This window comes from Atractosteus spatula, chromosome 5, assembly GCF_055471065.1.
Source record: "Atractosteus spatula isolate fAtrSpa1 chromosome 5, fAtrSpa1.hap1, whole genome shotgun sequence".
NCBI classification, from domain to species: Eukaryota; Metazoa; Chordata; class Actinopteri; order Semionotiformes; family Lepisosteidae; genus Atractosteus; species Atractosteus spatula.
The window spans coordinates 53,840,497-53,953,536 of record NC_142710.1 but is presented as its reverse complement, the minus strand read 5'-3'; the positions used below and the strand labels follow the sequence as shown (position 1 = coordinate 53,953,536).

Here is a 113,040-nt window from a genome sequence, read left to right as displayed (position 1 = left end):
AGGCAAAGAATTCCCCAAACCCCACAGTCTCGTGTATTGGTGGCCTCAGTGGTATTTTATTTACCATGTCAGATTAAAACTCACTTAACCATGAAGGAATTTTACATTTCTTTTTTAGAGATAATTTTTATAATAGAATTGTCACACTTCACGATGTAATTAAATGAGATTTTAAGATCCATGTCTTATTATTTCAGTAGTTTTTGTTGTTTGTGATTGTAACCTGATTTGATGCACAACCTGATTTGATAACTATGCACAACAAATGAACAACACTATTAAAAGAATTTAATTTGTTAGTGGAAGCTAGAAAGTAGAAAAGTGGAAAGGTTAACATGCACATGAGCACATTAGCAACCCTTTTTGAATAACTCCTAAACACATGACACAGATAGAGAATGTCACTGAAAGTGGAGACAATGTGATACATACATTAACTTGGAGTGAAACATGTAACAGCTTGAATTAAAAAGAAGTTTAGGGGGAACATTAAATGGACCAGCAATGAAATGTTCAATAATTGCTCAGTCCCATACTGGGTTGCAGTGAGCCAGAGCCTACTCCATCAAACATTGGGCTCAAGGCAGGATACACCCTGGACAGTGTGCCAATCCATTGAAGGCGACAGCCACAGATAGGGACAATTTAGAGATGTCAGTTAACCTAGCCACTAAATCTCTGAATTGTGGAAAGCAGAAAAAAATCTACACAGCCATGAGGAGAATGTGCAAATGCCATACAGGAAGGGCCAGAATCAAACCCAGGGCTTAAAATATGTGAGGTAGGTTTGCGACTGTACCTGCATTGCAGCTTGTCTGGGGATGACCCTCCCAGACAAAAGATAATGAGCTCTGCCCTTAGCGAGGAGTGTGTCATATCAATTTCAGGGAGGAAATGGTTAAGGGAATGAGTCTTTTTACTTAGCACAGAAGTATGAAAGTGAATATACAGAGAAAGTAAATGCACAGCAAAAACATCTATTGAAGACATCACTGGGAGGATCAATTTAATAACTTACAAAAAGTAATTATATTCCTGGGAAGTGCAGAATCAGTGTGTTATTTTCTCAGTCAGAAATAAATGTCTTGTTTTTAGCCCTGAGCATTAAAACTTAGTTTTCAGTTTCTTCCAAACCCTCTTGTGAAGCTGGGTGTTAATGAAGCAAGATCTGTGTGTTACAAAGAGCAGTTTCATACAGTACCTTTATAATTGCCTCATTGCAAAATGGATTGTAGGATCCTACCAGAGAAATAGGCTAGGGATATCTCAGATAAGAGACAAAGAAAGATTCATTAGTTACATAATAATAATAATAATAATAATAATAATAATAATAAGGATTGCAAGAAAAAAAGGAACAGCTTTTAATAGTGTAGTACTTCAATCAACCAACCATTTAATTAGTGATTTCTGTTCAAAAGCCAGAAAGTGCATCGCAGTATATTTTGAGTCCAAGTAATACATGTGCCCTTTTCATTATACAGACACCAAATTATAAAGAAAGGAGGTGTAAAATTGAAAGAAAAATCCTCTGCTGTTTCATTTAAGTGTATTTTCCTATTAATGCTGCAGTAAAATCCTGGGTAGGCCAATTAGCGTCTCAATATTGCCCCTGTGTTCTTGGGAGTGTGTGTCCTTTGATGGACTGGCATCCTGTCAAGGATGTAGTCCCGCCCTGTACTCTGTGCTTCTGGGATAGGCTCCAGGTTGCCATGACACTTACCAGCAATAAGCGGCTTTATGATAATGGATGGGTGGATGAGTAGATGAAGCTATTCATCCATCACAATGTATACTATGGAAATGCAAAATGAGATATAGATAAGATTTTAATGTATGTTATGTTGGAGTGAAATGGACACCCCTTTTCAACTGCACCAAAGTGACCCAAGCAAAAAAGATGTTGGGCTCTCATTTTTATCTGCAGGGATTTGTCTGGACATGAAAAAATGGTAGACATCAATCATTCACTTGCTATTGCATCATTCTGCTATTCACAACTGAGAGTTGCTTTTCTGAAAAAAAAAGACAGTATACATTATTTTCTTTTCCTTTACTTTATTACCCCCCCCCCACACACACACACACAATTTTAGACAAAACTCCATTATTTAATGATTTTTACAACAAAATATTTTCATGTTTCTCTGTAATACTCATTGATTCTTTACCAGTTCTCAGTACATTGCTCCTGCTGACTGCAGCACAGACTGACTGAAACAAGGGTTAAGAAAATCTGCACAAAATTAATAATTACATTCCTTGTTTTCATATCTGTCTTTGTCAATGCAAATAAAGCAAAATAATGTTTTTTTTTAGCTTAAAACTCAATATATGCAAGGCCATTTTAAAAGTTAAGTACGTAACACTAAAGAGACAACATCACAAATACAGAAAAACTGCATTTGTCTGTATTCTCCAAGCATACATCCTGTGCTTTATCATTTCTTAAATAAACTTTCCCATATTGGCTGAGATCAGAGATTTACATGCCTGACCTGTTTTGGCACTTGGTTTATATCATAAAAATATAAATCTTAATATAGTCTTCAAATCTGCCTATGCTAAATGGTGCACTTGTCTTCAAAAGGAATCATGATAGCATTACAAAATCACCAACAGAATTCCTTCAGAGCGAATTAAATATATTACTTGAAGAAAACTCTTCTGTTAACAACAGAATTCAATGGCTTCCTATATTTCTGTACTACAGATTTGCTTTTAAGTGGCTAAAGATGTTTTTTCCTGGCTATTTCTAAAATAAGTTTCTATTAATAAAAAATTCAACTGTGGAAGGTCAGTTATCTCTTTTCTATTTAGAACACACATTTCGAAAAAAGCTTTTGAGGGTATGGAATTTTGTACAAACACAGGACAGCATTATGATGAGAAGAACAAAAAATGTACAGCGTTCTGCTTCACTTTTTGTGAATTTGTAACACCCCTTGTAATCAGATGAAATCAATATTTAAAAAAGCCTTAAACCTAGTACAAGACAGTGGAACTGAGGGTTTCCAATAAATGAAAAGAAGCCTCTAGCAAACTAAACCCCAGATGAATAGAATACATTTTATTTAATATGACCCTTAGTCTGAATTAACACTTTATAACCTTACATCTTTCCTTTAGCCATTTTCCAAGAGAGAAACATTAGTCCATTGCTTTAATATCATGTTAACAAGTGAATGTGATAACAATGAATGGGCAACACTTCACTTCTCAGACTTATTTACTCCCCACTTCAGCTAATATACATTCCAGCATCAGGCAGGCAAGTAGCAGTGAGGTCTTATAAGGTGACCAAATGAAATCACTTCTGCACAACAGCTATTGCACTTCTTTTTGCAAATAGGTAGCATTACTGAATGACAGCAACACACGGAGTGAGCAAATTAAATTTACATTTGTAAGGCATTTTCTCCACTTGCTAAGTAATACATTGCAAATTTTGCACAGTGAGTCTCCTTGGCAACCAGTCCTATGGAGTCGCATGTAAGTTGGACGTGACGGCTCTTTTGTGCCAATAAATGAAACTGTCTTGATTGGCAGGCTGGTAGATGTTTTTTATTGTCCAACGCCTCCAGCAGGTGTAGCCTACTGTTAGTGAATGTACACTAGATACAGACATCAGCCTTTACACTTTTTTTTCATATTTATCAAGAATCAGCTCTTTTGTCTTCAAAGTACATGGCACAAAACTACATGACATGCAAAGATATAGAAGTATTTTATAACTCTATCGAGTCTTGCCCACAGATTAAGCTTAAAGAATAGGGTACTTTTCATTACACTATCCAAATGCTTTCTCTGTTGTGTGAGCTTCTTTCCCTCATTGGCATAATGCATCTTTACATGTGGAAAACACGGTTTAAGAAGGCTGTTGAGATTTGGGGAAAAAAAACGATATGATATGGAATTTTGGGATTTTTTTCTTACTAAACAAAATAGTAGCACTCACACCTCTTCTTGTTACACCAGCAAAAGACAAAAAAACTACAGCTAATTTCGTCAGAGGTTGGATTGTGCCTAATATCCATTTAATCCACCTAAGACCTGTTAGAAATATCATCTTAACTATCAGGAATAGGGGTTTAAATAAGCAATAATTATCAATAAATTAATTATTATTAATAAATTATTGAAATTTATTTCAGTTTAATACATTGTCTTGCATGTTTGTTTGCAGGTGTGGAACAAGAAAGCAGTTTCACCATCATGAAATGAAGTCAAAATTGCATGCTGCTTGCAAATAAATATGGTAATAAAACAATGCTTTTGAAATGAGCAAACCGGGCAAAATAGCTCTTTGCAAGAACAGTCTGCTTCCTATCACTCTCTTTATGTACTAAATTCAATCATCAGTTCCTTCTTCAAAAACAAAATACAAGAGTTCTGTTTTGGAATATAACATGATAGCAGCATGTGGACATCAAATGGAAAAACATCTTTAAGAAAATAAGGATTTTGCTTCTGACAGATTAATAAAGGAAAGTACAATGTATTTTCACAGCAGTTACAGTTATTCACTCTAACTTCACCGTGTGTTTTAAAATGTTGTTTTTTTTACCCAGTAAGGACTTAAACTGACAGAACAATTTCCGAAGTATTCCACTCCTGAGCAAAAAGTGTGCCAGTTTCTTTCACCAAACTCTTTTTCTTTCTCCACCTTGACAGGCATCTCGTTGACCTTTTGCAAATTAAGAGCAAGTTTATCTCTGTAATGAAAAGCTCTGAAAATCTCCTTGCAAAGATCTAATGAGTACAGAATAAAATGATAACACCTGTACCGGCAAGGAACCAAAGACAAAGACATACCAGTAGGCAGTATCCAAACACATTGAGCGTAAAATTACTTTTGTAATTGCACATCTGACCTCACAAAGCATATTTCAAATAACCATGAGCTGGAACATCTACAGCTCAGATGTAGAAGGATATTTCTGTTGCACATACAGTATGTGTGAGAATAGACAGAGTACATAATTAATAAGTAATAGATAAAGTATATACAAAAAGAACAGCACCTAACAGCAATACTGCATGGAAATATAGGAGTTGTGCTCAGTTAAAAATAGGGGAGGAAGTGAGAGCCCTGAGTCAGGCTTTTTTGTTTTGATATGATGAAGTCTCTTTGCATGAAAATGCAAAAGTTCAATTTAAATGAGCACTTGTGGTGGCTGAAGAAAATAGAACATTCTTGGGTTGATTTGTTGTTGTTATTTATTTTACAGAAATATGGAAACTTTAATCTGTCATAAAAATCAAAACATACAGTATATACAATACATTAAGTTTGAGAAAATTAAAATATATATACCGTATATTTTTCACCACAATGACAAAATGGAACAGACAGAACAAAAGCAATTGAGAAAAAAAATGTTCACTTTAACAATAAAAATAAGGGGAAGTTTTTCAAAGTGTTTTAGAAAATGCCTTTCAAATACTAAAGAACTGACTAAAAATTCTTAGCGTAATGACACAAAAAATATTTTTCATTAATGGGAAAAAATAATATAAACAATGATTTAAATGTTTTAGAAATAATTCTAATTATTGTCTTTCTTGTGTTATTATAAGAAGACCTGAACAACACACCTTCAAGATTTCTTTAATAAGGCAACTGGTTGTATTACTTCAAAACTATATATGATAATGTCTGGTTTTGAAGTTTGTACCTATAACAACTATAGAATATATTCAGTATACAACCAAGAGTTAATTGGTTAAGAAGTACTGATCTTTCACGTGATATTTATACACATTGAAAGGCCACAATATTTTGGCTCAAATAGCTAAGCTTGTGATTATATAAAAACAACCCAGAAGACTCCATATTGATTGTACTTAATGGAGAGGAAAAATATATTATCTGAACATCTCAGGGGAAACTGTTCTTAATACTGACAAGTGTAGTTTGACCTTTTATCACAAGATCTTGAGCATTTTTTTAAAAAGTTCTTCCTGATAAAGACAGAATTAGAACTTAAGCTCTGTAACTAACGGCTCAAGCTGAGGCCTGAAATGCTCTTTTAATAATAAAAATCACAGATTAACATCATATATCATTTATATTAATACAACCATGCTTTCATTTGTTAATGTTCTAAGGAAAGATTAATTTGAATGTGTTGCATTAAAGTCTTGCATAGTAAAACATAGTAAAATAAAGAAATGGCCCAGCTAAAAGTGTGATTAAGGTTGTGGCACTTCTTTAATACCTATTAATAAACCTTTAAGCTTTGAATGTAACTGCTGATAAAATGAAAATAAAATGGATAATCTGGAGCACAGATGCATCTGATGATAAAAAGGTTTTTGTTCACGAGGCAAGACAAAAGAAGGCACTGATTGTAAAGCTCAAAGAGAGCCATTGTTGATTTTTCCTTCTGAAATGAAAGTCCACAGGTCTCTAGCCTGACAATACCATTTCCTGCATTTAGCTTTTACCACTTCACTGCAGTGCAGTTTATTCATCGCTAAAGGCATCAGAAACACTAACTTGCAATTCATAATGTGTCATATAAGCTCTGTAAGGTCTATTTCATTCAAAATTAAAGCTTTGTGTTATGTCACTCACTGGCTAAAACAGACATCCTGCAACATAAAAAAAAGCATAAAACGAGACGAAAATAAGATGTATGATGAATAAGCAAAGGAGACAGAAATTGAAAAAGATGGGACATGCAAGGATGAAAGGACAAAATCTGCAGATATGACAAGTATAAAATAAATGACGTAATGTGAATATGAAGCTTGAGGTGGGAAGAAAATCTGTAAGTAAGCAAATATTGTGATCCTGTAGGGTAAAAAGATGGGCTGGGGGGGGGGGGGGATGGACTGAAAATAATGCAATAAAAAAGATAGAGCTTGTGATGAAAAACAACTAAGTGGAGATGGGTGGAGATATGGATCAGAGCTGTGCTCGAATGCATTTCAATCGCAAGACATATCTCCAGATCATACAAATGCAAATGTGTTTGCTTTAGAAATACAATGGTGCTTGCAACTGAAGCTTAAAGTGTAAAGACAAATGCATTTGAGGACTTTTACACATTTATGATTTAGCTTGAGCCCTGGTTTTTATTCCTGTATAAAACTCAAAGGACTTCAGTCACCCTTGATGTACTGTACTGCCAAAATGCATTGGTCAAGATTCTAAGACCACTCAACAGCATCCTGTTTAATACAATTATACACAAGAAAATGCCAATTAAAATTCTTATTTGCCATATATCTTCTTATCACATGCATTCAAACCCAACTCCGAATAGATAGTTTTGAACCTACACCTAAAATATCATAGGAACTATTTTAAATATATAATACATGAATGAAACTAATGTAAATGTACATACAGTATCACATATCCCAGAGAACACCAAATGCCTTATGGGACTGAAAAAGCAGAATATTTTAAATGATGTATTCATACATATTTTAGAAACACATTTAATGGACATGTGAGGCTTGATCTTTGATATGGGGGACTGTAGCTAATTAACAATGTCGAAGCAGCAGAATCGGAAGAGTTTACAAGAAGTTATTATGAAACATCTGTAGCTTTAGAACTCTAACTCTACATAAACGATACTTATTTGGTAAATACCAATTGGTCAATCAAACCATTTAACCCATAGGAAGCCATGGGATTTAAATTGTGCTCTTTTCTAAAACACATTTTTCTTTTGGTGCTTATTCATGTTTGTGTTTGAAACTTAGATTAGGATGAAAAAAATTCACTTACATAAAGAGTGCTATACTCAGATAACTGAAAAAAGCAGCCACAGATACATGAGAAGCATCACTCACTAATATTTGTTCACATGTGTGGATGTGTATATGTGTATCACATACTAATAAGTATGCTCATAAGAAATATATTAATTTTGTGTTGCATATTTATATTGTCCATTCCTTTTCTTTCTTTTGCTTAAAAAAATGTACCCTTTTACATTTGTGCAAGAGCCTGGGAACTGAAACAGTAAATTTGTTTGTGTACTGTACATAAATAGAATGTGCCCTATATTATCTCCCAATTTGTTCGTGCCGTGCAGCTGGGAGTGTTTTTAGATCGAAGCGAGAAAAAACTGTATAGATTTTTCCAGAAATAATGTAAAGGTTTTGAAAGGAAAAGAAAATGATCTTCTAGCCATTTTGGACAGATGCCTGCAGTCTTGTTTAAAGATCTTTCAGATTCCAGTCAGAATCCTTACTCTCTGAAGTTAAAGTAGGCAGTGCACAGACTTCTTTCTTTAGCAGACAAGTTGATTATAAAAAAGGACTTAATTACATCTATACTTAGAATTAAGATTGACTTATTGACATTTCTTTCTGTATATTTCTAGATATATTTACAATCCAATATAGCATTTATCATAAAACTGTTCATGAAAATGTGTGCGACAACCCCAAGTTCAAAATACACTCTCTTAGAAAATGACATGGAGGGGAGATGTAAGTATTAAGATGTGAAATAAGGCATGTTGATTAAGTCTAAAAGATCTCAAAATGTTTCCAATGTCATGCTGTTCATTTTGATACACGTTAGGAAGGCAGTGACTTTACTATATAGTATAATGTCTACTTTTCCGTACTGAATATGCCTTATTTGCGGAGGACATTAGAAGAAGGCTCAACAGCAGAAACGTTTATTCTTTTACTTTAAAGCATGGAATTGACTTTTACTTGTTCCTTATTTGTGGTGCCAGCATGGTGTACTTAAGCTTCTTGAGTCCGGATCAGAGCCATTGTAAGTCATCATTTAGGCCATTTTGCCTCCTGGGACAAAGACACAAAACGTACTGGCTGAGCCACTGAACACAGAATGGGCTCTGCATAACACAGAGAATGGACAATTCAGTGAGTCAGTTGAGTGTTTTCACTGACAATAAAACCAAATACAGCTACACTCCATTTGAGTCAGGCTTCTTTAAGTGAGTAGTGATTCAAGGCAAATGAAACTTTGTTTTCTTCACATTCATTGGTGGGGTGCTGGTTTTCTTACAAATGTTAAATAACAGCCCAAGGTTGTACAACCATATTTGCACCATGAGGAATGTATAATGAAGAATAACGTTAACCATGAAGCAAGGCTGTTTAGATACCCAGTGCTATAATACAGTAGCTTCCTCCATTGCGTTAATCCATCTGCAAGACATGTTTAAAATAAAACATTTTAGTTGACGTACAGTATGTAATACAGAATGAACAGTGAATATTTTTTATAATCTTATGCAGTTATATTTGCAGTTAAGAATACATAAGACAGCCATGCAATCCGGAACTTAGTTATAACCACACTAAGAGATAAGATGTAAAGACACAAATTGCTCCCATTCTTACTAGGAGAAATATATTCAGAGAACAAAAAGTGTTAAATTTAGAATCCTATTTTTATAAACCAACATGAACACAACTTGCTGTTCAAAAAGACTTGCATTAAAAGGCATTTAGAATTTAGATTAATTAAAGGAAAGAGTAAGGGAGCTAGATAAAATAATAAATAATAAAATAAACAAATGCTGAGCTGACCTCTGTGCTGTGTATGAGTCCTCCGCTTTAAATGTGTAATACAAGGTTTTCTTGTGGTACAGCTGAAACATCATGGTTGCCTCAGCTCCTTCAGCTTTCTCTGGCTGTTTCACTGTGAAGCCCAGAAGAGGCAGACTTTCAGATGCCACTTTATCCTGTAGAGTAGAGAGAGGTGTTAATCTCGGAACACCTTCCCCATTCTTTACTGAAGGCACAGTGGCACTGTGCAATACGTTTTGAACTGAAAGGGAAATTGTAAGTCTCTGTGGAAAATATCCTTGGAGGGCCCAGAACTAATCAACACTTTCACCCACCTGACCCACCTCACTTGGCTGACAAATCATGACTGGAAGGTGGGTCAAAATTTGAGGTTCATTCAGGCCTACATCTTGGAGGCTGTAGCAACCACACTGGCTGCTATACTTCAATTCCACTCCAGTGGGACCACTCTTGTTTTTTTTTAAATAATTAAAAGAAGTCACAGATGAAGTGACTGATATTCGGTTTTACAAAATGAAGCTGGGAAAGTTAAAGGGGAACTGCAATGCTATTTTTATATTTCGGTTAGAAAGAATCAGCATTGATGACTGCATTTCAAATCAGTAAAAGTAAAATGTACATGGTAACTTGTAGAACCTCCAATTTACATCACAAAATAGAAAGTGCATGTACAGAGCCATGTTCTGTGATTCAGAGCAAGGCAACATCCCATGATGTACTGTATTGTGGCCTACTTACATTGTAAAGAAGCAGGCTTGTGAATACACACTGTACAGTATATTTTAATCCAATAGAAATATTGCTTTTGATTTTGAGACGTTTTGCCGACAAATACTTCTTACTTGTTAACTCTGCACACAGATCACGTTGGAACATTTCTGAGGTGAAATGTCTGCTGCACAACCTGCACTTATTCACTCGTATATCGCATTACATTAGTCGTTACGGTGACTACTGAACAGGAAGGGCCGCATCATGTTGCAATTCTTCATGGGAACTCTAATGCCAAGTTTGCAACAGCATGGCAACTTAACAGTACTTTCACAAAATTCACAATTTTGTGATTAATTCCAAATCTGTACATTGATTCATAACGTCAAAGAATTTATTTTGTTACCGAGATTTGATAACCGGTCTGAGAACCTGGGACTACAGTTCTCCACTAATGAATTGCTCTTCTATTAATCTCTCAGAGCATAGTGGGCAAATGCATTTCTTTCAAGAATCATCAGGATTGTGACTTTCAGGGTCAGATTGTTGATCAAACTACAGGTGAGGAAAGATGAGAGACCGCTCCCTCACCTCACTGGCTGAGAATGTGTAGAGCACTTTGTCTTTGATGAGGAAAAACAGCTTCTTCCAGGTCCGCTTGCTTCTCTTGCAGCGATGCAGAGAGCCACTCATCGACGATCCCTCTGCTGAAGCTGCCACCTGCAAACACAGAGGAGACCCCACATGTGAAACACAACAATTTTAAGAAGGTAAGTGTAAACATAAGAAGAAACTAGAAATAACTTAACACATAAGTACAAGCATACACAAACATAAGAGAGAACATAGGTGTGAACATAAGGAGGAGCACTAGAAATAACATGAGAAAGAACATAAGATGATAGATGGAAGGAACAAAAGTATGGATATAAGAAGAAGCATTAGAAATCAAGTTAAAATATAAGAAGAACATAGAAAATCCCACTAGAAAGAATTGTAAATGAAAGTCATTTGTAAGATATGGTTTTATTAACTAATTGAGCTGAAGATCCCATTTTGTTAAAGATCCAACTGGCTGCGATACATGGCTAGGAAGCTAGATCCAGATTCCCACAATTTTTTATGTAAAGGGAAAAAAACAGTATCGTACTCCATCCCCCTTCTTCCAGCTTAGGGAAATCTTTTAAAACTCATCTTAACTGCTATAAATTACATGTACAAGAAATGTAATTTAGGACACGGATATACAGTATTATTCTGGTATCAGTCAAGGCTCCATGTCCATTGTAACTTATCTGAATAAAAGTATTTAAAACTGAAGATGTGTGTATATACAGTATATGATATACAGAACAAACAAAAGCTTATTTGATGGCTTTAAAATTGCCAGCAAAGCAACATCTGAAATAAGCCTTTGAATTTGTCACCCTCTTGTGATGGAAGGCAGCATGGCCATAATTATTCATGTTAATGTTTTTTTAGTCTTAGTATTTGGAATGATGGAGTCATATTATTCACCATTTTAAAATCAGTAAAAATAGGGCTGTATGAAAAATCAAAGAAACATAACTTAAGAAAGAAAATAATGAATGAAAACGTGCTAACTGCTCACATCAATCACTGGGTCTAATGAATATAACATATGAAAAGGAAAAAAAGAAAGCATTTGACCCATCTAGCTCATTTGGTAATTAGTAGCAAATCGATCCTAAGATCTCATTTTGCCGTTTCTTGAAAGAAACCAGAGTATCGGCTACAATCGGGTCCATGGATAGCACAGTGAAACTATTATTCAAACTGGGTTTTGAATCGGTGTGAAAGGTAGAGGTTATTGTGTGACTTTCTACAATGTATCACCATTTAGTTAACCCTTATATGGCATTTCACCTGAGTGATAGCAGAGATGCTATTATTCAATCATTTTAGTGCTTTGAGGGGGCTGACAAAAAGCCCAAACTCCTTTGCAAAATGGATGGATGATGCTTTAGGATTCTTTAGCTTCTAAAAGAGCCAATGCAAGCATGGTAGGTTGGAGGAATGGATGAATACACAAAGATGATGTACAAGAACAGATTCTTGTACATCATCTTAATGTATTTGTGAGTGGTTATTTTGTGTGCTTGTCTGATAAAGAAGAACGATACTGTACATTATTTCCCTCTTGTAGACTCCGCTGACCTATTGTTTTATCTGGAGGGGAACAGTGTGGCTCGTATCTGTGCTTCTAAAACTCAGAGGGAGTTTATCCAGTTGATAACGGTGTGGTTTTTACCTGAGTAAGGGCAGAGGAAGATTTTCTGTTCTTCCACAGAATCGGGGGGTGGATATTTTGAAAGACAGCTGAGAGCGGTCGTCCAGACAATCTGTTTGACTGGTGACTGGAGTTCTCTCCTGCTCCGGGACAGACTCCACCTGTCAATGGGAGAAGCTGTTTTACAGCCTTCACACAATCTAACAGTTTCACTCTGCTTTCAGCCGATTCATAAAACTGGCAGATTTTCTTGACTAAACAAATCCTTTGAAGCAGATGATTCAGAACTAGTTCAGGTTAAATTATTATTTTGAAAAAAAGCTTAGAAAATATGACCTGGATTTTTAACAGTTTTGCTTGACATTGCACCTCTTAAAAACGTAAAAAGAAATTCTCACGGAATATTGGCAGAAGTCCGCAATTTGAGTTTGAGTTAAATACATATTTAGAAATACAATTACTATTTCTGAATTAAATGTAATTAAAAGAAACCTGTATTAGAAAAATTCAAAGTCAAACTGGTATCGACTGCTTTTAAGTTTTATGGTGTGATATACTATGTATAGGAAAACAAGATAACAAGTACTGTACGTATATAGGAAAACAAGATCCAAAAACTGAAAGGTCTTCTTTGAGAAAGAAGATCAGAGTTCAACAACATTGTTCTTGAGCTACAATCTTCAGTGGGTATCTTCAAAGGTCAACTTTATTCTGAGCAAATTCAGAGCATAAATCATTTGGAACCAAAATAAAATACAGTACATGCTTGATGACAAGTTGGTTCATATTTATATGTGCAAATTCACAAGATCAGAGGTGAGGAGGAAGCAGTCCTATGGCATCCCTTTTATAGTTTTTGTGTATAGATCACATTGAGTGCATTCAGGTTCTCGTGCTGATGACTATCAAGTTGAATGGGTGACACTATACCTCGTTTCTTCAGCTCAGCATAGCAGCGGTCACACACTTTGGCAACCCTGTCTTTGAGGTACTTGAGAGGGTACTTGTTTCTGGAGCAGGCTCGACACACAATCTGCACCAACCAGCCAGGGCGCCACAGCAGAAAAAGACAGGGGGAAAAAAGATAAAACGAAATAGGAGAATGTAAACATACTTTAATTTTGCAGGCAAAATCACAGTTTCTGGTCTACTGCAGTCATTCTAAATTTGATCAATTCTATCTTGGTTACCAAGCAACTGGAATGTGTAAATCTGTAAAAATAAATCTGTAAAAACAGAAAGTTTTTTCAGAACTAATTGAAGATCTGAGCTATTTCCCTAATCAGACTTAGTAATGCCCCTATGCTTTTGAGATATTATTATTATTTAAATTTATGTTTTCAAACCCATAATTTCATTCTGAATATGGAACTGAAGGGTGTCACACTGATGTATTGGTACACTGTTACATCAGTTACATTGACACTAAGAACCAATTTAATTAGTATATTTTTTTCCCTGCTGATATAATAATGCTCTTTTTGTTTCTACATCAGTAAAGTCTTCCTATCATTATCAACATCATCCCTTTCAATAATCGCTTATCCAGTTCAGGGTCACAGTGGCCTGGAGCCTAACTGAGGAATACGTAGACGACTTCCTATCATTTTCATGCGGAAAATCTCTTTAGAGTGGCCATGATGCTTTCCTCGAGGAATGATAATTAAAGGTGATTTCTGTGCAGAAGATAGCGTCCAGAAGATTTCTTTCCTTATCTTTCCATGCAGCATGCCAGCCTGCCTCCTCCCTCTGCACTCCTGCAGCTGTAGGTCTTGCTCACAGGTTTCAAACCCATGTTTCAGATCCATGTCTCACACCACAAGTCTGCGGTGTCATTTAAATGCCATGCAGGAACTACAGGTAAGATGGATTTCCCATACTGCCACATAAGCCTGCTTTATAAAAGGTCCATGAGCCAACAACATCTATGTCATTTTCTCCCATTCCGGCCACCTGAACTCAGGATGGCATTCCTAATCAGCTGCCTGGCTCAGTGTAGAAGGACGGTCTGATCTAGGTAGTGTCTAGAAAGGGCCTGGAGTATCTGGCTTTTGTTCCAGCAATTAACCAATTAGATATACTGTACATCTCATTAAACATATACATTAGGAATGTATATATACTGTATATAAAACATTATTTATAGTATAATTCCTATAATGATTTAAGAATGAATAATTTAATTATCTGATTTAGGATATATAAGGATTTAAAGTTTTTAAATAATTGATTATACTAAAGATTCACTTCATTAAAGTTACTGTTGGCTATAATTCTCCTCAGTGCCTGATTAGAAGTATAACAATTATGCAGCTGATAAAATATTTAGACTAACTATGTAACTCTGAACAGGGGTGAAATAAAATCCAGAAGACACTAGGCTGTTCTGGAATTGAGACTGAGACCCTTGCACTAGCAGCTGTTGGCCTTTCATGCCTTTTATTTAGTGCTGGGCTCAATGTTATTTCACCAAGGACTGGATGCAGGAGAGCCCCAGATGTACTGTCCTGTTTGGAGACTGAATTTAGTTTTATTGTTTAGTGCCAGTCAGCTCTTACAAATTTCTTCTGAACGAGAGAATCTCAAATATATTTCTAACAAACAATCAGAAATATAAATGCCTTGTTTTAACAGATGGTATTATCAGCTAGAAAAACATTTTATCCAATTGCTCACTGAAACCATTACATTTCAAAGTTTGCAAGGTACTGTGTAAATCCAAAACACTTCTCCAGTTTTCAACACTGTATCAACTCTACCACCCAAGGAGGGAATAGCGATGCTTTTGATCCTGTAAAATGTAGGTATGTCAACATCATGAGGTATGATGGAAAATGTACAGCAGATGGGTAATCTCTGTGTTGACTATGAGAACAACTCCTAATGCTAATCCTTTGTTATAGCATGCAAGTAGATCATACCCAAAGAAGGAGACTTAACAAACACTGCAGGAGCAGTACAGGAAATTAAAAAAAAAAACTTAGACAAAAGTTGGCACATGACACTTAGTGTAGATCATGACAGAGCGCTAAATGCTCAGAGGAAATGTGAGATGAAAAACTGAGCTATGAAAAAGCCTGAGGTTTTGTTTCTCTGAAGTTACAATGGCACCAGGCTCCCCGTGTCTGAAGTGGACACTGACCTTTCCACAGGCATGGCAGTGATGTCGCCGCAGTGTGAGGGAGAAATCAGAGGCACAATTCATGCACATCATCACATGCGACACAGGCACCAGGGTGGGAGCTTTCTCACCTAAAGACATCCATAGCTTCTCTCTGGCCTGGAAAGAAATCTTGTCTCAGAGGGACAATGACACTGAACACCATGCAACACTGTATGCTTTTAAGTCGAGTCAAATCAATGTGCTGACAATACGAGCAAATGTAAGACTAAATGTACCAGATTTAACAGGCAGGTTATCTCTTGAGTGCATAAGAACACATACTCACCTCGCAGCTGTTTGAGCTTGAGAAAGTGCCCTGACCTTTGGAGTGGTCTGAAATGGCTCGGCTCAAAGCATGGTACCAGTCTTCTCTTTCACCACAAGAACTGTAATGGAGCATACACAGACATCGGAATTAAAGGACTTTAAATATGATGACTGTTTTTCCTGCTAAATTGGGATCATATAAGATTATATAAGTACAAAAAAAGACTCAAATTAGCACGAGAAAGACCAAAATGTTAAACATTAGGAGTATGATTTTTCATAGTTATAACATCATTTTGGATAGACGTATTTTAGCATGGGAAAAATATGGTAGCAGTCATACAAATAATCTAGTGTAGCCTGCCTGCCTGAGTCTACAGTCTCAGAAAAAAGCTGTTTGTAGCTTTCAGGCATAAAAGGTAATGATCCCCTAAATTGTAAAAAGAATCGGCAAATGCACAAGCATTTAGAAGCATTTAAACTCAGTCTTGTGTGCGTATTGAAGTGAGGCATCAAAGACTAACGGATTTTACTATTAATACATCACTCCAGAGCCAAATTTTCTCATGTGCTGTTTCTTCTGAAAGCAGTCCCTGTTTTGGGATTGAGGATGGAGGCATTTTCATAATGCTTGAACCCAGTATTGCTCGTATATATTCATACTGCTGGGTGGACTGGCGCTAGAACAGTATGGCATCTTGCTCAAGGGTACATACATCAGCATTAACAGAAGGGACCAATCACATGGCTATCCCATTAGGATTATGAATCCTCATGTCACTACTATGCTGTGCCTTAATTAGCTCTGCTGGCATTGCTTGTTTTTAGGACAAACAATATTCAGTAGAATATACATAAATATCATTTGAAAATAAGAATTTAAATAATGGAAGTGAAGCTGATATACAGTATATAAGCTACACATGAAAATACCTCTTTTCTTTTCAAGCCTAGATACAGTATACAGTATTTCAGTTGGAAACTAAAGTACAGTAGGCCCAGAGCTTTAAATCCCTTTAGTCTTGTGAATTTCTCAGATCTGTACCAGAGGAAATCATTTCCTTTGACCATGTAGTGTCTCAGAGAAAGTCTTGTGAGAACCTACCTTGCTGACAATGTGATAGAACAATTGTTGCTTTCAATCTTCAGGGCGTTGTGCACATTCTCTATTATGGGTTTGCTGACCTGAAATGAAAAATGCCATTCTGAGTCCACAGCTCTTTTGTAGGTCCAGGTTTTACATACAGTATGTTTTAATTAAAGACAATAAACACTAATCAATTGTCTGAAACAAAATGTCCAACAAAACTCTTACGTTGAAATATTGGCTAAATATTGTGATGCAATTACAGTATAAAAGAACAATTTAGTCATAGAGAGAGATAGATTAGAGAGGTCATTTTACCCAGTGATACAGGAAACCGCTCATAAAACAGCACAAGGAGCTGAGTGAGATGTGAGATACATAAAATAGTAAAATCCCATGCACAGCTTGTTGTCATCACATATAAGTATATGAACATTACTTGTAGACAAGGGTGGAAAGGTAAAGGGGCAGAAAACCCAAAAGTAAGAAAAAAAGTATTAGGAATACATGAAAGCTTGTGAATTCTTGGTTGAATGCTAAACAAGTTGCTTGACTTTCTAAGTCCAGCGAGTTTGGAATGACTGGACAGTACTGCACCTGAGAGACAGTCCTACCCTTTGCAGCAGAAAATAAATGATCCTAGAGTTTAATTGGTTTTAATAAAGTCTACTCAATTGGCAGCTATGAAGCCTAAGCCCCTGGATTCAAATATATTGTAAAAGACCTCTATGGAAAAGCTTGATATAAAAATAATATTACAGTTAGGTACAGCAAAACTACCAAATACAAGCTATAAGTTTTATAATCTCCTATCATAAAGTTTTCTATATCTCTGATTGTAAGCTCATTTTGCTTTATGTTTTATCAGCTCACCTTCATTTCAGTCAAAGAAAGGGTGTTTTTCAGCCTGTACTTCCCATCCTGCTGTGGGTAGGTATACAGCATAACATCATTCATCTATTAAAACAAAAAATACAAAAAGCATTTTTTTTTTACAAACACGCTTGCAAGAATAAAGTACAGGAGACGCTAAGTGAAGATCCCAGGAAAAGAATCGGTTTGTGATTAATGAAGGTATTCTGCCACTAGATGTCAGTAAAAGTTTGGAAAACACATCGAGGGGGGAAAAACATTTTCCAATTTCAGTTATAAAGTACAGTAAGCATCAGTAATTTCCATCTGAACAGGCAGACTTAGAAATGCGTTAAAGAAATAATGGGCTCTGTCATTGCTGGTTCTTCACAAAGTTCGAAGGTTTATTTCTCTACAAAAACACCCCCAATATTTTTTTACATTTTATTGTTAAAGCGGGAGTGAATACATTTTAACTTTGTGTTTGGTTGGGAGATTGCCATTGAATTTTGCTTACACAATGCGAACTAATAATAACTATTATGTCTTGCCTTGGACTCTGTACCCAACATATCTGACAGCTTATTATAATTCTGTTGTTTTATCACTTAATGACTTATCAGTGGATCAGAAGTAACTTACATATGGTCTATATATTTCCAAAGTGGATAAATGTGTATTTTGGAATACTAGAATACTTTCTTTTTAACAAGTTCTTACTCTTAATGAAGCCTTCATTAATAGTAAGAAATACTTTATTTTTATTTCAAGGTACAGGGGGATAGATAAATGCATTTGTTAAATCAAACTTCAAGGAAAAGTAAGGTACAATCGCCGAAAAAGTGGAAAATGGCATGATAAATCCAGTAGGATAAACCTTCACAAGGCAAGTAAATCAATTGTGTGATGATGAAATCTTTAGCAAGGGAAAGGGAACATGTATTGAATATATAACCCAGACTTTTGTCAAGAAGTGAATTCTTGTGAGGGCCTAATTTTTTCCTAACATTTAAAATACTTTATATTTTCTTTCTATAAAATGTTATTGGAAAAGGCTCTGTTGTCCTCAGACTTAGGGGTAAAATGTCCACCCAAACTTACCTAATTGAGTCTCTATTCAATCTAAGAGAGGTACCTTCCAATTCCTCAATATCTCTCAATCCCAAGAAGGGCACGAGAGTCAAACTTGAAAGGACAGAATAATGAGATGGTAGTAGAGATGGTGTGCCTAGCTCCCTTCCTTATGAGAACAAGGTTTTGATCCCTGAGGTGGACATTTTAAAAGATGGCACACCTGCCCTGCATGTCTATGGGAAATAGGAAGAAACCAGATAAGGAAAACTCAAGCAAATAAAGGGGGAAACTCTCTTTTGTAAACTCCACACAGATAGGTGCCTGGACTTGAACCCCAAGTGAATGGTCTCACAGTGAGACAGCAGTGCTAACCACTTCAGCACCATGTTTCCCATAGAGGAGTGAAGGATTGATAAAACCTGCTATCTCAGAAAACAGAGATAAAAATAAAATTGTTATTCTCTGCCTCTTTCCCTACTCCCTTTTTCAGGTTATCCTTTCTGTTCTAAAACAAGACAGATTGTTAAAAGGTATGTTGAAAACAGCAAAGAAAGGACTTTCAATGCCAGCGAGTGACAAACGACTTGTCAAGTGTCTTTACTCAGTTTACTTATTGCTTCATAAATTACCCTGCCCTCTAATGCATTAATCTAAAAAGAACACTGGCCATCCTGCCACCCCTATAACATTAGAATTCACAACTCCATCACATCACTCATATCTTTGCTGATGGGTACATCCATCAAAGCCCATTTAGACACCAAAGAAATGCAGAAGAATCTATCACAGACATTTTTAGGGAAGGTTTTAAGGCAGGTTAGTGTGCCATCTTTATTTGTTTTGCAGTGTGATAAATGCAAACTCTGCAGCTTCCTGCTGTTCACATCATGTAGACAACACAGCAGGGCGAATCGTGGAGACAAAATGCTAACCAGTATAGTATGTTCATGGACTGTGGCACTATTAGATATTAGAGCATTTAAGTCTGGTTATCGATTTGCAGTTCACATCATTTGGAGGCCGCACTGACAGTTGACAGTATACCTTAATGTCTACATAATTGCACTGCTATAACATCACATTTTCCTGATGTCACAAAAGAAATTCAGTTTTGTTGGTATGATACCATGGTGATGAATAGAAATGTCACCATCTGGTAGTATGAAAGTCTTGTCATCATTAATTTAAATAAATGTCGTAGGAATTATGTACTACAAAATGTTTTGTGACAACACTGCAAAACTTCACACATTATATTTTTACAACATTTCATCACAAATGTTGTCACAAGACAACATTTTGTTAAATTGTGAGGACAAGATTGTCAGCTTTGGATGTAGTTAAATTATTTAAAAACTGAGGTACTGAAAATGCCTACAAACATTCTCAGATCATATTTTCCAGCACCATGTAGAAATTTAAATTAAAAAAAAATTCTTAAACAGGCTTTAGAAATGTTAGTATGTTATGTCAAACTACTTTTTCCGGCAACAATGTTGAAAACTGTGTTGAAAACTTTCTTACATGCTATGTCTACAATAACCAAAACATAACCTCCCAGCAACACCAGGAAATGTAAAAAAAAAGGCAAAGTCATCTTCTTCTTTCCTAAACTGATTTTCCACACATTTATGAGCTGTCATGGGCAGTCATGTGATGCCAGCTAAGTAAAAGATTTACCCTGGCATAATTAACGGAACAGTGTATCTTCTTACATTCTAACGCTTGAGTCCAGACAACCTCAGAACAGGTGTCAGTGGGCAAAATATGATATGCAATACACTGATAAACATACAGCAATAAAAAACACACAAATAAATTCAAATAAATTACTTTTTAAAATCTTAGATGGGGAATTTCAACCATTTGTGATCAAGAATGAAAAATAACAAGCTATTTGGCCTCTGACATAAACTGTTCAATGAAATATCTTAAGAGAATTAAAAAGTAGGATTTGTTTTAAAAATATTCCCTGGGACTTATTGTCCATATTTCTGTCCATTACACTGCTTTATAAATGCATGTAATAATAAATATGAGCAACATTAACAAAACAAGGTTAATAATTTTGAACTAGTAACAGTTTGAATCTTAATATTTAACTTAGTTAAACCTATCTCAATTTGAGATTTATTAATTGTGAGGAGGAAAAAAAATTTGTTGTCTTTAATAATAGCTACTGTATATAAGTTTGGAAAAACAGAAATACACATCACCTTCAAGTGGTATTTCCCCACCCCCCAAACAGGGTTTGCTGCTTTTCCAGGCCTTTAAACACTATTCTAGAGAGTCTGGCTCTCACATTCTTGTCAATAAGGTCCCTGGACAGGAAACCGGCATTCAGTAACCCACACCAAACATCCTGTCAGGAAACGCAGCTCTCAATAACACCATTGGTCAGAAGAGCCCTGTTTGGGGTGGAGAGACCTGATGTCCTTGCTTTCCTTTAAAGATAATGACACAGTTTCTATCCCTGTTATTTCACTCCATTTATTGTTGCAGAGTTCCAGGGAACAGGCTTGTAAAGGAAATAATATGCTCCACCTTCAGCAATAGATGTTAGAGTTGGAACCCAAGGAACACTTACGATTAATACAGTATTAACATAACTGTATAGTTAGGGTGGGGTGGTGTATAAAGGTAGTGTGGTATTGTATAAAAGATGGAGTGTTTTGATGGATGACAACAGCACCAGCTCTATTTACTTAGCTTACCTACCATTAAACTGGCTATATTGCAGTTCTTTTTATATTCTTTACGCCCAATGTGTTATGTGCATCCTAAACGCATGTCAGAAAAACCCAGAGGGAAAACAGGCCAGCCTGCCTCATTATATCAGCTCAAGCTATAATATAACAACATTAGCCAGAAGAAAAGATTAAATTTAATTCAGTGGTTTAGACATTTATATGTGAAGGCATGTGTTAGAGTGATAGTCACAGCTTTCCAGATTTAGGAAAGTGAGGAAGGAGGCTTTGCAGAACAGCAAATAATTGTAGGCTTACTTAATTTTTTACTGCACAGTTTTGGTATGTGAGGAACAAATATTCCTTTAAGCAACACTAAGAAAGAAATTCAGGATTCTCCCAAGATATTCAATTTTCTTTTCCCCAACCCAACTAAGTCAGATGCACTACTATTGTTGTCATAAACATTCATATTATCATTATGATTCATAATAATATCATTCCATTTTCTAACAGCTTTATCCAATTCAGGGTAATAGGGATCCCAGAGCTTATCTTGGCAAGCAACAAGCGCAAGGCTGGGTACACTCTGGAGAGGACACCAGTCGATCACAGGGCAAACACACAGACAAACAAACACTTAAACCAGGGCCTATTAACCTACAAGTATGCACTGTGGGAGAAAACCAGAGCAACCAAAGGAAACCCATGACAATATGGGAAAAACACACAAACTCCACAGAAGAACAGACAGCGCCCCAGGAACTGATCCCAGGGCCCCAGGACCATACCACCCCTCGGATCCAACAATCTCTACTACTGTTGCCATCGTTATCCATATTAGCAATATGATTCCTTATAATAATATAACAATACACATTCATTGAATAGCATAGTTAACACCTTTCACCAATCTTTTGCGTACAGTTATTTCAGTTCCAACGAAAACAACTTACCAAGAACAGGTGACGAGGCTGTCTGTTTCTTCTGGAAACCTTCATCAAGGTCCCTTCTTTGACAAAAACCTAAAGATCCCATCAACAAATGTGCATGAGGATATGAGAGAATATGTGAACATACTAGCAATTACACCTAACAGAGTCTAAATGCAGGGATACAACCAACTGGTTTTGAATATTTGTGATATGTATTTGGTGGTAACTGTTGATAATTATTAGAATAGGTGCTTGTCACACTAGGTGTTTCACACATATTTTCTGGGAAAAGAGCCACTGTGAGTCTTGTGCAACACAGAAAATGTTTAACTCAAACCAGAGGTCCATACATAGAGTTCCATTGTTCCATAAAATTATTTTTATTTCATTTATTTCTATCAAGCATGTATTGTGTAACTGTTACTTATATATTAATGAAAAACATGGAACTGATTTTCTGAAATGATTTCCCCAGTAGCTCAACAGAACCCTTCATTCTCAAACAAGCCTTCTTAAGCCTGTGCTCCCTTTTGCTGAGCTTGTTTTGAAAAAACCGTAAGAGAGAGCAGGGTAAACCAAGATTAGGTACATATTCATGTGTTGTTCTTCATTGATTTACATGATGGATTTTTAATTGGAACCTCTTGTTAGTCACATTTTCTAATTATGTTCACCTCTAAAATCACTACTCTAAAAAGGTAATCAGGGCTTTGAAGATCTGCTTAAAAACACACTCCAAGATTCATGAGGGAAAGTATTTGTGTTTTAAAAAGAAGTTTTGATTGCTTCCTGATCATTATTTATATAGTATTCTGTGAGCTTACCACCTGAAAAAGCCAACTAAGTGTGTTAACTGTATTTTCTCAAAACACATCGAACTCTCAGAAAACCTCTGTGTAGGATTTCTGTGAGATAACGTGTTGGACAGCAATATTGGATTGATGAAACTGCGAGCACAGTACATTCTGTCAGCAATTCCCAATATCAGCACCTGCAGGCAGTCTGACAAACTGAGGATTCCAGGTGGTCTTTCTGCCTCTTTAAAAGAAAATCTGTTGATACCCTGGAGGGGCATGGAGTATTTTAATTACATAAAATGTGACGGCCCTGGAATGTTTACAGCAAAAACGGCTCAAAAACAATGTCCTTATCAGTGAGTGCAGTGCTCACCCTTCCCGGTTGAAGCAAGTCCTTTTGGCCTCTAACACTGTATTCAATGTGGACCAGGCGTAGCAAGTTCTCCTGAGAGAGAGAAAAAAGAGCAACATTATTTGTGTGAGTAAGAGACCAGGAAAGAAAGGGAAAGCTTCTGGGAATTGAGTGCAGATTTGTGTGAGAAAGACAGAGGGAGTTGGTGTCCATGTGGGAGTAAGAGATAGTAAGGGGAATGAGGGGGGATGTGGGAGACTGTGGAAAAATATTGTCTCCTCACACTACAGTCTTTGTTATTAAGCACCTGGGGATTCTTAATTACATCATTCCATTCTGCCTACGGCACTTATCAACATGTGGCATGTTAAAGAAGTGAAGCTTATTATAGGCCACATACACAACAGTAAAGCAATTATAAACCCAGGAAAGATATTCTCTCCAAGAGAATTCTTAATTCTATTTTTTTAGATACGCTGTGTTAAAAGACAATAACTGTCTAAAATCATTAAATCTAGAAGACAGCTGGGAAATTTAATTACATAGTAGCCACTTCCATCACACTTTGACAACCACTCCGAGCTTAGCAGGACACTGATTGTTGAACGGGGAACAATCGCTAGTTTCTTCACTGCAGGGTAACATGGAAACAAATGACAGAACAGTGGAGACTCACCCCTTTCCTCATGCTGTCATTGGCTCTGTCTGCAACTTCTGAGACAATAACCAAGGCAGCTGGTAAAGAAAACAGGGGGGATAAAAGCAGGGCATGTTAATAATATACATGTATCCAAGAGGATCTTCGCAGTAACAGAGACACGCCCTCACTGTATTGGGACCTATTCCTAATACACACACAAAGATGGGTTTAAATGTTGACATACTTCATGTAACAAATCTAATATTACTTCTTAAAAAAAGTACCCATGTCTGTTTATTACCTAAACAATTGAACAGTCAGTGATTGAAAACAGTCAACTGGCACCAATGGCAAAAGAAGACACTGGTGCTGTGCCTATGGGGGGAAAACTGAAAGGTTTCATGCAGGCCCTTTAGTGATAAGGAGGCACAAGTACCTTGTGTGTCTTCGTACTCGGCCGAATCTGGAGACAGGTTGTTTAAGTAATCTGAAAAAAAAAGACATGGGTTAAAACCTCAACTCCAGAAGACTATGAGAAATTCAGGGTTACAGGGGAGCCAGAGCCTATCCTGGCAGCAATGGATGCAAGGGAGACAATACACCCTGGTTGGGATGTCAGTACTTCACAGGGCAGACACACAGACACAAACATGCACACACTCACACCAGGGCCAATTTTTCCAGAGCCAATTCATTTACCAGCATGTCTTTGGACTGTGTGGGGAAACCGGAGCACATGAAGGAAACCCATGGGAACACTGAGAGAACATACAGACTCCACGCAGATAGCACCCCAGGTCCCGGATGAACCCAGGGCCCCGGTGCTGAAAGGCAGCACTGCTAAACACTGTGCCTTCATGTTGCTTGCTCCATAAATGTACAATGGTAAATACTAAATATTTGCCAATTCATCCACCTTCTTCCACAGCACCCTCTCACTGCAGGCACAGAGGTCACTGCTGCTCAGAGAACGATGTGCACCCTAGCCCATTCAAGCCCATCCCAAGTCTGGTGTCACTGACTTTTTGTGAGCCCTGCTCTAGTTAATCCTGCTCAAAGCTGGCTACTGACACAGCCCAATCTCAGCTCTGTGATGCCGGACATGTAGCACCATCTATTGAAACCAAATCCGGATTTTTTACAGCTGCAGTAGGAACACAACATTTCATTTATTAACATTTCCATAAGTCTCACTGCACAGGACACAAGAGAACAACCGCATACTGACCTGTGAGGAGCATCCGATACTGCAGGATCCGTACGATGACTTTCAACAGCTGGTGTTGCAGGCTGACATTGCCACATGCTGGGCTTTGCTGCTCCGGAGCAGAGAGGAATGAAGGGAATAAGTCATTTCTCTGCTGTTTTAATAAAAAAAAAATCCTCCATACAGGGCAGGAAATCGCTTTTGTAAGATTTGTTTCAAATACTGTGATGCAAAGCAAGACAATTAACCAAATTAAAGGACAACGTTTCTTGTGATGATGTTTTATAGCACTACACAATCCACCTTCGCACAGAACAAAATCAGAACATATAAATAATCACACTCATTTTTATTCTATGTATTGAACAACCATTTTGTAATGCACTCAGCATGAATGAGTGCTGTTACCAAGATATTCCAATTTTGTCCTGCATGTGATTTTTTGTGCTCAGGTATCCACCTTAGATGAACAGTTTTAAAATGTTGTGGAATCTTGCTTATAGTTCTTCTTTTTTATTAAATCAAACTCAAGAAACCTCTCTAGCAGTGTTGTACTGTAAAATGCAATCACAACCTAAATTGATTCTGACATGCCTTCATAAATATTGTCATCCCAGAGCCCACAGCAATAATTTCTGCACCAATCTGCAATTGTGATTAAAAGATTATTGAATTAACACATGAAGCAGTTTCCCACAATCTAGCCAGTCTCACAATCCAATTAGGCTGCTCCTCACAGTAACCACAGGTTTATAAAGTAAAAATTGCTACCTCTAGAAACACTCTTTTTATACTTCAAAAAGACATTGATCTCAATTTAATGCTTGGGGGGCCTGAAGATCTGACACTAATGTAGAAGAATGTGTAGATAACAAGAAAATTGTAAAAAGGACATTTACATGTGTCAAAACAAGTATAAGTAGAAATTTGGATATCTTTATGATAATGTATTTTATTACTAAATGAAGGAAATAGTGCTTTGGTTGTCACCAGTAGAAGCAGATTAAAAATGGAGGGAAGGATGACTGCAAAATAGTGTAAAAATGATTTACAGTTTATGTTTTAGTGGGTATACATCATAAGATGGTTTCACAAAATGGACTATGTATTTAAAAAACACACAGTAACAGTCTTATTGTTACAAACATTAATATGACTAAAGATGCATGAGAAATCTATGTACAAGACCAAACATAAATGAGCTGTGGACAAAAGTGAATTCCACCAATCCTTTATTCTTCATTCCACAATTGCCTCTGCTGCCTCCTGTTTACATTTGATATCCCTGATACACCCTGTATTGACAGTATGATTGGTCATCCAGAATAATCGTATTGACGCATCCCTATTTATTGATACAACAGCTTTCCTGTGTGTACAGTGTAAAGTGCAATACAAGTGACATTTATATCAAGACATGTGCCAGATATTTCAAAAGCAGACTAAGTAGTATTATAAGTATGTACGTAGCATGTAGCAGTATTGTATGTACTGGAGTATATAGCATTATTATGTACAGTAGTATATATGTAGTAGTACTGTATAAACTGGGGAATGTAGTATTATTATGTAGTATATATGTGTATGTGCTAAAGTATGTAACATTATTAATATGCAGTATATACAGTATGCAGTATTGTACATACTGGAGTATGTAGTATAGCAGTGTTGTGGGGAGTCCAGGATAAGGTGAAAGACAAGTGTTAGTGTATAAGAAGAAACAAGCTGGTGGTGACTAAAGCTTTGCAAATCAATGCAACATTGAGCAAGAAGTTAAACACAAGCATATGCAACATTTTGATTAAATGAATCATAAGGCCGCAACATCTCTAACCAGGAGAGCAGAGGCTCTCCTTCGCTGTCCTCAGGACGACACTTGCAATATGTGGTCAGATGTGTTCCCAGCTAATCATATTGCAGGCGCTTCCCTATTGCCTTTTCTACAGCTCTGTCACCCTGGCAGGGCCACGACAACTGCTCTTAACACAATCAGAGGCAGCCGGGGTGCACAAAAAGAAAATGCAATGTAAACACAACTGTACATAAACCGGCTTTAATTCCATCAAGGGCTTCTGGTGATAAGATAAATCAAACTGAAGGTGTATCAATGTCACCAGCTCCTCCAAAATAGAATTAGAGTCCATTACCATCCTGCTTTATTCTTCCTGTTATAAAGAAATAACAATAGGGAGCAGAGATGGATTTCCAAATGAACTGATGGCAGTTTTTCTTTCACAGTGACCTTGCTTTGAAAGAAGCACATTTCATGTCATTCTTACACATCTTTTCTCTTCTGGCCCTGGTTTCAATAACAAATGTTCAATATCGTCTGTTTGGTCAGTTGGTTTTCACAAATAAATGCTAAAATACACTGCAGGAATTATTTTATTGGTCAATTGCAATTATGTTTTTTTTTTCCTGTGTCACCGGCTAACTGTGTTAGATTTTCCTAAAAGAGACAAATGTGGTGGCCGAGAAACATTAAAACTTACATAATAAAACTTGTCTTTAAGGCGTATGCTTCAGTGCATTGGCAAACAGAGTTACAGTATAATGAGCCCCCATGATTAGCACAGACCTTTTGCTTCAAATGGCTTCCATAGACTAATCTATTCTTTCCATGTCTTCTAGATAGCTGGAAGTACTACAGTATAACAAGTACAAATGGCACTGCTGCACATGCAGCACTGATTACATAAATCACAGGCCTCATCTGACAGTGATATATAGAAATCCCTTGCTTCCTGTATCTTATCAGGGTCTACTACTGTTCTACACAGCAAAGCCTTATGCCAGAACTAATAAGGACTATTTTTTCTAGCAAAAATACAACTCTGAATGTGTCTGTTTTATATTTACTGTATAATGAGTCTAACATGAAAACACATGTAAGTAATCTAAATTAAAATCCACTTGTTTTATAGAAGAGTATGGTATGTACTGCTTTGGATAAATATTTTATTATTCATGCTCAAATTATACACTTTATACACTAAAATCTAAGATATCAAAACTATAATTTGTTTTAAAATTCTCCTCAAATACCTTTGAACAGGAGCTGTTTTCATGCCATGTTTTTCAAAATGTTTTTTGACCAACTGAAAGTTTAAAAATAAACATATCTATCTTTTAGAAGCATACTTTACAAATCATAGGTTGTTGAAGAAGCCTGCCAAGTTTCAATTCAACTTGTACAGCAGTAAACAAAAAGAAGATTTTGAAATAGCTCTCAAATAATTCAGTCAGACCACCATCTAAGGTGATACAGGGCCTGAATTTTTATCACAAAGATCGTGGCTTATCTGTCCCCATTACATCTTCAAGTAAGAAGGTTACAGTGTTTGAACATAAGCAAAAGAAAAATGAAGAATGCTCCCAAATTTCTTAGATACCCCATCAAAGTTATCAAATTTCAACTAGGACCAGTAAAGAACTCATAAGCAATGCCAGCGAAATTGAGGCAGGCAGGCTGACCAAAGAAAAATCACCAGTTTCCTTACACTGAGGATCCAGACTGACTGGATGTTGTGCTTCCAATGACACTCAGAGAGTGAAACATAGTTGTTTTCAGAAACCTGCATTCTTGCATTTTACCATGAACCATGTTCTGCAATTTTCTCAGCTTTCACTTTGGAATGCTAAACTGCCATTCAATGTTTTAAGAACAAGCCTGTCACCTAGTTTCCTGAACGAGCACAAGGAAATATACAAACTCCTCAGTCCATTGATCGAATAATGAGTGGAAGGTCAGCCCTGCCCTACAATGCATGAAGAGGAGTGCTATCAGTTGCTGTAGCTGGGCTGGAGGAAGCCTGCATAAAACAGAACAGATTGAAGGCACTAAATGATGTCCAGGACTGCTGTTGTCAAGATGACCACAAATAAGAAAACGACACAGAAACCAAAGAGAATGTGTGGTCCTCAGGGACCTGAGTCTGACACCAACCAGTGATGGGAAGACTGAGAAAAGGAATCAGATACTGAGCAAAATGGGAAAAGAAAGGGACACCAGTGAAGACTGTTCTGCACCTGAACTTTTACTTTAAAAAAATAATTCAGGTGGGTAGCTGCATCAGCATGCGTAGGCTGCAAAGGAACAAGTAATAGGTTTATTCCATGCTGAAAAAAAGAAGAAAGATAACACAACGTTTCGGTGGTGGAGCCTTTGAAGGCCTTGAAGGCTCCACGGCCGAAATGTTGTGTTCTCTTTCTTCTTTTTTTCAGCATGGAATAAACCTATTACTTGTTCCTAAAAAAATAATGTTTGTTTAGCTAGGGCCAAGAAGCAGGATTGCTGCTCAGGTTCTGTCAGTAAAAGGTAAATTAATTTGAAAAAGTACTGGTGATATTCTGTAAATGTTCGAAAGAGAACCGTTTGTTTCAGTTTACTCCTGTGTCTGAGTGTACCTAGCCTCAGCCTGTACAAACCATAGTACACAATCCCCAGTGATGCTACAACACTTACACCCTAATCAATCAGAGCTTCTAGAGTTTCACCAGACCATTGGTGCAGCATGGGGTCATGAAACCAACCCAAACCACCATGAAACAGCATTTACTGGGAAATGGCAAGAAATCAGATAATGCCTGTGGGAAAAGTTCTTAAATGTCTCCTTTTTTTAGAAGTTAACACTTTTTGATTCTTTCTTTAGCTAACAGAAGCACTGCATCCACCTTTGGGAAATAACCATTGTTCGGTGGCCTTTTTCGATCTTTTTATTCTTGAAGTTCAAGTTCTGCAGTCTGACCTTTCAGACTTGAATCAAGCCGGTCTCAATTCACCTCAATAATCAATACAAGCACAATACACTCTGAAGATATGGATCTTTTCTTCTTTGCATACATAAGCTTAAAATGCCAGTCTTTATTAAGGTGCATCATCATAGCGTGTCGCAATATGGTGGATTTAGACCTCTCATTTTGCCTGTTTATCTTGCAATTGAGCTGGCTTGCTAAATATTCCTCAGTCTAAATTGATCTTTTACAATATGTGAAGTGATCAACAAAGGTTTAAATGATCAAGTTAATAAACCCAGGCTTTACAACTCTTCATTCAAATAGTTCATGTTACTTTTCCACCTCATTTATTTAAAAGCCTACAATCCAGCCTGACAAACGTACCTCAAATTGTTTGACAACAAGAGAGAAAGCCAGAGATTTCTGACAGCACTCCTCCAGCAGGGCCATGTTCCTGTCATACTGGGTGATGTATGGGGTGAAGATGTTGAACTGCAGCCTCCGGGAAAGCAGGACATCAGCAACCCTCTGATATTCCTCCCTGAAGGGAGATAAACCAAATGATGGCAACTGAATAGAGCGCCAATGACAAGGTATTCACAAAAGATTGCTTTCTAACTGTGTCATACATAGTGGGATGTCAATAATCGTCATGAAAATATGACATTTTCCAATATTTAAGCCTTTAAAGTATAATTTAATCTCTTATCACTCTTGTTCAACATTAGGGCCATTTCCACCTTTGTCAAAGGATGCTACTTTTTACAAATTAAGATATTCTCTTTATAGAACATTTTACATGAATTAATGTTACATTCATATAATTGATTTCATTTTTTATAGTTGAAATGGCATAGGCACGTCCTGGAAATTTTAAAAACAAACCTTTCTATATAGTTGAAGAAGACTCTCAAGAATAAGTCTCCCATGTAGCATAGAATTAATATTTAAATCTGACACCCTTACTCAACCCGCAATTAAAGTTTTTATACCGCAGAACTGTGGTAGAGATAGTCATGAAGGCTTCGGCAATGCACTCAAGCTACAGAAAGTTTTCACTACCAGTTATGAAAGACCCAGTTCTGTGGGATCTCCAACGAAAAGAACTAAAACATTTGATGTATCTGAAGTATAGATTTGGGGGCAAAACGGCATATTACACATGCACAACCTACAAACACGGTTTATTTTTCTGAGCTCATGTGCTGGTCAATGGTACTAGATGCTACTAGAAAAGGCTGGGTGGGAGTGGGGCCTCACTGACCAGTTTGCGATTCGGGCCTCCAGATCTGAGAGGATGTCCTGATGGAACTGGTAGATCTGTGGCAGTTCGCTGAGGATCTCGCACAGCTTGTCCTCCTCCAGCACCGGGTCTCCAGCCTCGGTCACTGCACTCATGACTGCGTCTCTGAAATCCTGCGAAAACAACCAACTCAAGCTGATGTTCCCATGTGTCCAGGGCCATCGAAAGAATTGTATTCCAATGTATGCAATAAATTTGTGAAGGTTTTGGTGAGCAAAAACAAAACTAGTTCATATTAACAGACCTTTTTTTTGATTAACCTTCTCAAGATTATTTCCTGTCCCACCATGGATTAAAAAAGAAGTCTCTATATCAGAAACCTTTCTTATGAGTTGTCTTAAGAATGTTTATTTTTCTAATTAAGATATATTCATTAGAGTATTGACATCTTCAAGAATAAACGGGTTGCTTACTAAAAAAAAAAACTAAAAAAAAAAAACAATTCTCAAAAAAAAGATTGGACAGACATTTCCAAAGTGTTATTTTGAAGAAATCAGTGTAACTTAAAAGCTTCAAAATCCATATAAATTGAAAGTAACTTCACTTCCTGTAATCTTTAATGTCAACACATAAAGGATATTTTCAACACTTTGGAAACCTCTTAACATGAATAGAGCTGCAGAATAATTGAAGATGCTGGCATTCAGTTGTAGCAGGCCGTGATAATCAAATATTATCCTCAAAGGCATTAACCAATTTAGCCCCGCAGATTTATTCAGAGTGAACCATGAAACAAAAAAACAGACAGCACAAATAGAGACTGTGTGGAAGCGAGTTTAAAACTGAGAATATGTGGCATTTTTTATGTACAAAGATATGAGATTATGAAACAAACTACACAGCCATATTGTAGAAACCTATACCGTGGTTTCTTTCAAGAACGAATTGGATGAGATCCCTGGATCAAATGCAGTAATTACTAACTACTAAATAGCCTACATACAGTAGGTCGAATGGCCTCCTCTCATTTGTAACTGGTCTTGTGCACTTGTTTATTATGTACAGTAGGTAGGACTGATCTTTCAATGAGTAACATTAATCTACCCTTAAATTCAGTTTTTGGTTTAAAGATGATAATCCCTGAAAAATGAATACTTTAACCATTAGGAGACTACAACAGAGAAATCCACAGCCAATACATAATATATAAGAATATATATATGAAAATTAATGAGGAAAAACTCTGTTTGGTTTAGTGACTAGTCAGTACAATTAACAACCAGTATGGTGAACTTTGCTGGTAGAAAAATGCAGATTTCGAAGAATGCTCCACTATCACACTGCAGTTGAAGTGTAGTCACACAAAACAGAAACTACAAAAAATGTCCTACAACATCAAGGAAGAGAAAAGTAGTGTAACGCCTGCTCTTCAGATAAAAAACAATATAACTTTGCTTTGGCCAAAAGTGGGAAAGTGAATGACCAATTTAGATTGAAATATTAAAACAGTGATGGTAGAAAACCCTCTAACATAGTGCTTTATCTTTTTTAATCCTCTGTGGCTGAAAGGTGATCCTCCTATGACATTTTTCCAAATTACCCTTTGACCCCTATAAAATCAGTCATAGAGGAGACAGGTCTCACATTCTCATATCGTGTGGTGGACCATCAGGATGCACATACTCAAACACTATGGAGGGGAAGGCAGACATAACCGGCCCAAGCTGTGATGAAAACTCCCTCACCCACAGCCCCTATCTCTCTGCCTCGGCCCCCGTCAGAGTGCCTGTCCTGCTCAGAGCTCAGCCCTGCGCTTGGTCTCATAAAGAACTATGAAGAGACTACAGCTGCTCCAGCTCTGACTCAACGTCATAATCAGCCCTTGTCCAGCACCAGGGGTTGTAAGACTCTCCCGCCTTATTATTTTGACAATTTAATAAATCATTTTTTTGTTTTTAGCAAGTGGCCTATTGTCTACTTCTGTGGACAGGCCTTTCATGAGAGGTGCAAATTATTTATAATCCAATACCATTTTCATCTCACAGCATTACTGTAGCTGGAAAACACGTTCAAGGAAATAAACTACAGAAGATGAAGCACTTCAGAAGAAAAGGGTCTTGTGCAGATAAGCCTTCCAAATTTAAGATTAAATAAAGTATTCCTAATGTTACACTGAATTAATTTGAGTATGTATATGTTAATCATTTGTAAAATGACAAACATAACAAAACATACATTTTAAAAAAATAATAATTGTAATAGTTTTTCTAATCTTGACATTTAAATGAAAAATGTTGGGTAGTTTCTGTCAAAATTATAACCTATATAATATAATGCAACACATTTGCAGTTGATATTGTATTGAACATTTCAAATTCTGGGACAAAATGGATGGTCTTGTTATAACCTGTCAACAAACGTCTTTGTTTTAAACTGTCAATAAACAATCTATTAACATATTATTAACAAAGTTACAAAGAACTCTAACAAAAACAAATGGAACTGCACAGAAGCCTGATGGTTAGAAGACATTAAAAACTACTAGAATTCAGAAAATACCAAAATGTAAGGACATAATTTATTCAAATAATCCTAATACGTTGTTATATTATTGTCAGGGTACACTTAATAATAACACCTACAGTACTTCACTGTACTTGTCTCCACATTCTGTAAACATTAGATCTCTATTCAGTGTGTTTTTGAGAAACACCCACTCAAAACCAGAACTTCACTTCCCAATTGGGAATGGGTGGAAAGTCTTTGTATTTTGTTATTTCATATTAAACAATAGAACAATGGCAAGCATGTTTGCTTCAGAATATCTCCAATGGTGGTCTTTTGCTGCCATGTGAAAGTAATGTTTTAAACTATCGATGGTCTGTTTCCCTTGAATCATGTATACCCTTAAGATGTCTATTTGTGAGGGCTGCACATGATGGACAATTTACTCTGAATCAGGAAGTGCTAAATGTGGTTGTTTAATTTCCTACAGAGTGAGTGAAAAGTGGAGCAACTCAGAAGAATGATGGTGAGACAAAATTTTCTGCGACATTGCACGTGCTTGACTCTGAAATGGAGACATCTTCACCCCTGAAAATGTTATAGAGTGCTAAGGCAGGCCAAGGTTCCCCGTGTGAGTCGAATGGAACTGAGTAAGGGATTCTCCCTGTGTGAGGGCCAGCCTTCCTCAATGTTAGAATCCTTCCTGCGTGATTCCTGCTCAAGAGGCAGCCAGTGTTTGCACAGCAGTGGAGCTGATGTGAAAGTCAGCAATAACCAACAGGTTTAATCAGCCCAGATGAGCAGCGGTAATGATTGCATCATGTCTTTCAGCAGATGTGCACTTTCTTTGACTTCCTTTTGTTTTCATTCTCTCACAGATGGTTTCTCCTGACCTGTGCCTAGCCTTGCTACAAAGCCCTCCCAGACAGCCAGATGCATATAATGTAGAACACAGTTCCAAAACCAGCATCCGATTTTACAGCTTTCCTCAAAGTCTTTTCCACCATGAACAATTGTACAGACATTTATGACATTAAAGACATTTATGAATCAAGGTCTTTTCCTTCTTTCTTGTTCTGTGAATCCTTTGCTGTGATTGCTCAGATTGCTCTGTGTTTTGCCTAGTGGATTTAATTCAAAGATCTCCATAATTCACACTATAATATTGTCATGTTTCTAAACATTAAATTCTCTGTTCCTGTGAACTCTGTACTACTGTCAGCTATAATCAGATTTACTACATTCAAACAGAAGTTGCCAGCGGAAAACGTTGCTTTGGCTTCATGCTAGAGACTCTCTAAACTAGGTACAGAAACTGTGATGGAACAGCTCATTTATTTTCTTAGTAGTTGAATTAATAAAGAGTGATCTTACTTTTTTTAAGGATTACTTTTTTTTCTGCCTATCAAAAACATTATTCATTGTAATCACTTGCCATTCCATGCCAATTAAAATTAAAATGTGAAGAAGTTGTGATAGAGAAGAGAATGTTAAAAGAAATGTCAGTAAAATTATTTTCAATGTGTTTGTGACTGAACGTGTCCTAAAAATGGTTAAATCATACTACTTCTAAACAATTATAAAAAGAGAACTTTAGTATTTTTTCTTAGGGCGAGGATCACATAGCAGTTAAATATGATCTATTGGCAAGAATACTATCAATGTTTTGACACTTATGAAATTAGCATCTACTTCCCAAATTTCCTATAAGAAAGGGTATAATCTGTAAACTGTTTCGTATCATCTGATTGTTTTGTTGCCCCAGTTACTATGACATTTTTCCTTTGTCCTTCATTTCCTTCTCTTGTCTTTTCTGTAACATCTGGGTGTTACCTATGTCAGCTACTGTATGTGAATCCAAAAGACAAACAGTCATCAAACTACATAAACATTTACCACATCTTTATATTGTTTATAATGTTTATATTTCACTTTGTTCTTGTGGGAAGAGATGTGGGTAAACATCAAGGTTCACTAGGATAAAAGGATTTTAGTTCTCTAGTTACAAGCCATTTTTATAACCTTAATTTTAAGTCCAGTCATTATGAGAATAAAATTTTGGTGTTATGTGAATAATTTCTGACATACATACTATACAGAATAAAATCAGACTGGAATTGGCTTTGGGCTTTGTTTAAAAAAAGGGCTACTTTAGTGCATGGAAATTATGTAGGTGTTGAAATGTGTTAGCAATATTTGGATTTAAAAATATTTGTCACTACAGTAGTTTTAAATGAAGGTATGATTACAGACATGTGGAATGGCATTACTATAAACATGAATTGGGTGGATAAGGGCTTTATTGAATTTGATATCCATGTGTTCCTTTGGGGTCATTATTTAGACAGGGTTAGAATAAATTTAGGGATTTTATTTTTTACAAAAAGAAAGTGTATAAAATATTTGATATTCTGTAATATCAAATACAGAATTCCTTTTGAAATTTTAACATTTGATATTTGAATATGTTTTCTGAGACATTAAAAGCCATATTGTGACTACATGATAATTAAAACATATGGTACCTTACGTTGCTGTTCAACTTGATGCTTGAGCATTGTATATCTGTATAACCCGTCTTTTTCCCAGTCGAGTATTAGTGTATACCTGTATTACACTATAAAATGCATGTGAAAACACGTACTGGGTCTTATGATAACACTGTTTGCCACTGCATTATTAGTGAGTGGGAAAAACGCAAAACAGTTTATGTTTCCAAAAACAGAGTTAAAGCTTCAATAGGAAATGTTGTTGAGCTCAAAATCCACCTTTTTGTATAAAGACAAAAGGTGCTACTGCAGGTCTATGTACAGTATGCATACATACAGTACAGACTTGTACATTCAATTCAATACAACCTAATAGCCTTCAATTCTCTTGTGATGAGAAACTGTCCTTCTGACATTGCAGAATTGACTGTTGTCTGGTTTGTAGCTAGGATGTTCCTAAACAGGGGTTCTCCAGACTTGTCCTGGAGGGACACAGTTTTGCAGGTTTTCATCTCAGCAAAATGCTAATTATTGGCCTAAAGGGATAATTTCCATTCTTTTACTTTCTGCATTTTTTGCTCTAACACAGACAGTAATGCCACACATTCATACATACTACAAACGTCATGCTACTACAAACGAAATGCTATCTATGTGACTGACACGTTATTAATATCACTAAATTGTGAGTTGACTTGACCGTGTAATAATGCCTACTAAATGGTACTGTAAAGGTTTCTTTCATTTTAGAATTCTAGCATGTTATTTCTGTTCGCAGACATCATCTTTTGGAGTTGATGAACTAGTAATTGAGAATGTGAATGGAACATTTAACATCTAGGGATTTAAAAGCCTAAGACAGTGAAAGGACTAATCCAACCAGACAATTCTTTTCTTATCTAAAACAAGCTGAATGAGATCCACAGATCACTCACATACTAGTAACCAGTTATGATCCAGATGGTCTCTTCTCACTTATATCCTTTTTTGAATTCTTAAATTCCTATGAAATGAATACTATTAATTCCAATTCCTCATTTAGTGTAATAATACTGTTCAGCAAGTATACCAAGTAGCACCAAGGCATTTTTCATGTAAACTGTTGCTGATAAAAACAGGCTAATCCATTTCAAGTAATTACTAATTCATAGTACACCACAGTATCTAGACACAATGCAAAAATGTAAAACTTAAAAACAATACACAAGGATTTTTCATAAAGTAGACATATGAAAACATTTGATATTATAATTTGTTTCTATTAAGTAATTAAAAGGTAGGACTAAACACTACGATCCTTAAATCAAGTAATATGCTTTAAAAAAAAAATTAAAATTAAAGCATCCCAGCATAATAAATGTAAGACCTTATGCATTATAAAATACATAATCCTGCAAAAAGCAATCAAATTCAAGCATATTTATAACCTCTGTAACCAGAATCATGATGCTCAAGGTTAATTCTCAATGTTACATTTTTTATCTTATGTACAAGATATTAAAAAGAGCTTTAAAGAGGACATAGCACATGGTTTAATCCTCATCAGATTTACAAATGTAGCCTTGTAAATTCAGGACACTTGAAAGAAAAAAGTCAATTCTAAAAGTAACAGCTAGAAAGACACTAACTTCCTTTCACTAGGATTAGCCTTTCACAGGGTGATGTAACTCTGTGCACTTCTAGGTTTGCAAATAATATTGATGAGAATTAAGACTTAAACAGCTAAAAAGAAACTTTATTTCACCTTTGCAAAACCATTCATTAAGTAATTTATAAAATGTTGCACCTTCATTTGTGTAATTAAAATAATAATCAGGATTAAAAGTAATAATTTAGACATCTTAAAAAACGTGAAACTTCAAAATGAGAAAAATCAAGTCAGGCTGATGCAGAGACGATATGTGTCTTTATTAGTGCTTGGACTAGATAAATCTGAGGTTATTGAACAAGATCTTTTGACAGCTTATCGGTCTGCCTGATACATTTACAGACCATGTTTGGAGACCTTGTCTTATTGAGCAGAAACCCAGTATATTAAACTATCACTCTGGGTATAGCTTATCTTTCATCCTGTCAGCCACTAGGTTGAGATACATAGACCTTTTGGCACTCATCTAATGAGAACTAATATGGGTCTCTTTCTGTCATGAAGGGTCACCCCAGGCTAAGGCTAACACCTCACAGCCAGACAACAAGCATTTCAGACCATATGAGTCTTGTACCAATGTCCTTTCTGGCAGACTTTTTTCTTGCATTTCAACTAAATGATCCTGTATTCTTTGGAATATTCTCACTTCCTAACATGTTCACGACACCTCATATGGTCTTGAACAAATTTAAATAATGTTTCCCTTACAAATGCTTATGCTTACTGTATATATAGTAACTATTATAATTTCAACTTGCAAGTTTGTAATGTTCGATTGTTCAACCACATGCTGATTACAAAGGTGTCACAAAGGTAATTATTCTGCACTGTCCAGCTACCCAATTGGGAAGATTTAAACAATACAGAAAGAGTGAATTTCATAATATGAAATTTAAAATCTGACTTCAAAACTAAGCATTAACGTTATATGTATGCGAACGCTTCACAAAGTGTTTGAAGCATAAGCTCACAGAATCACAGATCCTCAGAGCCTTTCAGTTGTATCACTAATGATTTTGAAAAGCAAGCCTTTTTCTTGTCATCAGACAAAACATTCAAATAAATGAGCCTCAACATGTTTTTACCGTAGATCATGATTGAATTAGGAATAATAACTAAATGAAAGAAAAAAAACGTTTTAGAATATTCTTTTGTGAGACAATATACCAATACATGGAAAAAAGCTTACCTATATTCTATAATCCTAGTTATATTCTGATAAAAAAACTCAATGTGTCTATTTGTTGTAACACATTTTATACTGTAAAGTATCTTGTTTCATTCAAATTCACACTTACACCCAATTTATTGGTATTTCATTTATGAAAATTATCTTGAGAAAACACAGGCTGTTTGTATTTTACCTGGGCTAGACAGCTCAACTCTTGTCTCATTGGTTTTCTGTGAAGAATGACTTGACCTTTTCTTTATACAATTGCTAGGCGTCATAATCAGATCTGTGGGCATACCAGTCATCACACTACAAGGAACTTTGACGCGGACTCATAAAGGTTAAACAAACATAAGGCATTACATATGTTGTATACGACTGTCTAACTCACTGCTTACAGCCCACTTCATCACAGTGAGGAAATTCGTTCTGCTGAAAAAACACTGATAAAGCTCACTCTTACCATGGGCTGGCCTCTACAGGCTAGGAGAGAAACATTCCTTGAAAGAATCTCCAGATCTACCAGGGGCTAAATAATGCTGCACGGTACATTACACTACTGGTACCATTGCACAGCTCAAGCATTTTAGACAATGCTGCCTGTAATTTTAACTTCATTCAATGGCTATGTGGGAGTTCATGCATATCTGATGGCCCATCTTTGAAGGTTATACAGTAATTCAGGAAATCATTATACTTGCTTTTATTTTGCAAATTGTGTTTTCATGACCAGCACCATTTTGGAGGCATTTCACAATCTGAAGAGATTGCAACCAGAACAGTTAAGAGGTATAGAAGTTTAGAAAAATACATTATTCTTAAAAATTATATAAAGAAAGTAAAATCAAGTAACAAACAAGTAATGAACACGTTTTTTTAATGTAAACATCTATAGGTCCAGAGCTAAATACTGTATGTCATTATTTGAAGTTCAAGCATATAATGGGAAGTGTATGCATTTACAACAGGCTTATGAGAATGATTGCAATTAAAGAAAAAACTTCAATGGGAAAGTTCCATGGTATTTTCATCAGTCATACCTGGTAGGGGAACACAGATCTGTATTCACTGAAAACAAATACTTCTATATCATGCTTGTGTTTCTGGATAAGAATAACTATCAATGAAAAAATCCTACCCCATCAACAGAAATTTTGTACAAAACCAACATTTGTACTGAGATCATTCTATCTTACAGAATAAAAAAACGAGACCAAGACTATGAGGAATATGAGATGATTGGTGTTGGATGGTGAACAGTACAAACTAAGATCTGTAATACAATTATCGGTTTGAAATGGCAAGATCCAAAATACCCAAGCAAACAAATTTAGGCACTGGTGCTCTTAGATGCATGAGTACAGTACGTATGCTGATTCTAAAAAACAGTAAGATTTCCTAACAAATGGAGTTTGTAATTAAAATGTGAGAGCAGATGCCTAACATTGACCAAACTAAGTAAAAATGTGGGGAACAAACATTGTTTTTCCAGTTACTAATTTGCATCTCTCCCTCCACCCTGTCATTGTCCATTGTTCCCACAGTCAGGCAGGTTCATGCCAGTTGTCTCTCCGATCGTTATGGCTTTCAGTCATTCAATACTAGACTTAGTTCTAAGTTGTTTAAATACTTTCATTAACCCTTTATTAACCCACACATGAGATTAGTAGATCTTAAAAATAGATAATAAAATATTCAAAAACAACGTGGTAATATTTCTAAGGTGTACTGACCAGTTTATTATCAAATCAATTTGTGTTTACAAGCTGCCCTTTTCACAAAATATATGCTCTACAAACATTGTCATTAATTTATTCCAATGGTATCTTAAAACATGCAGCTTTAAAGTACACATCCTGTACGCATTGGCCACAAGGACTCCAGCTGATAAGCTCAAGTTTTATTTGAGAATGATCATTATGACGTGTGTGTTTCAGCCGTTTCTTTACCTTTAAGAAATCTAGATAGTGTGTCATTGTAGATATTGCACAAACATGTTTAATAAGTGTTTGGTTGTAATATGTCTGGAATAATACTGGAAGTGAAGAAGGATTTCTGTCTGTAGCTAAGACAAATGTTTGCCAGCTTTCTGTGCACCTGAGGATGTATGCCTGTGAACAGCATTAGTAGGAGAAAGTCACCTGACAGTACATCAGATGCCTCTCTGTGTGCAGGTCATGACCCTTTCTGTCCTGCATGGACCCAGTCCCTCCTGACACACAGCAGAAGGAATACGAGACAATGGAGGATTTGTCACCCAGCAGAGCAGAAAACCCCTAAAGACTTGTCACCGAGCTCTTAGATGACAGTCGTATAATTGCTTTAAATTGTGCCCTGTGGTTGTTTTTAATGCTATGGCTCAGACAAAATAGAATATAACAATTACTTTGCAGGTTAAAAAGAGCGCAATGATGGCTATAATTGCCAGAGATATCGCTTTAGAAAGCTCCTATCAATCAATATAATTAAACTCTCCATTGCTGAATGACCTGTTAGACAGGTGAGTCTATTACACTGCTACGTATTGGCTCTTTTACCAATCCTATTAACCTCATGGTACAATAACTTAGCAAATATATTCCATCCATCTATCTGTTTTATAACGGCCTCTATCAATTCAGGGTCATGGGGGAGCCAGAGCCTATCCCGGCAAGTAATAACATCCAAGGTGTACAAGGCAGTGTACACCTTGGATGGAATGCCAGTCCACTGCAGGGCAGACAGACCGAAATTCACACATTCACACCTAAACCCAATATTCCTGGAAGTCAATTAACCTAACGGTATGTTTTTGGACTGTGGAAGGAGCCTGGAGTGCCAGGAGGAAATCCATGCAAAGAAAGGGAGAACATACAAACTCCACCCAGATAGCTTCCCAGGCCCATAATTTAACCCAGAGCCCAGCACTGAGTGGCAGTAATGCTAACCACTGCGCCATGGTGCCACAACATGTCTTTGGCTGATTCAGTTTCCCAGTTAAAAACAATAAAATTCTGCTAATGACTGTACAACACAAGCCCTGAACTGCTTTTCACATCACACCCACTTCTGCCTCATCAATCCCTCAAGCAGAATTTACATTACAACAAGCAGGTGTCATTGATCACTAACCCGAGCCTATTTACTGTAACGTATATTTCAATCCTGCAATTTAGCCATTAGTATACGTTAAGGTTGCACATTTACTTTCACCAGCTTCTGGATAGCATGTCTTGACAATATTATTTTCCAAAGACAGAAATGTATATTGTGTGCAACCATGAATTTAAAATAATTATAGTTAATAATTATCATGCATCAAGCATCATGTTTTACTAAACTGGGATCATGTGAAGAATAACTCCTAGGAGATTTGTCACTGTAAAATAAACACAGAAAACGTGTAACACCAATTTTAACATTCTCTTATTATTTCTTCAAATATGACTCCCTAAAGACTACTAAACAAATTTATGAAAACTGCCCACAGATTTCAGGGGCAAAATAAGGGTGTTTAAGGAGGATAACACACACATGCATTGAAACACCTGCCTTCTAATACAGCAGGTGACCCAATATGTGTTATTAACTATATCATCATCCACTATGAATGCTTATCCAAATTGATGCTTGCACATTTCTCCCCTTAAATGGGAAACGTGTCTGCTATTATTTCAAAACTAGACAAGGAGGTCAGCAGGCCATATTAAACATTCGAAGCACAAAAGACTCTCAATCATCTAACCCAGTATTACACGACAGACACTGCACTCTGCTGACCTCAGTGCTCTTGGGAATTCTAAGCCATTTCTTTATTATTTCTTTGAAATTGTTAATGTTTAAGACCTAAGAAGAGAAAATAAACAGTTGTGTTGTAAATGAACACAAAATCTGGTGAGGCAAATACTCTCCTGGGATTTAAAGATTATATGATTATATGACCCAGTTTTGACTGACAAGTGAAAAGAGTGAATTGAATTACAGTAAAATATCTTCAAGCTTTTGCAGGCTGTAAATTATTGCTCTCACCTTAGTGTGACTATAGTGCTGTACGGCACAATCAGTGTAAGTCTACCCTTGACATCCTTCAAGACTGATATCAAAGGATACTTAAACATAAGTTGCTTTAGTTGCTTTTTTCTATGTTTCTGTTGGGAAAATAATTTTAGTGCTATTGAAAGTTGAAATGAAACATACTGTATCTGTCACCCACAATTATGGGAACAGGTTCAAAACTGCAAAGTACTGTAAGTGAATATGTTCTTACCTCATGCAGCAACTTCAGAGCCTTTACATGTCTGAATAGAAAGCAGAAATGAAAAAAAAATGTCAAGGCCAAAATGAATTCACAGAGGCATGAATGCATACAAGCACCAGCCCTGTGCAACTGATGTCCTTAAGAAATAACAATTGTGTGTGAAATTAGAATTGAAGATCTCAGAAGCCATGTCCTACACTGTCCACACTACAATGGATATGGTGCTAGAAGGCGTGAAGAATAATAACACAAGATCAATTGTTTCTTTTATTCAATTCTATATATATATATCCCTGTATTTTCATTTTTGCGATATGAAGAAATTATCTGGGAAAGTGGCTCCCAAAAATCTGTATGAACACCTGCAAGTGATATATTAAACAGATGCATATAAAAAGTTTGCTCAGAGGCCTGTTTCAGTGGCAGTATGAAAAGACATATGTTCACTTTACTTCTTCAAGTGAAGAGATTAGGCCTCCAATTTCACTGCTATGCCTAAACGTGATTGTCGTTACCTCACTTTAATGGAACAAATTACCTCACTTTAATTTGTTCAGCAAGTGCCTTGCTTACAAGCAGATGTTTCCATTTAAAGACTGCTTATTGACTCTGTTTTCTTTTTACTGTGAGTTTATGATTTGCCAAATTGTTTGCATTATATATTATTTCTTTGCAAAGTAAGAATTAGCTTCTTGCATAGCATTTTGTGGTTTTATTAAATGAAGTGAAAAGGTGATTGTGATGTAAAATTTGTTTTTAAAGACAAAGGATCATTCCAACACTGTCATTCTTTTCTCAGATACAGGTCCAACAGAAGCACAAGAATGAACAGGTGCATTACACGTGGGATTTTGTGAAATATAATCTATGGATTCAAGCTATGGATAATCACAGACAATCACAGAAAAATAAGAGATAAAGTTCTTTCCCAAATAAGGGATGATAGTTTTGCAAGGATTACAACATACTCCTATCCTTATCCGTTTTTGTGCAGGATATCTGGACTAGAGCCAGTTTTGTCTTTAAACAGACACTTTTACACATTATGATGCTCACATTTTATGATGCAGCTATAAATCACTGGGGCTCTAGAGATTATCTGGAAATATCTGAATTAAACAAAAGTCTGGGATAACTCACATGTTCTCTGAATCCATAAGATCTTTTGCAATGTAGAAGGCTCTTGATTGCCCATCAATCTGTAAAAAAAACATTGATTTTATCACAACATATAAAGGCAATACATTATTTTCCATCATTTGAATATTCTGGTATTGTTATTTCTGTGACAAACGTAACTCTATTGAACAAGTGCTGCATATGTAAATTTCTTTTATCATAACAAGATGGAGTCAAGATCATAGAAAATAAGAAAGTCACAATCACAAAGGTAAAATTGTTTGTGAGTTAGGATGTTTTAAATTTAGAAACATTGAACTATGCAACTTCCTCAGAATTCAAAGGCATCGAACAAATGGGCTGCCATTGTTTTCTCAAAGAAAAGGCATGTACATAAATCAACTGTGCATACATACTTCTGTGAAATGTATGAAATTTAAATAAAAAAAATGCAATACAATAATCATTAGCAACTTTTTCCATTTTGTTAACAAATATATATATATAAAAATATATTCTTTCAAAACTCTTATCCAAAAGGGTTTTTGTGATGGCTTCAGGAATTTTTACTCTTTTCTATTTTCTCATACACAAAAGAAAGAGCTCCTGTCACATGACTTGAGTCTGTCTGCCTGGTATTCCTGAGACACTATGCTGGGCGTTGGTCCCTCTGTTATTAAACAGCTGTTTGTATAACCAGAGAATGAACCCAGAGTCTGACAACAATATGCAGAGACCACAAACTTGGAAAATAAAGTAATTTGGTTATACGTATTCTAAGACAGCAGGAGCTCTGGAATTGTCAGTTCAACATTCTCATTTACTATTCCACATAACATGGCCAAAAAACAGTTCTGATGATTAGGGCATTAACCTACATTGTAAACTTATTTTTCTTGGACATCTTTACATCAAAACCAGTAATCATAGGAAATCAAATACTTCCCTGTACATTACACTATTGGTTTGATCCATTAAAAATCGTGTATTACTACTGTTCTTTAAATGTTAGCATTTAAAGTTTACATGTTGACATTTCAATACTGTGACTTTGTGAGACTAGTCAAATTTGTTTCATATTCCGTTACTTCAAATTTCATGTTCAGTCTGCACCTGCAGTGCATATCCATAGTTTTTTTTATCAAGGGATTTTAAAATGCTTTGGTATTTTGGTAAGTTTATTTGGTGTTACTTAAATTAAATATGCAAATGCATATTACATTTACAGTAGTCATTCCATATTACTTTCAGTTAGCATTTAACCAATAAGATCTACAGTATATGATCAAAATGAACAGTGAAAAGTAAATACCTTACTATACTAATTATCCTATAATTTTGTGTCAGAGAAAATCTGTTAAGCTTTTAAACTGCATGTACTATAATTAAATACTGTAAATACAACTAAGTGGTTTAAGATATTGTTTACATGTTCTTATTGAGAATAAAATTTATTCCAGTTAAACATTAATTATCATTAGGTATTATTTAATATAAATTTAATATGCACCTCCATATGAATATAATAGTAATATATGCCATGAATAATACACTGTTACAACAGACACCAATAGCACAAATCAGCATAATGAGATGCATACAGTACTCTGCTTTTACCATAAGGTGCACCTTAAGTAGCACATTATTTAACTTTGATGCAAGCCGGTTATAAGCTGCGACCCTTAAATAAAGTGCCAACAGAGGAAGGCATTATTACCAAAGCAGAGGTGTCCTGATAAGGGGCATTCATATTAGCAATGCCGCCTTACTTATTGTTCTAAGATGTATATCATGGAGTGGTGTTAACACACATCTTACACTTGAGATACTGTTTGAGATACTGACTTGGTCATTAAAACCAGAATTCACCATCCTCTAAAAATGGCTCTTTGAAAGGACTCACCTGTCTCTCTTGGCTGGACTCTACTAGGCTGTCCTCTTCCCCAGAGCTCTTGCCTTGGTCTTCCTCTGATGCCAGGCCACTAACTGGCACCGCAGACACTGGACACACATTATAAGGCTCTGTATAGGCACTGCAACAAAAAAAGACATGAAACTCAAAATCTCAGTAAATCATTCAGGTTTAATGATCTCCACCACTGGTGTGAGTCATTGCAGAATTTTCACCATGTTAGTAATAGTCCTATTAAGGAGAAAATGCTCTGTGTGTGACTACTTCAAAAAGATGAAAGATGTCTAGCATTGCAAAGTGTTAGGACAATGAAGTAGAGACATTGAAAACCGTGTCAATCACTATAATGATAATTATTGTCACTGTTCTAGTACATCATGTGTGCTAATTCTCCCATGTTGGGAATGTCAAGTGCCATAGTTAACATAGTATGTCTTTCTAGTTTTTCTTTTACTTAAACAAATAAAAGTAGTATGCGTGTATGGGTAGTGCAAAGTTACTTTATCTACAAGTTTTAGTAAAAAATATTTTTCTTTTTTAATCACAACTCAGTCAAGAATACTGTAAGTAACATTCTGATAATGGATGCCAATTTGGTTAAAGTGATCTATATGTTACAGTATATGTACCTTAAATATGGAAATATAATACAACTTAAATATATTTTTCCTTGACACTGCATGTGTTTACTGTATATGTAAAGCACTGCAACATTAAAACTAACACTCTGAACACATGGATGTGTGTTCAATTCCATGTCTTTAGCACAAATACAGTATCAGCCTTACATGACACATGATATATATATTTTTCTTCTCTGTGTTGTATTGTTCACACACTGCATAAGAATGACCATTTTCATAACTGTTCTCCATATACTGAAGAAAAACTCCATGCTTTAGCTGACAAGTTCTGAAGCTTTCCTTGAATTTAACAATAGCAAATCATTCTCCACAAACAACAGAGAAAAGGTAGAGCATTAAAGAGATGGAGTATTAACAGCTCGATCTGTCTGGATCACTGGAAAAGAATCCACCAATTACTGTGAACAGAAGTACCCCAGTAAAGCTAGCAGATATTGTGTAATCCCTGAGCATTTGCTAAAAAACAGAGCTAAATAAACACCACAAAGCCTTCAAAGGTCCAAGCAACCTCAGCGTGTTTCCTATAATCCAAGCCTCATTTTCTTTTATTCTCCTGCAGCGGTAATACGGATGACTGAGACCAGATTGTGGAGACATTAGGAGCACGAGCACAAGCGCCAGTTCTGCAGCCACACAGCGAGCCACTTCAGAGCAGTAAAAGAAGAGCCCACAGAGACTGACTCACTTTTAATTGACTGAATCCACAGCCATACAAACTATACATACAACAAAGAAGACAGTAGCTTACTGCAACAAAAGCAGCTCTGTTTGAAATAACTGACATCCTGATGGCTTTAGCAGATTTCTTTAGCCAAGACATATGAGTGAAGTAGTGTAACCCTCTACTCTTGTAGCTGCTACTGTACATACAAAATGCAGGAAGCATATTTAAACAAACTAAGTTCAGCATACAAGACAATCCTTCACACAGGCATCTTCCAGCAAGTGGTGTCCCACTGGGGATAGCTGAATAGTTTTAACATTTCATTTGACACACTGGGATGGTGGATGGCACAGTTTTACGGTGATGAGCAATTGCTGCTTTGCAGTGCTGGGGCCCCGAGTTCAATTACTGGGGTGCTAAAGCTTGTATGTTCCACCGGTTTTCATGTGGGGTTTTCTCCAGGTGCTCCCGTTTCCTCCCACAGTCTGAAGACAGACTGGTAAGTTAATTGGCTTCTGGGAAGACTGCCCCTCACGTGAGTGTGAGCATGTTTGTGCCTGTGTGTGTCCTGAGATGGACTTGTGTCCCGTCCAGGGTGTTACCTGCCTTGTGCCCGTTGCTTGCCAGGTTAGGCTCCAGCTCCCTTGCAACTGTGTACTGGATAAAGCAATTAGAAAATGGATGCATGGACATTGGGATAGGGTGCTCCCTAATTGAGCTGTAAATATTACAGAAACAGGTTCAAACCAACAAATAAACAAACAAACAAACTCATGTGTAGCCATATCTTTTTAGTCTATGTAAAATTTTACCTGCAATGCTTCCTAAAACAAAAGGATGCATTTTCAAAAATAGAATCTTGAACAATGGAGTCCTTGATCAATGTCTGGCTAAAATATATCCTTGTTTGAAAATAAGTTTTTACCTCAAGATAGATCTGCCTTGATTGCAAAGGCTAACAAGCTACTCTATTGCGAAGTCTTTGAGAGGTACATTGGCATCCCTAAAACGATAAATGAACAATCCTGTTTGTTTCCTGATTCCATTATTGTTCCATAGGGTTTTAATACTTTAAATTTAGCAATAATATGTACACACACAAAAACATTTGAGGGCAGAATGTATACTTTTATTGGAAGCTATCCAAATGTTTAAAGACAGAGCATGCACTCGTGCTGCCATTGTAAATTTGGGAGATTTAAATCCGTCACATCTCTGAAATACAATAAGAAGTACATTACTGTTATTAGTGTTATCTATGCCTTGGTGCTGAATCTCATTATAGGTACAATTTTAAACAGGATCCATAAATTACACAGCTTTCTGCTAACACCTTTGCAAAGAGTCCACGTATTAATCAAACACAAGATAATTTCTCAGCTCTGAATCTGAAGCCAGTCAGGTACTGAGATGATAAATGTATAATAAAATCTCAGCCCTTTTGAGAATAAAAGAAAATATCTCTTGTAAGACCAGTGACAGTTAAAGTATAATTTTTCAATACAGAATGTTAATATTTGAGCATTGCTTGAAAAATTACAACCTTCCCTTCAGTACTTATTTTTTTTCTTACATATAGTGTTTTTCAGAAACAAATATTAAATTAAATCTGTTTTATTTTTTTATATATATACAGTACACCCTCAGTTTAACAGACTAATTGGGTGTCCATTATTACTGAATGTCCATTAAAATAAGAATTACATTTTTTCGGGTCCAAAATATATTACATGAGAAAAAAAACACATACTGTATATATGCTTTCTGGATCTTCTAACAAATTTTAACAACAGTAATAAACACAGTCAATGTAATTTCTTTCTATGCCTTTTTTTTACAATATACTGTACAATATCACCCATAATATCAAATATACAAGCTCTTTTTAGAAATTTAGTATATAAAATTCAGTGAAGCATATGAAATAAACAACACTCTTTTTTAGCAATTGATCTACCCCTACTGAACATCACTGATATTCCTGAATTTAAACCTAAGCAGCATTTATTTTTATTATATGTTAATAAATAATTAACTTTAATAATGAAGTCCCAAGTCTGTTAAAGTGAAGTCTGAGAAACTGAGGGTTTACTGTATTGCTAGCTTATATGGTTATGAGAGACACAAAAGGAACATACTGGACTTGAAGAACCAAGCATAGCCTAAGATAGACACCTGTAGTGTATTTAAACTGTACCTCAGGGTATATATGTGATTGTGGTGGAGTGAAGCGAGGTCTCTGTGGCTGGGGGAAGTCATTTTGAGTAGTGGAGCCCTGATTACAGTATTTTAAACACCTGTGATGAGTTTGGGAGAGACCATTCTCAATGTAGATGACAAGCTTAACGGAGCCCAGCTATGGTGACTTTTGGGTGACTTAGCTTCCCTGACTGTCAAGACTGTCTTTGGATTAAGTACTGTACTAACTTCAGACATCAAACTAAAGGACTGTAGTAACACAAGCAGTAATTAAGTAATGGTGTTACCATGAAAAACATGTTGCTATGTATTTATTAATGAGGTTTGTACTTAAACCAAATACATAGATCATCTTCTGTTTGCTGGAATTGGTCTGAAAATGTGGATGGAATTGAAGGTTAAAATTAAATGGGCTATTATTGCAATAATTAATCACAGTTTAAAGTGGGACAACTGACAACAATTTGAGAATGGGCATGGAATATCACTGGGCTGTAATTGAAAATCATTACATGGGAGACATCTGCAACTGACTGCAACAAGCTGCTCCTCTTTATAAAGAGCACTTGCTGTTTATTTTGATATTGTGAGCACACAAATTCAAAGTAGTTCAGTTACCACAAGAGCTTTAAAAGCAAGGCGAGTACTGTCTTGTTGAAAAATATCCAGGTGGTATTGTCCAGCTTTGTAAGAGCATTGCTTTCTTCTATTTTTGTCTACTTTTAAAAACTTTTTTTTTAATTGGCTGCCGTTTCTGGCTGCCTCTCAGGAAAAGACACATTAATTGTGCTAGCAAGAATGGCTCATGACTGCTGCAGTCTAATCTGTTCAACCATCCTACACAGTCTGAATATTGTTATACCTTCGGCATATACAGTAAAACGTCTTTTGCTTCAATGCGTCATTTTGAGCATGGTTGCTCAAATACAGTTGGTCATACAAACAACTATATATATTTCTAAGTTCTAAGTTATGTATGATCAACTTTTCCATTTAATATAAATTTGCACCTTCATTGCTTGAAATGAATATTTAACAGTGATGATGTTTCCTTGTGACAGCTTCCTAGAACATTTTAAAACATGCAAACATGTTTAAAATTAATGATTAATGTTTAAAATTAACATGAATCAGCAAAATAGATGAAGATTTATCATTTTCAAACATTAAGAGCTTAGTCTTTGTACTAACTGTAGTCCTTAGCTTTATAAGTCTACAGCTGGGCCTAACAAAGAACACAACTACAGATGATCAGATGGGCAGATAGTGCTATACTAAACAGTTTAATGTGCAGTTTTTTTAATCCAAAAAAACTAAATAAATGGGATGTCATTTTTTTTAATGATCTTAAATATTAACATTGAATCCTACATGTACGTTAAGCTGTAACTCTTTGTATAATGGTCAAAAATCAGCACAGTCCATAGCTACTTTTTTTGTAAGTTTCTAATATGTTTTCATTCATCTTGGATGTAAAGAGTACTGATCAATGTTCTGAGCTTGTTTGGATTCAAGGGCCAACATTTTTTGACTACAGAATTGTCCACTATTCTAACATCTTCAGAAACAGTTGGAAACAAGGAATTTGAAATCCCAGACTTTCTTTCTTTCTAATATTGTGAAGAAGTGTGAAAAGTTGTATATCAATCACTTCATAGTAACTATTAAAAACACCATAATCCTAAATAGTGGTTTTTCAAATATTGCTTTTGAAGCTGTTCCTAAGTGAGGCTTTATGCATGTTGTTAGCATGTCGGAACATTATAAATTCCCTAGTGACAACTGCACATTCCAGCAGCATTGTGTTAACGTTATACTGTGGCTATGACAAATTGTGAAGAATATTTCATCCCCTGGAGTCTACAAACTTGCATTTCCACAAGGTTTTTCTAGAAAATTGCATACATCTTTATTTGGCTAACTAAGCGAATTGGAGTTCCTTGATTTAGGAAGCCAATACCACTTCTTATACTGCACCACAGAAATCTGGAGCATAAATTAAAGATGCTTGGCCTTGTCTCCTACTGTTATTTGAAGAAGGAAACAAAATGTTTTGAGTTTGGAATACGTTGCCAGCAGCAAAGATGTCTAAGCTGGAGCAACAGCATTAAATACATTCATAACAACAATCTATATACTTCTTTCTGAGAGTGGAGAGGACACAGTCACCAAAGTGACATTATGATTAGTAACACATTCGTTTGTGTAATAGATTGCATTGTCGTCACATTTTTCCTCAAATAATAGTGCTTAACTTTGAAATAATGAGACACAAAAAATCCTTTTCTCTTCATAATGATTAGGCTGAAGCTTGCTGTTCATTTTTATTGTCTTAATAAATTGATTAATGAAGGTGGGGTTGGACCTGCCGAAATCATTTCCCCTCATATTTTCACTGTTGCCTGAGTTTGCTTTTGTCTCTATTAAATTACAGCTATACCTGATTGAAGAATATGGCACTTCTGTTTGGGGTCGTAAGTGAAATTGAAATATTGTCAGACTTTATCTCACAAAATCTAATATAACAATAGGAAATCCACAGTTCCCTCTCCAGTTCTCCGAAATTGTAGTGCTCTTTGATCACATTACATCTTCTATTAGCCCAAGGGCTTTCACACACACATATTTCCCAGCGTAAAATTTCATTCAGTATGTTAATGTGGAGAAGAGAGATACTCGAGTACTATAATGTCCCATCATTCTGCTCTACTGTTTTATATCATTTTGGAGGTTACAAAAAGTTCGCCTTAAGTCAAGCCTTGCAGCTGCACTGGGTACTTGCTAAAGTCTGTCTGTGAATGAGCAAAACACTATGTTAGTCAGATTTTTGCAAACTTCATGGAACTGTTGATTAATTCCTTTCGAAAATCCCTAGCTACAAAAGCTGTCATTTCTATATCATGGTTGTACTTTTATAACACTGGTCTTGAAGTCCAAACCTGTACTCTATTTCCACTAATATTGCTGTCTTTTCAATAAAGTTCTAGGGCAAATTAAAAAAAAAAACTAAAGTTTAAAGATCTTGCTACAAGTTCTTTAATTTTAGCAATACTTCATATGATCCCACAGGAAATAGTTTTGAACTTAACTGATGTAGTAAACACTACTAATGGAGTAATAAACTTCAATAAAGAGTTACCAGATACAGTAATTTATTCCCAGTGCTAAAATTTAACCAAAATGCAACAGACTCCAACTAAAGGCTTCTGCCACCTACTGTAGATGCTCCTGGTTTAGGAGACAAAATTAAACCATCAAATGCTTTTGACTAAGAGTTACAAATACAAACTGCAGATGTGATCTCAACATGTCATTTTAGTACTACTCTGTATATATATATAATTCATTGATTGCCAGTGCATCGTGTAATTCTGATAATCTAATGTGATAGAAATGGTTTGCTTAAATACTATAAAGTCTTTTTCATAATATTTTAATAAACTCAGTTGACTCCCAACTCTGAAATTCATTGCAATTGGAATTAATTTCAAGTGGTTAGCTGCGTCAACATGCTTAGGATGCAAAGGAACAAGTAAAAGTTTATTCCATGCTGAAAAGAGAAGAACATTGTTTAATTCATTATCCAAACAAATATTAGACTTTTTATCTCTTAAGTTGCACAGAATTCTGCCACAGAATATCCTATCAGGTAAATCACAAAACATGGGAACCACAGAAAACTGTAGTAGAATATCATACCCCAAAATTATTTTTAGGTATCTGACCTATGTCCAAAATATTTATGACTATCCACAGCGATTTACAGGTATAAATAAATTTTTAAAACCTTATAAAGTTAGAAATATGGCTTCTGGGTCTCTCTGCAATGTGTCTTTTTTCTTTCTTAAAAAGAAATTGCAGATTGCAGTTCTACACTGATAAAGTTAAGGTAGAAGCAATCGAACTAAGTGACTTTCACCAGGAGAAATGTGGCTCTCAGACAGATTGTATCACAGATCAGATAAAAAGCACACAATCTTACAGATTGTTCAAAACATCCAGACTGTTTTAAATTGGCTCCTCAATCAAAGTGTAAGTTACCCCAAATGTCTTCAAGCTCAAAGGCTGCTTATTTGATGCCTGGTTAAAAAATGAGAAATTATGTTTTTCTTCACTCTTTCAGCCCCTGCTATCCAATAGCTCTCAGAGAAAACAATACTGAATTATTTCCTGACATAACATCACAGGAAAAATAATATAATTTTGTAAGTCCACAGAACTCCAGGCTAACTACTGATTCCTTTTGTTTGCCTGACTCTTGTCTCTCTTACAAATAGTCACAGAGAGAACAGAAACCCTTAACACTGAACTGCCAACATATTATAGAGCATCAGCAAGGCTTTCAGGAGGAAAAAAAAGAGACTTAACCAAAAATGTTCATGTGTTTCAAATTAAATTGTGCAACCTATGTCAGCTTTATGCGATCATAATATTTATTACATTCTTTAGCTAAACGACTGGGTTTACAGCTTCAGCATTTTATACTATATTCACAAAGGTTAGCATTTCATTTGCAGGAAATGTGCAACACTAAATGTAAAATTTGGGGAAATGATCTTGTCTTCATTTCATTAACACTCATCAGATCAATATTTTTAATTTCCAATTCTCTGTCCTTCTGTCAAGATAATATATTTCTACATGGCAACTCTGTATTATGATTCTTCAGATACTGGACATGTACAAACAATAGTACAGGACTGAAAACAAACTGTAATACAGTATCCCAGTGTTTTACCCTAGTTTGAAGTGTTTCCCTGTATAAAGCTGCTGTTTGCACTGTTTCCAAATGGAGGACAGATTCCTTTGTTCAAATTAGGGGTAAGATGTACTACAAACCACAGTGTTCTGACCCTCCTTGTTTGCCAGTGCATTTTGTAATCTGCTAATCAAGGTGCTTTTTCAGCCTGGAAGTTGCTCCCCACCCACCCCACTCCATCCTGCATCAGGATGTTGCACTAGGCTCCCCACCCAATCAAAGGCCTGTATCTAGCGCCCAGCCTAGGTCACCATGTGGTCTGTGCTCCTTTGCTTACTGCACTGTCACCAGCAAAGGGTATATTCATCAGCGTTCACAAATGCACTGAAAAAATAATTTTTTTACACCTACTGCCTAGAGAATAATCTTGAAATAAAGAGTTCTCTGCTTTCAGAATAAAGGGGGTTCATTTTAATGTCTTTTTATGTGTTTCATGCTGACTAGTTTCATCTGTAATCTTTTTTCATCTAAGACTTTAACTGGAAATCTTTCTTATACTGTACAGTATATAATGTATTCAATATTGTGAAAATGTCTTAAGACATTTTGCATTGTTCCGGTATTTGCAGTTTTTCTTTCTTTATGTTGAAACACATTCTCTAGGAATATTCTATTGAAACTGTAGCCATTGTATTTTAACATTTTCAGATCTGTGTTTCATAGTGCTGTGGTCTTTAATGACGAATGTTTAAGGTACACCTGACAGTAAGCCTATTTGATTTGAATGTTAAATGTTACTGCAATAATTCATATTGGTCCCAGGCAGTTTGCCCTAATTTCCTGTAATCAGGCTTTTGTAGATTCTGATCAATGTGAATTCGATATTTCTAATATGTTCTGCTTCTTAATAAGTTCACTCAACATACCCAAACCAAGCTATAGTGATAACAGCCAGCTACAAGTTGATAGACTACCAGAAAAGAAAGTGGATGCTCTGAGTAAATGGTTGTTTTATGTAACATACTGTCCCTTACAAATTTGATAACACCTGATTGTGCCTAAGATTGCGAAGACTTCTGGACAAAAGTGTATACATATATAAATTTGTTGCTCACAGAAAAGGTTTACTTCTCTTTAGACAGACTTAAACAAATGACCTTAAACACATCTCAGATCAGTATTGTTTTTAAGTCTTTAGAAGACATTTACTGTATATGGTATTCGATAATTTGTTCAGTGATTAAGAGATAAATTGTATATATATAACTCACATATAAAAAAGAAAGTCCATTTTAAGTTGTGCTGGTCAGAAAAAAAACAACTTCTTAGCTGCCAGCTTTAAAAAACGGAGACTAAAACAGCTTGAGTTTTTAGTCTGGTATTTTATGACAATGTTTCAGGGTTTCAGCACCACACCTTAGATTGTTTTTTCACCAGACGTCTGAGAACTTCACACCCTCCAGCACTATGGCCCATTGCAGAGGCCCTTGTCTCGCATTTCCTGTAAACAGCAAGGTGGAAGAACATAGGCAGAGCACTTCCTCCCAAGAGATGACCTGGCAATGACCTCAGAGCAGTTGACGTTAGGATGCCCCACACCCAGGCCTTCTCAAGCCAAAACCTACAGTGTAGACCCGCTGACACACAGGAATGGCTCCACTGACTGAATACAATTCCAAGCAGACAACTACACAGTAATGTACTGGGTGGGCTTCCTTTAGTCTCATCAATACTCAGGACAAAGAGAAAACGGGCCCCTTCCATCAGCTCCAAAACACATAAATGCATGTGCTGTGCTTGGTTCTGTTGTTATGTACTTTGCATATGGAGTACAAACCTGGCCTTTCATGTTCTTTGTCTATAGTAATATCTCTGCACCTTAAAATTCCACTCAGGAAGTGAGGCCATTGAAAGTTGTTTATACTTATGAAGTATGACTCCATAACTCGACTTATAAATGACTTTTAAATGCTATTTAATACACTAAACTCACTTTTGCTTACAGGTAGTGGAAACCACTTGTTACCTCTGAACTAAAACAGCGGTGAGAGGAAATGAAAGAAAATACTCAACCCACGCAAATCTTTAGAATACGTAAACTCCTTTCCCTGGAATTTGCAATTTTTATAGCCACAAGGGGGGGCGCTGGGGAATTGCAGCCTATCCCAGCAAACAACGGGAACAAAGCGTGATACACTCTGGATGGGACACCAGTCAATCTTAGGACACATACACATAAACACACACTCACTCCAGGACCAATTTTCCCAGAAGCCAATTAACCTATCTGTATGTTTTTGGACTGTAGGAGGAAACCAGAGCATGCAGAGGATACCTACAATAACATGTGGAGAACCTATCTTTATATACAGTATAATCTATGAAACCATATTAGATTGAAACATGGATTACAAACACGTTACAGAACACCTACGTGTACACCTAACAACTGTGATGCCAGTTAATTTGGCCTTAAAGTTGAAAAGCTTCAAGGATATACTCATGGGTGGTTGTACCGCAAATAGAAGTAGTGGTTAGAGCTCTACTCAAATCTCCGGATAGCCGTAGATCCAAACCCTAGCTGGGGTTGTGGGTAGAAAGTCTCATTGGATACAAGTGTCAACCTAATGCATTGTAATCAATACTAAGATAAGTCTACTTAAGGTGTTTATTACTTAAGGTATTTATGGTATAGAATGTCAGATGAATACATTTTTTTAAAAGTGCTTATTGCCTATATACCTTACTCTTTAAAACCATAGCACTGAGACATTCATATGTACAGTACATGTAGACATACTGGATAAACTGGCTGCTTCAAACTAAAGTTTGTTGAGCATATAGTGTACTCATGGACCACGTCTCATCATTAAATGAAAATATTATTGTTGTCTATTTTTTTTACTTCATCATTATTTACTGATTGTTTTTTTTTTCATTCAGGAAATTTTATGAAGGTTTATTTTAAAAATCCATCCTAGAATATGCATGACTCAAGTGAATCTTGAATGTAATATAACACTACAGTATAATATAATTTTACTTCAATTTTAAGCATTATGTTCTTACCCTAGCTTACAATCATTTGGAAATGATTGTTGTTCATGTTAGAAACTGAATGGTGAAAGCAGCTGGAAACATAATTATGGGAAATTCTGCCTTTTCCATCCCAAGCCTTTGAAACCACTGCTCCATAGGCCTTCAGAGAGACTGGAATATGATACATTCCAGAAACAGACCCATCCTTAGGACTTCAGTCATTCTTATTTGGACTTTACCCATAGTGCTGCAGTCTCTTTCTCTGGTGTTGCATTAAAGCCAAATTCACTGACCTAAAATGGTACAGTTCTAACACCTTTTTCACTATTTTAAAGCCGCATTCAAGGACAAGTCTGAGATTTTACTGTCTGTTTCTGTTTTCAGTGAGAAAATTACTACGAAAACGTTTTTATATTATATGACTACAATGTAGCAGCTATTCAACTTCAATGTGCACTTCAATATTATGGTTAACATCATCTCTGTTTCCCATTAATTTTATTTATTCTAGTTTCATATCCTAGTAAATACAGTTCTACACAGCTTTCCGCTGTCTTTGCTTTACAATAGGGGAAAAGAAACTGTAGTCTGACAATATGGTGTGACATTGGCACAATTTTCCATGTAACGTCCTATTGTTCAGATCTTTTCAGAGATTACTTAAACTGGAAAAGACAGCCAACTTACACAATAAACATAGCAGTAGGAAACACAAAAAATATCAACTAGCACACAACAGGATGTGTACCAACCAAGAAATAAAGTTACAGGGAAATGTAAATATGGATTGTGCTTCTAAATAACATGTACAGTAGTCACTTGAATTTGCAGTTATATATACTGTATATAGCAGTTATATACAGTATATATAACATAAACCTATTACTTGTTCCTATATAGCAGTTTTCTGGCTCTGTCTTTGCAAAAACAAACAAGTTCAACCGTTAAATCAGATTATATATGATAGAAACGGCAAACCTCTAAGAACATACATGATTACTGTATCTGCAAAACACAAGAATCCTCTATTCAAATATTCGCCATTAATCCTTGCTTAGTACTCAGCAGTGTACTGGAAAAGTGAGTTCACAGCAATATTGATTGTTATTCCAAGAATAACATTATAATTTAACAAATTTTCCATTTTTTCCATCTCAAATTAAATGCAGCTACACAAGCCATCAGTATTTAAATTCCATTATGAACAAGCCATCAGTGTTTAAATTCCATTATGAACATTATCTGCACTGCATGGTTTACCACACAGGATTTAAAACACTCTTTCTGATGCTAACCACACAAAGCACATTTCATAGCTTTCTTTCACCTCATTTCACAAAGCTTTGTGTGAGTCTCCATCACAGATATATAAAACTGGTCAAAGAGTCACATCATGATTTAGATTTAGATTAGGAATTTAGAGTCAAGATCTAACAATATCTCAACAGAGCTTTACTTCAGCGAACTTTTTGATAAGATAAGTAAGACACAATAGAATCTAAGAATGGCTTACAGTAGGATATTGGAAGTTTATTCCACAACACAACTTGTCCTAATTGTATTTGAACAGCAATACAATACAGAGTTGAAATCCAAAATGGGAGGGTGTATACAACTTTTTTTTTATCTGACTGATTATATCAATGTTGTTCCCAACTACAGACTACTGTATATCTGCAAAGTATTTCCCTGGTAAAAAACCAAAATCACCAATTTGTAATATTTTTGTCAAAACACCAATTACAGAACTAACTGGATATCTTTTGACAATACTTTGAGGGTCTTCTGATTAATCCAAGATCACTGAATTCAAGGAAACATTGTTATGCCCTGTTGAGCCAGAGGTCACAGCTCCTGGTCTCCATGAAAACCAGCCAGGAGGAGTTGAACGCCTTCTGGGGACATGAGGACTCATGTTAAGTGCCCAGACTTAACAGGTAATTAGCCCATTAGTCCAGAATATTAAAAACCCTGATCTGCCACTCTGTCACTGAGCTACTTTCTGGCAAGGGTAGTGCTCATAGTACAACAGGCTCACTTTCAAGAAGGACACTCAGTCTGAATTCAGAATTCAGTTATTACTCAGTCTGTCTCAAACCTGCTCTGCTTCTTGGCACCCGTCTGTCCAGCTGAGCACTTGACCACAGACTAGTGCCGTACCTCCAGCCAGAGGATGGATCCACCGTCGTTCTACCCCAACAGCTGTGCCCTCCCTCAGTCTTGCTCTGGCTATCATCTGTCCTCTTCGACTATTTCTGCCTGCCTTCATAACTCCGATCTGGTTTGGCTATCTCTGTCAGCTCTAGTTACTCTGTGAGCCTTCGCTGGAATTAAGTATTTGGATTCCTCAGCCTGTCAGCAAGACGCGGCTCTATCCAGCCATTTGCCACACCATCCACTCGCCTCATTGTAACAAATAAAATGAGTTTTTTTGTCCATTCTCAGTGAACTTCACATCAATGACTTCTTTTAAATGGAGAGTGCCTAATTTGGTCTACTTAAGAGGTACTGTGTAATTTAACAATAGCCCTCTTTTTTAAAAGGCTATTTTCCATTTTCTATAAACTAAAAGAATCATATATGATTTTTCTCTATGAAAAACCATAGCCAACAATAACAGCAAACAGGGGAAAAGTTCTGAATTTTTCTGACCAAATACTATTGTAAAAACATATAGAGTGTATATATATGTGTAGAAAAGTATGTCCTTTACACTAGTACTGTATATAAACCTGTGTGAATAGTTCTTTTTTTCCAAACTTTGTGGGATTGACTTCAGAGCACAATATAAAAAAGAAAAGAGCTAGTTTTCCATCGAAAGACACATGTCTTCTTACAAGATGGATGACAAAGTGCATAGTCTTTGCTTGTTTCTTTAGTTCCCCATGGTTTGCGCAACTTAGTAATTGAAGCAGGATTCTTCTCAATTTTTTTAAGCAGAAAACAAATGACCCACTGGCAACCACTAGCTTAAAGCTGTATGACAGATACTGTATATCACTAATGGGTGCCACATTCCTCTATGGTTGTCAGTGGGCTGCATTTATGAACATTCAGAAATAGTTCATGACTTCTATGTGCTTTTGATGTACCAGTGGTATGTGAATTCTACCCAAGATGGCTTAGAAACAAATGGCCCTTTGTGTGTGGCCTTTCCTGCTTATTATTTTAAGAAGCCACAGTTCACCCAGGGTTTTAAAACATAGTTTTGAAAGTTTCTGAAGTAATATTTGAATACACTGTAAGAGGACAACTTCTAAAGCTTTGTGTTTGCTGTCCTGAATTAAGTTAAATTTTGTAATCTTCTAAATATACACTCATCGGTCTTTCCATGTTATGACTACAAAACATCAACATTTACTTCATTGAAAACAGTGTCATATGCTACCCCAGAATTAAAACACTTAAAAATCACCCAGCAAATTTGCACTTGATGGTTACATCTGTACACTTTGCAATAAATGTGTTCCCTTCTTTATGTCACTCCTGCTCCTTAAGCCACTAGGTTGAAAACTTAGTTGATTAGTTATCAATTAATTATGGATCAGCTACAGGTTAATTCCACACTGAAAAGCATACACAAAATAACACAAGTTGTTTCTTTTCGCTTTTCAGCATGGAAGTATCCTCCACATGTTCTTTTGCAGCTGACGCAGCTCCTCACTCCTACCAATTAATTATCTCCTAATGAAGCAATTAGACTAAATGGATGAGTGCTTCAGCTTGAAAAGCACTCTTTTGTTTTGCCGGTATTGCTGCTTAAATTGCTAATAAAGTGTATTCTTGCAGTCAAATAATTGGTGACATTAATTAAAGGATGAGGTCAAAATGGCTATGCAAAGCACGGATCAAATTGTTCAAAGAAACCGTCAAAGACATATATTCTATCTGTGCCTTTTAAGTCACATACCTTATTTGTACCCTTCCTAACTATCAAAAAGTTATTTATGTAGGTAACCAGTGTAGTACAATTAATCTTTTTCTCCAACTTAAATTAGTCAAGAATTAAAAATGAAGCTTTTCATTTAGGAATCTATGGTAAACTAAGAGTAAGAGCAAACTGAGGTATAAGGTGTAAACTAAACAAAAGCCTCCAATATGAAGTGAGGTTTAGCTAATCCATCACAAATCCCACTGTCTCATTGTCAAGTGGTCCTCATCATTAATATCTTTTGTTCTTGTTGACACATCCAAGAATCTAATCCTATAATCAGTGTATATATACATATTCCTATTAAGAAACAGATCTAAAAAAATGCTTAAATGATACTGCAATTATATGTATGGATAAAAAATCAAAATGATATTTTAGCTCATTATGTCATATTAATAATTGTTCTAATGATCTGTATGTTACAATCATGTAGTTTAAATGACAATCTTCCCACTACAGCAACTTAATATTTTGATTTTATGTGTATGGTGGCATGTGTATGGTTTTTTTTTTATTTTTTCACAAATTACATTACACAAAGGGAACTGAATGCCTCTTCTGTATGAAGAGAGATTTTACCACCAATATATGAACCTACAGTTTGTAACCTCCAGGTGTTATATTGTCTGCTGAGCAGAAAATAGCTCATGCTTTTTTAAGCAGACTCTTGAAGCACAAGGGCCCTGTGCAGGAAAGGAGTCATTGATCAGAGCTATCACCAAGAGGCAGGCTATCATTAGGCAAAGCTTAATCAGAAGTACTGTACCTTTAACACATCAGTGAGTTAAATAGTGAAAATTGTCTACATGGTTTCGTCTTATTCATACCTTTTATAATGAAAGGGCACGTTAACTACTGTATATGGTGGTTTAGTAATGTATATATTTTTTTCTCTTTCACAACAAATTCTTTCTGGAGGATTTAGAAAGGATTTCTGAATAATTGTTACATGGTTTTTCGTCACTGGCATATTTTGTTGGAATGATATTTTAAAGGTGACAGACTTTCTGTATTAGCAATATAACCTACATTATGACCTTTTGGGGTATTTCAGAAAATACATCATTTCCTCCCTAGCAAGAATTCTGTAACCTACTTCTCAGTATTTCATATCACATTTGTATAATATTTAGATATATAAAAAGTAACAGTAATTGATTGGAAAATATAATTATGTCGAAATCACAGCAAATACAAGTGCATCTTCTTTGATCTCTTTTATTTTAGTAGCACCCAGTTTACCTAGTTAGCAACCTGATAACTGTGTAAAATCCTGCTCAGAGAATGCATCTAACAGAGCTGTATAGTCTTTGTCCTGAAAGGCCAGTGTGTCTGCAGAATTTCATTCTAACGCTCTTAAAGTTAATAGCTTCTCCCAACTCTTGAGGCACTAATGCTTTATAGACACCTAGAAAACCTGTGGACATACCACTCCTCCAACAACACACCTGTCTTTGAAGACTGCATTATTTGTTATCGTAAAATATAAAACTGTGTCCCACTGTCTTGGGAGTAATTAGTTGACTGGAACGTCAATCTGAATTGAAGTGATGTTAAGAGACCAGCATGAACCCTTTTAATTTTGAAAAGGTTCTACTCCTATTCCATTAATTGAGATAGACTGTATTACGGTGCTAAAGTGCGTGTTTAAAGTGTGTTACGCCTTTCTCAAACACATTATTTCCAACTGCAAAAAAATTCGTGAAATGGATAGATGTGACCTGAAGTACTGTCTGGGACAGCACACTAGTAAGGAAGCTGAAAGAGTTCTATTAATAGACCACATGAAGTCATGGCGGCTGTAGTCAATAGACACTGTAAACCCTTGGAACAAAGACGCGCATAAGACGCAAAAGGCACAGAGCCTTCATTATAAATGTCCAGCAGCAGAAATCCCATAAATTTGCACTGAACCTCTTAGGTCTGCAGAAAAACTTTCATTTTTAAGTTTATCAAAATAAAACTCTCCTTTGACCAAATTATTCTGTTACTAACACACAAGCTTGCACATCCTTCCTTAACCCTCTCTCTGTTTTTAATGCACTTGCATACACAGAAGCTATATTAAAATATGCTTCAGAGAAATTCAAACCTGACCTAACCTAGAGGAATTCTTGACAAGTGGGTTAGGGTCAGAATTCTATCCTTCAGATAAGGATAGAAATGGAATTGGGTGGTTTTTAATATGTAAACATCAAACTGCAGTTCAAGTAGGTTCTCATGAACACTGCACTAAAAATATATTTAGAAGCTATTTATAATGCCCAAACTATGAGACTGAGACCGCACGGCTCTGATCAAGATGAGCCCTAATTATGACAGGCAGTAATTTAAAATCAGCTACTTGTGGGCAATTTGTTTCATGGTGGAGAGTCTCTTCACATGTTATATTGTCATAACTTCTAGGCTCAATAACTAGGCTCAAAAATTACTGTTCATCCCATTTGGTTCCCTTAAAAAAAAGTAAATCTTAAGTGTAGAATTTTCAATTTCGTGTGTGCGATCGGGAAACAGTTTTTGGAGCACGTATATAAATGTGCAGACACAAATGTGCTCACAAAATTTTCTCTGTGCACTCAACAGCACCCCGCCCCTTCAGCTCCACCCTAAAAAAATAAGAAGAATTCAAATGTGAGGAGGCGTTAATGTTTATTTTAAGACTGATGCAAGGAGGCTTTTTTGCATTAGTGGGAAAATGATTATATATAATTGGGAGAGATTAACATATAGTAACGCAACATCAATCTGATTTTTTTAAGGTTTTGCAAAAAAGGAAAATACAAACTTCAATATATACATATCATTTATATGTTAAAATGAACTATGGAACAATTTTTTCCAAACTAAGTACTTCTGATTTTGAATACAATATAGTGAAGTTGCACTTAATGTTAGATGAGTAAAACTAATGAATATTAAGCAAACCAAAATTTATTGAAACATTGTTTCAATTTTGAAACCATTTGTTTTGAGCACATTTTCGCATGCAACACTTAAGAGGCAGTTTTCTGCAATAATTAGCGATTTAGAGACATCAAGAAGAGTTTAAGAAGAAATAAGAACGAGAAAAAAACATTCGGAACACATTCAGATACTAAAGCTTTATGAAAATTTGTTGTTTGGACAATTTCTGGGTAGAAAGAATAATGGAAAATTAGTGCCTTATTGTTTACACTGCAAGTTTTATTTTTCCTATTTTATTACAACAGACAATCAAATCCTTGAAACCCAGCAAGAGGAGGAAATGTGTGGACACACCCCTGTGAATGACAAAGCTGAGTTCTTACACCAGACTACTTCATCTTCTCCACAGAACACTACACCCAGGGAACCTGCTTGCTGGTTATCTTTTACAGCACAATTGCAAATGTTTAGATATTTTCTATCAGTTTTAACCTAGGTCATTCAACATCTGCTAGATTGTACCAAAGCAGCTATAGTGCTACACCACAGGAAAGAATATTCACAAAGCTCCTGCATATCTGTCAAAAACTGCCTATTTATGTGCATGTAACAGAAAACACCCCAGAGACAAGGGGGTACTTGAATTCTCACAGATGAACATAGATACAATACTTTGATTCTTATGGGAAAACAGCTCACTGGGTTTTTGTAGAACACAGACATCAGCTAATGACTGACAACATGAGAAAGTGTCAGCAGAATGTGGAGTGTCCTTCCTTTTGACACATTATTATAAAAATGTTTATTGTATATTTATTTTAGTTTTTTTTTTATTTTACAAGCAAAGCACAATGAAAAACAATTCTCTTTTAGTTAACTCCACACCAAATCACCTTACAGAAATGGAAGAGAAGGGAGAGAGGTCAGAGTTATATAAAAAACTTCAGATGCTTATCAACTCTTGAGACATCAATGGAAAACATAATGACTAATCTACTACAGATCTAATCTGAAATCTGATACAATTAATTTAATCTAATACAAAGAAGCAGTCAAATCTAGGTACAGAACCTGCACAAGCTTCTCAAACCCACCCAAAACAAGCAGTTAGAATATGCTCCTGGGGTGCGTGTGGAAGTTCATTTCAAATCTTCCTGTTCTATACCATTCAGTGACCAGACCACAGATTTCAGTACACAGTGTTGTCAATGCAACACCTTGAATCAAAGAAATTGTCATATCTGAAAATGCTCAATTTATTAATTATTAACATAACATAAATATTGCAAAATTTACCTGGAAGCTCATTGGTTATCCCGTACAGAAGTACTTGTTGTTATTTTCTGTGTGACTAATGCACAGCTTTTGGGTACTTAAATACTGAAGATGGGTTCAAACTTCATGGAAATTGAAAATATGTCTTCTTGAATAACACAGAATATGTAGGATATGGTTTCATGCATAAAAAACACTTTCCATTATCGGATGTTTACCTTTTAACTGCTAGCATTTTAACCACTATTTAGGAAAACATTATGTTTGTTATTTGTGAATTCTTAGAGTTTTTTGAAAACCACAAAATATTCATTTATACTGTTGAAAGACACTATACCCATAAGAGTCAGGGCCATTTGTGCACTAGGGCCTATCCTGACAATCCAAGTACATAAAGTTTTAGGCAGAGCAGTTTATTTTTATATAATAACTTTGGAAAAATTATTTTTATGTAAACTATTCTTTCAGAAAATTAACTGCAATATTTGTGATTATTGAAATTCTTTTTTAGTGAGACATTCAATAAACATCAGAGTCTAGCAGACAATTCATTGGAAAGTACACCAGTAGCAAAGTGAAAAAAATGTCTCCTAGCTGTTTACCCCAGGTTTTCCCATATTTGATAGGATTTCCCTCATATAAGTGTCTCCCTCTTCAGAGAAAGTGCTTTTCACCACCTGCTATTTAAAAGTCACAGAGAACAACGTAAGAATCAAATTGCAACTTCACCACCAATGAAAGCCACAATGAAACAGACCTATTTCAGAATGCATTTTGCTTTTAAACTTAAGACATGCCTTATAGCAAATGAGGAGTATCCATATTTTTCCTTCTTTTCTTATTTTAGCTCAGTTGACTGTCTTTAAAACAAAGTGAAGACAACATGCTAATTCAAAGTACGTGTAAAAAAACGAGCTGCTACAATTAAGCAATGTATTATACTATAATACATTGGCGGAGCGGTGGCTCTGTGGCTAAGGATCTGTGCCTGTGACTGGAAGGTTGCCAGTTCAAATCCCACAGCCGGCAGAGGAATCCTACTCCTCTAGGCCCCTGAGCAAGGCCCTAAACCCCAACTGCGCCAGGGGCACTGTACAATGGCTGACCCTGCGCTCTAACCCCAAGCTTCTCTCCCTGTCTGTGTGTCTGTGTCTCATGGAGAGCAAGCTGGGGTATGCGAAAAGATGAATTCCTAATGCAAGAAATTGTATAGGGCTAATAAAGGAACATTATAACATTATTATAAAATTATACTATACTGTACATAACTTTGCAGGTATTTAAATTATTCTACTAAATGCATAATTTAGTAAAAGTACAGTAGGTAAGCATAGGTTCTTTATTTGGATATCAGTTTCTTCTGGCTCAGTGTTATATGATATTTTGCATCCTTAAAATTTGGATATTATGCTCATTCTACCTGGCAGTGTTTCCTTCCAGAAGTTTATTTGAAATAAACATTTAAAAACATTTATTGTCAAAATCACACTTGTATTGCATTCAGCTATCCAGGTTGCTTTTATTTTCAGTTTTTGTAAATTCTTACTGAAGTTCACAAGTTCCTAGAGCTAAATCTTAAGATCTTTTCTGGAAGATTGTCAACATACCCTCAAGAACTGCTCTGCCTTTAATAAATCACATAAGATCCAAGTGGGAAAGGAAAAGAAAAGGGCTGTCTAATAAGGAATAGGCACATAACAGCACATAGGAAGGATTTATATGGTTAGAAAGCAGGAGAAACTGGGATCTAAGAGCTGAAACATTCATTGTTTAAATTAAATTGTAAAGGTTAGATAATCATAAAGGAAAAACATTTTTTGAAGAACACTAATAAAGCGATTAGCCCTAAATGGTAGTCTGATGTCAAAAAAGAAACATTTTTTTACATCATTTTTACATAAAAGTGAACTTGACATAAAGAAAAGGGGATAATTTTGTTTCTTACTATGTTCATTGTGACAGTTTGCTTTCACCATAAGTTACCTTTGCTTTTCTCTGATTATATTAAAAGCACTTTCTCTGGGAGACAGCAATTCAACAAGGTGGCTTCAAGTCAAGACCGAAAGCAAATGTAACACTTTTTCCATCTCCACTGCAGAAGCAAAGTTAACAGGTCTTACATAACAGTTTACAGTACCTTTCGGATTCCTGGTCGGGTGTTTGAGGTTTGCTTTCAAACCCGGTAAAGCTGCTCATGTCCACATAGCCATCGTTCTCATTGGCAGAAGAAAGCGCCCTGCTAGGATCCTCGAAAAACTCCGTAAACGTTCCTGTTCGGGTGGGTCTCCTCGGAGGGATTTGGATATTTTCATAATCGGAGTTCATGGCGGGAATGTTCTCATAATCTGATGTATCTGCGTTGGGGAAAGATATGGATCTGGGTTTGGTCAAGGGAAGGGGCATAAATGGAGGCCTTGATCGGTCCTCAAACGATTCCACTCTCGATACACTCCTGCTGAATGTCTTTGGAGTTCCTTTCCTCTTGCTGTCCTTGTAGAAGAGAAAGGTAGATGGCGAGTCTAATGCCCATGGCTTCCCCGACCGAGATTTTAGTTGTGGTGAACTGCCAAGGCTCCTTCTGTCAAGTTCTAGGACTCTTAAGGGCCCATGGTGGCTTGACTCAGAAGAAGACCTAGAAGAAGAGACGTTCACATCTACGTGCACCTTGTTTTCCGTTTTCTTCTTAAACTTTAGAGTTAGGAAACGTTTGAATGAAGATTTTTTCTTTTTTTGTTTGTCTGCAGAGTCACTCTCAATTAAAAGCGACGGGGAGCTTTTAGTGATTGGTTTCTTGGTGATGTATGCTAATTCAAAGGGAGGAGGGATGTCGACAACTGAGGTTGGAGTGGACATACCACTGGATGGAAGGTGACTTCTCTGAGAGAAGCTACCAGATGATCCAATAAAGCAGGGCAAGGAAAGGTTGTCATCCTTTCTCTTCATTCTGCCATCCTCCCCTGTCGAACTATCATTCTCTCTAAAAACAGACATTGGCATATCCCGACCTTCAACAGAGTATGACCGAGGATATAAAATAAAACGCCTTGGCTTGGATGGAATCATTCGGTTTATCTCTAGCTGTTCGTGATCACTGAGTGGGTTACCACTTTTATCTAAGGCCACTGTGCAATATTCATTGGATTGGAGCATATCGGATTCAGGGCCAGTTTCCTCAGGCACAGTCTCAGGCACATAACCAGGCACTTTACCAGAAAGAGACCTAGTTCTCGTTACAATACTCTTTCTGTCCAGAGAAATAAAGTTCAGGTTTTCTCCTTCAGTGTCAAGTCCAGCCTCTTCATAGACGTGCTCATCACTGATGGTATCTTCTGCTCTGTCCGTGTCTGTTTCCTCCAAGTAAGGCACAATAAGGCCTTCAAAGTCTATGTCATCCCCAAAAATATCTGAAGTGTCTGTTAATGCCTGCCTATTGATCAGTTCATCTATCCTTATCACATCTATGTCTCCTGGAACTGTCATAGCACATGGTTCATTCTGAGCTTGGTTAATGCTCTGACTACTAAGACCTTCACCCTCTCCTTCAGTACAGTCAGCATCTACTTCTGTTTTGTCTTGGTCAGGTTCCATGAGGTTGTCTGCTTCAGGTACTTCAATAAGGTCCTCAGGTGGAATACATTCAACTGCTTCTAAATCCTCTGCTTCCTGAGAGACAGATCCATCTAATTCACTAGCATCTTCAACAGGCTCACTGACTTCAATTTCAGGCATTAATTCTGTCAGAGGAGATTGAATCTCAGAACTAAACTGTAAAGAGTCAATGGTTTCTTCAGTTGTGTCTCCTACAATGTTAGCCTGGATTTCCTCAACATCAGCTATAGCCTCTAATGAAACATTATCGGTGGTGTTCATAGGTGCCTGTTCTTCAGAGCTCAAGACTTTAAAGGTTTCGTTATCATTATATTTCTCCTCAGGTTTTGCCTCATTTTCCAAATTATTTTCCACATCTGCAATGGGCTCATTGCCTATAATACTATCCTCAGCCGCTTCTGAGACACTGGAATCATTTATTTGGTCTGCAAGAATTTCTTGTTTACCAACTGAAGCAAAATCTACAGAGATCTCATTCTCCTGCTTCTCCGAAAATGAAGTTTCAAAAGACACAGCACACTGATTGTCCTGATGTTCTTCACTTTCTAAAAGATCCTCACAATTGTTGTTCATTAAATCACCCTCTTCGTCTTTGGGATCTTGTGTTTCTTCATAAAAAGTCGCAGACTCTTGTGAAAATGCACCAGGTGCATCATCCTCTTCAGCAATTCCACACCGAGCATTGATAGCCGGGGTATTATCACTGAGGCATTCCTCAACAGCCTCTCTCTTGGCATCATTTCCTGCATCTTGACTTAATTCTTCATCAACCTCAGCACCCTGCTGGGTGTCTACTAATTCATAATCTTCATTTGCCTGATGAGGTTGATGTTCAGAGGATTTGTTCACTTCCTCATTATCACAAGCTTCAGCAATTTCTGAAAGTTCATCATCAGCCTCAAGCGTTTCATGTGAACCACAGCATGCTGGTTCAGTTATCTCCCCATATTCAGCGTTACTAATTTCAGCACTTTCCATTCTATCAGTGCCTTCAGCGTCAACAGGGTCCATTAAATTTCCCTCACCCCCCTCTTCATCCTGTTCAAGTTCCTCTCCGTTGTCACTAGAACCAAGGGCCACAGCATCAGAACACAGCTCCAGCATTGTCTCCTCCAGCTCCTCATTGTCACATTCCTCTCCTTCATCTGTAAGCTGCTCATTGTCAGACAACAGAATATAGCCATCACCTGTTATCTGAAAACTGTCAGACTCATTCTCTTGATTGAAGTCCTCTTCAGAGCACAGTAACATGCCATTGGAGCACCTGTTGAGGCTATTGTTCGTATACAAGCAACACTTTTCATCCGAGTCCTGCAGAAGCTTTGGTTTGGGAGCAATAGGAGGCTTGGGACCCCGGGCTGAGGAGCAAGGTTTTGACATCAGTGATGAAGGCAACTTAGAAGTCAGGTGACTAAGAATCTTTGGTTTTGGTGCTAGGGGTGGCTTCTTATAATCTGAAAAGAGAGAAAAAAACATTAGCTCCCTAAATGTCTGCTGATCATAATGACACTTCCATTATCAATTATCATGTTCCAATCTTTTTAAAAACTACATAATCGTAAGAGAGCAAATAAATAAGGGCACATTGAAGGAATGAAATACTCTTTTTTTTACTGAACTCATAAATATTTTAAATAATAAACTGAAGTTTATTTAATAATTCCTGCATAAAAAGAGCATCTAAAGGTTAGTTGATGTAAAACTACTTTAACAAAAAATGGTAATTAATACTCAATAAAGCTGTGTTCTGTCAAATCATTCTTAAAATACTTGTATAATGCAAACTGCAATGGTACTGACTACAGCCAGGCATGATGCCAGCAGACACCAGATTCCTGCACAGCTCTGTAAACACGCCTCGGTCCTGACCTACACAACCCCAGACATTAGTCCAGGACCTCTCCCATGTATGACTGACACATAGTAAACAATTCTGAATGTTTTTTAAAACAAACATGGCCTGTGGCCCACTGAGGCCTAAAAGTAGACAACCCTTTATGCAAATTACCTCTGTAGATTTCTCTACCCTGCTCTGAATTTATCTCTAATTTTTATACCACTACTTCTTCTAACTTCTAATTGCAGTATAATAAATGTTAAATTTCACCTTTATTGTAAAGCACTGTAGAAATATCTTTATAAATCTGGTATATAATATTCATCATTGTAACACTTAACACATACTCAATCATAATATAATCATTAAAACATGAAGGTTTAGTATGAAATATTTCCTAAAGTGCATTTTGATATTAAGTTGATATCATTTTAACATTTAAAATGATATAACAGTCTGCAGTAAAAGGATAATTCTTATACCACTTAAATTAAGAAAATATATGGTAAAAAAATACATCATTCAACCTAATGTATCAGTATTACTTAGCCTTTGGACAGTAGTTTGAATTGTGAAACTACTGCAAGAACATTTCAAGAGTGTGTGTTGTAACTATGGATATTTCTAACTTTAAGACAATGTACACCTGAATTCCATAAACAGCAGAAACTGAATATTAAAAATATAAACTCAGCAACAAATAGTTGTGAAAAACATACCTTGCAATTTTTTTATAGAAAACTTATTGTGACTTTGTGGAAAAAGACCTCACTTGTAAATAATAGCTACTGTAATATTTCTCTAGATGACAGAATCTGACAGCCCATGTAACAAATATCCCCATAACTGCCAATAGTAGCTAATAGCTGGGGTTGTGAGATTTCTGATTTATTATTTTAACATATACAGTTGCAAGAAAAAGTTTGTGAACCCTTTGGAATTACCTGGATTTCTGCATTAACTACTCATAAAAATGTGGTCTGATCTTTAACTAAGTCACATGAGATCAACTTCAACTATGAGATGAGATTGGAGGTGTGGGTTGGAGGTGCCCCGTCCTATAAAAAAGGCACACAAAGGTTGGTTACTGACAGAGTCTGTTCTTCTCAAGAAAGAGGTGTTCATGTGAACCATGCCCCGATCAAAAGAAATATCAGAGGACCTTAGAAGAAGAATTGTAGAGATGCATAAAGCTGGAAAAGGCTACAAAAGCATTTCTAAAGGCCTGGGTGTTCATCCATCCACAGTAAGACCAATTGTCTACAAATGGAAGAAATTCAATACTGTTGCTATTCTCCCTAGGAGTGGGTGCCCTGCAAAGATCACGGCAAGAGTGCAGTGTGCAATGCTGAAGGAGGTGAAAAAGAACCCTAGGGTAATGGCAAAGGACTTGCAAAAAATCTCTTGAACGTGCCAAAGTCTCTGTTCATGTGTCCACTATAAGAAAAACACTGAACAAGAATGGTGTTAATGGAAGGACACCACGGAAGAAACCACTGCTCTCCAAAAAAAAACATTGCTGCACTACTCAAGTTTGCAAAAGACCACCTGGATGTTCCACAACGCTTCTGGGACAATGTTTTGTGGACGGATGAGACAAAAGTTGAACTCTTTGGCAGAAACACGCATGTTTGGAAGAAAAAAAGCACTGCACACCAACACCAAAACCTTATCCCAACCGTGAAGTATGGTGGAGGGAGCATCATGGTTTGGGGCTGCTTTGCTGCCTCAGGGCCTTGACAGCCTGCTATCATAGAGGGAACAATGAATTCAAAATTGTATCTGGAAATTTTGCAGAATGTCAGGGTAGTGGTCTGTCACCTGAAGCTTAATAGAAGTTGGGTGATGCAACAGGACAATGACCCGAAACACAGGAGTAAATGAACAACAAAATGGTTTAAAGAGAACAAAATTTGTGACCTGTGACCTGACGAGAACTGTTCATGCAAGGAATCCCAGAAATATCAATGAACTGAAAGAGTTTTGTAAGGAGGAATGGTCTAAAATGCTTATGTCTCATCAGCAGCTACAAGAAACGTTTGGTGGAGGTTACTGCTGCTAAAAGACAGACAAAGATATGCAAAAGACAGAAAACAACTTACAAAACATGGTAATAATGAGACAATGGCAGCAAGAGCAGAGTCACTACATTGTAGCCGGACCAGAATTTTTAAACCAATCTCCCAGTATGGTGACACTGTGATGTAGGGAGGTATTGCTTTGAATGAAAAGTTAAACAGAGGTCTTTACTACAGTACATGACCACTAAAGATACTTTGTCATAGAAGACCATGGCTATTGTCCCTTAGCTAAGCAAAACATTATAAGATCAATGTACTTCCAGCTGTCACTTCCTCTGATTCTCTGTAAGAGAAGTCTACTCAGAATGTGTTTTTGCTGGAAGGGTTAGTCAGCATAGAGAAAGAACAATGAAAGCAGAAATAACAACAGAAAATCACACGAAAGGCAATACAAGATAAATAGCAAGAATGCAAATGAAGAGAATAAAACTGGCATTGAAACGAACTAGACCTTGGAGATGAAGTCCACAGGATATGATCTCAGGTTCACATTGTGATAAACAACACCTTTATAACTATCACCTCTATAGATTGACATACAGTAGGAGCACAGATTGCCATAATTACTATACAGTCTACAGGAAGACTGAATTGTGAGGGAGGATGTTTCTCACCAGTTCTGTGGTGATTCAGAGGAATGGCAAGACACTTTTATGTTTCTCTTCATCGCACAGTTAATTTCTGAATCCCAGTTCCAGAGGTTAAGATTTTTTTTTCTCTGTTCTGCTTTTATTATTGTAAATGTTAAGAAAATTATTGCTAAAATTGATTGCTAAGCAAACAAAAGGCAGGATCACCATTCCAATAAATGGAATATCGTACAATATATCAGCCTTATCTGAAATGCAACTTGCTTCTTTTTTATTTATTGCAGGGAACAGCCATACCACTAGGAATACAAAATAATCTTTTTGTAATCTTTTGCAGATTCTTAACCTCCTCATACACATTTTTATTTTTACCTTTTTGGGACCTTTCCATTGACTCTCATTCAAATTACTGCTCCAATTCTCACTAAGATTAAACTCCAGGCAGGATGGAAATAGTCAAAACTAATATGCTTGTCACTTTTAGATGTAAAAGAAGACGGCTATCTGGATCATAAAAAGTAATTTGTATGGACATCACCACATCATTGTTTGGTGGGACTGTATACAAACAAATGCCCCTAAATTTCTACTTCCTTTTCTGATGCTATCTTTAACTATTTTTTCCTCAAAATTCAATAGGTGACATGTAAGGTTCATTCTGAAATGTGACACAATACACTAAATAATTTAAAAATGGGCTTTTTATGCAGATTGATAAAGACAAAATACATGTGCTGGAAAATTCTTCTCCTTCACTAAAGGTGTATTTCACTCATAATGCTGTAGCTACGGAATAACTAAATAAATATAATATATAATAAATATAATATAATACACAACTTTTTAGGTTTCTTAATATTTTATAGGCCTGTAATATTGGAAACAGCTTTTGGACAGTTTTAATATTCTCAGTCGTAATTATTACTACGGGAAGATTAGGGTTGGCTGGATGTTGCAATCATAAAAAACTTTTCAACATGATTTTTGGAAATAATATTTAAGCCAAATGTGCATAAGATATCATTTTATTAAACCTTTTGCTCACATTGAATAACTGGTTGAGTTTAGACTATCAAAGAGTGTATATATGAAATAAGAATTATAAAATAAGTGATTGTTAAAGATTAATAAGACATCATAATGTTCAAAACATTCAGAATATGATGCATGATTTGGGCTGGGAGCTTGTGGGACAGCAAACGTTGCATATGGAGAATACGATATGTTACATAATACATAATATGTGCATGTACTGTACCTGTACATACAGTTAATAGCTCAGATGCAAGATACTGACATATAGCACTAAGCCTCCTCAAAACAAAGGTAAAACTACCACCCCAACGGCAAAATCAACAAACTTAAGCCTCAGCAGCACTTTGGATTAGTTGATCGGTAGTTCTGCTTTAAATGTAATGCAATTAATAGGCGCTTTAATGCATAATAAATGCATTTGTAAATATTTAATTTGGTGATATTTTGAAAAAGGGCTCCTTAGTGACGTAGTATTTTATAGAAGGGTGACTTAAAAAGAAACAATAGAAACACTAGTTTAGTGCTAATGTCCAGCTACTGTACTGTAGGTGTTTAGTACAGGTCTCCCTGAAATAGGTACTGGAAGCGCAGTATTTCATTGTAGTACATTTACACGAATCACTTAATTAATGAAAGAGCCTCAGGAACTCAGTGTTTATATAACAAGAACCACAAAATGGTACTTCTACAAGAAATATAGCGGCAGATCATCATAATAACGCTTTTACTACAGGAGTTTTTTTTTGTTTTTGTTTTTCCTCAGTTATATAAAGAACAAATAACCTTACTTTCATAACACAACAGCTTGATGTCTTTTCCTTCCCATAGATTAAGGAACTCACAATTTCAAGAAAAGGTGTATATTTGATTGTCCTCTTTATTTTTTTTGTTTCTTTTCATGTAAATTCCAAGTGAATGTAAATCGGCATGAAATCACCTAATTATCTATGTCCCGTTCTGATACTCCAAGAAGAAACAGAGATTTTATTTAACTTAAATGCGGGTATTAGTTCAGAACTACTCGTTAGAGATAAAACTTCAAAATTACACAAAACCCAAAACCAAACATTATATATCTCTCATTCAGAGAGAAATTCATTCATTAAATTTCGTTCTCTGATTTTTTATAAAAGAGACAGCTTAATGTTTCTGAGGTCAACAATTTACAATTGTATAAATATGCAATAGCTTAATTTCGCGATATTCTTTTTGGTAAGTAAATGACCAATCGTCTTTGGAAAAGTACTTACCTGTATTCATATTGGGACACCATCCGCATCTGCTGTAGTCTCTTCACAACATTACACCTCCCGATTCTTTGCGCGCAGGGTTACATCCAAAAGACTCAAGAAACTTATCCTAGAAAATTCCAACAGAAGTAAAAGAAGTTGTATGGTCAAAAGTCACTGAAAATATCATCTTTTCCAACCCTTTATCTCTCCGTCATTTTGGTTTCTCCTAAACTGTTAAGGTCCTCAGCTCTCCAAGTGCACATCGCATTTGCTGAAGTGGTGCTGAGTGCGCTAGCGTTCGGAGCTCTGGCTGCAGGAGGCATTTCCCTTCGTTTCCTGAAGAGGAAGCTCTTTTGCTCAGTCAGGGATTGTAAACCAAAGTAAATTGCTCAGATTCAGGCAAAACCAATTCTGGTTTAAAGAGACAGAACCCACACCTCTTGCAAATGCGAAGAGTGCCGAGAGATGTCTCAGTGACTTACTGTACTGTTCATGTATAACACAACGCGGTATTCCCCGGTTCAGAATAAGAATTTGCACTTGAGGCGCTTGAGTCTCAGAACAGCGAGAGGAGTTGTCATGCCTTCCAATCAAGTAATCAGTGGTAAAGTTCTAAAACCATTTTTTTAATAGGCTTGATTAACTCACCTGGAACGCATTCCATCCTCGTTGATTCTCTTCCATATTTTCAGACTATAATTAACTGTCTTCTGGCTTGTTTTCCGTTTATCTCACAGAAGTTAGTAGGGAATATTGGAATGAAAAAATGTTTTATAGCTTCAGTGCAATGATGTGAAATTTAGATTAGCCAAAAATATTATGCAACATATGTCATCTGCATGTTAATTACAAATATCTGTAACACAAATGGTGTTTAGAATACATCTAAAATGAGAAACTACCGCGTTCTGGAATATATTTATCTTTGTGACTAGGGTTATGCAATATAAAATAATTTTTAATGTTTTGGTAACCACTAGTAAAGGAACCCACATAACATAAGAAGAGGATAATTTGACGGATTACAACACTTTGGATTTAAATGGTGATGCTTTGATTAAGTAATATTTACATTTTATAAACTGCAGGGAATGAGTACAGTATACCGTATATAAATATCAGGAGTATTTTCTAAGGCTTAAAGAAAATATTCATTTGGACTCAAAAGATTGTCAAAAGTGGTGAATCTGCTTTTGAGTCAGCATCCTGTAGTTTATAATGAAACAACAGTGTAATTCAAGCATACCAATAACATGGTTTCTACCAGTAATCACTATCAGTGATAAAATGTAAGTGTGATCACCTTAAGTGATTTCATACAAATGAAACTGATGCTGCCAATGGGTGTTTGGGGTTTTAATGCTGGTCGAAGAAATTTTTCATTGAAATCTTTCCTAAATGCTTGGAGTTCCAACATACTTTGCTAAAAACAGTTTCTCTAGGATACCAGTAGTCTTTGTCATTATAAGCCTGGGTTTCCTGTCCATACATCTGTTGTCTGATTGGAGGAAAACAGTCCTTTAAAACCTTGCTTCATAACAGGAAACTGTTCTCTCTGTTTCCTGCACTACAGGCACCACTTCCTTAGCAACAGATGGACAGACCTGGCATGGTTTAACCCCTTAGGGTACTATAATGTACCATAACGAGAACTGCGCGTTGACATTTTGTGGTTCTGAATGTCACAGTGACAAACAACTTCTACACCTGGAACAACATTTTCCTAAAAATACATTCAGTTCCCCCAGACTTTGATAATAAATTCAAATGCCATGTATTTTATAGTTATAATTATTCAATCAGCTTTACACATACAATTACTCGAGGTAAAGATACAGTTACTTTTTGACGGTCCTGGGTCTTCCGTATATTATATATTTTGCACATTTTGCATTTTGTGTCACATCTTACTAGAAAACTGTAAATGAATATACAATTTACATAAACATAGGGCCAAGTATGTTCTTGTCACATAAGAAAAAGGAACCAGATAACACTTTGGTCTTTCTTTCAAATCATATACAGTATAGAAGTATAGAAAACAGTATAGAAAATATATGCTTGGATGTTGATAATGTGACAAGTGCTACTGTACATGTGACATCCACATTTTTACGTCAGCATTACTGCAACATACCACACATTGCCACGGCATTAAAATAAAACTATTGTTATACCACTCTTCCCAAAACATTTGTGAAAAACATGAACGTCTGGAAAACCTCATTATTCAAATCAACTAGAGCAAGCCCTGCACCTTTGGGGAATTCAGTATTGCTCTGAATATTAAAGGATGAACTATTGAACATCAGGAAGATCTGGAACTGAACCAGGACAAGGGAGAGTTCTTAGTTTTTGAGAAGGGACACAATCCAAGCCTTCCATTCCACATTAGATGGTGAAGTTCTGCATGGCACTTTTGAATTTTTTTTAATGAATAAAAAAATGAAAGTAGAATACATTCACAAATTGAAAAACTATCCAAGACCTATAAAAAAATCCATAGGTTGCCAGGAATGTTGCATGACTGGACTGCTCATTTTTCCTTCCACCATTCCCTGACTAGATCATTTGGTTTTAATTTCTCCAGGCAGCTGACATTCCAAAAAGCTGCTGGAGGAGATTGGAGGAGAAAGTAACTGTAGAAATGACATCTGCAGCTTTAAAGACATTGCAATGAAACTTCAACTCAAATTATGGAGGAGAGTTTAAATGGATTGGACTGGACAATGTAAAAACAGAAGTATAAATAGGTATGATTATTATAATACCGACAGGACAAGTTGTTTTTAAGCTATAATACTTGAAATGAATACTTTGTTGTCTTACTGCACCAAATGTGAGATTAAAGAACAGTGGTTTGGCCATGGGATAGCACAGATTCCTGGGGCGCTATCTTTGTGGAGTTTTTCATGTTCTTCCTGTGTGTGTAGGTTTCCTCCCACAATCTAAAGAATGGTAGGTTCACTGGCTTCTGGGATAAATGGCACTGGTGGGCATGTGTGTGTTTGGGTCTTTGTGCTCTGCGATGCACTGGTGTCCCATGCAGGGTGTATCCTGCCTTGTGCCTGTTGCTTGCCATGTCCCTGTTTTAGATGAAGGGATTAGAAAATATATGATTGGTTTGGCCATTCAACATCAGGCTGGGTGAAATACTGCATGTGATCAGAAAATCAGAAAATAAATTAAACACTTTTATAGTCTTCCATCAATCTACTATCAGAAAGCTGCTTATGTTTGTTGAGCATCACAGCAATCCAATGCCTATCCTGGAAGCACTGGGAGTAAGGCGAGACCACTCAATTTCCAAATGTACGGTCTTATTTCTTATGCATCCTCCTGGAGATAGACAAAAACCTCACATCAAAGACAGTTTTGGAGTTTAAATATTCAAAGTCTAGACTCTTGCAAAAAAGAGAACTTTATGATTAACTTTGAATCTTTAACAGCCTAGATAAAACAAGGTGGAACCCAGGCTGTGTTATTTTCTGGTTCTGACTATAAGCGGCAATTTGAGCAAAAATGTGTCGCCTCATGCTACAAAAAATTAAACAGCATCATCTGATGGGTGATGAGCTTTGTATACAGTAGGGACTCTTTGAAGGCTGCTCAGCTTCAATAACACCAGTCACTTTTCACTTTAAATGTTGCTGTGAAGTTACTGGTCACACATAAGATCTCTGAATGTACAAGTGAGTGTCTTTGATACAAGGGTCAGTGTGGCTATAAAGCAGTAACACCTTTGTCAGATTTAAACAAAACGGTTTTACTATTTACCTGGAAAGAAACACAAATGATAGATAATATTTTTAAGTTTATTTATACATTTATTTCTCTCACCTCTGAATTCTAATTATTTAAAATGTTTTTGGTCTTTACCTACACCAAGCCACAAATTCTTCAATGTGCCTATAACGACATTAGAAATGAACACATCCAGCCCATATAAACTGTCACAAAACTGAAATGTGGAACATATGAAAATATTGAAATAAAGCAAGACTGTGCTCCAATCTTTGAAAACCTCCCATTTACAGAAGATGTTGTGGGTTTCAGATTGTTGGGGTTATTTTATTACCATCATTTTCATTATTATCAGTTATTTATTATTACAGTCATTTATTACCTCTATGTGAATGTGAATTTCTAGAATTGATTACTGATCTGTGTAGTTAAAAAAATAATCACTTTGAAACAAATATTAAAATATTTTTAAAACATTTTTCTTTAACAGCCTAAAACTGAATGCTGAAATAAGAAAATAAATGTATTAACCTGGTTGCTAAGTACTTTCTTTCTACCATAGTGTATGTCAAGTTAAAAAAATATATTTTGCCGAGTGATTTTTTTAATAATACACATATTCATGACAAGATGTTCATAACAATAAGCAAGTCTCACGATGACAGAGCAAAACATTTGGTGCTGCTAAACATGACCTTTGGGGTGTTTGGCAAAAAATATGTTTTCTTTTCAGGCCCTTTTGGGGGAAAAATAAATGCACAATGGCACAATGAATTGTGCTAGACAAAATGTGTTTTTTTTCTTGGTAAATAGTGCTCCAGATGTGCCACAGATGAAAACATGTTTTCAGATCAGGACTTGAGCTTCCTTATTGTTAGTGCAGTTTAGCTTTGTAAAGTACGGTGGTGTCATTCTGTCTGTTGGGTACCTCTGATATTGTGTTAGTAACGTCATGAGGAAAACAAGTTGTTGGAACGCATCAGCCACAGGAAGTTCCCTTGAAAGGGTCACTGACACGCAAAACAAAGATTCAAATCACAACTCCAAAGAAACAAACGTCCAACCCTCACTTTCTTAATACCAAAAATAAGCCTGTGAATGCCAAGTCAGCTCCATTAGATCGACGCTGCGTAGGAAGCATATACTGTAGCTAAAAAAAGCGCAGAGTGAAATAACAAATTTTAGTTGTATTTTTTCCTAAGGATATAAAAATAGATCCGCTGGACAAACTGTTAGGAGTCCTATAAAATGAGCTAATGTTCTCAGCAGCAGGGCGAATGTGGCTGATTTTAGCAGCGGACAAACCTCTAGCCTTGAAAGCAATCCTGACCAATTTCGACTGACACCTGTACCCGAAGTGACTTAGTTTTGCACTTATTTATGCAGCTGGGTATTTTACTGCAATGGTTCAAGTGAAGTACCTTGCTCTAGGGTACAACAGCAGTGTCAAACCTGGGATATTAATCCACGACCTTCCAGTTACGAGTCCAGAATCCCAAGCACTGCTCCTCTACAAGATTGTTAAAGCTGTTATGGCTGCTTGCCGAGTTGTTATTTTTTTTAAGGGTTTTCATATTTTTGCCATTGAGTATAATTTGGGAATTTGACTTCCTTTTACAATAGATACACCAAATATGTGTGCTTTTGTTTCCTTTCCCTCACAAGATAGCATTTAAGGGTTGTGAGTTATTCGGAGTAAAAATACAACTTTCTGAGGATCCATATTGGCTGGGATTTTCATTTCTTTCTGAGAATAGACAGGAATCGCACGTTTTAAATCTTCTGTAAAGCCTTAGAAAACATAAAGGGAATAACATAAAATAACATAACATAATAATAAGAGTTTGCCCATCCATCAATGCTCAGCAGCTGCAACTGTACTGTTTATCCCTTGAGGTTCATGCTGAGCAAGAATATGACCCAACAGCAGAGCGGAAAGGCACAAATCCCTGAATGGGACAACAGCCTATCACAAAGATCACACATACTGTACAAGCTTTCACTCACACACCCATATAGTGACCAGTTCCAGTTTAGAACTACCAATTAACCTGGGCAATATGTCTTTAAGCTGTGGGAAAGGATGTGGAGTACCTGGAGAAAATCCAGGCAGAAACTAGTAGAAGATGGAAGCACTTCACCAAATGAGCCACAGTCCACAATCAAACCCAGAACCCAAGAGCCGGGAGCCAGAGCCACCATGTTATCTAAGTCTTTAATGAAGGGTAGTTTACTTATAACACCCATCCATCCAACCACTTTATCCAATAAAGAGTTATAGGGAGCCTGGCAAGTAATTGGTACAAGACAGGATACACCCCAGATTGGACACCAGTCCACAGGTCTTTTCCCAGAAGCCCATTAACCTACCAATATGTCTTTAGACTGTGAGAGGAAACCAGAGAAAACACCTGCAAATGTGGGCATGTAAAAAAAAAACTCCTATTTTTTTTTACAAATATTCAAAGGAGTTACAGTTATTGATTTATTAGCCATTTGAATAGACAAGCAGGACTGTGAACAGAGGGTGGGAACAATATGGTATATTGGGGTTAAATATGGTAGTGTGCCTATGGCAAAAAAAACATAAAAGAAACAGGCTTTGTTTTTTTATCTAAATATTACTTCAAAGTACTTTGTGGTGATAGTGGTACCACTCTATAATAAATAGGCAGACCTGAAAGTCAGCATTTTTAAATGGGGAAAAAAGAGAATTCCCACTGGAGTACAGCTCCTGTAGCCAATCAATAACGGTACCCTTTATTAAAATGTAACGGATGCAGCTTTATTCTCCTTCTGCTTGGCTGTGCTACTAACATATGAAGCAATTATATCCCTTCTCTCCCACACTCAGATATTTAGAAGGCTTATAGTTTTAAGCCAATTGTTTCAGTAATAGGGCACAACATAAATATCATACGCCACCAAGAGTCCTCCAAGACTGTTTTTCAGGAGGCCATGGCTTTTTTTCACCATGACAATGTTCATGGCATTGATGCTAATTAGAGAGATTCAAAAATCCATTGTGTTTGCTCATGTGGCTGGAATAAAACACACAGTTCTGCATGTTCCATTACAAAAAGGGCATGTTATTGGTTTTTTTTACAAGGCAGTTCAGCTGTTCAGTTTTTTGTTTCATTTTTCCAAAAATGAAGAATTTTAGTAGTTCCTAAAAATAACAATGCCATTTTGTGTTGACTTTGAGAAAACATCCTAATATGAATAAGGATTAAACTTAGCCTTGGATCTGAATGGACAAAAAAAAACAGTAGCAATTGAAAATGCATGTTGATTGCTGCAACAGTACAGTTTATTGAATACTGGAATATGCATTGTTTGAAACTCAACTGCAGAAGCGTATGCACTAATATTAATTCCTAAGGATAATTCAATCTTGAAGGGATTGTGTGGTCTAATTTAAAAATGTACAATGAATTTGCTAAATGAGATGCACTCTGAACCTTCACACCCTACCTCCACAATAATAAATTTATGTGCCAGAGTTAATTAATGTTCTGTAGATACAATACCTATTTTTGTCACCGCTCTGAGGAGTACCCTAAATTATACTGGGTTGTAGACTGGTTTGAACCATTACTAAAAATTGTAACACATAAATTAAAAGACTGATTAAATAATTGCCTATTATTTTTCTGTGAGTAAAAAAGTAGGTTCACTTTATTGTCAGATTCATTGCTTCATTCTGTAAGCTAGTCGCAGAAAGAAAACACACCACAACGCAAAATCTTTCTGGATTGAGAAGACGTGCAAACAAAAAATAGCAAAAAAGTTAAATGATATCTTGACTTGAGGATGTGCATAAATATTCTATTTGGTGACTTTATAAAGTTGGAACATGAAACTTGAAAGGTGATAAAAAATCATGTTTGTGTCAGTCAGCACGATGTCACAGCAAAAGTCACTGGTAAGGTAGTCTTTGACCTCTGAAAAGGCTTAAGAAGATTTCAGCAAATCCTACTTCTCCAGAGAAATAACCGGGAAATGGGCAGTTGTACAGCAGGTCTTTTAAATGGCAATTCTTTAATATTCCAATAAATTTGCTGAGCTATTACGTCAAACCTCATCTTCATACAGCTCATACGATACAAATGCTCACCGTTCCACCTGGATTTGCCAGCTGCCTATGCTTTCTTGTCAAAGACCTTGCAGAACTCTGCATTTCAGGAGTGTCGACCTACAAACTAGCTGTGATCAAAATCAAACTGTCTTAAAAATAAATCTCTCCTGATTTACTGTTTCCTCTGACTGTTTGCAGATTTTTAGTGGGAAGGCAGGGGGTTGGATTTCAGGATAAGAAATGTAAATTTTCTTTGTTTATATAAATTATCTTGGTGTTGTCCTATTATTTCTTCCAGCAAGAAAGATGGTGAACCACCGGGCAAAAATTAAACTGTTAAATGATTTATGAGCCTGGATAGTGTATCTTGTGGAAGTATTAATAGTCTTAATGTTTTTATTGAATGTGGCAAACCTTGCATTTAAAACAGGAGATAAATTTGTTCAAATGCGCCATTCTGTCTGATGTGTTAGTAGCCCCAAACCAGTTATCACACTGCTCTGATTATAGTGAGTATTAACTGTTGGAGGGATTTAATCTAATGCAGATAGTGCCTGTCCTCTGCTACTGTACTTAAATGCACCACAGTGTCTTATTAATTCAAAAAATAACATAAAAAGGTAAAGCCGTACATTTTTCATTCCAAAAAAACAAACAAAAGCCTGAATTCTGAAATGAGAACAGCTTCTGTTTTCCTGTATATCTGTCGGGGTACCTGGTTTTCTTATTAGTTTCCTATGTGCTGGAGCATTAGAGCTCCTGGGAGTGTGAAAGTAGTATTGACTCCATTAGAATTTGCCACGGCACTGTGTTCACTTGAACAAGATCCCTGTTAATGTCCAGAACATTTTATTAGGATTAATAATATTTTCAGTGCTGCTGTTTTTTTTCTTAAACACAAAACATCCACCAGCTGAGTATATAAACACAAAAACAGTAGCTACAGTACATAGCATGTTTATGAACGCAGCTAGTGTGAGCGTGCAAACATACTCATTTCTGTCATCACGATCTATTGTGTGAAACGGAGCCCATTCATGTTGCAGTGGAGCAAATAAACTGGAAAAGCCAAAATATGTTTTCACTGCCTTGAAAGTACAATAAATATTTATGTTTTGCACAAAGAAAAAAAAACATTTGTTCTAGGCACACTGTGACAGGAAATACAGCTGAATGTCAAGGTATATCATTCCCCAATGTAGATATTAGCAAATACTAAAAGATCCAAAAATTAACTGTTATTATGACATGTGCTGAATATAATAGCTTACTTGATCCTAAGGTTGTGCTGAGGAGGAAAACACAGATGGTAATTGTTTTTGTTCTTCTCTGAGACCTACCTGACCTTTCACAATAGTTATGGGGACTTTTTTTTTCTCAGTCTCCGGTTCTTGGCAGCTTTGACTGAAGGCTTCCTTACAGTTTGTCTGTCAAATACCATAATAAGGGAGCCTTCAGGACCGTTCTTCTAGTAAGCTTTTTTATTCTGTAAGAATCTGTTAAAGGCCAAGAAACGCTATAAAAAAACAATAAACACAAATAATATTTTACAAAACATGTTTGCAGTATGTATGGTTTTTAATAATGCATGAAACGTCAATGGGGGACGCTCTGCATTGCCTTAATGTTAAATGCTGCCAGGTATTTACATTTTACAATTTATTTCACTGTGCTTTATTAAGTCTATTGCTTTATTATGCTTTATTTTTTCACTAATACTTTATTATCACTAGGCACTATAAATTGCTAATCCTTCCAGCACTTGACAAGCTGCGCAATACAAATCTGAATAAACCAGCAAATAAGGCTAAAATATAGGAACTAAAGGTTTATCAGCTCTATTTTTTTTAAACTGCATAAGCGCAGATCTTCGGTGATGATGATGGTAATAAGAAGTATCATCTTAATATGCCCTAGCATATTGAAATGAGCAGTCCTACTTTTGAGATAGTGTGGCTTGGTAATCATGTTAACAGCCTGCCCTTTTCAGATCTCAGAAACAGGTGGCTTTTGTAATCAGTGTTGAAGGACCAATAAATGACACACTGTTCATTCTGGATAAGACTTGTGCTGTATGGAGCAATGCAATGTCCTTTAGATGAAACATTTAAGTGGGGCCTTACTTATTTTATCATTAAAGATCCCATGGCTCTCCTCGTAAAAAGGGTATTAACCCCTGTGTCCTGGCCATATAAACCCTGGCTTTTCACAATTTAGCCACCATTAAGTTGCTCTTAATTCAAATAGTAAAGTCCTTTCTTAGTTATTTATCTGATCTGCTGTGTAGCATGGCAGCGGGTGGACAGTAACTGTCATCATACAGGTGGGAAATGCACTTCAGTGGTGAATGAATCAGGTTAATATGTAAAGGGTGCTTTGGGATTCTCTGGGCTGTAAAATGCTGTTCACATGCATGAAATGTGTATTGATATCATGTATTTGACACAATATCAGGCACAGCACAGAGCAGACACAATAACACCAGTGTCCCATACCGTACATGGCCTGACAGGCATTCTGGCACTCCTGATGCACAGAAGATGGATTGACAAAAACCTTTTTAACATGGCAGGGCTCTGTCTGTTGAAAGCAGTCTACACCAGATACAGTAAGTAAGTCCAGTAGGAAATAAGTAAACCTAAAAAGAGCACACTTTAATACTATCTTTGCCGAAGTATACATTCCAGGCTTTAAATGCTACTTGACATGAATAATTTTTCTCCTGGTTATGGGGGAATAATTGCCTTTTCAGGAATCAAATACATTTTAACCACAAACAATATTGCATTCAGCATTTCTTCTTTCATAACCCTCATACCTAAATCTGAACGCTGTCTGTCCCATTCCCTAAGTGCTTTATGAGCAATTTGTCAGGCGGTTCGTAAACAGTAATATAATCAAACTTGCATCACTGTACTCCATCACTCCAGCCTATGAATTATAATCCACCAGCCGAGTGATGGACTTTCTTCAAAAGATAAATACCTCACACAGACAGAAATATTAATCCTGGCAGGAACCGACAGTACTTGATAAGGATGACTATTATTAATTTCATCTCTCCTGAATACACAATTACAATAGTAATACACTGAGTGTGTTTTTCATGCTTTTTCTGTCTTCTTTTTTAATAATGTGAACAAAAGCTCAGACTGTGTGTTTGTACGGAGCGTGGGTGTGCATCAGGAGAAATACATATAAAATGATGATGATTAATTCATGAGGTGGTTGGATATGATGGGACTGTAGATATCCAGCGTACCGGTGGGAGGTATCTGGCCTGCAGCCTAGAGATAGCTCATCAATCCTTTCAATCTTGTTAAAAACTAATTCTGTAATCTCTCTTTCATAGCTGTCAGGGGACCAAGCTTTTATGTGCGTGGATGGTTTCCTTGAGGTAAGAAGGGACACTCTTTTCTTAAAACCCATTGTGCTGTAAGACAATGAGCTATTCAACTCCTTCGACCTATCAGAGAGAAAATCGAGTTTGGTTGGCCAGTTGCTCCATAGGTTGGTGTATTGTTTCTCACACTTGACTGTTTTAATGATTAAAGTACTTTGTTTGTTTGTTTTTTTTTACTTTTCTTGAACATTATTTTCTCATGCACCTACTGTGAAATGTATCCAGTGTTGGTCACGACATTCTGAGTTATATTTATTTGAAACCAAAAATAAACTATCGTATTTTATCAAACTGAGCAAATACAATAACAACATTAAGACATCGGGAAGTTAGGTGGATTTCCCCCAGTTGACTTTTCACGCATTATTAAAAATCATGCATAATGCAGACCTGTTTTGTAAAATATTATTTGCTTGTTTTTTATAGTGTCCCGTTTTTTGACTGTTTTAATGATTAAAGTACTTTGTTTGATTGTTTTTGAACACTATTTTTCTTTAACATTATTTTCTCATCCACCTGCTGTGAAATGTATCTAGTGTTGGTCATGACATTATGAGGTATATTTACTTGAAACCAAAAATAAACTATCATGTTTTATAAAATGTAGCAAATCACAATAACAACATTGGGCAGTCAGTTCGTTGATTTGATTTACTGGATGTAGCGTATTGTGTTGTACTTGTGTTGTAAGTCTTACACACAAGTCCGTTGGAATGTTTTGCAGCAAAGGTATTTTCATGATCTACATGATCTATTTTTAGTCTTATGTATGTAAACAGATTATTGATATGGTGGGAACTGCACAGCACAAACACTACTTTGCTTTTTGAAAGGATCAGCAAAAAAATCAATTAAACTTGCAACCATATACAGTAGTAAATAAAACAGGACTCCAGATAAGAACACAACAGCATTGTTAGTAGTCAGAGAAAACAAGAGGCAAAAATGTATAGCAGAAAATGAGAACAACTGTTGCAAGCACACTAAAGCAATACACTTTTTAAAATAATCTAAACAGTCGGATTCTACTTGGCTCTAACCTATGTGATTAGTTCAAATCCAAGGGCTAGTTACATAACACCTGGCTTGTAACTTAAGTATTAAATGGAAACCGAATTTCTCTTAACTATCATATACTTCAGTGTACTCATTGAAGGAGGCATTTAAAATTAAATCCAAACTACATATGGAAATTAAATATGCTCCTTAATGAACACTTCATTAGCTTACAGATAAAAAAATATTTTGCTAAACATGAACCAGAAACCCAATAATAAATATGAACATAACATTAAGACTACAAATGAAAATTTATCTTGACTATTAAAAGAAGAGGCAGCAGAATGGTATTACTTAATACAGAAAAATTTGCGTTAGGACAAATGTAATTCCCAGTGAAAGGCCACTGATAATTAGCATCAGGGTTCAGACTCAATCATTATCAAGTTACTGCATTAAATCTACCATTAAATTAAAAGCAATCTGAGTAGATTATTCACACAGAACAATTAATCATACAATCATAATGAACCATTTCTACATACATAAACAATATGTTCATTGTTACAAATTCATTATTTGCATTTAGCCCTAATATTTGTTATAAAATATTGTTTATTATAAATATGATTAATATAATTATTATTTTAACACTGACTGTGACCTTAAAAGGTCCCCCAGCACCACTCTAACAATATTATTAATAATTGTTTTTACTAGTAGCAGTATTAAATATAGACATCAAAGTCACACCTTTCTTATGGGTATTTATTACAGATCTATCTGTAATAAATAATTTGAATGGCTTTAGTTTTGTTGAATCTCCTGTTCTTTACTGTTAAGCAGAAAGGTACACCGCAATAAAACATTCTTCATTTTACAGAGCTTCTTTAATGTGTTAATTTAATTATGTTTCTGATAAAATAAAGAGTGATGTGTAGAATTCTGTGTTGAAAAGTAGAAAGGAAAACCACAATGTGCTGTGTTTTTCATTCTGCTTTTCAGCATGGAATTAATCACTACTTGTACTTTGCAACTTATGCATGCTTTTCCCAATTGAACATTAAACAAAAAATTGAAAACTCTCCTACCAAAAAAAAAAAAGACATTTCATATTTTGGCTCCCTTTCCAAGAATCAAATTTCTTTAATTTCTCAAAGGCACCTTTTCTATTCTGCGGAAAAGCTGGCTTAATTAAGACGCAACAAGGTCAAGTGGTCTGCCCAGGGTTCACACCAAGTCAATAGTTGCTCTGTATCCACACAGCCCCAGAACTGTAACCACTGTGTCACTGCATAGACCACTTTCATCTTACCAAACCAAGAAGAATAGCCACCCTCTTTTTAAAATTATTTTTTAATATTTCATCAAGCACACTTGGTAGTTGTTAACATTTGTGTTTAAAAACTCTCCTTAGTTATGGCAATCATACAGTATGTCTTACTTGAGTGACACCTTTAAATAAATCCACTGAGTCACTAACATTGCTTTATCTGTACCTTTTGCAGTCCATCAGGACCATTGTATGCATTGCGAAGAATGCTATATTCTTGATTGACTGTCTTGGCATGTATCATATCAGTCCTTGTCACCTATTAGATACCCTTGGTCACTCTTGTTTTACTTTGGCTGCACAATCGGTGATGGATCTACAATAAATGTTCATCTGACTTCTTTTCATTGCACGGCTATCATTGTCTGACAGACCCCCCATCACCTTTGACTAGACTGTCTCATTGAATCAGAAAAGCAAGTCTTAGTATATACTTAATCATTTATCTCCATTTTATTTAAGCATACACTTAATCATTTCTCTACATTTTATTTAAGCTCAGTAGAAAAAGGATGACTTAATGAATTTTTATTTTGTTCAAGATACAAATATCAGGGACCCATTTAGATCTCTGGACTGAAAAAGCATTTGACTCATATTGATACGACAAAGCAAAAACCTGAGTCCTCTATTTCACTAAACTGATTTAGAAACCCATGTTCCACTCTGAAGAATGGAAGAGTGTCTTTGTCATCACTATTAATTCTGTTTTATTTTTTGTATTGCAAAATTAATAAAACAGTAACACAAAAATGTACAAGTGGTAGAAGGCCTAGTAACCGATCTTGCTTGGTTGGTTGCCAGTAGCTTATTGATTAGAGGACCTCATCCAACAAATTCTTGAAGGGATTCCTGATCTATCAACTTGAACAGCAAAGCTTGGTTCAGATACACTGTCACCCTTTATAAATGGAAGAGACAGCTGTCTCAGTACTAAACTCCTACCTGTGTTATCTAACCTTTGTTTCAGGTTGAATATTTGGAGAATGTTCTCTCACAATTTCTTCTGCACAAGAATGAACTGAAATGATTACAATATGTCGCTATCAGTGCATGAAATTCCATTTAGAACCTGAATTATTCTTTCAACTCCTTCCTAGTTATCCCAAAGTGAGCAATGGTGTCGATACCTTAATACAAAGCTAAAAGGCAGTAAATCCTGAAATTGAACATTATTAGGTTATTAGAACCGTGAGTCCACCCACTTTCCACTTTGTCTTTTGGATGAAGAGGGTTTTCAGTTTGGGGACCACAGGTTTGGCATGAAGGCTGTTACTGCTGCCTCATAGCACTTGGATTAAACTGCATTTAATTCCAGTCTGGGGTGCGCTGTGTGTTGTCACAGGGAATTTCTCTGGCTGTTGTATTTTCTTCCCACCTCCCAGGGACATGCTGGGTAGGTTGAAGGGTGTCCCTGAACTGACCTGGTGTCCTTGAAGCACTGCCATCATGCCCAGGGATTCCTACTCTGTGTCCTGTACTCCTGTGATAAGCTATAGGTTGCCCTGTCCCATTCTAGCTTTGAACAGCTTTCTAATTAAGGAAATATGCTTTTAAGTTAACACTTGCCGAGAAAATGCAGCACATCACATTTCCTGAGAAAGAGATTTACTACAGTAGGGTTGGTTATGTTAGGGAATTTGCAAAGTTGCTTGAAAAGTCCAGAGTCTAACGTAGAAGGAATCGCCACTGTTGCTACAGATACATACAGCCCATGGTGTGTTTTTTGCAGGGCTTCTGAAGACTGAAACACAATACGTTTTCACTCTCATAAAATTTCTGACTAAAAGTATTCTCTGTTGTTCAAAGAAAACAGCACATTTCCATATTTTGAAATAGAATTAAAACTTAAACTGGAATTAAAATGTTCAGACTCGACTTATGGAATTCATGTTGTTGTAGTTCAAGAAGAAAATTCCATAAACAGTGATAAACATAACACTTTCTATATGATACCATCAGTCTTGATAAAGACCCACAGAAATAACCTAAATTGACCTTTATTTATATTAGATCTAGCTCCACACTGAGATTCACTCCTGTAAAAACCCCCGAGGGAAAAAATTGGGTCTTGATAGATGTCCTACAGTGGTGAAAATAAACTGAGCTCAATAAGCAAAATAAATGGCTATTAAAATACTGGCTAAAGGAGCACAATTAAAGCTTCACAGAATTGATCCTGGCATATTTGCAAAGTGAAGTCTTCACCACTGACAGAATAATGGATATACTGTAAATAGTTTAACAAAAGTGGAGAATTGAGAGAGATTTGACCTTATGCTCTGCAGAAAGTAATGTGATGAAAATGCAAAGCACATTTTCAACGGCTATGTATTATTCAACATAATAAAGCAACATACCCAAATCTGACTGTTCCATGCAGCTGTATATTTTCCTATCAAGTCATTATATCTTAATGCTCTTTTCCTTTAATTTAATCAGTTCTGACCTCACAGTGCTTTTATTGTGTGCATATCTGTTTTACATCTCCCTGCACTTGATCTATACCACCTTATTTAATAAAGAAATCACAGCATTCCACAAGATAGAAATCAAATTGAACATTAAATACTTAATTGGTAATTTGCTATAGTAAGTGTTTTTTTTATAATTATCTCATTCTGCTTGGGGGCTTAATAAAAATGATTGTGGATTTTTTTGGGCACAGACAATTCAATTCCATTAATTCAAAGGGAATTCATAAACAAAACGTCTTCATTCTGTTATACAATGTAATTTCTAATTAAATACCCCCCAGCAAAAAAAGTGCTTTTCTCTTCATCGCAATATTTGAGATTTGGGATGTGAGGCCATGTAGCTGCAGCACCCCTAATAAGCTAGAAGGAATAAATTGAAATACAAATGCTTTACACTTACTAAACAGTGTCTACATTTATGGTCAGCTTAGCTTTAAGGGAATGGCATTCATTGCTTAAGTTTAAATTGTAATTTCCTAGGTCTTCCTTATCTTTGTACTCAGACATCGTGGTGAGAAAATCGCATTAGTGCATTTTAAAGAAGCTGAGAATACATAACAACAAATCAATACTTAAAAGGTTAACAAGCTATCTGCACCTGAGTGGGGGCTGAACATAGCAGTGTCAGTTATGCTTAGTTTTGCTTCAATAACTCCCAGCAAACCTAACCATTTTTCTTGTCTAATGATATTGGAGTTTAAATATAGAGATTGAGAACACGAATATGAGGGTTTTGTAGACCTCATTATTTTTCTCTACAACACACCTGTGTATGATTACACAGGACATATGAAAAGAACTAAATATGCTACCAAGGCTAAATAGATGTTGAAAGTACAGCAGACGACTGTACAGCTGCTGGCATTAGTAATAACAAAAATTCAGTCTTGGTGACTTTCGAATGGAGAAAGAGTGAAATGACAAAGTCACTTCATCTTTTAGAATAACCTTGGCATTTGGATTCTCCAAGACAGATACAGTGAAAGTCACAGGGCCATAAGGTGTAATAGTGCTTCAAATCCCAGATCAAATGAGGTACTGGTTTGTGCTGAAGAAGAGTAGCAACAAGAGAGCAATTGTGTTTCCAGGCAGACATCAGAATGGTGCATGGGTCTGATCTACTGTATAGCTGTGACAGTTACTCAAAAAAGCTTAATAAAGGTCCTGTCATCTTAATATCAGATATTTCTCCTTGTGAGAAAATAAACTAGGAAGAGGATTTGAATTTGAATTGAATCGAATTATTGAATTAAACTTTATTGCCCCTACGGGAATTTTTCTTGCACGTCAAGAGCACATAACATACGGTAATATATATGACAATAATACAGTAACAGGACAATATCATAATACAAAACATTTAGCAATATTGCTCAGTTAGAATTCAATTCAGTATCATAAGATGAAAAACAGGCAATTGGCTGGAAAAGCGTCTAAAACAACAACAATAATAAGATTGTTCTACCTCCAAACAATCATTTCCATGTTTAACAATTGAATGCTCTCTTAGTCTTTATACAGGGGATCTAGTACCTAGTACCAGAGGGTACTACCAGAGGTTAGGAGAGTAAAGTCTAAAAAGAGTGAATGAGAGGGGTCATCTAAAAAATGTTGTGCAAGATTAATAACATTTTACTCTGTTAGACATGTTATTGATTCCAAGGATGTGCTGGTAATCTTACCATCAGTCCTGATCACCTTGTTCAACTTGCTCTGAATAAAACTCTTATAAAATATTGCCAGCAGTGTGCTTTCTACATTAATACTCCTTAATTTCCTTAAGAAAATCAACCTTTGTTGCTCCTTCACATACAGTACCTAGCCTCTGTATTGGCAGCCCAAGTTAATTTACATTCAATAATAATACTAAGGTATTTATATTCAATATACATTGCATTCACAATTTCCCTGCAGTTTCCACAAGCTGAACATTGGATCCAATATATATCTGCCACAATCCTGGACACAAAACAGAGCAGAAACAAATACAGCAGTATATAGCCTCTCTGATGGGGATGACAATGCAAATGTTTGGTAGAAATGGGATGAGCAAATAGTTCCTCTGTATTTGGTGCACTCATTACTAGAAGTGTGATAAGGTGTAACATAGAATATATTTTATTTATATTTTAGTAGAATACTTCAGAAGAGTGGAGAAGATTATGTTACTGTAACAATAGGAAGTATTGCAATAGAAAAAAAAATTAAAACAAAAAAGAGTACGCTGTTTAATAATTTCTGATTTGTACCAGTTAGTTTTAATATGGATCTTTTTATTAAATAATTCCAGCGAACAATAATAACAATAATTGCTTACACTTATATAGTGCTTTTCTGGACACTCCACTCAAAGCGCTTTACAGGTAATGGGGTCTCCCCTCCACCACCACCAATGTGCAGCCCCCACCTGGATGATGCGACGGCAGCCATAGTGCACCAGAACGGTCACCACACACCAGCTATCAGTGGGAAGGAGAGTAGAGTAATGTAGCCAATTCCTAGATTAAATAAACAAATCTGTACCAAATCATACAAGAATATTTTTTTTTAAATTTAACTCTAAGCTAATACTAACATGCTGCAAATTGTTATCTTATTTAGCAATTAAAAAGATTGAGTGGGTTTGAGCTATCATGACACCACAAGCTGACACAGATTTTCACTCCTGGGGTTGTTTTTTATTGCTCTAAAATTTATTACCCCATTATCACTGTTTGCAAACAGACAATACTCAGCATTACACTAATCTCCTTATCATGCAGGCTCTAACACTGCAGTGACTTAAAGAGAGTAAAGAATAGGCCATAAAAGTTGATGCATCTTCCTTGAGACACTTTGCTCAGGCAAACTCTTATTGAATCCCTGTTTTGTTACACATGCATTAATTTAGCAACCCAAACCTTCTACTGTTGCAGTATCATTCTGCATGTTTGTCTTTGTGCGATATGAAATTACTTTGACACCACGAGACATGAAGGCTTCTTTGAGAAGACCAAAGTGAACTTCAATTTTAATTCTGGATTAAAAGGTCTGTGCCAAAAGAAAGGAAAGTGGTGGGGGTTTCATCTATAAAAGCTAAATGGCAGACTGTTTTACTAAAAGGGGAAATTAAAACTTCAAAACTGACACTGTGCTAGATATTAAAAGAAGATAGTTTAATTGATTCTTCAGCAGTGCATTCACAGCATGTTCCACTGTGCTACTGCTTGTTTAATATTGGGAAGAAATAGTAACACAAATCATGTTTACATATTTCCTACATTATGATTAATCACACCCCCAGCTGAATACAAGAATACACATTAAATACTGTACATACCTGCCTGGTTATGGACATGGGTGATTTTCCTCGACACTAAAATAAGGGATATTTCTCTATTTTTCTGTGAATATCAACTTCCACAACTTACCCCAGTGACAGCAGCTGAAGACTAATGCTGAATCAGTTCAAACCTGGTCTTCATATGATATCATCACAACAAACTGGAATGAAATAAACAAGAACACTTAACAGGAGTTATCAAGTGGGCACATTCTGCTTGTCTGCCTCCCTAGTGTTTTGTCATCCAGCCAATAAGGTCAGCAATGGGTTGCTGAGCTTTTTCTGTCTGTGCGCCTAAACCCCAGAATTATTGGTCTCTGTCCCTAAGAAATGTGAATATTGGCTACATAAATTTACACACGATGTTTTAACTAATTACTGGCTTTTAGATTTGACTTTTTTTTGTTTTTAATGATTGTTTTTATGTAGTCTTATACAGTGCTTGAGATGAAATGGTGCTTCAAAAAAATGTGATTAATTAATTGATTCATCGACAGCCCATTCCACCCCCAGAAGGCTCTCAGCATCCCTACCCACTGTCCCTCACTGACTACTCATTGGAAATAGCAGATTGGTCCAGTCCAATTGTTTTATCTTAGTACCTAAATCAGTATAAAGAAGATTCTTCTCTAACTCTTCCAAGGTCTTTCCACGGCACTGTTTACTATGTTGCCCAAGTGTGTCATCAACCTAGTCAGACATCACCACATTACCTCCTACCTCATTGACCACAGAAACAGCTTTAAAGAGGTGTAATATATTGCAGTTCAAAAGAAGGCTCAGTTTACCATTGAAGATCCCTCCCACCCTCTTCATTCCCATTTCCAAATGCTACATCCAGGAAGGTGTTTTAGAATGCCTGGGGCCAAGAAAAATGTATACAATAAATCCTTTGTTCCCAGTGCAATCAGTTTATTTAACACGGCTAAGTGACGGTTTCCTCTATGGAGCTATAGAATTATGTACTGTATACTGTGTGTGTACTGTATATAGTGTAATATGGGCAGAACGAGATGTGTGTGAATATGTATTGTTGTATGTTTAGAACTATTGTTTGTTTTTCTTGGCATTTAGTTCATGTTTGTTTTTTGCAGTTTTGTACCATTATAAAACAAATATCAGCCCTTTAGGATGGACAATAACATTTTATTATCTACCAATCTAGCTAATTCCTGTGCTCCAAGACAACTTTAGGTTCTTATATCTTTTCTTGATGGTTGCTCTCCAGGACAGACGTATATTTTCCTTTTTACATGCAATGCTTCTGGTACTGGAGCAGAGCTATTAAGTTCACTATGCCTCTCTTTTATTATAAAGATAAGCACTGCAGAGGCTGGTTATGACAACAAGTGTAATGTCCCTGACATAGTGCCACCTTGCAGTCTGTGAAAACAGGGCAGCCGGAGATGAGCACAACAACAATCATGCAGCCCTATCCCTTACCAAGATGTTTAAATGGTGAGGAACAAATATATGTCATTTTTATGAGAAAGCTGATCCTTCTTTGTTCCAGTCTTGTGCTGTTCTATATTTTTTCTGCTTCTTCCATTCTCAACTTGTTTTTGCGACTCCTACATTTTTCACCACTCAGCCGGGGTAACTTCTCTAAAACCCTAGGGTAGCTAGATCCTAAGCCTCTTCCCCCTTGTTGCATGTCTGCTCCATAATGTCCCTAAGATAGAGGGCAGCTTTTGCAACTTTCACAGCCGTCTTTGGTGACCGTTTTCTCCCAGCTGTCATGAATGGCACTGCCTCCCTGACACATTCATTCTGTGATTCAAATATTGTTGGTTTCAGATGAACTTTGAAATACTTACTGTACATGCCTTAGTCAGAGATAGGACTTTCAGCTGTATCCCTTTTCCACAGAGTTCCACAGTACTAAGGAACCTGAAACACCAAATCATTTCCTGTTATAGGAACCAACCACTGTTGTCATTTTCACTACTGACAATAGAGGAACATACAGAGTTAGGTGTCATTTTCAGCCTTGACAGAAGAACAGATTTGATTTTGCCTGGCTCTGCCTGTTGTCACATCTTTCCCACCTGGACTGTATGTTTTGGATTCCTGTCATGCCCGTTCTCTAGACTCTCTCCAGGCTTCTCTGACACTGTTTACATATCCTCATCATTAATATTACATTTTTATTAACTTCTGGACATATAGTAGCGGATCTGTTCTGTATACTTAACCAAAGATTGTATAAAAAAACAGTTATTTTTCTTCATGACCTCTTAATTCTTTCTCTGTATGAGTACAGATGAGGTTCTTGATTGTATTGAGCTGACTGTGTATAGCATATAACAAATAAGCCCTTTATGTATAAAACAGGGGTGTAAATATTTCACAGTAGTTGACAGTTTACATGACATTCAGTTTAAAGTTTAACACTGTGTATTGATTCCTGTGCTTTCTGTGGATCATTTTCACCTATGAACCTTAGGAGATGCTTCTTTTTATACAATGCCAGTAAAACAACCAGTAGGAGAACAGAAAATACTGTAACGTGCAAGATCATGTTAATGAAACAATTTTTTTAATAGTTTCCACCCATGACATATTTCATGAAACAGTACTCACATAAAAATAACTGAGATTTTTTCACTGTTATAATATATCAAAGAGATATTTTGAAAGTTTGTCAAGTTGAAAATTCTTTGTACCCTAGTCACAAAATCCTATCATAAATCCCACAGAAAAGCAATAACATTTTAGAATAAAAATCTGCATGTAAGATCACATGTAATGTAAGGTCACATGAGGTAATACTCAATTTCCTATGAAGTTAATATGAAATGTGCTTTAAATGATAATGGTATTATTAATGGGCTATTATAATGGGGGCATCTAGTCATAGAATTCCTAATTCCTCATTAACTAATGGAAAACCACATATTATAAAGTTACCACAAAATCCATATCAGTTTTGTAAACTTTATAATATAATAGGAACTCTTATTGAAGAATAAGAATATGATAAGATTATCAAATGGAATCCAACAGGGAATACTACATAAAATGCCAAGTTTTGGTTTGTGGATGATGACAAATTTCAATGTAAAGTAATCTATCGCTTTTACATGAATTTGGTAATGTTTGAAGTTTGCAAATTTTAGATAAATGTTCCTTTGTATATATCTATGTATGTACAGTATGCACATATTCTTACACATAATTGAAAGTGTACCATATTTATTTTGTCTTCTGATAATTCCTGCTGAATATCTCAAAAGAGGTTGTAGATACAGCAGTTCACACTGGCATAATTTCTTTGTAATTCTTACAGAAACAATACTGAGTATTTGGGAATCTGTTTAGTTCTGGATTCTATGTTAAAAGAAATATATATATTTTTTACTTTTAACGTGTTAATCTATTATATTCTAAGAAGATAATCCAATTGAAAACCAAAAAAAGTAGAAAATAGTATTGTTGCATGAAATATTAAACCCTTTAGAAAGCATAATCATGTAATGCAATACCTTAGATGATGTTTTGATGGAATTCAGTTGATGGTCTTATAACTGAATTTCATTTAATAATTGTACTGGATATTAAGATCTTAAAACAAACATTTAGAATAAATACGATAAAAATAATAATAATAATAATAATTGCTTACACTTATATAGCGCTTTTCTGGACACCACCACCAATGTGCAGCATCCACCTGGATGATGCGACGGCAGCCATAGTGCGCCAGAACGCTCACCACACATCAGCTATTAGTGGGGAGGAGAGCAGAGTAATGAAGCCAATTCATAGATGGGGATTATTAGGAGGCCATGATTGGTAAGGGCAAAATGGGAAATTTGGCCAGGACACCGGGGTTACACCCATATTCTTTTCGAGAAACGCCCTGGGATTTTTAATGACCACAGAGAGTCAGGACCTCGGTTTTACGTCTCATCCGAAGGACGGCGCCTGTTTACAGTATAGTGTCCCCGTCACTATACTGGGGCATTAGGACCCACACAGACCACAGGGTGAGCGCCCCCTGCTGGCCCCACTAACACCTCTTCCAGCAGCAACCTTAGCTTTTCCCAGGAGGTCTCCCATCAAGGTACTGACCAGGCTCACACCTGCTTAGCTTCAGTGGGTTGCCAGTTGTGAGTTGCAGAGTGATATGGCTACTGGCTATAGAATCCACAGAAGTATTATAATCCTATAGGACTGCATATAAAAAAAATAGCCAGCCTGCCATTCATTTTCTAACAGCATCATCCAATTCAGGGTCGCAGGGGAGCTGGATCCTATCCCAGCAAACAATAGGTGGCAACCTGGATGGGTTGCCAGTCTACTCCAGATCACTCAAAGACAGACATACACCTAATGACTTGTTTTTGGACTGTGAGAGGAAACCCACGCAAACGTGAGGAAAACATGGAAACTTCAAGGAGATAGCACCCCAGGCCCAGAATTAAACCCAGGACCCCAGTGCAAACCCCTGTGCCACCAAGCTACCACATCACCATCATTCTCATTAGAAGTAGTAATAGTAGCAGCAGTTGTAGTATACATGAGGACATATTGAAAGAATAAGCAAAAGCATTAAAATACATATTTAAAAAACAGGCAGACATATCAACATACATTAAACTTTCTTTCAAAAACCTAAGCTTAACAGCAGGGTCACAAATCCTTAATCATCAAAGTGATTACAAGACATAAAAACACTGACAAAAAAAATAGGTCGTTTTAGCTAGTTTGGTAATTAGAGAAAACCTGATCTCTTCAAAAACACAAAGCATTCAGTGTATTCAATATACAGCAGGTATGTCAGACAGGCTATAATTTATTTTAAATTACACAGGGTTGATGAGTCTGAAAATTGTTTTCCCCAAATCCTGCAAACCCCTTGCATGCAGTAAGTGTGCATGCTTTGAGTTGGCAGCATCTATTACATTTTTGCACAAGGTCAATCAATAAACATGGATCACAGAGCATCCAGAATAATGTATATGTGCTGCGTTATAAAGTCCCTGGTGTAATAGTTAATCCCCCTATGAACTGCTGTGATAAGGTCATTTTTTGCATTAGTGCGTGTTTCTCCTTCTCTTGTCAGGTTTTTAATGTAGTTTTAACACACGCTGTGTGGCACCTAAATCTTACATGGGCATGTTATTAACCATTTCATTGAATGCTAAAGAGTGCAGTATTGACTGATGTTTTCAGTGGGCCATAGCCAAAACTGCTTTTGGGCTGCTTGCCCAGCGTCCTGAAGAAAGCAGGACAGAAACATTCCCATAAATCAGTAAAACCCAATCCAACAACAGAGGGTGGGTTTCGGTCCATCCCATCTTAATTCAATAATTGGCCTCAGAAGTTGCAGCAATGTAATATTTGCATCTTGTTTCTTGTCACAAGTTTGAGGTTTAATGTCACTTACAAAATACAATTGTTAAAGCTCCAAAATCTTTAAGAGCTAGGGACAGACTGTTCATATTAGTCTCACTGTTACTAAATTCAATTAGGGTTTGTGTAACTGATGGATCGACTGGGTGGTAACAAAAGCCAACAGGTGTGTGAGTCACCAGCACCAGGACTGGGAACCATCTCCATAGGCCAGATTTATAAACAGGGTTAAAGAGCAGCAAGGAGGTACTTGTTAGAGTATGTGGCCAAAGTGGAAAATACATGTCTGAGCTACTTTCCACTCAAACCCCAGTAGCAGTTCAGACTAATCAATTTTATTGTTGGTGAATAACTTCAATATTGAAACAGCTGCAGGCTTTTTAAAATATAATTTTAAAGGTTTCCTCCCATAAGGTAGCCTTGTGACACGTCCACCTTCGTTTCTGAATTGAATTTCTGGATTGCCACCTTTTAGAATGTATTGCTTTCTATTGCTACAAAGGTACAATAACAGTGGAATTCAGGCAGTGATTTCTAATAAAGTAACCTTTGCCTGGAGTGGAAATTGAGAACACTCTGTATGCAAGCTGTGTTCTTATTCCTCAGAAGAGTCTTACCTCCTCAATGAACAGGAACGTTAGAAACTGGAAGCAATACACAGCTCAGTAAACCCAAGGCTCACCAGATGTTCACAAACACAAACTCTCCTATGAGCACAAAGACAATTAAACAAAAGGATTGTAAACCCAGCCCATTTTACAGGTCGTCTGGACTTTTCCTTCATACTAATGAACTCGGTTGATGAATGAATTACTGAGCAACCAGTATTGGCAATAGAGAAATGCATTTCAAAAGCTAAAAAGGAAGAGAAAAGACTTACCCTTAAAGTAAGGGTAAAGATAAATGAACTTTAATAAAAACTGAAAAGAATAGAGTAAAATCAAGGAAGATGTAGGGAATGGAAAAGATAAAAAGCTTTGGGGGTATAATCACATTTCCGAAAAGACCCCCTTCCTCAAATGTTAAAATAAAGGCCTAAATCTGATGTTATTGGAATTGTTTAATTTAGCATAACACATATTCTTCCAACCACTTATTACACAACTCAAAACGCTAGCTTACAAGCAGTATTGTTGCTTTGACATTCTCTGCCCAACTGCAGTATTTTGCAAGTCTTCTAAATGTTACAGATCAGCAGCAAAACAGCATTTTGTCCATGTTTTTTAAATAAGCGAAGCAGTTACATTTTCCAGTCAGTGCGCACAATGAGAGCACTCAGATCCCAGGGAAATGCCCTGTCTTGCTGTGCTGCTGTTGTTCAATTTCCCAGCGCTAGACCTCGAGTCAGATGAAGCGATCAGCAGAAGACAGAAAAACCTGCTGATGCTACAGTTGCTCAAAGCGTGACAGTGAGCAGTAGCACACAGCTGAGGGTATGCAAGGCCTAACAGAATGGAGGATGCATATTAACCCTAACAGAATTCACTGACTCACTGCGAGAAAAGTTTGCTTCACATTATTATTTTGAAGAAAAAAAGTCTTATTTCATTTGTGTCTTCATAATATGAGTTTTCTTAATCAGAGATTGACTTAATTTCTTATTTTATTAACTCTTCATTGCTTATAGAAAGAGTCATTTTCCGCCTGGTATCATGTCCCCTCATATACTTGCTAATATCTTTGGACGTTTATACAGTAGAAGCCTGGTTTATGGCTTAAATTTAAGTCAACTTTGAATTGTGATTTGAAGATTTTTTATGCACAGATCGCTACCTCGATTTTTCTAGGTTGCTATGCTACTGATTAAAAAAATGGAAATGCCCATTTTTACATGTTATATTACAGAAGTTTTTCCTGAGCATTTCTTAGAGCATCTGTTGTTAACATTCTACTACCAAACATATGCAATTTAAGAAGTTTTCAATGACCGACAATGTGAGATGGAGTGGCCCCTGCAGTACTGGATATAACTTAACTAAAGCAGCTCAGGAGTAATCATGTCTTTCCTGCCAAGAAATTACAGCAGACTTGCAGACAGCTTTGTTTGTTATCATTGATTAAAATCCTTTAAGCTAAATTAGACCTGTGAATGAGTGAGACAATTAAGACTCCGTTCCTCCAATCTATCATAATTAACATTTATTTGACCACTGAGTAAGCAGCCAGGGAACTCTTATCCGATTAAATATTTTTTTCCCATTCCACAAAAAATGTTATAAGCAAGGTTTCATGAAATGCATATTAAAGACATGTTACTATGCAATATACTCATTCAAGTGTAATACAATAAGTTTTGAGGTTAAAGTGACAAATACCCAAAGAGTCCTTGAATGGACAGTTAGAGTGTTTCAATGATTCAGTGATCTAATGGCAACACATATATTTGAAGCTACAGTTATAGCCAGTATGAAGGCCATTATACAGATACTGTATTGGTATTCCCCTATAGTCCCTAAAACTGCTTATGGATCTCACTGTTCAAATATGGTGTAACACAAATTGGTACCATGGACAATGTTGGAAGGGAGAGTTTGTTTTCAACTAAGGATATAATAATAATAATAATAATAATAATAATAATAATAATTGCTTACACTTATATAGCGCTTTTCTGGACAATCCACTCAAAGCGCTTTACAGGTAATGGGGACTCCCCTCCACCACCACCAATGTGCGGCATCCACCTGGACGGCAGCCATAGTGCGCCAGAACACACACCACACACCAGCTATCAGTGGGGAGGAGAGCAGAGTAATGAAGTCAATTCATAGATGGGGATTATTAGGAGGCCATGATTGGTAAAGGTCAATGGGAAATTTGGCCAGGATGCCGGGGTTACACCCCTACTCTTTTCGAGAAACGAAATAGAATTATACAATTCTTTTTTCCATAAGTATACTGTACTTGAAATGAACACCAACCTCCATTGAGGAGACTCCTGAACCCCCAGATTGCTTCTGGTTTTGAACATCTATTATCAAAGATACTGCACCAAACTCACACAGTATCTTTGATATGTGGATGTGACATACTGTAAAATAGGGTCCGTCCACTTCCAGGTGCTGGCAATGAATTTCAGCTGGTTTGGTCATCTTTTCCAGGTAAATTCAATTATACTCTACACCTGAGAGCATGACCATGTTTGTACAAGGCCTGTAATCTTTAAACTAATACTGATGGTCATAAGAAACAAATGGTGCATTCCCATAGGTTCATGACAAAGCAGATTAAAGCAGGTGTTACAATATTTAAACCCCTTAGGACAATCTTGACAGTGGTGTTCTTACCTTATTTATTGAAATTTACTTATATGAAAAATTTGCAATTTGCAGTTTGCTTATAACAAAAGTTATAATCAGGAAGGAAAAATAAAAAGTGCAAATTTAAATACAAATTGTTAATCCAAAGTTACATGGAAAGCTGTTGTGCTTTGGTGCAGGCTCTTCCTTTGCATGAATAAATTATAAAGCTTGCTAGCTCAGCTAATTTTGGCTTCATGCAGTTTTATATTCCTTTTTAAAACCTCACAAGGACTGTAAAACTGCATTCATGGGGTTTCAAACATTGGCTTTCATTCGCCACAAGTTTTTTTGCCATAGTAAAAATGGAAATTTATTGGTATTTCCTTGCAGTGCTTGCGGAGAGAGGAAAAGGATTATTGAAATGAATGTGTTGGATCTATCACTCCTACACCAGCCATAAAATCTCCATTAGATTCAGCAGTTATCCATGACAAGAGCGATTTGAAGGTAAACTTTATGTTATGCCTCCTCATACAGGCCTTGGACACAGCTTGACAGTGCAGGAGGTTTTTGCATTTTTCAGAAGTGGGCTACACTGCATATTCTGTACTCCCAAGATAAAAATACCTAAAACGATGCATCCTTCAAACTGAATATATCTAATATCTAGTAGGAACTACTGCGCTTTTTGATCAAGTAATCTCAGAGTCAGTTACAGTACATGCATCTTATTTGTTGTGGTTTTGTGCCTACAATATCACCAGTGAATCCTACAAATAATTTGTTGTACACTGAAACAAAAGTAATTACAATGCATGTTTCTAACATGGATTTTTGAACAAAGCAAAGAGCTTAAGGCATGCCATTCAAATTCAAATTGAGTAGAGGTCACATTTTACAAAACCATCTCTACAATTAAAGTCGCACATCAAACAAACTCTTCCATGTGGCTCAAAAATCTCTTTTAGGATCAGAACTCATGTTGATTTGACACTGCATGCACAGTCGAAATTTTAAATTCACAAATGGGTAGCCTATATGGAGCCTGTAGAAGGTTTATTCTTGTTTTTGTGAAGAGATCATCAAAGAAGTACTGTACATCTCAACTCTCGTGAGATTATTACCTAGGATGCTTCCAGTGCTCACACAGCAATCTCAATTCCTACTTGTGTTGTCTCCTGAGCTGCATTTAATAGTTCCCATCATATCATACTGTTCTTTTATCGGTTATAATATATCTTCCGGGAAAGGCTTCTATTTATGGGTTTTTATTGCCTTCCAGCAAGTAGTCATTTTGTTGTACAAAACAATAATTAAGTACTGCTATAACTTGCTGCAGCCGTTTAAAGAACAACAAATAATAGCAAATAATTTTACAGCAGAGTACTTTTTATCAGCACTAAAAAAATATTTTGAAGGGCTATGATAATTTAACATGTCAGGGTAGGATATTCCTGAAGTATGAAAAAGTGCCCAATCACTTTTCTTTCTAGAGCTGAAGTACATTTTTTGTAATATGGTGACTGAATTTGTAAAAAATATATTTTAAATGTTGTCATTCGAGCAGTATCCCTTGATGGACAGTAAATTCTATGCGTTTAACCATGTATTTGCATTATGCTTGACTTATCATTGATTCCTTACAGTATTTAGGAAATGTAGATGATGAACCTTCTAATTAATGCACTTGGTGATTAAATCACCATAAGAACCATTGGTCTAATGTGTTGTTAGCTTGGTACCTTTGCCACCACTGTCGCCTTTCTTTTTACTGTGTTTTTTGCTGGTAGGGTTAATGGTTCACATGATTTTCTAATAAATGTACTGTACCCATCTCTGTAAGGTCCCTCAGTCAAGTTTGAATTTCAGGCAAGGAGCTTTCCAAACAATTCAGCGATAAAACTGCCAAAAAATATAGATTAAGAGAAAGGAATTGCACTAAGAGTAAAAAGGATAATATAGCAGTAGAGCAATATAGTGGAACAACAACTGCAGATCACTGCTAAATCCACTTCAGTCTTCCATTGCTATAATTTGTATTTATTGTTACAGGTTAGCTCACATTGGTGAAATGTAAAACACTTCATTAAAAATGATGTTGTTTTTGCAACATGAAACACAGCACATTTGTCAGCAATATTAAAATTTATTTCATATAATAGACTTCAATATCCCTCTCCTGGTAACACTCAGATTGCCATGACAAACACAGTGTCGTAAAGAACCAAAACGTGTTTCCAGTGACTGCAATGGAAATTCAAATTAATTAATCTTTAATATGTGTAACAGTATAATGTTAGTGTAGCTTTTATAGACTGCTAAATGTTTCTGTAGTGGTCTTTTCTCAGATTTACAGCTTATCATAGACCACTTACTGGTCTCATTATCCTGACCACAAATGCCTTTTAGAAATTTATTTTTGTGAATTACATACTTGTCAAGCATACTCCATACTTCATACAGTGTATTTTCACTGTCTGCATTTCTTGGGATCCAACCTTTCTCTATACAGCAACATTTAATGGTACTTTGTTTAACAATAGAAATCAGAATATAAGAACAATGAATACTTTAACTGAAGGCTTCTAAGGGTAATACATTACAGTACATGTCAGCAAAAACATTAAAGATGTTGATTGTATAAGTATTCAGAACTGTGAATTCAATATTTAATGGAAGTAACATTAGCAGCAATTACAACTGCTAGTCTTTTTGTATAAGTCTCTACCAACTTTGCACAATGGCTTAGTGCAATTTGTGCCCATTCTTGAGCAGGTTTGCTCGAGTTCCCTCAAGTTGTTTGGGGATTAATCATGGACAGCAGTTTTCAAGTCCTTTGCACACATTCTCAATAGGATTCAAGTCACATGTTTGATTGGGCCATTTCAAGGACATTCACACTTATTCACTATTATTCTCAAGTGACTCCAGTGTTTCTTTGTCCTTGTGCTTTGGAGTATTGTCCTGCTGAAAGGTAGATTTTTATACCTGTTTAAGCCTTTAGTAGACTGAAAAAGGTTTTCCTTTAGTATGTGCTATCTTCGCTGTTTAGTGTTGACTGAGTGATGCATACAGTATTATGAGTTGCAGTCAGATGTCCCACTTTTATCTTGTCTGAAAATTCTTTGCCATATGTTTGCACTATCACTTAAAGGCTCTGTTGCAAACACCAAAATGGATATGAGTTTTTCACTCTGCCACACAGGCCAGCTTTGTGACTGGGAATAATTGGGATTTTCTGACCCATAAATATCCCTCACCAATTTCCTCCTTGTCCCTCAGTTTAGAGCAACAGCTCGATTTAAAGTAGTGTCCAGGTGGCATGAAGGGCACACATTCCACTTCTTAATGGTTCACAATGCTCAAGGGTTCAGTGTTCTTGTGAATCTTTCTCCCAATCTATGCTTTTCTACAATTTTCTCTGAATTGTTTTGAAAGCTCCTTGATCTCCATGTTTGAATCCCTGCTTGAAATACATTACCTGACTGAGGGACTTTAAAGAGATACAGTAGGTGCATTTATGACAAAAGCACGTGAACCACTATTAATGCACACAGATACTATTCAACAAATCTTGTTGGCCATTAAGGTAATTCAGTGCCCCTGAATTAATTTCAGCTTGCCACAGCAAAGGGTTTAAACACTTACAAAGCTTTTCAATTATCCTTTCATATTAATAATCTTTTTCCTTCGTTCTTCTATTATTAAAATGAATGGGAGGAATGGGGAGTGGATACATCCATCTGTTTTCTAACTGCTTTATCTGATACAGGGTTGGGGGGGAGCCAGAGCCTATCCCGGAAAGCAACAGGTTCAAGGCAGGATCCACCTTGCACAAGATGCCAGTCCAATGCAAGGCACACACACACTGATTTTTTACAGAAGCCATTTGACCCACTGGCAAGTTTTTGGATAATGGGCGGAAACTGGAGCACCTATAGGAAACTCATGTGAACCTGGGGAGAAGATACACACTCCACACACATAGGCACCCCAGGAATTGAACCCAGGTCCCCGGTGATATGAGGTGACAATGCTAACCACTGCGCCACCATGCCATCCACAGTATAAAAAACATATATTAATTGCTATTTCAAAGTGTCATGAGTACAAGCTTTAAAGTGACAAAATCTGAAAAAAGTGTAAAGATCTTAATATTTTTGCAAGGCACTGTATATTTAAAAAATGCTTTATTCACTTATACAGTAACTTATAAACAGTGGTTTAAACATTCTGACTGAATGATAGGACATACAGTAATCCTGAGCTGAACTAATTCAGTTTTCAGTGTCAGAAGAAACATTTGTCAGTCCTTCCCTTTCTTGGAGAGAAGAGGTTTTGAAATGGCAGCTGTTGCTAGCATCCTTAAATGACATTTTAAATGTCACGCAGGTATCTCTAGTCTTGCTGTGATGTCTAATGCAATCTACAGATCTCATACATTTTTGTTTCCAGTCAGGGACCTTCAGCGTCTAATTGCTGTCATGTTTTATTTAAGTCTTATTCAAATGAATTTTTCTATTCAATAAGAATTGCACAGATCTCAATCTAGAGGTTTCTGGCAATTTTTTTGTAAGAGTCAAAATCAGTTTGAATCCCTGTATGTGTCCATACATTCATTTCAAATAAGAGAAAAGTGTTTGCTACTGTATATGGAGATTCCAGAGTACTGGACAGATAAACCTACACATAATACTGTATGAAACATATCTAATGTTTCAGCTTTGGTCAGAGACAACTGATCTAACGTGGCTGTGTAGATGAGTGGGCAATACAGAGTGGGTGATGCATGTCCCAGTTTAATGTGTACCTCTTTAGAACAAATAAGCACAAATAAGTAAAAAAAGAAGAAAAAAGAAAATATAATTACAGTACATCTTTATTGTGAATGTTCTCATAAGATGGCGGACAGCCCTTCTGCTCTAAGCGCTCTCCATGGCTAAAATACAATCTCGGTCTGACAAGCTTCTCAGAATGAAATCCAGAGCAGAACCACCCCTCTGCCTGCAGAAAGGAGTAACGGGAGATAAGCTCTAACATTAGATAATATTATTGTTCTTGTAAATGCAGCTTATACACCTTATACTCTATATTATAGCATTGTGGCACCCACTCACTTACCTTGCAATTAGCCTGGCTTTAGTGTTTAAAAAGAAGCAAATGCCTGCAAACATATATTCTCAGTCACACCTAGAAGCTACTCTCTTTTTAGGCCATCAAGATGGCCATATTTCATTCACAACATTGTGGTGCTGGCAGATTCTGCAATGTTAAGCTTCTACCACCATACCTAGCAGTGTAACATGAATGTGAGTTTAACTTACTTTATCTACAGTACTAGCAGATACAAGCATACTTTTTGCTGGATCACACTGAATCCTGAATCTTGGCCTGGTACCCTTATGTGTAAAATCCAATTAGAAGATTGGATCTGTATCAGTTCACTGTTTCAGTAATTATCCAACACTGTAAATATGATTAAGCATGGCTTTCTGGTGATTTAACACCACTGTCAATGCACCCTTCTGACAAGCTCCTTCAACAGCTAAAGCAGTAATAAACACATAAATGCTAAGTCACAGTGGTAAAACTGACATAATAAAAGTGCTACAAAGATATCTTACTAAGAGACAAGCACTGATGTAAGAATTAAAGGGAAAGTCTGGACAAACTGCAAAACAAGACAAACTATATGATGCTGTATTTCAAAATTCCAAGTCATTGGATGATATTGCTATGCTCTAAAATATCACCCTTTTGTTTTCAGCATAGTCTGAAGCATTATGAAGCACACTATTTGGCAAGATGTGCCATTTCTTATACTGCTTCCTCTCATTTGCATTCATTTGTAAGCATTTTTATGTTCTTTCTAATGCTTATTTTATAATAATAAATATTCTGAACATTTTATGTTCAGTATGGTTTATGATTAATATTGATTTTACTCTGAATTTCCCTTTTTCACACAAAGGTTCTCTTGCTGAATCAACTGTACCCACTTGTAAGAAGTAATAAAACCTGTATAATAGCCTTACTGTGAATGTTACAGTCTTTTTTTAGTGAATCTGAGAACATATAGGCTTCAACTCCATTAAAAACACCATTACAATAATTTTTAGAAACCAATTATAAATGCTCACCATCCTTTAGTTTCTTGCCAAGATTTAAATTGAAATTGAAGACAAGAGTAGCTAAATGTGAAACCCTGTGAAAAAAAACACTAAAAGCTAAAGCAAATGGGTAGAGCTTTAAATGTAAGATGCCCTTTAGGCAGCAAAGCTTGGGAGAACTGAAAATGAAGAAAATGGATTTCCAATCTCGGTTCACAAAATGCTAAACTGTGAGATGAAACTTCATCAGCAGGGAGTATCCCCAGGCTTGATCAATAGGAAAAACAAAAGAGTTCCACAAAGTATGTAATTGAAGCAAAGGGAATAGGGTCCCAGTACACTGTTTCTTCAAGTATGAACCCATCAATTTTTGTAAGTCATTTCTAAAAAGAGCTCTGCACTGATGCCAGAAGCCCACAGTTGCTCTAAAACCAAATGTCCATCATTAAAAATGAAATAAAAAACGAAAAACTCAAAAACCGTGAGCTACTAGGAATACCAATGCCTTCCTTGACATTGACTACAATAGAAACTTTCTTGACTGTATCCTCTTCATTATTTAATTTCCAATAATAACCACACATGATATGTTTTAGAGAACCCAAAGAAGTAATCTTGCTAGCATTAACCTAACAAGATAGTTTCATATACTATTTACTGTATCTACTATCAGAAACATTACTTTAACTATATCATCTTGGCTTCTGCAAAAGCAATATAGTTTGTAATAGGCACCCCAGACAACCCCTTTACCACTTTCATGACCCCCAGTTTCTAGTGCCTAATTGTCATTCAACTGAATGAGTTGCAATTCAGTTTAACAGAGATGGAGAAGCTGTGCATGTGTCTCCATTAGTACACAACTAATAATTCATTACCTGCATTGACTACAGTCAGTATAAAAATTAAATGTTATGGAATTCATTTGGTAACTTAAAAATTGTCAGCAGCTATTACTGAGTGTAGTCCAGCACTGACACCTACCTTTTATGAATTCCAGGAGGAGTAAGATTTTCTTTCTGTAAGAAGGACTCTGGACTTCCTTTACCAGCTGTCTCAGTAAGATGGAACTCATCTCTATTATTTGTTCTGGTAATGTAGGCAAGCATCCTTGCAGCTGGGCTTCTGAAATTGAAGGCAAACATAGTGTCACTTTTCTCGTTTTGAATTTGAAAAACAAACATTTAGGACATAATTCTAGAAAAGGGAACCCCCCCAGTAGTAGCACTAACAACAACAGGAAAAACAACAACAATATAATAATAATAATAATAATAATAATAATAATAATAATATCATTATTATTAACAACAACTACAATAATAACAATATGGTCATTGTTGTAATTATTAATATCTTGCGTGTACTTGTAGAACTTTTGTGATTAAGTGCCACATTGCCTATATAAAAGAACAGGCAGTGATGGCTGGATTGAGAGAAACATGTGGGGATGTACTGTACTGTATATGGCACCTGGAAAGCAAATCTCGTATGACAAAGTGCATAACAGCCTTTAGCAAATGAAATCAACTCCAGGTAGCAACAGGTCGCAACCCATCGTCATGTTTCACCCAGTCAGTACGGAAGACTCGGAGGCTGCATATTGTTAACAGGTGTAGTCTTCATAGCTATAGTACCATTTCTGTTCTTTCCAGACTGGCACACTAGAGTCCAGGCACTCTGAGCCCTCATGGTACTGGTGCAGCTTGACTCATATTGTCTCTTTTACTGAGCCAAGTTGGAGCCCAGACATGAGACTTTCAAGATAGTACCGCAAGATGCCTTGAAGCTATTGTAGAGTGCGTTTTTCTGGATGGGGACATTTGTGAACTAGTCATTGCAGGTGCAAAACAACTTTACTTTTTACCATCTTTACTGGCATCGTGCGCACCAGCTGAGGCGACAAAGGTTTCATAGCGGAAAGGGAGAGATGTCTGGGTACCCAGGGAAGCAGTCACAGAGGAAGGTATGCAGACTGCTCAGGAGCTGCATTTCTAGAGACTGCAGTGCCCAGTCGCTTCCAGGCCTTTCTGGACATGGAGCTGGACACTGAAACTCTGGAGTGAAAGGAGAGGACTAACATACCTCAGAGAGCCCAGCAGCCCACTCTCCCCAGTAAAAGGGCACTATTGACTCAGTTATTGCAGTACAGACAGTGTAGGGCAATAAGAAATCTCATATGATGCCTGCCTGGTGCCCAGGTTGCAGACCTCCCTGAGAGAGTGGACAGGTTCCTGGACTGAGCTTGGGTTGATCCAGTTGCTATGGTCCACGCTGCAACAGATGACAATAGGAAAACGCAGTCTGACTATTCCGTAGGACAAATGTAAAGATTTAGCTCGTAAACTGAGCAGCAAAAAATAAATCCACATTACAGTATTCTTCTCATGAAGTGGAATGAGAAAATCAAGGGAAGTGAGAGGAAATATGGAGATTTAACTTGTGACTGAATGGTGAGAACAAAGAAGTGGGATGTACAGTAGGTCTGCAGGACATCAGTATCCTTCTGCAGCAAATGGGACTCATACACGTAGGAGGGATTATACCGGGACCACATGGGGAATTACATGTAAAGAGGAGCTAAGGAGTACTGTATTGCATGTAACTAGGAAAC

General features: G+C 36.3%; 1 protein-coding gene across 1 annotated transcript; it reads right to left on the bottom strand.

The window, feature by feature from the left end:
- Window positions 1–7,680: 7,680 nt before the first annotated feature.
- On the bottom strand, window positions 7,681–76,717 carry fgd5b (FYVE, RhoGEF and PH domain containing 5b). The gene is made up of 21 exons (XM_088917372.1): window positions 76,379–76,717; window positions 68,114–71,039; window positions 46,610–46,739; window positions 44,728–44,786; window positions 43,597–43,627; window positions 31,559–31,710; window positions 30,679–30,835; window positions 25,579–25,666; window positions 24,787–24,837; window positions 24,387–24,445; window positions 23,732–23,803; window positions 22,583–22,651; window positions 17,887–17,970; window positions 17,032–17,111; window positions 15,946–16,045; window positions 15,639–15,776; window positions 13,427–13,529; window positions 12,518–12,657; window positions 10,837–10,965; window positions 9,535–9,689; window positions 7,681–9,150 (listed from the first exon to the last, which is right to left on the bottom strand). The coding sequence occupies exons 1-21, from the start codon at window positions 76,386–76,388 to the stop codon at window positions 9,114–9,116; spliced, it is 4,770 nt and encodes a 1,589-aa protein (XP_088773498.1). The 5' UTR covers window positions 76,389–76,717; the 3' UTR covers window positions 7,681–9,113.
- Window positions 76,718–113,040: the final 36,323 nt, after the last annotated feature.

Bases quoted from the DNA above. Each gene is read 5' to 3' on its own strand.
- fgd5b (XM_088917372.1), bottom strand. The intron at 17,971-22,582 runs GTAAGTTGTTTT...TTGTTTTAATAG, and splicing joins AGCCTCGTCACCTGTTCTTG to ATGAATGATGTTATGCTGTA. The intron at 9,151-9,534 runs GTCAGCTCAGCA...CATGTCTTGCAG, and splicing joins GACTCATACACAGCACAGAG to ATGGATTAACGCAATGGAGG.